We start from the raw sequence: 121,697 nt of genomic DNA, 5'->3' as shown, positions 1-121,697 counted from the left end.
TTGCATTTCTGCTGTTTCACCCCTGGCCCTTTCCGTGGTTAAGACTCCCCTTCCTTTGAACGTTCTTCATTCCTGATCATCGCTGTGTGTTCAAACAACCTTTACACGAACAAGTGGCTCAACCTCAAGCAAAGAAATGGGGACTGAAGCCAAGAAACCGTGTGCCCTTTCCTGATGAGCAAAGAAAGGCAAAAATCTGACATGGCAACGTGCTAGCAGTGGGCGGGGGACGGGCAGACGGTGCTGGAACAGAAGCTGGCATGTCCTCCGCGAAACCCGGTGGGGAAGTCACGGGATCAAATTTTAAATGCAGGCACCCCGAGGAACTGTGCCCCATTATTCCCGCTCGTGGGCAGGGGTCCCGCAGTAGCTGTGTTTGTAGCAGCCAAGACTAGCAACAGGAGTCGGGCACCTCTGTGGAGGACTGGTTCAGTCAATTATGGGCACATCACAGAGAAAAACGACAGAGCCATCAAGAAAATGTGTGTGGACAGGAAATGATCTCCAACATGTGACAAAGTCAAAAAACAGTCATGACAGGGCAGGCTCCGTGTGCTGCCCTCTGTGCGTAAGGAAGGGGACACGGGCTGGTGTGTGCTCAAGACACATGTGCGGAGAGGATCTCCGGAAAGAGGCAAACGGGAAATGGGACATTCAGGAGTTTCTGGAGAAGAGCAGTGGGTGTGTGGGCTGGTTGGTGGCAGGGGCAGGGGAGCCGGTGGATCTTCATGCTGTCTCTTGGACCGGTGTTAAGTCTTAACGTTTGCATGTCGCTTCTTCAAAAGAAATGGAAATGTTGTCACTCAGGCTTCACCCGGATAACACCGTATGATGGAGAGCTGCCCACCACCGCTGAAAGCCAGAGGCTGCCCCACCTTGCAGACTTGCTAGCAACATCCACCAGCCAGGGCTCTGTCAGTCCATGACGAATCCTCCCCACCCACCCCCAACAGGCAGGAAAGACGAGAATACGTGCCTGGCTCCCACACTGGGCAAAAGTTTCCTCATCAGTAAAATGAGGAAGTTCCCTTCGGTCTGTTTCCGTCACACGAGATATCTAAGATTTTTCATTTTAAACCGATTTTATGTTCCTAAGACTCAGTGGCAGAGCAAGGCGATGGGTTCTGGTGTTTTCTCTAAAGCATACCCAAATGCTCTTAAGCCATCCCTTCGAAATAATTTTACACCGAAGCATCCTTTAAACATATTCAGAGCACAGAATTTATTGACCAGAATGCGGAGACAGCTAGTACAAAAGTTTACGCCTTCGCAGGGCGGGCTTCACCAGGCCGCCACGGCAGAACATGTGAGAACACGCTCTGAACAGCTCTTTCGATCTGGACACTGCAGAAATACATCTCCTTCCCTCTGGGAAATGTAAAGTCAGCCATAAAACCATGAATTTATTACATATCAGATAACCAGAATGGATGATGGTAGAGTCCTTTCCTGCACCAACTTTTTAAATGAATTCTCAGTCAAAACAGGAAATACAACTCAAAATACAGAAAAGAAAAATTATGGAAACAATAGCATTGTAAGACAGCTCTTAAAAGACGCGATCCCCCAAAATGTTAATGTACACTGAAGTCAGAATGAAAACACACTATAAACTGCAGAGACTTTTTTTTTTCCACAACACAGGAAGAAAGCTGTAAAGCAGAGGGGGACAGCGTGCGCCATTGAAATGACTTCTTTACTCACAAAGGAGAGAGGTGGTAAAGGGGTCATTTAAGTAGATCATTCTAAGTTTCTTAGAGAAGTTCCCAACGGCAGCAGTTTATAAATTCTTTAAAAAGTAAGCAGCAGACATGAGAACCAAATGTACTTTGCAGTCGGCTCTCTACACGTAAGCTTGGAGCACTTTACTGAGGGTGCTTACGAATGAAACGCACAAAAACAGATCACTCCTGTTGATTAATTCCTCAGCGTCTCCTCCAGTATCTAACATACCGAAGGTAAACCGATAAATGTTTGCTAAACGCGGGAACGTTGAAGGCAAGCGGTTCTTGCACTCATGGTCTCGGGATTACAGACAATAAATTCTGACCTCTGAATCCAACTACAAGAGTCAAGGGAAAAGCCTCGTTTTAAAAGAATGCCGCAGTGGAAGGTCACAGCTGAATGTAGTTGACTCGGTAAGTACAAAAGACAGACAGCAATGCAGGTGTCCAGTTCACGGAAACAACCAGACCTCTTCGTATCACACGGAAAGCCACTGAGTTGACATGAGAAGCAAGCATGCTAGTTTATTAGTGTTTTAAGTCACAAAAAGCTATGCATCCTTGCGAGCACTAAGCCTTAAGGAAACTGATCTGACAGATCATCAGATCTGTCCACCCTATTTGGCATGGACTGAAGGGAAACAAGTAGATGGGACCCACTGGGGCCGGCTGCGGCGCTGGGCAGGAGGGACATGGACACTCCGGGGCCCAGCGGGACGCAGTGGGCGCACGGTGGTCCCACACCCACGTCCGTTAGCCGAATGATTAAATAGACATCAACCCTGTGGTCTAACGAAGTAATTCTAATAGGGCGTTGTCACAGGATCAATGTTTCCTGGTTTAAAAATGAACATTAGCATTTATCTAGCGGCAGAAAACTATTACCCCATGGTCCTGTTTTATGCAACTGGCATCTTTTAATCAAAGCAATCCATATTGCGGCAACATTCCAAGGTATCGCAACTGTGAATATCCACGGCAAGTCGGGTAACAGCTATGCTCTTGTTGCTAGCTTTTCCTCCTCTTCTACCGAGTCAATGCAGATATTTTCTAATGAATTAATTCCATTAGGAAAAAAATCTCAAGTAATTATCTTACCCAAGACAACCTCTCATCTACCTCTGCGGGTTTCACTTGCAACTATTATACACAACCATTCGTGTGTGTTCATGTCTTCTACATTTTCCAAAATACCCCTGTAATGAAAAGTAGTAAGACGAAAACTTCTCGGTGGCCTAGATGACATCGCTAACACCCAGCAGAGGGAGGTCTGGATCCCGCTGCAGGGGGTCGGTGCGGGGGGGGGGGGGCTCTCGTGCACCCAAACTGACATTCTAGGGAGGTTGAGCCTGTGGACTGTGCGTGTGGCAGACGGGACTCAGCTGCTGGAGTGAGAGGGTTGGAAGTCTTGCTGGAGGCCCATTTTTCACGGCCTCCCGAGCCCGCCTCTGGGCCCTGGGACTTGCTTCCTCCCAGGCTCTCCCAGAGAAAGGCAGCGCTAACTCGGGGAGAGGTCCGCACCCAGAAGCTTGGCTGTTCTGAAGCCCCGCAGGCCCCTGCTGTGACGCCAACCTCAATGGACTGCCGTCGCTTCACACTGAATTTACGAGCTATGCCAAGCCCCGCAGAGAGCAGCCTCGTGCTCCGCTCGCCGAGACGGACTGGGCATCTCCTTCCCCCCAATTCACCCCCCACGAGCATCAGGCAGAGCTCTTTAGGCAACGAGAAAATGGAAAGCACACCTGTCCCTCCCTGTCTGAGCGTGTTTGGTTTCAAAAAGAAAAAAAAAAGCATCTCGGTGTCTGGATTCTGTCCACTGGATCTTCAGGGCAACTGCGTGAGGTAGGAAGACAGACACGTGAGGGCACAAGCGGTGGGAGCGCCCGAGCCCGCGAGCTCACTCAGCAGAGCCTCCGCACGGCCCGTCTGGGTGGGACCATGGGCCAGACCCCGCCGTGGCCATGCTGGCCTCCCCGTGGGCTCCCTGAGACCCACTTCGTTCGTTCCTAATGAGGCTCTGAGAAGTTGCTCAGTGTAGCCTCTTGGAGACTTCATTTCCTCCCTTTCGAAACAAAGCCCTCATCCCTGCAGCCCCGCCCTCCCATCGCAGCTGTTTGAGCGAACGTTCTGGAACGTTCTGGAAGGGCTCTGCACAAGGCCGAGGCAGCACTGGAAGAGCAGCTACTTTCCCCGAGAGGTTCCTGTCAACGCAGTTCCACCGGAGGAAGGTTAAAAAAGGAAACGAGCCGTCCACAAAGCCAGTCGGGCCACGGACACCCCGAGGGGCCCCTCTCGACGTGTGGCACCTGAGGTGACCACAGGCCCTAGCAGATCTGTGCGTGGGAACCGGAGCCACCCCTCTGTGCGTCAGGGGACTTTCTCAGGACAGGTCCCGTCCCGGCGACCTCCCACCAGTGCTCGCACCAAGGGCAGGGGAGCCCGCGCTTAACTGCGGGCGGACACCTCGCGGTGGTCACTTCGTAACTCCGGAGCTGGACCTCGTTCTGCTCCTCCTCTAGCCAGACGGATCGCGGACAGGGACAGGGGAGGCCGCCCTGGACCCCCGAGCCCGTGAGATGCCCTCAGGGAGCGGCCACCGCCAGCAGAGGGCGCAGCGGCCTCGTCACCTGAGGCAGGCTCCCAGAGTGGGGGGGACTGGCAGATCCACGCTCAAGGGGACGGGGACGCCTGGGCCCCATCTCACTCCCTGTTTTTGCCTTTCAAACCAAGAATTCCACAAACCGTAACCAGAACCTTGTGAATGGTCCAGGTTAGAGGAGGGACTGAAAATGACAAACGGTGTTGTGTTTCGGCGTGGATTTCTGAGTTTGCAAATATAAAGATTTGTGTGTGCAAAAAATAGAGGCACCATTTGAAAAATGTTAAGCTACTTACATATGATACATATGCTACACACACACACACACACAGTTTGTTTTCAAATTAATTTGAAAGGCTATTTAGCTCTGAGCTATCACTGCATTCAGTTGTATCTGACCCAGCAGAGCCTGCAAGACGGCACTGATATCAGTGGATAGCAGTTCTGTTCCTGGGATTTGTTCGAAAGCGTTTAGGTTTTCACGGATCACTGGCGGTTCCTCATTTTTCCCACTTCTGTGTTATGTAGGTATAAGCCGTCTCTCTAGGCATAAACTGTCCACTGCTAAAAATCAATTTTGATTTTATCAGTATTTATTACTGCTGGTGCCAGCAATTTAGAAGACGAGAGAAGGAAAACATGCAAACTAGAAGGATAAAAAATAATAAAGCCGGGTCCTCATACCTACAAATAATACATCCTGCCGCCTTTAAGAAGTATTTTGTATTTTAAGAAGTACTTTGTATTTTGATAAGAATTTGTACTTTAAGAAGCATTCTGTATTGTGCGGAGGGAGCTTAAATTATCAATTTAAAAATTCAATCCATAAAAATTTACAGGACCCTGTTATTGCTTACGCCTCCTTATGTATTTGTGGGCTCGGTGGCAGATTTCTGAAACAAAGGCACCGCTCTCCGAGCTGCTGTCAAGAGGTGCCCGAGGCGGCAGGCGGGAGGCGGGAGGGCTCACTTAGTCAGCCCTGCTCAGGCTGGGCCAGTTTGTTCTGATTCTTTGACTCGTTTCCTCCTCGGCCAGGCCAGGCCATGGGAGGGACCGTGCATCTACCTCTCTGCCTGACTCTCATGCTTCCTTTCCTGTCATTCCAAGAAAGACACTCAAAAGGTGCATCCCTGCCCACGTTTGAGATTTTGAGTGTTTGTGGCTCTTCCAACGGTCCCTGCCCCTTAGCCGTGCTGCGCCGCACGCTCCCTCTCCTGGCTCGCTCTTTACTGCCTGGACGATTTACATAATATCCAATCTTCCCAGCACTGCCTTCCTTCTCTCCCTGGGGAGCTCCCTTCTTCTGCTCGGTCAAAAAGCCCCGTAAACTAACCTGCGCTCGCCGAATCTCAACCTCTAAAGGAGCGAGAGATCTTGCAGGATGATCAGTGAGAAAGAAAGCAACAGTGGGTTTTAAATTCTCATTTTCAGCTACAAACAAAAGGCCCACATCTTCTGAGAAGCCGAATGCCGTCTCCTGCATATACACACAACACAAAGTACCTTGCCAGGTTTGAGAACAGAACAGATATCCGAGGCGCCGTCTTTAAGAACTCGGTCGCCCCAGGGCAAGCGCAGGCAAGCTCGGGCGTCCTGCGCCAAATGCCACCAGCTGTTCCTGCGCATCGGGTTTTATGGGAACACACAGCCACACCGCTTGAGAAAATGCCTGGGGAGTCCTGCCCCAGAGAAACGGGACCATGCCGCACTCCAAGGAACAGTCCGAGACCTACCCAACCCTGGTCCTTTCGAGGCTGTGAGGGGCTGGAAGCTACCAGGACCAGTTCGCTGCAGCTCCCACACCTGGGAAGACCGCAGTCCACTCACAGAAAATCAATGCCAGAAGGCACTGTCTTTCCACCCCGTTCCGTAAGTCCCTGGATCCACGAGGACAAGAGAATACCGGAGCCTAACTTCTACTGGGCCGCCCTCCCCATGCACGCACCCAACGCCGTCCGAGCACCAGGCGTGTGGCTGCGAACTAGGCCCGCTCCACGTTCCGGAACCGCGAGCACTCGGGACCACATGAAGACAGAAGCTACTTACTTGGACGCAGATGCCAGCTCCCCGGCTCTAGGTCCCTGACCAGATCCTCAGGGCCAGAACCAAGGCCCTCCCGCCCCAGCCAAGCTCAGGAGGAATGAGTCAAGCGGACGACTTCTAAGAACTGTCTTCCTTTTGATGGCTCTGTCTTTTCAAACCCACCCGCTCCCCGCAGCCACGCTCAGCACACTTGTCCCTCGTCTCTTCTGCTCAGTTTCTTGACCCAGAGAAGAGAGTTCTTTCTACCCAGGGGCAAAGCAATGGAAGGGCAAGGGTGACCAGCTGCTTAAGATTTTCAGCAGTTTTATTTTTATGCTCTCCGTTGAAGCCAACCACACACACACACACACACACACACACACACGATTATATATATTCAATCATTAAACATACAGATTGCTCACTGATAGGGCTCATTTTAGAACCAACCTTTCAGTGACAAAACAATAACAAAAGATCATAAGAATAATAATCCCCCCCATAGCAAGTGTGACAAAATGACAAAAGAACTCTTAGTTCTGGGGCTTTATTTTTTTTTTTTTCCTTTTTAAGATGCTACATAGTCAAACAGAATTGGATTGGTCTTTTATGGCATAAAATTAATTTACAGTCAAACTCTCAATCACTACTTGACGATTACCTGAAGAGACTCTCACCCCTCTCCCCGCCCCCACCCCGCTGGTTCCCTGTCTGCGGCCGCCCCTGCCGCCCCACTCCCAGCGAGGGCCACACGGGAGAGGTCAGTACCAGACGAGGGGCACGTGTGCTGGAGGGAGCACAGGAAGCAGAGGGGCAATGAGGAACAACACAGAAGCCCGGCCAGTCTTCTCCACTCGAAGGGGAACAGAGCTGACTGCTGCCACTAAGAACCTCCCCTCTCGGACGGCTGTCCTCTATTCACACAGACAAACCTTCCTGGCAGCTCTTCTCCCACAGTCAGACAAACCACCCCTCCACATGTATGCAGGGCCTGGAGAACCTCCCGAGAGGAGCCCACAGCTCTCCAGCCGCAATGCCAGCAGCTCCCACCGGCACCAAGGGGCACAGGTGATGTGTAGCCCACAGCAGTAATTATAATCTTGTGGCAATAAGGAAACATGAGATGAGATACATGAAATAAGTTAAATATGCATTAAACATCTCTGAATAACAAGTGAATCTCGCTACATGAACCCACAGTAATTTAGCTTGGTCCCTTTAAGAGAACAAAGCATTGACTTTGATTTCCAAAGTGTTGGGCTAGTCGGTCAGCATCCGCCTCCCACTCCCGACGGGCAGATCCAACGCTGCCACAGCACAACGCCATTGGCTTCTGACCCCGTTCATCAGTCCCAGGGAACCAGCGGCCAGGGGCAGAGCAGAGCAGGACGTGGAGCAGCAGCCCAGGGGTGAGTGAGCAGGGGCGGGGGTTGCTACGTGGAGGGGAAGGCCCTCCCACCGCACTGGGCTCCCGCTCCCCAAGGGCCAGCACCAACAGGCAGGAAGAGTGTCTTGTTCTGAGAGAGGTAATCAACCCAGCCACAGGTACCAAGGCTACAAATGTTTAAAGTGACACTTACGACATGCCATTACGATTTAATCACGGTTTCCCTCGTCATTAATAAAGACCAGTCTTTCCCCCATCATTTACTATACATTTTTCACTTTCTAAAAGATTGTTACGTTATAATTGTGTGTGTGTGTGTGTATGTGCACGCGTGCGCACGCGCAGGGAGGGGGTAATTTAAAGGCAAGACCTGTGAGATGTCATCACACATTAACTTCTTTTTACACATGGTTATGATCAATTCAAAGCCCACGGTATGGCGGGCCATCAATCCAGTAAAGCCACCCTCCGCCGGCTGCCTCTACAAGGCGATCTTCCCTATGATGACGCCAACGATGAAGAACAACACCACAAGCGCCAGGAGCCGGGCACTGGGGCCCTCCTCCTTCCCAGCCGCAGCGAACGCAGGAACGGGGCTGTTGCTCTGCACGGTCTTCCTCATCCGAAGTCCATCTTCTTCCTACGGGAGCAAATGCACATTTCAAAGACAACCCGACACACCAGGAGCAGCAGTCAAGCGTCCAGCTTCACAGGGTGCGCTTGTAAGCAGACCTGAACCTCATGGTGTGGGCCGGCCTCCTCAGTTTTCAAAGGGAGAAAGTGAATCCCAAGGAGAAGGTACTGGCTTGAGGCCACTGAGAAAACATTACCAGAAGCCCCTCTTCCCTGCCACCCACCCACACGACACGGCCAGGCACCTTTTTACACCATGCATCTAAACAGGCTCGCCCTGGCTCCCCATCGCTTTCCCCTTGAGAGGGTCAGCCAGGTCCTTGGCACCCTGGGACCATCCACACCGCTCTGGCCACGCCTCCCGGCCCCTCTCCTACATCACTCCAACCCTCTGTCTTCCTTTCCTCTACTGAGCAGGCCTCCCTAATCAAACCAAAGGTTTTCAAATGACAGGTACTTCCCAAAGCACAAACATAAAGATCACAAGAAGCTACAAAATGGGAGGCCCAGAAGCTTTCAAACGCAGAGCTCTGTATCCATGAGTTACGTGCAGACTGCTGTGCAGAAGACATGGTAAGTGGAATATTAAAATGTGACCGAAGCTGATCTATGCATCTCGGACATTGCCTACTTAATGCATGGAATAGGAACCTTTTCCTCCTTTACTGCTCCCAAGGCCAAGTCCACACTCCTCAACATGGCATGCAGCAAGGCCTCCCTTCTCGGGCTCAGGGGCTAACTACCTCATCTACTCGTCCCCACACTTGTCAGTCCTGCAAACAACAGGCAGCCAGCCAGCCCGTTGAGCTGAGTCTCCATGGCACTTGTGGCCGTCTCTGTGGGGCCACTCATTACTTGGGTCATCAGTATTTGCGTCCCCAGTGACCCTAGTCAGCAAAGAGCTCCTCAGCGGCAGGGACAGCTCGTGTTCGCGCCCACAGCACCGGGAACATGGGAGGGCCTAAGGGAAATGTGTTGGCCAAATGAAAGAATGAAACAACACGAAACAAGAAATCAGTGTTTGGCAGGATAAAGAATCTTCTATTGTCAAGACTAGTCTGATAATATTTTAAAGATATTCTGCTCATGGGGCATGGCCAATATCGCTGCATAGTGATAAACGACCGATGTTATTCGATTAACTTCCCCCAAAAAAAATGGGCAGAGCAAAATACAGCATTTATTTTATTGGGTTTATATAGAAGCTATTTCTACCTATTTATCACTTTAAACAGCACAGGACTCTGTTTCTGAAGAGAAATACACTCAAGGAGAAGCTTTAGGCATATCTTGGATTTTTAGCCAAAAAGTAAAGTGTCAGCTTCAGAATTTACTCCATACTAAAAGAAGTTACTGAAGGAGGCAAATTAAGATTACTGCAAAGAAAGAAAATGATGCCATTCTCCAGGCACTGTTGATTCTCCTGTATTGACGGCACTGTCAGAATACAAGAAGAAGTCACCTGAATGGGATGGATTATTACGTGTGTCTGCTGCTTTGGTGGTTAAAGAGCAAAAGCCTAGGGCATGGGTGAGTGGCACGATCAAGAAGAAGGGACCAGACCAGCCTCAGAGTTAAGCGGCAACAGAAGTTCCTATGACTAGATGTTCGGAAACATTCTCTTCAAGACCTTGTCAGAAACAGACATACTTTTAAAGCTGGAAGGGGCCTTCAACATGTTTTGCGAGCAGAGGCCGGGAGATGCTGTGACCACCACAGAGTGAAAGCCAGTCAAGTGTGGGCAGTCACCGGCACAACATCTCAGGCCGCCAAGGCCAAATGAAGTGCAGCCCGCTTGCCTTCACCACCCAGTGCGACCTGACCTTCTAACACCAACGCCAGCCACCTCGTCAACAGCCACAAGCTGGAGACTCGCATTTCTCCTTCTATAATCTCCACCTGTCGACTGCACCGACTTCCCATCTCCAGTCTCATCATCATGTGTCCAGTCTGAGGACACCCTACTGCCCAGACCCACCTAGAATCTTCAAAGACCAGAATTATGCCCGTGTTAAAGGAGTACAGGTGGGTGTTTACCTATTTCCTCTACTGAGGAAAGATTCTCACCCACCCGGGATGGAGCAGGGTTTGACACTGTGAATTCAAGGTAACCACTGCTTTTTGTGTTTAATCTCAGAGTTTGTCTTCAGTTTATACTCATGGGAGGGCAAGAGGGGCTTTGTTTCCTTACAAGAGGACGAGAGTCTGCACACTGAGGAGGAGAATAGGATGGATGTGGACTCTGAGGCACGAAGCCTGGGTTCAGGTCCCACGGCAAGTGTGACCTGCCTGTCACTTAACCTCCCTGTTCCTCAGTGTCTTCATCTGTAAGCTGGGGATGGTAAAAACCCTACCTCACAGAAGGGTTTAGAAGATTAAATGAATTATAACATGTCAAGTACCAGCGAACAAGAATTCGAATAGTTGAGAAACTTCTGCTCAGGGACAATGGTTGTCAATTAGGTGGGGGGGGGGGGGGACGCATCAGAGCTCTTTCAGAACTTGATGAAAGCCACAGAAATTTCTCTCTAGGGAAAGAATATGTAAATACAAAACAATTCAAAAAACCAGGGATGGGTCAACTTCCCGACCCAAGATCACAGCGGAAAAGCCCTTGTTTTCAGTAGAGGAGCAGGAAATGAACCGCCACCGCGGGCGCCTGGCTGGCCCGGTCTGTACAGCATGTGACTCTTGCTGTCGGGCTTGTGAGTTCAAGCCCCGTGCTCGGCGTGGAGGTTACTTGAAAGAATAAAATCTTGAAGGAAAGAAAAGACGCCATTACCTTGAACTGCTTGTTCTCATCCCGGAGCCTCTGCACCTCCCCCTGCAGCCTCTTACACTCCTCCAGCACCTTCTTCACTTCGCTGTCGTCCAAAGAAGAGCTCAGAGCTTTAGACACCGCTGGTGTTTCTGTCTTTGATGCAGTTGTGGGTAAAATTTTATTTATTTCTACATCATGCTGTTCAGAAATAAATGAAAGCCCAAGTGTCACCAACTATGTAATAAAGGACTTTTTTATGCAAAGTAAAGTAGTTCTCAGCAAACACCACACGTGGTAGCGTTTCATCCACACTGTAACATGTCACATTTATTTTAAAAATGGATCACTTTATCTAGTATCTTAATAATCTAAAGCAACTGGGCCCCAGAAATTATGGATAAGGGCAAATAATGAAGTTCGGCTGAGACTAATACTTCAAAGGAAGAGAAAAAGGGCTGTGCATACCGCACTATCAAATTCCTGCCATGCAAAAATTAGCATATCATAATCGTGCAAGCTCAGGAGTTATTAGCCACAAATTACTGTCACCAGGAAGACCTCAACATCCCCAGGATGGGCCAGGACGGGGGAGGTGGGAAGCCAGGGAGGACATTACACAGAGGGCGATTTATTTCACAAAGTCAGAACTTGAAGCTGGGCTGAAGGTGAAACTAGCTCCTTGTCTGCAATATTTCAATTGAGGGGAGCCGCACATCCCCCCACTTCGCTTCCAAGACAGTTATGACCGTCTCTGGAGAGTGAGCGAGGAGGAGCTGGTACCCGGGAGGGCACGGGGGTGGTCAGGTGTGCTGGGGATCACTGGCCTGGGGGTTCCACGACGCTCACAGAAAACGACCGGCTCTCCCTATCGTACTCTTGGGCTTGACCCTTCCTCTTCCAGATGAGAAGACGGGAGCCCCGCAAAGGGCGAGGCCCCCATCTACAGAGCTGGTACCGCACAGAGCCAGGAACAGAGCACAGGTCTCACAGGTTCCCAAAATGATCTTCCCGGGACAAAATATGCAATGGGTAGAGACAAAATCGACAACAAAAAGCCCCCATTACCCATTCAAAGAGGCGGGATCAGGACGGCGGTCAGTGGCCGAGCAGGAAGGAAACACTGAGTAGCAGAGGCCCACGCCAGCGGCGAGCCTGCAGACTGCTACGGACCAAGCTCACAGAATGTGAGCTTCTCGACTCCCCAACTCCAGCGACTAATGGCCAGGGTAGTGAGATTTTCTGTAGGGTGGTTTTTTGAAACAATTTAAGCTCCTCTGACTAGGCTGAAGGAAGGTCCAAATCTGCATTTCAGACACAGTCTGCTCTCTCAACAGGGCATGAGCAAGGGCCACGAGAGGTCTGCCCCGTGGCTTCACAGAGAAAAACAAGCAGATAGCTCGGGGGCAGCATGCGGGAGGGGGGGCCTCCCAGAGGGAGGCGGTTCTGCCCCCACCAGTGCATCCCGGGCAACGTCTGGGGACAGTTTTGGTTGTCACGCAAGATGAGTGAAGACCAGTTATCCGGTGAGGAGAGGCCAGGGTTGCTGCTCAACATCCCACACGGCCCGAGACGGCCCCAATGTTAACAGTGCTGAGGTTGAGAAACCCTAATCTAAAAGCAGGTTTAACGGAAGAGGCAGGAGGGTTAAGGGGGTGGCGAGGTGGCGTTCAGGGAAAGAGCAGACAGGAGACCTAGGACAGTAGTCTGTGAAACCAGAGAACCCGAGAGCTTACCACCTGTCCGTCGAGCCCCGTGATAAACGGCAAATCACTCCCTGCTGGGGACCTACCCACTCTTTACAACAAACTATAACTTTGCCAAGTCAGAGAAGCTCTTTAGGATTTATGACATTTCACCAGCCAACAGGTTGCACTTCCCAAGAAAAAAAATTGTTTCAATTAGTTGTCTTTCCACCAGTCTCTCAGAGGCTGATTTCATGAAGGCCCCTTATTTGTTGACTTCAGCTTATTTTTTTCATCAGACATCAGAAGTAGGAAAATAATTTGCCAACTTAAATCTTGGTTTTGCAGGAGATGGTATGCAAATGAGTATCAGCTTGCAACATTCAATTATTGTTAACGATAAACATACTTACTGGTTTATCATTTTCTGCTGGCAATTCAAACACACATCTAAGTTTTGAATCCATAAGGTCTTCCGGTTTTGCCTCCTTCCACTAAAACAATTTAAATTTAATAATCAGGATATTATAAAGCTGCTGGAAGAATAATTTTCTTCCTATAACTGACAATTTCAAAAAAATATTCTTAATGAGAAAGCCCGGGTGTATATCAAATAAAGAACTTAACGTCTGCTGAGATTTCAGTATTTTTAACAGGACAAGATTAAATACAGTAGCTTTCCTGAATATTTATTACACTTCACGAACCCCAGCCCTGCTGCTGATTCCTCCAAGCCAACCAGTGCTGCTCCTGTTGCTAGTCTGTGGGAAGCACATGGAACAGAGACAACCACCGCCGAAAGAAGAGAATTTTCTAAATTATGTCTGAGCGGTCAGAGGTAACTCTGGCTCTCCTTAGGAAAATAAAACTTACTCTGCAGGGGGCACCCCTCTTAGAGTAAGCGTATACCACGGGGGAGTGGTTTGAGAACTTCACTGCCAACTACTAACGGGGCACATTCAGGAGCACGCCACTGTCTGGGCTGACCCCCAATCCCTCCAGCCTGCTAGTGGGGAGACCTTCCTGGCTAACTCCAGGCTCCAGGAGCACGTACTCCTGGCTTAATCCTCCTCCTCTGGGCAGTGGAGGGCAGGAATCCCAGGGTACGCTGAGAACTGTAGACCAGCACAGCAGGAAGGTTATAGTATGGAAAACAAGAATAAACTCTTCCACCCTTGCCCCAGGACCATGCAGGAGGCAGCTAGCGCAACACAGGTACCAAGAGCCAAAACCAGGAGACCGTGTGTGGCGAACAAAGGGAACTGCCAAATAAGCCCCAGGAGACCCCTTCAGTGGACTAGCAGGCCACTCCAATGAGACTGAATAGTACATGGGGAAAATGCACAGAATCGTAAGGAAGGAAGCCACAGACAATATTTTAGTCTGTTCTATGGACACACACACACGAGCACACGTGTGCCTGTGTGCTTGTGTCGAAAGGGCAGTAAGCAAGGCTCATCACCAGACCAAAACCACCAGGTGCGACCGCTGGTGAGCAGGACATTCACGTGCTCTCCGAGTATCCCATCACTCCGGAGTGTCACAGATGACCTATTAACCACAAGGGGCAGTTGCGCCTTGACACCAGAAAGTTGGCAGTCACCATCTTAACCAAGTAATCCAACTTAGCATCGTCAATAGAGGGACATCCCAGTACTTAATGCCTTCTGATGCGATGCATACAATGACATTACTTATGGAATGTTCTTGCCAAAAACATTTAACCTGAATTTAATCATGAAGAAATAACCAGACAATCCCAGAACTGGCCTGGACTCAAAATATTCAAAGTCATGAAAAACACAAGCCTTGAGGGTATTATACTTCAATAGAGTAACAACTATGGTCATTTTGAAGCAACTAGAAAATGCTACATATAGGTTTCTCTGTTAGATAGTATGACTGGATGAATGTCAACTTTCCCAGCTATGAGGACAGTGCTGGGACGATGTAAGACACTGTCCTTGTGCTGAAGGGAGTAGGAGTGAGTGCCATGAAGTCTGTGTCTTAAGAGTTAAGTGGTCGGGCAAAAACAATTTACGGCAGAAATGAAGCAAATGCGGCGAAGTGCTCAATGGCGAGTCTACGTGAAGGTCACAGGCCTGATCACTGTGTAATTTTTTCTGCTTTCTGTGTATCAAAATACCAAAAAATAGTTTAAAATAAAAAAAATAGCATGAGGCTCTAACGACAATGGTTAGGTCTAGTATAAACAAATTATAGGTCACTTTTAGTTTTATTTTTGCTTATTTGTGTATCTCCAAAATCTCTTCCAATGTATGTTTATATAAAAGATTTTAACTGTTACACAAACTATCATAAAAGCAGAGAAATTCATCTTTATTGGATACAGAGGCCTGGACCACAGCAGCACTCAGATCAGCGGCTCTGGACACTGTGCCAGGTGCTTGACACCCAGAGCACACTAATTCCCACAACAATGTGTGAACCAGGTTTTTAAACCCCTTTTACAGGTGACCCAACCCTACAGAGAGTTAATGAAAACTGCCCAAGGCCACAACATTAGTACAAGGCAGAGCTCAGCCCCACGCCCGAGACGCCAAGCCCGTGCTCTTGTCGCTAAGCCATGCAGCAAAAGCCAAGCAGAACACAATCTTGGATATTCCAAATTTTGTATTTGCCATACATTTCCTTGCTCACACAAATTAACATGAAGGGACACCCATGTTCTGGGAAACAGAAGAGAAAGTAGTAAATGCCTCAATAATCATTCTTATGAAAGGGGAAGGTCCCCTATGGTCACTCATCTCTCTCAAATCTCCAAGTATCCAGCTCGCCCTCATCTCCTGCCCCAAACTTGAACATCCACAAAGATGGTCATTTAATGCTTTTCTAAGACTAACAGAAAAGGCTGAGTGGTGACATTGGGATGTGCAGGGAAGCAGTGCATAGAAAGCCCCTCGCATAAAACTTTTGAAAGAGAAAAACCATAGTGCCTCGCGAGCCACGGCTGACTCCCATGTGCAGGTGCTCCCCGGGGGGCCGGTCCCCTAGCTTGGGCCGGCAAGTGGCAAAGCGATGTGGGTGTTGAGGGAGCCCCGCCTTCTTTTTCCTATCTGTAGGCTTGAGGGCTGGCCATGCTGTCCTCGCTGGGACTGTGCAAGGTAAGGTTTATCTGTACAGTGTGATTCCCGCAGACACCAGAATGCCAGCTGATTCATTCAAATGTTAAAAAAAAAAAAAAAAAAAAAAAGCTCACTTTAAGGAGAATTTCCATTACAATCTTTTCCCAGTAAAAACAATAATATAATATCATTTATTTTATAAAAACAAAGTTATCTTATTTTTACCAAAATCAGAGACAGAGTTAAACATGTATTTAAGCAGGGGGGGGAGGGAAACTAGGGAAGGGGAAAAAAAATCCTGTTTAGCAGAACCAAGTGAAAAGCAAACCCTCAAGCGCTGCAGGACATTGAGCATCCCACTCCCTCACATCCGGGCTCTTGGGGATGGGGGTGGGCGCAGGGAGACATGGTCAAGGCATTCCTTAGACTAAGAAACACCCTTTTCTATGGGAGATGGAAGGGGGTATAAAGGGAAGGAAGGAATCCTGAAACTATTCCAGACACAACCCATCAGAACAAGCAGCTGCTGAAGCGAACTGAGAGGTAGACGTCAGGAAACAGTAGTGTTCTGTTAAGTCACATACAATGTTAAAATCAAAGTTTGAGAAAAACCATAAAGGTAGTCAAAGTACAAACCTCCTTGAAAACACCATTCCCCTTTTAAAACAATTTTGACATATCTTGAAATGCATGCACCCAAAATTCTGTACCTAATCATTTTAATTACTAAAAGAAAGTAAGAAGCATTCAGTACTTACTACTGCTTCCATATCAGAAGTGTCAGTCGGAGCAAACATAGACTGAACCATAAACTTGTGTTTACTTTTCTCATTGGGGTCATAATCGAAAGGCTGTAACATCACTGAGAAAGAAAATATTTCATTAGGTGGGTCAGAGCTTGGTTACCAGCAGCCATTTATGTTAAAACTCGTATCTCGGTCGCACAGCAGTTCAGCAGGGTTCTCATCTGAGCCGCACAGCGACCCGGTGAGGCCGGCAGGCAAGGTGCCCGGCATCTTCTCCGCTTTTCGGGTCTCAAACCTGAGATCTTGGGAAGTCGGGGGACTTGCCGCAAGTCAAACAGTCGGTAGTGGCAGAGCTGGGACGTGGGTTTGGAATTCGGGTCTTCTGATTCCTAGCCCCGGGGTCTTTCACCACCGCCCGCCTGACACAGAGGTCGGCCACAGGGCCTACAGACCAGGTAAACCAGGTGTAAACATCACATGCCTTTTTGCTCAAGACAACAGAGCGAAATGATTTCTTAAGTGAACTAGAATAATCCAAGACATGTGATGGTATCATTTTAGTTTTCTTTGTCCATTTCCCATATCAAAGTATTCTTTACTGCTTCAAATACAATTTCGCCCATGCAATGTTGGGAAATTTTCACAACCAGCACACTCACAGCATAGGAAAAACACCACCAGCGTACACCCCACCTTTCCTCCCCAAGAACCGAGAGGAATGGCACAGAAAAGCTCCCGCAGACAAGTCACGCCCACTGCACTGAGGCGCCTCCCCGCTCCTACTGGCTTCCTTAGAAACCACCACCCTGGGGCACCTGGGTGGCTCAGTGGGTTAAGCCTCTGCCTTCGGTTCAGGTAATGGTCTCAGGGTCCTGGGATCGAGCCCCACGTCAGGCTCTCTGCTCAGCAGGGAGCATGCATCCTCCTCACTCTCTCTCTGCCTCTCTGCCTACTTGTGGTCTCTGTCCGTCAAATAAATAAATAAAATCTTAAAAAAAAAAAAAAAAGAAAGAAAAAGAAACGACCACCCTTGTTAAATGGCAGCTCCTTTAAGATGCGCGACCTGCTGCAAGGCGCAGGCAAAAGCACACATCCGGTTAAGCTCCCTGACACACACCTTCTTCTCACACAGGAAAAGGCTCCTATCACCCCGACCATGAAAAGCGTGAACACGGATTCAGCATCCCCGTGAGCCAGAAACCTGGCCACAGACGGCACGTCTGTTAGGACCACATCTAAACTTGAAGAGGTAGGTACTGCTGTGGAGGTTATTTTAACGCCTGTTTGTTTTCAGGCAAGCAATCCGGAGCACGGGACGGTTAACTAAGTTGCCCCAGGTCACACCACGAAGGGGGCTGCTCACCTGTGGGTGGCCCGCCATGAGGGACTTCCCTGTGCTCTACCAGTCCGAGTGCTGTCCTTCTCCAGCACCTTCCGTGCAGGGCACCCAACCAGGGTTCTCTGGCCTCTGAGCCCCATCTCACGGCTTCCCCCAAAGCTTCACCATCAACTACCCGCTGCGGGAGATAAAGGGCACGTGTCCTAAACCTCAGTTTGTCCTGAACGCCAGTTCACAAATGAAGAACCTGAGGCGAAATGAAGTGACGTGACTTGCTCAAGCAGCAAAACTTCAAGAGCCAAGGGCAGCCCAGCACCCTTCCGCCACACACTGGTCACTCCAATAAGAGACAGAGGCACATTCTGTAAATTCACTTTCCCCATCACATCTTATAAAAGTAAACATGACACGGCACAGAATGCGAGTGCCCCCTCGACCCTGGGGACAGAGAAAGTCTACCGCAATCCCATACCACACCGGACTTCGGGGTTTCGGTATACACAGTCATCCGGGCAGTTCTGCCGCCCACACCATCCATGTGATGTGCTCTCAGCTACGGCACTCTACGGGGAGACTCCTTCAGGACAAAAATCAGTATATCTACAAACATTCTTCAATTCGGGCTTTCTACGGGGCACCCGACCTGTCAGTCAGTTGCACATCAACTCCTGATTCAGCTCAGATCACGATCTCAGGGTCATTAGATCAAGCCCTGCGTCAGGCTCCACACTCACAGCTAAGTGGGCTTCTCCCTCCCTCTGTCCGTCCTCCCATCGGGAGTGAGCTCTCTAAAACAAATAAATCTTTAAAAGAAAAAATTCAGGACTTATACACACAAGACATCAAGTCTAAATAGTAACAGAGATATTCTGAGTACCCCAAATCCTAAGTGAAACCATCAGCAGAGAGAACAAAAGGTCATTTAAAACCCAAGATCACTCCACCTGGAATTTCACTCTTCCAGGTAGAGAAGCACAGCTCCCTCCCAAAAAAGCAGTTCTTGCTGGTGGCTTGGGACCTGGAACACAACTATTGCCCTTTCTGGCACCACCAAGTTAGCAAGAGCTCTCCTGTGGATAGACCTGGGGCATTGTTACACACGTGGGCTCAACACTTAACCCTGGGAACAAATGAGCAGAGGAGCAGGTCAGCCCCACAGACTCTTCTCCTGAAAGCTAAACTGCCATCGCGCTTTGTCCACCTCCAGGAATAATGCAACAGGGAAAATACACCTGATGAACTAGAGGGCCAATGCCTTCACATGTGCTGTGATCTTTCTTGGACAGGGACTGACAATCTTTTTTGAAGTTGGGTCACGGTGTTCCAACTACTGTCTGATTAATGTTCCTTTCTTTAAAAATTTTCTTTGAGAGAATGAGAGAGCAAGCGTGAGTGGGTGGCAGGGAGTAAGAAGGAGAAGCAGACTCCCACCAAGCAGGGAGACAGACACAGGGCCCCATCCCAGGACCCCAGACCTGAGCCGAAGGCAGTCCCCAACCAACCATTAATCCTGGATTAATGTTAGTTTTAAAAATTAATGTGAATTAGGTTTTGAGAATTTCAGATTTCACTTGGCTGTGATAAAACCCTGCCCTGGTATTTATTTAGTACGGGAAAAAAGAGAACTCTGCCTTAGACGACACTCAGACCCCCAGCAGCACACAAGCTCTAGGAGCACAACCGCCTCATCCTTGAGTTTATTTTTCCAGCCGTGAAAGGCTCCCTAGGGTCTGCCACCATGGAGAGCTCTTGGACTGAACCAGCATTATCTGTAAAAAGCACCCAGCGCACAGGAGAGGACAGTAATCAGAAGTCGTTGCTAATTTTCAGAGTGGGCTCTGTAACTCAAACTACATTGGGACACACACAGACAACCAACAGGTCCAGAGAACCAAAGCCCCCTCCACCTGCAAACAGCCTTAGAAAGATCTGCTCTTCCCCCTGCAAACCCCTGCGGTGCACGTAAGAAAAAAGAGCCAAGAGACCCTCCTGTGGATACCAGGCATGCACTAAGGCAAAACTGACCCTTTCCACCTCTCCACCCCAGCCAAGTCTCCCAATCCGCAGTACCTTCACAGCGCCCCAGGAAGGAAAGGAACAGGACCTGACTAGTGCTGACTACGTCCAGGCACCAGAGAAGGCACGCTTGCACTGCATCTCCCATCCAGTCTTCACAACAATCCACCAAAGCAGCCCAGTCTCACTCAGACCCCACGGCCAACATATTAGAAGACAGAGCTAGAGCCCCACACTGGCTTTGCTTCCAGAGTCAGATTCCACACCCAGGTTCTCAAGGTACTACCCACAGACCCCAAGGGTCCCCCCATGAGTTGATCCATAAAGTCAACAGCACGGACATGAGAACACCACGCCATTCTGTCCCTCTGCTGGTGCCGAGCTCTGCGGTGACGGCTGGTGCAGAGCCAAAGTAGAACTCTGTGCCTCAGCACCCACGAGGCAGGGTCACCTCGTCAGGCACCGCTACACACCTGCAGCTTTTTTTCAAAGACCATTTTCACTTTTAATATCCTGGAGAAGAAACAAAAAGGATTCATTCTGCCAAACTTCAACCCTTGACAATACATCTTATCACTCTGTGTGAGGAAATGCAGACACACGTGAAGCGCTCCACTGTCTTGGGAAAGGCGGCTCCCCCACGTTTAGACGGTGAGCTGAACTAGAAGGCTTCTCCTGGAACACCAGTTACTAGAAAGAACAATGGACAGACAAACAATGGTTATGCAGAGCTAGGCAGATGGCAGGTATCTGCTCAAAAAGGAATGAACCGGGGCGCCTGGGTGGCCCAGTGGATTAAGCCGCTGCCTTCGGCTTACTTAGGTCATGATCTCAGTGTCCTGGGATCGAGGCCCGAATCGGGCTCTCTGCTCAGCGGGGAGCCTGCTTCCCCCTCTCTCTCTGCCTGCCTCTCTGCCTACTTGTGATCTCTCTCTGTCAAATAAAATAAATAAAATCTTTAAAAAAAAAAAAGGAATGAACCGCACCTGTATTTCAAGGGAAACAACTTAAAGTAGTTGTTGCCAGTGATAAAATCCAGGCTTTCTACCAAAAGGAGACCCTTGAAAAACATCTATCTGACCTCAAGAGCTCAGTTTCCCAAATACTTGAAGACTTTTCTGATGAGATCAGTGATGTTTCGGATATTGTGTCATAAAATGTGTCAACATTTGGCAGATCTACATAACTCCACTAACATATAGTATCGTAAAACCCATTCAGAGTGCAAGGGAGCCCAGTGCATTTTAGTGAAACAAAGTTCAAACAGTTCACCATCATGGTTTCAAGATTCCACATTGAACTAAACTTTAAGAAAAGCGCCACTTGTTAAGTTTTGGTGTGTTATCAAAGTATCATGTCCATAATTATCTGAAAAAGCTACTGAAAACTCTCCCCTTTCCCAACTACAATGGTGAGGCAAAATGGCTTCCCTTCACATACATTCATCAAAATCACACCTTGTAACAGACTGAACAAGTGTAAAAGCAGAACACGAGAATCCAACCTATCTTCTAAGCCAGACGATACAAGAGATTTGCAAAACATGTCACATAATGCCCATCTTCTCACTGAATTTTTGAAGTTATTTTTCATTAAAAATGTCACTTTTTAGCATGTAACTGACTTACTAATGTTATTAAGTGAACTAATACTCTTTAAATTTCCCAGTTTAACTTACAAGATGATAAATATTGATATAACCCCCAAATGAAAAGGCTCTTTGGGTCTACAATTTCGAGTATAAAGTGGGTCTTGAGACCAAAAGCCTGAGCCCTGTTATTCTAAACAAGTTGCCTCACATGCCCCTCCAGGAGAAAAATAAACTGGCTAAATAATTCAAGTTAAGGCATCGGCTTTGTGTAGTGCCTCTTGGGAGAAAGCACAGTTTAAAAGAGAAAGCAACCGGGCACCTGGCTTGCTCAGTCGGTGGATAGGGCCTGCAACTCTTGATCTCCGGGTTGTAAGTTCGAGCCCCATGTTGGGTATAGAGATTACTTAAAAACATAATCTTTAAACGAACAGATAAATAAATAAAAGAGAAAGCAACTTCATACAAAGCCTGAGTCTGCATGGACGGCATGCATCCAGGCCTGGGGTAGAGACAAAAGCACACGCGCAGGCACGCACGCGTATCTGCTACAGGAAGGGGTCTAGGGTTCCCTGTGCTCCTCTACCCAACCACCCGGCAGCGGCCTGCTCCACCTCTGCAGAGGGCTGCGGGGGTCCACAGGCGCCGCTGGGTGTCGCAGGGGTCACCCGCACAGCTGCAGGCCTAAGAGAGCCGCCTACCTCCCATGCTGCCACGGTGCAGATCTGGAAGGACAGCTGCAAGTTTATCACTTACACGTGGACCTTTGAGTTCGACAAGAATGCGGAGACACAAAGCAGCGGCTACTGACAGCTATCAGACCACCTTACAAGAACGCTGGACACAGCCAGAGGCCGGGGCTTGTGAAATATAAACAAGCATGAGGCTGGCGAGCTGAACACATGAAACTGGGAGTGACCACCGTGGTCTGCCGGTGAACCTCCAGGAAGCTCCCGCAGGCTCTGGGGCGGCCTGGGCCCCTCCCCCACGGCAGCCACTCTCCCGGCAGCTGCAGCAGCGCGTGGCAAGGAAGGCTTTGCACCCATCAGCTCTCCTTCCGCAGGGGCTCCCCATCGGCAAGCAAGAGTGAGCGAGTCAAGTGGCCACCCAGACCCCGAGAGCCTTCACGAACCCTCGCTGTGCCTCAGTATCCACATCCTCCTCTGCCCCCACCTCAGGTGGGGAAGTCTGTGTTTCTCAGCTACTATCATCCCCTGTCCAATTCGATCTGCTGTACCCGATTGGCTAGAACTTTACGAGGACATGACAGAAAAAATGTTGTTCATCGTTTGTTCTTGCAGCTCCACACATGCAAATTGTGACAGAAATTATGTACTTTTTTCCGTGACAGGCTATAAAAGAGCTTCCCATTAACTTAATTTATTTCACTTGAATATCAGAGACACTGATGATAAAATCCTCTTAAACAAACCATCTATCCTACTTTTAAAACATATCTGCTGATACTACATTAAAAAGCAGCCGGTTACCAGGAGACCGCTCACCATTCACCAGCGTTAATGCCTCGTGAGTCAGTGTCTGCCGTGTCAGACGGCAAAAGTGGGTCCTGTTAGGAAAGGGCCTTTGGGGGGTAATAAAACGGTGGGTCAGTAAGATCAGACTTTCTTCAAAAGAGAGGAAATGCAGAATATATGTTCCTAAACAGCCCCCCTCAGAGAAATGATGACCTCATTTCTGGGGAGCACAGTGGCTCCCCAGGAGAACCCAGGCAGGCCCCCGCCCTTCCACGTGCAGCAGTGTGAGCAGAGCAAAGGTGTGCAAGGCTAACAAGCAGCACGGCACGTGCGTTAGGATTTGTTTGGTCTCAGAATCTTACCTTCGGGATGTCCCTCTCCTCGATTTCCACGGCCGCAATCACAGCTCAGGCCCCACTGACACCTCGCTTCGTCCAACTAGGAGCTCTTGCTCCCAGTGACTCTCCCGTCAGATCACCCCGCACAGCTCCGATGCAGACCCTGTCAGTCTGCTCTCCCCTGCGCGCCCTACTCACCTTCACCACATTCCTGACCAAAAGCCCCCTCAAAAAAAAAAAAAGCCCTTTTCCCAAGTAAAAGACGATCCGTTCAACTCTTCCCAGTCTCCTCAGCTTTCCTGGTATGGCCCCAGAACAGGTCCACACACGCTGGCCACACCCCCAGTCCCAGGGTGCTCTGGCATCACCGAGGTCTCTTCCCATCATGTTGGTCTGGTCGTGTTGGCACGTCTCTCCCGGTCCTCCTGCCCTACTCACATCTCAATATACCAACCTTTCAGAACTTCACCCCCTAATCCGACTTGGTAATGAGGGGCGTCTCAAAGTCCGGCGCGCATCGGGATCACCTGAAGTTCTTGTTAAAACACAGGTGATGGGATCCCACCTCCAGGGTTTCCGATTCAAACATCTGGGGTGGGGTGGGGCTGAGAACATGTATTTCTAACACAACACTGATGTTGCCAGCCCGGGGACCACTCCCGGAGAAGGCACATTCAGTGTATCCCCAAACGCTGCGGCCGCCACCAGGACGCTACCCCACACCCTCGTTCTTCTTTGGGCACTGGACTCTGCTGGTGGACACCTGCTGACACGGAGATGCCTAAGCTTCTCTCCACACGTCTGCCCTTCGACCCAATCCGACTGAGACTGAGACCAGAACTTCATGCTTTGATAGTTCACATTCTGGGTACTAGTTTTAACTGCTTGGCAGATGGGTACCTTCTTCCCTCCCAACATTCGAAGAACTCTTGAAGCATGCTCCCTCTAAAAAACTCCTTGGGGTAGCACAAAGAGAGGAGGCCTTCTTTTACCCTTACCCATGTGACTTCCCTTCTGTCCTCTCTCCCAGAGCCACTCTCTCCCACCCGTAGGTTCAGGTAGGTTCACAACTGTCCCCTCCATATAATTTCTATATGTAATAATCAAAAGGCAATCTTCTCTACCACACTGCATTCATGGCAGAGTAATGTAGTTCCTGCTCTAGTTTTTTAAGGTGACCAGAAACAAGACAGAACCTGATCAGCTTAAAAGACCAATGTCATTACCACACTGAGGTGAAGTAATTCTAGCCGAAAGCAAAGCAGCTCAGCACTGTGGGCTGTGTACCCTCATCATGAGTAAACTCAATACTTCTTTTAGGATTCTCAAAATGCTGAAAATACAACTGCTTCCTGGGACTCTGCCTACAGATACCTACAGATGAAACTACGAGTCTAGCAGGCAAATGACTGTATCTACTTATAAGTAAGTTAACACTGAATTATCTCTGTGTTCGCTACGGGATTTTCCAATTCAGTACAGCCCATTTTAGATGGTAAATTCCTCCTCGTCCGGCTGACTTCCTCATGCAGAGACCAGTGCAAACATACCTCGGTGTCACTGGAAGATGAGATGTGCCAGACACAAAGCACTGACCAAAGAACAGGCCTCACTCACTCCTTTTTATAAATGTATTTAAAACATACATCTTTTTAAAAATTCCAACACACTTTCCTGTTTCCTGTAATTTTTATAATGTAAATGGAATGACACGACACAGCCTTTTCCTGATTAACTCTTGGGATTATGAACACACATTACATTCTCTCTTAGAAAGACCTACAAGCCATGGCTCTTGGGACCGATGAACCGAAATACCGAGAACAGGCTGCCCTGAGGCTTACATAATTCCAGGTCCCTCGGTTACTTCTGAACATTCTTCCCACTCACCCTTCGTGGCGTTCCTATCCAGTCCCTCACTGTGGCTATCTCCCAAGCCCTTTCAGTTCATCCTGACCTGTGATGGGCAGAACACCAGGACAAGGCTAACAGTGAGGCAAAAGTAAGAGAAGCGGTGCCTGGCTGACTCAGTCGGGGGAGCATGTGACTCTTGATCTCAGAGTTGTAAGTTCAAGCCCCACACTGGGTGTAAAGATTACTAAAAAAAATAAAATCTTTAAAAAAAAGGGCCCCTGGGTGGTTCAGACAGTTAAGCATCTGCCTTCAGCTCAGGTCATGATCCCTAAATCCTGGGATCGAGTCCCACTCTGGGCTCCCTGCTCAGCGGGGAACCAGCTTCTCCTTCTACCCCTCCCCCAAGTGTGCTCATGTGCTCTTTCTCAAAAATAAACTCTTTAAAAAAATTTTTTTTTAATTTCAAAAATAAAGCAAGAGTAAACAAGAGAGTCAAGATGAGGAGCTCAAGTGTTTACATATGCAAGAAACTGGGGCACCTGGGTGGCTCACTCGGTTACGTCTCTGCCTATAGCTCAGGTCTCAGGGTCCTGGGATCGAGCCCCACGTCAGGTTCTCTGCTCAACTGGGAGTCTGCTTCTCCCTCCCCCCCTCTCTCTGTGTCTTCTCTCTTTTTCCCTCTCTCAAACAATATAAATATGCAAGAAGCTATAATGAGAGAAAAGAACATAACTCTTGGCTGCTCGAAATTGAGCTTAATTTCTGCAGAAAGCTGAAATTACCATTCACTAAGTGAGATGTTCAGTGTACCTGATAAGTCCTCTTGATCATGATCTTTCAAAATATAAAGAATAGGGGTGCCTGGGTGCCTTAGTTGGTTATGCATCTGCTTTTGGCTTGGGTCACAATCCCAGGACTCGAGCCTCAGGAGGGGCTTCCTGCTCAGTGGGGGAGTCTGCTTCTCCCTCTCACTCTACTACTCCCCATGCTTATGCTCTCTTATTTACTGAGAGTGAGAAGCTGACTCCCCACTGAGCAGGAAGCCGGACTTGGACTCGGGGCTCTATCCCAGGACCCTGGGATCATGACCTGAGCAGAAGGCAGCCACTTAACCAATTACCAACTGAGCCACCCCAGTTCCCCAAATAAATAAATAGTGTCATACTCCTAAAAAGTAAAACACGGGAGTCGTAAGAAACTTGAATATCACAGTAAACTTTTTAAAAAATCTTTAAAAAGCATAATTAGCCTGAATTTTAATTAATTTCCTTTTGTAAAAAAACAATTTCTCATTTATGTGGTAATAAAGACTAAAGATGTCTTTTAGGTATGAATGTAAGTTGTTCTTATATGAGAAGATTAAACTTGGTTCATGAAAACCATTTATAAAAAGGTTTCCCTTATCAGTGACTTCCAAAGCAAATGATCAAACAAAGAACAATGTTGCTGTTAAAATGCCCAAACCCCTCAAACTGAGCTCCTGCTATCAGCACTTGACAGGCGAATGCCTGGCTTCTTTCTCTACGGGTAGTAGTGCACTTACACGCTGGTGCTAATCACCTAAAAGCTCAGCCCAAGGTTGACTGATCCAGGGCAGACAAGCAGCTCCATTAAACTGAGTCAGCAAAATCTTAAAAGGATTAATTATCAATTGCAATACTACCCAATTACATTAATTGACCAATGTTTCCATCCAAGAAGAGCTGCTGATATGCATTCTCTGTCCTCAGGATTTTACTGGAAGAACTTTAGGCTTTAACGTGATTGAAAGGAGTGCTGGAAAGGGTTGTGCGTCAGAAGCGAACACTGCTCCTTAATTCTCTGAATTTTAATTTAAAATACTGATTCAGACACTAGCAGATTGGTGTGTGTTTGTCTTTCATCCATTTTCAATTCCCAGGGTTCACTTAGTAAAGTGTATCTGTACCTAAATATTGGTATCTTTAATGACTCTTTCCAATGCCCCCCCACACAGAGATTTTGCATTTCTAATTTGCCTGGTACAAAGGCAACCAATGTGCATAATTGAACTGCAAATGGAAGCACGCTTGCTACTTTAGTGAAATTAGAATTCAGTGAAGGTTATAAAAATATTAAACTTAATATCATATTACAGGAAGCATAAGTATTTTTGATGGGCCCATAATTTTACCACTTCACCTGCTGTATCTGCTGGCAAACATGGTTTGGAATATTAATGGAAAACTCCCTCATTATTAAACTGCAGTATTAAAAAAAAGAAAACAACCCTACAACCACTAACAGCTTACCACGAAGACATTTTCAGAAATTATCTACCTTAAAAATATTTTCCCACCAGACAGTTCAGAAAATAGATTTAATTTTGTAAAGGTAGAACAAATGGGGAGCCCCCCTCACTGCTTCAAACAATTCATTAATTCAGAAAGTTCTATTTCCCTTGCATTTAAAATCTCGGGGGAAATCCAATCTCCTCTTCTCCAATCTCCATTTAAGTGTAGCTATTTTGCTGAGGTCCAGAATGGAATAATTCAAAACCATCTCTAGTAGATGGGGTGTATCAAGGAGCAAAGGCCAAAACCATGGCATTCTGGGCCAATCAATGCAAAGAAAAAGCACTCCGCACCCCGTCACCTACTAGAATGCCTCCTCCAGTAGGTACAGACTGCAGAGAGAGCCGCTCAAAGAACGAGAGGGGACGAGACAGACGGGCGCCCCCATGAAGGACAAAGAAAAGGACGCCCATCGTAGACCCAGGGGACTGGACCCCAAACCATCCCTTTGGGAAATCCACACATTTTCACCTACAGACACAAAAAGTTTAGGTTATGCCTGTTTCTAACCATTACTTTACCACCTAAGTTTTTAAAACAGAGCTGTTATTTTTTAAGGACTCAATAAGTAATTTGCCACCTTCTGGAGAAAATAACACGATAGGCCAGTGTCTGGACTTCTGACGCACAACGAAAGCTCCCTTGAAAACCAAGAAGAGTCTCGCAGGGTGTGTCAGAAAGGTATCTGACAGCTACAAAGCCTCCCTGAGTCCCCACCCCCACGACCCTGATTTGTGTGCCTTCCAAACCTCAGTCCCCCTGGCCAGCTATGTGGGCGGATCTCCTCCTCCTCCTTCTCTTTCCCTCCCTCCCTGCTCCCTTCTCTCAAAGGATGATTTATAACCTTCCCTAATAGCTAGCACATCCCAAGGGTTTTCAGAAATGGGAGAGAAATAATGTACTAGGCATGTCCTTTGCGAGTATGCCGTGACATTCTGTGTGGTAGACAGGGCAATGCTGGTAGTATTTTAAGTTGATTTGATGGCCACCTTTTTGTAAATTACATTTGAAAATTCACCAGTGGCTTCTCACCAGAAAAGAAATGCATATCCTAGAAAGAAAAAGGTATATATTTCTTCTTAAAATTAGAAAAAGTCAATTAATAATATGTATGGAATTAATTTTTTCTAAAAAGGCAATTCAATTCTGTACAATCTACATTCAACAAAAACTAGCCAGTTTTTGTCAAAGCTAGTGGGAAAATAACACAATCCCATCCTGTGCCATGCGTTCAGTTAACACGGCACTGGAGAGTACTCCGTGAGGCAGATACTACTTCTTCCATTTGACGGATGAGAAAACTAGAACCTAGAGACATGAATGAATCGGCCAAACAAAGATCACCCAGCAGGTTAAACAGCACAACTAAGCTCCCCATTCAGGCTCCAGACCCCACAGCTAGTGATCTCTGAGGAGAGCGGGCGACAGCACACGTGGCCATGTACACACCTGGCCTTTGGACAATCGGCACTGCCTGTCTGCTGGTGTCTTTCGTGTCCTGAGGCTCCCTGAGGCTTCTCTCCCAGAAGAACCTAGAAACTCTACGTACTCACCACGATGTCATCATACCGCTGCGTTTGAAGAGGACCCTGAAAACCCCAGCGCTTTCCACCTCAAGATAGGAATGTCTAATCAATGATACAATGGTCCCTCTGCACAGAAAACTACAAAAATGCGTGGCAGCCTCCTTTGCCAGCTGGCGATGCCGGCCCGGAAATGCAAGTGGTGCACCTCGTGCCGTGAGGTAAGTACACACCAAACAGCAACAAGGGAGCCCTGTCTCATGTGCAAACATGTAGGAGTAAGGCCTGCAGACACATGGGCATTCTATTATTCAATTACTTTCCCCCAAGTACATAACATTTCGAGAACCACGCTACTTTGTATTTCACATGCATTGTAAATGAATGGGGGCCACCATAATAAATGGTGAGGCAGCTTCATATCACCAAAGAGCCACCGAGGCAGGAACAGAACTGGCTTCAAGTACCAGCTCTGCCACTAATCACTCATGCGACTCGAGAGGACGACACCCACTCTCTGTGCCCCCGTTCTTATCTGCAGAAGAAGCGCCGCAGCCACACAATCTTCGTGTTCCTTAAGTTGGGAATTATAAATCAAACCAAATGCCCAGGGTCGTTACCTCAAAAAAATTCCAAAAAAAATTTTTTTAATTAAAAGAAATTGAAATAGGGGCACTTGGGTAGCTCCGTCAGTGAAGCATCCGAGTCTTGGTTTCAGCTCACGTCATGATCTCGGAGTCATGAGATCAAGCCCCACATCAGGCTCCGTGCTCAACAGGAAGTCTACTTCAGATTCTCTTTCTCTCTCTCCCTCAAAGAAATGAATAAATAAAATCTTAAAAAACATTCCTATGATGGGGGGAGGGATGAATCTTTCTGAAAGAGACACGCATTTATATTTCATACTGGAAAGTATACCTACACTGTACAACTGCCTGTTGAGGCCATTTTATTCAGAAATGATGTTGCTGCCCTCTTATTTACCATGAAAATTGGTAATCCTCATCTACTGACAACCTTGCTCAAATCTGATATGGGCAAAGAAATCAAGAGGAAAACCAAAGTCAGTAAAAGAAGGGAATAAAGATTTCAGGTGCCCTTGATTACAATAGCAAAATGGAAACCATATGGATCCAAGAGGCACAGAAATGCCAACCCCTCAGACCCCTTCCCTGAGCCAGCACACTGCCTTTAGTCTGGGCTTCGAAGCCAGACCCAGCGACCACCATCCAGGCGGGGTCACTTGCCGGCTCTGTAAGCCCACAACCACTGGTCTCCTCCTCAGTGCGGGGCAGGTAACGATGCATCCTCACAGGCCAAACGACAGAAACTACTGGAGATAATGCGTGTGCTGGTCCAGCATAAAGGACACCCTCGATGGAATCTGGCTCTCATTCTCCTGACTTCCTAAATAACAACCCAATTCAAGAGTCCTGATCAGCTCTCGCAGCCTCCGAGAGAAGCACACGGGGGAGAGCTGGTCAGGGAGCACCATAATGAGAGAAACCAATGGATGTGGGGAGTAAGAATTTGCAGAAATGATCAGATAATGAAACACCTTATATCTTTCCAAAGAGATGAATCATTTTCTCTTACGTGTCAAATGAATAGCCAAATGCATCACAATCAAAATCTGTCATGGAAAAAGCCAGTCAGGTACCCATTTCAATGAGTAGTAGCTTCTAATGATGCAGAACCCTCTGTGACACACAGTCTCCTGATTTTTACAGGATAAACACACACTCCCCCACAGCTCCTCCACAAATACAAAAGGCATCTTGGATCCAGAAGTTCTAATGAGCTGAAAGTTTATTCCATTTCTAAAAAAAACATTGAAACTCAAACCCATCACTTACATCTCCTTAATTCTAAAATCCAATTCTCAATCTGGGCACTTCACCAGCATCTTTTCAAAAGCTGGACTTTGGAAAATAGATGCATTCTCAGACAGAAAGGGGAAAAACCCATTAGACACGCACAGAACTTTCACCCTTGGATATATTCCAGTCTCCTCAGTCCTCACCTCCCCGAGCTTTCCACCATCAGTAAAGCGCAGTTACCAATCATTGGGAATGACATGAGCCTAATGTCAGAAACCATTTAGCTTAAATAAGAAAATAACTCCATTTAGCATTCTACCACAAAGTAAAATTAAGTTTGTTTAGCCCTTTTTTATTTATTGCCAAAGGGCAGATTTCATTTCAAGGGAGTGAAAACCAAACTCATTCTGAAGCAAAGTCTGAAGTTACCACTTTACTTTTGCTTTAACTATCGAGGCGCTGAAGGCTGTAAGCATTAAACCAAAGAGGCATTAATAATGGAAACCAACAGAGGAGTGGGACCCACTAAGCTTTTCAATCAGAGGGTGGGGGACAAGGGAGGCGTCTACTGTCTTATTTTGTTATGCCAAATGCAAATTTTAAGAAATCTTACTGGCTCTAGGGGGTACTTTTTAGCCCCCTCCTTGGCCTCCAGCTCCAGGACTTACCAGACACGTTGACGGAGGCCCCCGCATCGATGATCCCACTGTTGGGTCTCACGCAGTACCTACGCGGTGCTGTGGTCTTCACTTTAAAACACACGTTTCGGTCTGTTGGGTTGCCGAGCTTTAGGTTGGTGGTGACGACATCGGTGAAGGGACCTGTGGAACGAGGCAGAGACTGACTGGACACCTTGTGAGGAAAAGTTTAGAAGACTGACTGATTTACGTTCTGGGGTGGGGAGGGATACAGTATGGAGTTCGGGGGAGGTTGCTCCCTATCCCGGATGGGAGAAAGGCACTGACGTGAACGCACGAACAGCAGCATCAGAAGGTCACCATGCTCTCCCCACAGCACCGGGCTACCTAGGTCGGCGCTCTAATGCTGTCTTTCCTTGCAACCTCACAACTTCATGGTTATTGTCATTTTACCAATAAGAAAATGGAGGCTTGGGCAACCCTTTCAGGTCCCCTCCCTCTTCAGGAGCTTTAAACTATCTCTCAATAAACTATCGCTCAATAATTTCAAAAAAAGAAGAAGGAGGAGGAGGAGGAAAGAAAGAAAGAAAGAAAAAAAAATTAAAAGAAAACAGAGCCTCAAGAATATGTGTTTCTTGTCTAAGTACTCATGCTAGTTAGTGGTAGGTAGTTAGGAACTGAACCAGGCAGCCTGAATCTAAGACCAGTTCTTAACCTACATTAAATACTGATTTCCACAATAAGATAAACTCTACCAGGGAGAATCTGAAGGATTAAACTTAGGTCCCAAAATTATCAAGGGTAGAGGGTGCCAAGAGTAGCAGATGTAATAAAGACTTTGAGGTCTTAATGGTCTATAAACACAGAATCCACCCCCACCCCCCGCCAACGAACACACAATATGGTATTGCTGCCATGGCGTTAACCAGAGCAAGTTCAGAGTCCTGCTAGGCAGCCCACACCTGAAACGTCACATTCGGTTTTATAACTATGCAGGCGACTGGAAAGACTGAAACAAAGCTCAGTGCCCTGAGGGTATTTTTTATTATTATTATTTATTCATTTTCTACTTTATTAGATTTTTTAATTAAAAAAAGTAAAACACGCTTCTTAAAACAAGCCAAACAATAAGAGATGTATAAAGAGGAAGTTAATAAGCTTTCCCTTGTCCCCTGAGGTCTAACGGGGGAGATCTTCTCACATCATCTATGCTTTTACAAACAGCACACGCGCGCGCACACACACACACACACACACACGAGGAGGGAGACAACAAATGGGATCACACTATTCAGGTTACTCTGAAACCTGCTTTTTTTCCACTTACCACTCTACTGTGGATACCTGACCACTAGATTTATTAAGGAGTCAGTGGGAGGGCTGACTATAAGACCTTCTAGGTCCTTTTCAACCTCTTTTCAAACTGACATCTTTTCAGCATGTAAATCAGTGGTATCTCTGTTTCCTCCACACAAGCGCTTTACTACTATCTCTACATTTACAAAGAAATAAGTGGCGGGGTGGGAAGGTCTGTGCTGCTATGTTCACAAACCAAGAAATACCTAATGTTGGTTCATCTGTTCCCTAAGGAAACCCAACAAAGACATTCAAATCTGCACCTTGAAAGTTTTTCAACGAAACTCTAAGCTTCTTAAGGTAAAGATGATACCTTACCAGTTTTTGTATCTCCAGAATACATTGTCTCTCCAGGCACTGTGCCTGGCATCTAGTAGAGGTCTCAATGTGTGTATCTAGATAGATGACGATGACAGACAGACAGACAAGCAGGAAGGAAACTACCTGGTGGATAAGCACTAGCAAAATTAAAATCTCACGCTACTTTCTCACCTTCAGAAGTGCTCAGAGTATAAAAAAAATCAATCTGATGTAGCCTTTACTTAAATATAAATTAAGAAATCAATAACGATGCAAAGGAAGAAAGGAGAAAGGACTCAGTTCCAAAATCAAATAAACTACGACCAGTTCTGCCACAAAGCTGAGTCTGAATTCGTGAATTTGTTCCAATGTGATTGATGTGCATATTAGGGGGACAATCTGAGCATAAAACAAATTTCACATTTGCTTATGCATGATTTCATCTGCAAGAAATGCTAGGTGAACATGGAAAAGTGCATGCAGCTGAACCAAGCTGCCTAGAAATACACAAATTACACCCTCTACACACACCTCAACCCCCATGAGCTACCGCAGCTCCCTACGGGCGGGTAGCCACACGCCCCCACACCCAGCGTCACCACCTGCCCTCGTCCCCCACCGGACAGTGACCCACGAACGACACCTCCACAGGCGAACTTCACGTCTTCTTCAAGGTGAAGTGCCATGTTCCCGAAATACAACACTGTGTTTCCCACCCATTTAATATGTGTAAAACCACGATCAGGTTCCTGTCTGTGTATGCAGATGACCAACAAAGTTTATGAACAAAGTTTATGAACGTTGTGCACTTATAAGTTCACCTCCCTCTTGCAAGCCCTACAGTGTTTATTACGCTATTTTATGTGGCCTGGTGATTTTTAGGAAAGCATATGTTGTTGCATTATAGCAATCAACGGTACCACTGAGTCATCTATCGTATGAAGTTACTTACACTAGAATTTCTTCTCATTCCACAGGCAATGGCACCTTCAAGAATAACATGCCTAAAGAGAGTGTTTCCATTCGGTTATCCTTCTGGTAAGTCCTGTCTCTGGCCCTCTGGGATCCGGCATTTTGTAGGTGCAGTTGTAGCCAGATGTGGGTAAAAGCATCTTGGACAGTGCATCTCACCTACTGACGCCCATCACAAACGACCCTCACACTACACTCGAAGTCATCTCCTTACTGAGAACCAAAAGCTTACCCAAGAGGGCAGGTACTCTGTGGCCTAAGAAGAGTTTCAGCTAAGATGAGGGTGAGCCACATGCTGACAACACTCCATCCTTGTATCAAGTTTTTGGCATCAAGGGAGAAACAGTATCCTTGGTGCTAAAATGGTGTTTGAGGGATTACGAAGGCAGCAGCTCCCTGTGACTCTACCCTTTTCCACTCTCCACAAAGCACACCGTCTGACTTACCCCCCAGGAAGACTCTTCACTTGCTGAAGAGTGGAGATCACTTCAGCAGTGGTAAAAGGAAAAAAAGAACAGCTAAACACAACTCTGATTTTCTGGGGTCAAAGACAGCAAACACACACACCCATACACACACACGCATGCACAAAGGCACACACACCACACATGTACACATTCTCTGGCCTTTAGAGAACAACTACCAATCACAAGAACTCCACCTACGCACAACTCCAGCTCAAATAACTCTACACTGCTGGGACAAAAGAGAAGAAAACAGACAAACCATGTGTTTACACAAAGAGACACCTGAAAAGGGGTGGGCTTTCCCATGTAAGGCCTGGGAGCGGGGCCTGGGAGAGCAGGTACTTACCATTTGATGGAGATTTATAAAACTATTAGGCCTTAACGTTTTCCAGATATAAACTTCAAAAGTTATTAGTTTCAACAAAATTCTGTCTCAAGAACATGGAAGCATCTTCAGATCGGAATGCCAAGAATTCGTAATAGTCCACAACCACATCCAAAAAAATACAGATTTTCCTAAGGTGGTCTGAAGTATACTGAGCAGAAAATAAGGTTGTTGGCAAGATTTCACTGTGATGAGGTTGAAAATATTTACTTGTTTCCAACTCAGTTGGTAGTGCTCTTCCTCCTTGCCCCACCTCAAGAAGTTGGGGGTAGGGGGTGCACCAAAATTAGGTGTTCTGTTTACCTCTTACACTGACCTGTTCTTCTAGGTATTCCCCCAAAATAAGCCAAATTTAACTGTAAATACTAAGTGGACTTTGGAAATCCCCCCAATTAATTTATTGCACAGTAATTTTTATAATGTTTGACATTTTGAATCACCAAAAAAAAAAGTAGTCTAAATTATTAAAAGATAAACAATATTAGCACTAATAAGCAGGATAAATAAATAACCCAGATTTCTCCCTCAACACTCAATCCTGGGCCTTTAAGTGTTTGGGATTTCTTGCACTTACACAGAGTTTTACATGGAAAAATCTAGAGGAAACTTACTGAAAACACATGCAAGTGAACTACAATGTTAAAACAGCAAAGTCTCATGAGTTAAAATCTAGACATTTTGTAAAAACAGGACAGCCCTCTTCTCCCCACCCTGGGCAATGTACTCTAAGAATTTTATTGAAAATAAATTATATTCAATTTGAGTAATTATAGGAAATAAACCATGTTAGTGATCTCCTTTTCCCCTGTATTAATGAATTAGAATATACAAAAACCTCAATAAAAATGATGTAAGAGCTTATGGGCATCATTCTGATTTTTACTAGTCACTTTCATTTCATAAAACTGCCATTTCCATTAAAGCATTATGTAAAAAATGGGATTTTACTATACCAACATACATATTTATCACCAATGAATTTAAACATTGCTTATAAAGTACAGAGTCAATTTTATAAATGAAATCTCCTTCAAAAGTTAGACTTTTTCCCTCCAAGAAATGAAAAAATGATTTGGAACCTCTAGAACCACAGCACATACTTTTAATCATTTTTCTTTCCAATTTTCTCTTCCTTAGTTCAGATAATTTTTTTAAAAAACTAGGAACTAAGGATCTCAACTATGAAATGAAGGCCAAAAAAATGCAGCAATATGAACTTGGGAGAAATTGGGAATAGTCCTTAACATTTTAATTTTTTGCCTTAACAATTTGAGTAATATTCTTTATGCCCTATACTACGCTACTCATCTGTGAAAATTCTTGAGTTTGTAGCTGCTCACAAATAGCAACGACTAACTGGTCTTCCTGACATGCTCTAAATGGAATTTAGATAAAGCTAGTAAGCACAGTAAAAACTATTTTCTCCACCATGGCGTGACTTACTGTCATTCTGAAGTGTGTATTTTCAGACAGTAAGATCTGGAACTCACCTGTCTTAAAAGCAAAGAATACAGAGACTACAAAGCCAGCAGAAGTCTACGTTGCTCTAAAGGTGAAAGGAGGAACAGTTAATTGATTCACTCTTACAAACATGGAGCCTTGGAATCATAAAGTGCTGGTTTAAAGGCCAAGGAGAGAAGGTCACAATCCAGCAAACTTCTCAACGGGAAGAGGTCAGGTTCCAAGTACTGTAAATGTCATCAAAAATGGCTGGATAAACTTACCAGGCAGGAAACACAAGAGCGCTTTGTAGAAAAAAGTATTCCATTAAATCCTTAAGCATTTCACCAATCTATGCACAGTGCAAGTATTGTACCTCTTTTCTGTAACCATTCATTAGTTCACTCAGAGACCCAGAGAGAAAAAGACCAACAACAGTCTTCCTTTCAGGAAATGCAAATAGGACTTTTACAAAAGAGGAAGTTAAGAGCTCAGGTCCCAGTGACTGTACAAGGTAAGAGGGAAAACTGCCAAGTGAGCTCAAAATTCCATCTTAGCCTTGCTCATCAGTGTGGCCTCAAGCACATCTTATCACCTCATGGCAGAAAGCAGGACAGAAGTTTTTACGGGGTAAATACATCATTTCATTTTTACTCAGCAATTCAGCTTAACTAGAATGAATAGAAACACACATACACTCATACAGAACAAGAAACTGTAAGACTCCCAGAAGATAACATGGAAGAAAGCTAGATGGCCTTGGGTTTGGTGGTGACTTTTCAGAGACAACACCAAAGGCACCATCCATGAAAGCAGTAACCTCAAGCTGGACTTCATTAAAATGAACATCTGCTCTGCAATGGGCACTGTCCAGAGAACAAGCAGACAAGCAGGCCACAGACCGGGAGGAAATATTTGCGGACGATGTATCTGATAAAGGACTGTGATCCAAAGAACTCTTAAAACTCGGTAAGAAAAGGAACAACACAAAAAACAGGCAGAAGATCTGAAGAGATACCTCACCAAAGAAGATATATAGATGGAAAATAAGATAAACGGGAAAAAAATACAAATGAAAAGATGTTCAACATACGTCAATTAGGAAACTGCACATTAAAGTAATAATGAAACAGTGAGATATCAACACACACCAAGAGGGCCAAAATCTGCAGCACTGACACCCTCAAACACTGGCCAGGGTGTGGGGCAGCAGGAGTTCTCCTTCCTTCCTGCTGGGAATACAAAATGGCACAGCCACTATGGAACAGTCTGTCTGCTTCTTAAAAAAACAAAACTACACATACTCCTGCCACACAATCCAGCAACTGAACGCCTTGGTATTCACTAAAACGAGCCAAAAACTCATGTGCACACAAAAGCCTGCACATCATCAGCGTTCACAGCAGCTTATTCATCCTTGTCAAACTTGGAAGAAACGAAGATGTCCTTCAGTAAGTGAATGGATAAATTTGTCCATCTAGACAATGGAATACTATTCTGTGCTAAAATGAGCTATCATACCATAATTCAGATATGGAGGAGTCTTAAATGCATATTACTAAGTGAAAGAAGCCAATCTGAAAAGGCTATATCCCGTATGATTTCAATTATATAACATTCCAGAATAGGCAAAACTATGGAAACTGAAAAAGACCAGTGGTTGCCCAGACTTGAGGGGAGAAAAAGGACTGAAGGGGTGGAGTACGGGGGACTGTCGCGGCAGTGAAACTCTTCCGTCGGATACTACAATGGCAGGCACATATCACTGTATCTATTTGTCAAAACCCACAGGACGGACAACACCAAGACTGACCTAAGGCAGACTATGGACTTCGGGGGATAATGATGTTATTTACACAGGCTTATCAGTTTTAAGAGATGCACCTCTCTGCTGCTGAATGCGGACAGTGGGGAAGGCTGGGCCCCTATGGAGGCTGGGGTATATGGGATCTCTACCTTCTGCTTAATTTTGCTGTGAACTTGAAACTGCTTTAAAAGACAGAGCTTTTTTTTTTTTTCCCAAAAAAATAGGAGAAAAAAAGTATTTGGACTTTGTATTAGTAAGTTCCGGTAGCACCCCCAACATTTCTGATACTAAACATTAATTCTGAAGTATTTATGTATTTTATACATGTAAGCATAATATATATACACACACACACATACATATACATGAAGAAAGATGCTTTGCTTTGCAAAGAAATTGCTTTTTTTCCTTTATCTGGAGTTCATGAAATTCTGGTGTTAGAAATAAATACACATCCTTCGTTTGTAATATGTTCTTCACATGGTTACAATACTCTGAAACTCAAAACTATATGTGTTACCAAATAACTTATATACCAAATTGATACATAATCTATCACGTCTCAGCTTTCCAGATAGAAACGTCAAGTTAGTAGCTCCACAATAGCTTTTCTCCCTCTGCATAAAAAGAGCTGCATTCCTTTATATTTTTGCAAACACAATTTAGGTACAGCATCTCTCCTTTCTTCAACACTTCCAAAAAATAACTTAACCATATTTCACTTCAATTCTGAAAAGAGTACCTTCTGGGAAAGTAATAATCTGTCTCTAGCACCCTAGGACTAATGATGACAATAAAATCACGCTGGAGGTATCAATACAACAGATCCTGTGCGTGGGAAAAGTATACAGGAAAGGGAGAAGCGGACACCATGAGTCAAGTCTGTTGGATATCTCACAGATGTCTTTACAATTTATCCCTTGGCAGGCTATTTCCATTACAGTATCCTCCTGCTTTTCCTAACCATCTGCAATGCACCAATCCTCACATTTTTTCCCCTTGTTTATGTAAGTGTTCCCCTTCCAAAACTGAAACTCCACGAAAACAGACATTTCTGTCCCTCTTGTTCACTACTAATCATAAGCGTCTAGAATTCTTCCAGACACAAAGCAAAATACTCAGTGAATTTTCTGAATGAATGAATGAATGAATGGCCATACCGTGATCCTAGCTATTTCAAGCAAAGGTTTTACTCTTCATGCACATCTCCCCTGTATGCACAACCAGGGCGCCAGGGGAATGGAGGCCTGAGACTGCTGCCGCCCCCCTCCCCAGCACTCTCACCCTTTCTACCTTCAGCACAGGACTTCAGTCACCTGACACCTCATAGGTTCCTCTCCTGCTGCCCCCTCTAGAGTAAACCCGCATGTGAGAGGAAGCTGTGCCTGTCCTGTTCATCACTGGAGGCCCTGAGCCCACAACACTCAACCCTAAGCAGTAAAGGGGCTCAGTAAGTGTGTACAGCGTCAATGAACGCCAGACTTCCTTAGAGGCAACTCAACTCTGATTCTGGCACATTTCCTGTAAACAGATGCTTACTCCATTACTGGGATCTGAAGTCATGATAAACTCACGCTGTTCATATACAGGCTGAAGGTATTAAAAATGTTCACTTGAGTCAATAATATTTTCATCATTACTATTCTATGATAATTTTGTTTAAAGTCGTCCCCCTCTAAAAAAATGAAAAAAACATATCACAGTAACAGACAGTCAAAGAGGGTGAGCTCTTAAATAACAATGAATTCAAGAGTAAGGACACTGGGAGAAGTTGTTGTGGGTTTTTTTTTTAATCTATTTTCTTGATTGAATTGTTAGCTCACACATTAGATCAATGCTTTAGAAACAAAAATAAACCTTTGCAACCAATGTGTTTTTAATGGCAGACATTGGATTCCAATATTTCAACAGAAAGCCTAACTGCGTACCTCTATTTTGAAATAACAGCACATAAAGAACCCTACGTAGACACATCCTGTTCCTGAAGAAATCTTAGAATGCAAAGTGCTCTCAATTAATAAAATAATCTTTAAATTAATAAAGTAAATAAAATACCCACAGGAGACAGACACGTCATACCCATCACTGGAGCAGGAGAATCAACACCAGGAACACTCACTGGTGATCCCAAAGGCGCACCAGAAGCCAGCGCCACCGACACAGACTCTACCAAGCTTTCAGGCTGTTTATTCAACTCTTGAGTCTTCTAGCTCCTTTGGAGCAGAATGAAATAAAAGTCAGTCAGCCACCAACTCCATGGGTGAGAAAGCTAGACCACAAAGCACTCTACTGTACTCTGAGAATTCAATAGACAGCAGTACTGTGCACAGCCTAAGGTCAAACTCAGGAAAGCTACCCGAAAAAGACACAGCTGGAAACAAGGAAGCGCTTTGAACTGAAAGCTCTTTGTAGCTTGTGTTAACAGATAAGCGCTTATTATTTGGACTACACAAAGAAATTATTGTTCAAAACAAATATGCCATATTCTTACGAAGGAATACTATACAATTGAAAAGAATTAGCCAGACCTTTAATTCTACAGGAGATGGGTCTCAAACGCATGTTACGGGACACGTAGGCTCTAACAGCGCACGAAGTCTAACAACAGTGGAAGCGGTTCACCCCGAACCCTCTGGGGAGTGAAGGAAAGAGGAGGGTGAATGGGCAGACATGCCTTCACATTCTTAGTGCAATGTACTTATTAAAGAAAGATTTAAAACAAGTTTAACAAAATTATTAACATCCAGTAATTCTGTATTTGGGTATTTATTATATTATCTGTATTTTTCTGCACTTAAGTGTTTTCCCACCTAAAGAAAGCTACCTGTAGCTGATGTCAGACCCAGGCAATGTCTGAGGTCATTTTCTTAACCAGAATGCCCTGTATATATATATTAAAATACTGGAATCCTGAATTGTGGAGTTGTTAAAGCCAGTACAGCTACATCAACAGCCTTTCTTGTGTAATTTATAAAAACCAAGGCTATCATTCAAAAACATGTTTAAAGTAACAGTGGTCTCATTAATTTAAGACAAAAACCCAAAACTAAAATTTTTGACAAAGTCTATTTTAGAACTGTGAAGACTAGAAGTCTTTACCCCTCTAGAGAGAAACACTATGGCTACTTTTCTTTAATGCAATACGTTTTTTTCTAAATAGAAAAATAGCTACGAGTACTACGGAGGGGCTAAAACTGCATAACCCTATCTATACTCAGCACTAGACAGAGTCAACAGCTGAAGATTATTTTAAGGTAATAGTACACCTACCTGACTAGTATGAATTTCATCTTTCAGTTCTAAAAGCATCTTGTACCATTTAGTAACCTGAATTTTTTCAATGCACAATCTTTTTTTTCTTTTAAGATATTACTTATTTATTTGACATGCAGAGAAAGATCACAAGTAGGCAGAGAGGCAGGCAGAGAGAGAGGGGAAGCAAGCTCCCCCCTGAGCAGAGAGCCCAACGCAGGACTCGATCCCAGGACCCTGAGATCATGACCCGAGCCGAAAGCAGAGGCTTTAACCCACTGTGCCACCCAGGTGCCCTTCAATGCACAATCCAAATAAAATCCCACCTAGACAGGAAAGTGGCAAAACAGGGCTCATTTTTTTTCCACACAAAGCAAGATGAGTCAAGACAGACATTATGCCCAAGTGAGGGGTACGAGCAGTAACACAGCAAGGGGTCCCGGTTCCTCATGGTTGTAGCTGCGGCTTTAACTTGACTGAGTTACAAACTAGCCACTCAAGTCAAAGACATAAGGTCAGTAGAAGTAAAAACTGCCCCCAAATGTTCAATCTTTAGTGAGGATGAAGGCACATGAAAAGCTTCCACATCAAAATCTACACATCCCAATTCACAGCAGACACACGGAGTGAAGCAGAACGCATTTCGCATTCTGCTCCTCTATGGTTCCCCTACATTTTCAGTTTGTGAACAGCAAGGAAGAGCAGAATGTGGTTTATCGGTCAGTATGTAATCTGCTCTGGTTTCCTTTTCAATAGAGAACCTAAGTGGCTATATCAGTGAAAAGAGAGTCTCAACCAGGTCAGCAGCTTAAACAAATTCAACCAGGGACCAAGGAGAAAGGCTGTGAGAGATGAAAAATATCTTCCATTTCCCTCTTTTTCTGCCTTTAGAAATCATACTCATTCTCCAAAGTTCTGCTCAAACGCCTTTTTTGAAAAGGCTTACCTAATCTCTCAATTAAAAAAAAGTATTCCCTCTAATACTGTATCCTAACAGGCTAATGGTAACCAAATATATATCCGTGCCTGGTCCTTCCTCTTCCATGATCATGGCTTGCAGGTGTATTAAACATCTGAAGCCCCAGCAACACTCTTAGATCCCACTCCCCTTCCCCAAACCCACAATTCCCATCTCAGGAAAAGGAACCACCACTCACTAAGGTGCTTGGGCTAAAAGCAGTTACCCTAGACTCCTCTCTTCCTTCCCCACTCCACACCTACCTTCAGAAGAGATCTGGAATCAGAGCACTTCTCACCACATTCTCTCCACCGTCGCAGTCTCTCGCACACTCTGGGCCTAGACTCTTGCAGTAGCCTTACAGCGTGCACACATACCATTACCCACGCATCTCACACCTCTCAGAGCCTACTCTCCCTAAACCCACACCGTGGTCTTTTAAAAAGGGACTCCTGCTCTGAATCTTCCATGGTTTCCTATCGCACAACAAAATCCCAAGTCTGTCCTGTGGCTGGCCCACCAGGAAAATTCCTTCTCTCTGAGTTCATCTCCTGAACTACTCCATCACTCCTCCACAGGCTCAACGATCTTGTTGGTCCCTGAACACACCAACTCTGTGCCACCTTGAGGCCTGGCACCTGTCCCTCCCTGCCTGGGATGCTCTTCCCCCAAATGTGTGTATGGCTTGCACACTCATTCGATACAGGTCTCAGTTCAAAGATCACCTTCTCAGGGACAACAGCCTTCTCTAATCACCCTCTTTAATACAGAACCGCCAAACCCCTCTACGCTGTGCCCAATACCTCCCCTCCCCTCCACTGTCCCGTTGGCCAGCACCATGTTATATATATTTCCTGGTTTTTTATTATCCATGTTACATAGATTTCCTGGTTTTTTATTTCGTGCCATCTTCCCCCCCAGGAGATGAGCTCAGTAAGGCAAAGGTTTTTTTCAGTTTTTCACCTTGGTCTCTCAAGTATCCAGAAGAGTACTTAGCACACTGCCGGCATTCCATAAGTAACTGATGAATGAACTGTCCAGGTGCTGTGCTAAGCCCTCCCACTACAGAGATGACTCCAGGACCCATCCAGAATTAAGAAATAAGAATCTGGGATTGAGGCTCTAAGATGATATATTTTGGGAAGAAAAAGAAGAGAGAGAGAGAGAGAGAAATTACCAAAGATAGTGACATTCGCTAACATTTAATCGTGCCAGGTCTGGGACGCCTGGCTCGCTCAGTCAGTGCAGCATATGACTCTTGATCTCAGAGGCCTGAGTTTGAGCCTCATGTTGTGGGTAGAGACTACACAAAAGAAAGTGAAAAACAAAATCTTTTTAAAAATTGTGCCAGATCTTCTATTCTAAGCACTTCACATGTGTTAACTCATTTAACGCTAACATGTCCCATAGTGAAGACTGTGAGGCACAGAGAAGTTTCAGACTTTATCCAAGGTCACGTGACTTTCAGGTCACGGGTCCAGGATTCACATCCAACCAGTCTGACCCCGAGCTCAGCTCTGAACTGGCGGGCTGCACACTACCTCTTCATTGTACTGAATGCTGCATTAAAATGACTACAGAATGCTTTGTGTCAAACAGGAGGGCAGGGAGGGTGGGGGCCTGAACACTGAAGGAAGTCCTGGAGTCTGAAAAGATGAAGGAGCGCCTTTTGAGCTGCAGGGAAGCCCCGTTGAGAGCTTCATGTGGTGTGTGTGGTGTGATCAAAGTGGGGCCTTCACAGGGGACATCACAGGGGCACAGAGGAATACTAGGGAAGTGAATGAAGCTGAAAAATGCACAGAAGCATGAGGAAATGAAAGGAAAAATATTAAAAATAGTTCTAGGAAGATAGGTGTGAGATTAAAAAAAACAAAAACAGGTCTCTCTTTTCTGACGTGGGTTCTGAAAACAGCCATTGCCTCCACAGCACTGACCACATGTAGTAAAAACCAGAAACAAGACATATTTGCACATGCCTTTCTTACTCTAAACAGCTTATAAATACTACAGTCGTTTAAGATGGAAAACGAAAGTTGACACTGTTTAAAAAAGAAAAAGTGTGGCCCAATTTTGAAAGGCTTTGATCCTGGCCTAGGAATTCTGAACGCTAACCTGTAAGATCTAGGAAGCCAATGGATGCTTTAAAATAAAGAAATGACATGATCAAACTTCTGTTTTAGAAAAACAGCTCTGAATATTGTACACAGGAGATCCTGAAAGGCGGGGGAAGAAGGCAGGAGCGGAAACGGGCAGGGAGACGGGCAGTGACCGTGACAGGGCCTACCTGCAGGACAGGGCAGTGGGGATAAAAGCAGCCCAGGGGTGCAGAGGGTACCGAGGTGCAGAAGGGGGAGTGAGAGATGAGTCTGGGTCTTCCGGACAACCGAGCACAGAGCAAGGGCCATTCCCAAGATAGAAAAGGCACATTCCGTGGGAACTGAGGATGAATCCTGGAGCAGTATGGACAATGCGGAGTCTGAGGTGCTTTCATGACAACCAGACAGGCAGGGATCAAAAGACCTGCTCAGAGATACAGACTTGGAAATTTTCTCTGCAGAAGTGACAGCTGAAGGCACTGTGAGTGAGAAACCGTGAAGAGAATGGCACTTCAATGGAGAAGATGGAGGACAGAGCCTAGGCAATGTCAACACCCAATAAAATCAATGATAAAGAGGTGGGCAGTTCACCAGGGGAGTCAACAGTAAGTGTCGCAGACAGAAACCCGCTGAACTACGAATGGTGTCAGCGGAGGGTGAGGCCTGAGAACTGCAAGGACAGTGAAGATGTAAACCAGTAACTGAGACTCATTGTTTCCAGAAACGTAGTTGTGATGGAAGACTGGGCATTCACTTCAGTGGGGGAAGGTCTGGGGGCATGCGGTTTCTTTTCAGGAAGGGGAAACCAGTCTATCTATAGGCACAGGGCGGGAGTGAAGCAGAAGAGAAATCCGAGACCCCACCGCAGGCTGACTAGTGGAGCGAGATACCGTATGTGATGGGAAAGGAATGGGTCAAGAACGCAGGGTGAGAAGCTGGTCTGGCTCCGAAACAGGAGGCACGGATGGGTGAGAAGAGAAGTCTGCAGCAGAGAGCCAAGTGCCCGCACGGGGTAGAAAACCCTTACGTATTTCCAAGTGGAAGGCGCTGTGTCCACACGGATCAGCTGTTCCCGCTGTCCTGTGGGTCTCCGTTCCTCACCACACAGAGTCCCCGCCTCTCTTTTCCACTTCCCTCCTCACCCAGTCTTCTTCCACCCAGACACTATGAATGACCGGAGACCCTGCCATGTGCCATGCACAGTGCAAGGCACGGGAATCTGGGGACAAAAGACATGGTCCAAAAAAGGCAAAGGTCTTCTTGATTAATGAGGAAGGGAGTCAAGAAACCAATCACGGGCGCCTGGGTGGCTCAGTGGGTTAAGCCTCTGCCTTCGGCTCAGGTCATGATCTCAGGGTCCTGGGATCGAGTCCCACATCGGGCTCTCTGCTCAGCGGGGAGCCTGCTTCCTCCTCTCTCTCTCTCTGCCTGCCTCTCTGCCTATTTGTGGTCTCTGTCTGTCGAATAAATAAATAAAAATTTTTAAAAATCTTATTAAAAAAAAAGAAACCAACCGCACCTTACTAAGAAAGGTGAGGCGGTATGGCCCCAGACACATGAAAGTGGAGAGAGCAACAGGACATCAACCTCAAGAACTGAATGAAGCCGGGTTGAGCCCTGAAGGGAAGTGAGAGGGGCAGCAGACGAGGAGGAACACACTCGTTCTATGTGGCGGACACCTCTGCGCAGCACTAGGACTAGGAAGGAAGAAAGGCTGGAACACAGGCGAAGCAAAGACGATGCTGGTGGGGCGCCTGGGTGGCTCAGTGGGTTAAGCCGCTGCCTTCGGCTCAGGTCATGATCTCAGGGTCCTGGGATCGAGTCCCGCATCGGGCTCTCTGCTCAGCAGGGAGCCTGCTTCCCTCTCTCTCTCTCTGCCTGCCTCTCCGACTACTTGTGATTTCTCTCTGTCAAATAAATAAATAAAATCTGAAAAAAAAAAAAAAAAAAAAAGACGATGCTGGTGATCAAAGGCAACAGGCACAAGTGATTTTCCAGGTCTTGTTTAAAAATTCAAACCTCAGGGGCACCTGGCCAGCTCAGTCAGTGGAGTGCACAACTCTTGACCACAGTACTGTAGGTCCCAGCCCCACGTTGGGTGTAGAGTTTACTTAAAAATAAAATCTTAAAAAAAAAATTTTGTTAGGGGCGCCTGGGTGGCTCTGTTGGTTGAGCATCTGGATGGTTTCAGCTCAGCTCATGATCACAGGGTTGTGGGATGGAGCCCGGGATCGAGCATTGGGCTCTGTGCTCAGCGGGGAGTCTGCTTCTCTCTCTCCATCGGCCCTTCCCCCCACTTCTTCTCTCCCCTCCTTTCTCTCTAAAATAAATAAATAAATCTTTAAAAAAATTTAAACTTCTTTCTTTTGACAATGGAGAGACATTTAACGATTTTAAGCAAGCAAGAGCTGAGCTCAGATTTGCATATTTGAAACTCGTTGTTATGGAGAGAGGAGAGAGGACTCACACAGCAAGGCCAGTCAAGAGGCTATTACAGTCATCCAGGGGGAAATGAGGCAGCCACAGAGGGGACAGGGAAGAAGGGGCAGATTTGAGTCACGGGCTCTCTGAGTCACTGAACCGGTCCGCTGTGCGGCCGTGGGCCCTGCTCACAGAGGCGCTGCGGAAGAGATGGGAAGGGGAAAGCGAAGGGAGCGGGGAGGGCACTACGGGGCCTGCTGCACGTGAGGGCCCCACAGCCCTGTGTATGGGCTCGGGCCAGGCCTGGGGTCATCCGTAAATGCCAGCAGAAGAGACCCCCAACGGGGAAAAGTGAAGACAGAGGGAGGGAACCTGAGAGAGAAAAGTGAGGAAAGGCAGAGAAGGAAACCCTGTAGCCCTCTGCACGACCAAAGGACTCCATGAGGAGTGGGTGAAAGGGGCCAGCAAGGCAGAGAAGGCCCCCAAGGACGAGGGATGGGAAGGAAAAGCATCAGAGGCAGGGTAGCACCAGTCAGCGCCACAGGGTGCCCAGAAGCCAGGGACACTGAGACAGAGGACAGGCGTGGGAGCTCCGTGGGAAGGAGGGTCGTAGGCACCACCAGCAGGAGCCAGGGGTGGGTCAGAAGAGGTAGGAAGAGTGCTATCTCCAGAAGCCTGTCCGGACCAGAGGGAACGGGAAGGGAGTGTGGAGAGAGGGCAAACAGGACTCCAGAAGCAGTCTAAGGTCAGAGGCTTACTGATGACCACTGACTGGCCGGGCTCTGCGCTCAGGGCCAGCGAGCGGGATATGTACAGAAAAAAAAAGAAATGATCTTGCTTTGAAGGGAAAAGCAGCACAGGCAGTCATTTAACACCTAGTGACAATATAAAATAAGACGACTCAAATGAACGTTGGAAGTTTTCTCAGGACTTCTCTAAATTACCTCTCATGTTCTTTCCACCTCTGCTGTTCTGAGTGAGAGTAGAGGTCAGCTAGACACCCACGGTAACTGTGATCCTTCTGTCCCCAAATCACAGGAGGAAGTTCTGAATGAGGACACCTGCAGATTCTCTAAGGAGTGATTCATGGCTTTCCTTCATCCAATTAGTAAAGCAGCGTCTGACTTTAAAAAGGTCAAAAAGCACGGATCTAGATCTCCGAGCAGCCCAGCAGGATACATTTATACGCCGACAAATCAATTCAACCAGCAGAATGAGAATTCAAATAAGCCTCCACAAGGACAAACCTCTGGTTTTTTTCAGCAGATCACTCTTTTTATTCTTACGTATGCTTTTATTTCAAATGGTCATACCAAACACTAAAAGATGACCATGTCCACGGTTGTATCCTTTCTTTGGAGTTAGCAGAAGAAAAGGATAAGAAAAGAATACATTCATTCTAAGTGAAAGATATTCGTCTGAAAAGGCTACAGTCTGCCCAATTCCAACTCTATGGCGTTCTGAAGAAGAAAAAACTACGGGGACAGTAAAAAGATCTGTAGTTGCCAGGGGTTGTAGAGGAGAGAGGGGTGACTAGGTGGAGAACAGGATTTTGAGGGCAGCAAAAATACTCTGTATGATATGATGATGGTGGACACTTGTCACCATGCATGTGTCCAAACCCAAAGGCAGCTGACACTGAGAGCGAACCCTACTGACCACGGCGTGCTGTGGGTGACAATGATGGGTCATCAGTCATAACAGATGTACCATTCTGCTAGGGGACACTGACACCCGGGGAGGCTATGCACGTGGGAACAAAGGGTATAGCCAAAACCTCTACCTTACTGTTTATTTTACTGTGAGTATAAAACTGCTCCCCAAAACTGGGGGCGGGGTGGTCCTTCAAAAGTACCTGGAAAAAAAGAAGACACATTCTGTTAGTCACTACTGGGAAAAACTAAAGAAACAGAACCTAAAGGAGTTTGCATTCTAGAAGAAAAAATAAAACAGTTAAAAAATGAAGCACCCGAGAGTAAGGCATAAACAAAATATGCAAATGATACACAATTTGAGGAGAGCAGAAAAAACTAGATGAGACTATCCCCAAGAATACTCAGGAAAGGTCAATGGAATGAGCTTTTAAACAGAAAAAGAGGGTTTGTTAATTAAATATTCAGGTGCCTGACAGTACAAAGCACTGGTGGATTCTATGGGAAATACAAGCCCCAGTTTCTGCCTTCAAGGAGCTTTCCAACTCTTTTCTTCAGCTAAAATAAACTTTAATCGCACATTCTCAAGGCTAGAGCTGAAAGGAACACCAAGAGATGTTCAGTTCAAGCATCCTCCCCCAACAGAAGATGAAATCAAAGCCAGTGATCCCAGCTGAGTGTCTCCAAGTGACAGCAAGGGCAGGCACAAAGTCTCCCTTTGTAATAACGGGCACACATGCTTTGCAGGCTGAAAGACTTCAGTACAAATTACACCTTTCGCCAAGTCTGGGGCCTACGTTCTCTCAATTCTAAGCCAGAGATGGTGGGGCGCCTAGCTGGGGCAGTCAGTTAAGTGTCTGACTCTTGGTTTCAGCTCAGGATATGATCTCAGAGTCGTGGGATTGAGACCTTCTGGTTCTGTGCTAGCATGGAGCTGTCTGAGATTCTCTTTCTCTCCCTCAAATAAGCCTCTGACCTTCCTCCCTCCCCCCGCAATAAATAAATAAATCTTTAAAAAAATAATAAAAAATAAACCGGAGACGGTGATAATAGGATTTCTGAGATAGGTACCATTCCTTTCCTTACCTTCTCTCTACTGCTGAATGGTGAAACAAAAGGCTACACTTGTCCCCTAGTCAAGTGACATCATCTGGGGTCTCCAGGCACTAAGAAAATAAAGGACTTCCAGTAGGCAAAAGGGAAGGTACAGTGACATTAGCACATAATTTTCAACACCAATAAATTAATGACACAATCAGAAGTCATCAAGTTAGAACAGAAGTTCTTAAGGGAAAAAAGTGGTAGAGTCAGGAAAGTCAGTCGCTCTCAAGTTACAGAACAGCCCTGTACTCTGTGGCAGCCCTATCAGAGATGCCATGGAAGTCATTACTGGATTACAATTACGGTCCAGTACCATTCCTTTCTTTTTCCCTCATTTCTCTTTCACTTATTCTGGATTCCCACTGTCCTATTTCCAGTCCTTCTTTCATCTTCCTAACAATATAATAAATCAGAAAATCTAGGGCCTTCATAGTCAGCCATGCCCCCACACATGGTTTAAGGGAAGAAATGGTGCCAACATGGTGATAAGGGACATGCGCTTTGTAGTCAGACAGACAGACCTTGGTTCCAAACCCAGCTCCACCTCTAAGGCAGGTTCATGAACCTGAATCTAACTGTCTACTCCCTAGGCCTGTCGTTAGAATTAAATAAATGAGCAAGTTTAGAAAAATGCCTAGCACACAGCATAAGCCCACTGAGTCATAACATCTCACATCTCCTTTCCATGAGATTGAAATCCCAAAGAACACAGCTTTTTCTAGGCCCCCAACTGGGGACAACACATAAGTGTCCTGTCCCCACTGTCTCCTTCCCCTCTACCACCTAGTAGCTGGGTGCTTTCACAGCCAGGACTCCGCCCCAGTCCCTAACCCAATGCCTGGCCCAGAGGAAACTTTCGGTAGGCGGTAACAGAACCAACCCGGAATCAGTCATGTTTATTCCACTGGACAAGAAGGGGTTGTCTGTCCATTAAGAAAACCTCAAAGGATGAGTTGTGGAAAAGGAAGAAGGAACCCAAAATATTCACAACTGGATGACCTTCTGTTATGCACACAATCACCATGTCTATGCCTGTCTCTAAACCCCCTCCAGTCGGATTCGTAAGTTTGGCAGGTTACCCCCGGGGGAACAGGGACGTCCAGACTACCTCAAACAGAATAAAAGAGCACTTTTTGTTACACACCTTGGGTTAGTCTCTTCCAGCACTTGAGAAATCCCTCGTAATATATTAACTTATGCTGTTTGCTTCCTGCTGAAGAAAGGGGCCTATCAGAAAAACTCTGGACTAAGGGTTTTGCAGCCCTACCTGTAAAGTTTAAGGTGGCATCTATAAAGGTCATTTATGTTAGATACTCCTACCTTCATAAACACCCTTTGAACTTCTCTAATTCCCCCCTCACAAACCTGCAAACCTGTGACATCCCTATCACACGTACATTTCACACCACCATCCAAAGACTCAATAACAGACTGCAAATTACTTGAAAGCTAATGTTTTCTAAATATACAGAATCATGAAACACCATCAAAATCTGATATAAAAAGTGAACATTCACAAGGTAAACCAAAGAATGCTTCCAAAGCATTCGTCATCAATATGAACTTTTTTAAGAATATGGTACAAAATCCCTCATTTAAAAAAAATCCACAAAGAGGAACCCTTGGGTGGCTTGGTCAGTCAAGCGTCTACCTTCAGCTCAGGTCATTATCTCAGGGTCCGGGGATCAAGCCCTACATCAGGCTCCCTGCTCAGGGGGAAGTCTGCTTCTCCCTCTCCCTTTGCCCCTCCCCACAGCACATGCATGCACGCGTTCTCTCTCAAATAAATAAATAAAATCTTTTAAATTAATTAATTAATGACAGCAACTAATACTTTCTTAATGGTTATGAATTTTCTGCCTTCGTCCTCCAAGAATGAACCCCTTTGTAAGTTTACACTGAAGAAATGACAGCGATATACCGGAAAGAAATGGGCTTTGGTGCGAGACACCAGGGTTAAACCCACACACCCCCATGTGCCACTATAACCTCATTCAGGGGCCAGTTGTCTAACGACTGAGTAACTGACCTTACCGGATTATGCCATATGTTAATAAACAAGGTAAAGAACAAAAAGCATCTACAACAGTCCCTACACTTTGTGTCTGGGTAAACCTCTATCTTCTAGAAATGTTCATTCTTCCCTACCTCTTCTTTCCAAATGAACCTCAACACACCACCATAGTTGCTGCTCTGAGCTCCAGATCCAACCCAGGGGGAGTCTACCACTTGGCCCCTTACAACTAAACCCTCCGCTCCCACTCCCTAGGTTCAGCTTTCTATTCCACTCCATTCTCTGCGCGCCCTCCAGCCTGTAGAGACAATCTGAGCAGCTCAGCTCTAGAGGTCCCAAGCCATACCACAAGCAATTCAAATCTAGGCAAATGGTCCAGGGGTCCACTCCACTGCCTTAAAGTACAATCCAAAAGACACAAACAACAGTCTCTCTCTCCTCCAAAATATTTATTTCCCTAACCACCCTTCGCAGATAGGCTAATGTTGTAGGAGCTTGCCGAATTGCCCATGCATACTAATTCAAACACACAATGAGTTATGGGTAGGAATGTGTACCCACGGGCCATACTTGAGGTACCCAAATGGCCATGTACACAAACACACAAGCCAGAGGTCTAATGCAGACATTATCTAACACTAATGAAAAGAAATACTAAGCCACCAGTCAAAACCCGACGACAACCCTCTGAAAGGATAAAGGAAAATTCTAAGCAGGAGTTTCCAGAGCTTTACACTTTTGTGCAATTAATGCTAAAATGTTATTAAAAGAAAGCACTTCAAGACTGTTTCCCATGGAACTATGGCATTTTCTCAATGATTTTTCTTTTCCATGTAAGGAAGAAAATGCTAAAGCACTTTAAGGCATTGTATCTAGACATCAACGGCTTCTGTTAACACATTTAACATTTTGAAAAAGAGATAGTCTAGATATACTTTTTTGCCACACTGATTTTTTTTAAACTAATCTTAAAATGTCTGTCAAGTTCAGTAACTTTGTTTCCATACACAAAGCTCTTTAAACAACTCTTTGTTTTTGTAAAGCCAGCAGCCCAGGTCTCAGGTAAAAACTTCAAAGGCAGCACAGATCCACTGAGCAAGGGCCAAAGCAATCCTGGATGTGCTAAGCTGATGACAGCCTGAAAGGGGCCGAAAATGACAGAAAACGAGGAAGCCAGTCTGGAAACCATAATGTGACTTTGTTTTTAACACAATCCCTGCTGCAAAATAACTGCGCAGAAGGCTTTTATTTTATTTTATTAAAGACACTCTACGGCAGCCTTGTCTGGACTAATGGAACTCAGCGCTCCTTGTGTTCATCTTTCTTGTCATCTTGCTGAAAGCTGTGCTCGTTTGTTCCAAATCATGGTCATCCTTCAGACGGCAAATTTTTCAAATACAAACAGGGGATGGATGAACCAATCTCGGAAGTAATCCCTTATGTAAAAATTCAAGTTTCAGGTCTTAAAATTTGAGTCTAAGGGTAGTACTTAAGTTGATAACCAGAAGAGTTTACTCCCTTGACTCCTCCCCTAATTTTCAACTACCAAGTGGTGATACTGCAGGGTCAAAGTTCTCAGTATTTTCTCCTCAGCACTGGAAAAAAGAACGTTATATAATTTTAATAAATAAAGGACAGTGTTAATAATATTTAAGAATTCACCCCTTTGATGAGCATCCATTCAGACTTTAATAAAGCCACACACGGATGCAAAGCTACTACACCAGGCAATCATGAAGAAAACTATGGTACATGTCACAATCATACTTGTCAAGGAACATCTGTTCCAGATGTTTCTGGAACAGCCCATGGCCACATCCACCCATTTCTCCCCCTAAGGAGTTAACTGTGAAGAAGAGAAGTAAGCGAGTGAATAAAAGAAACTTTATTCACTTTTATTATTTATTTATTTATTTATTTATTTAATTTATAAAAGAAACTTTTATTAACTTTTGATGCACATTTTTTTCCCAGGAACATAAACTCAGAAATAAACAGGACAATCTAAGAAGATTTAAGTTTGATTAAAGCTTAGTAAATTTAATGCCACTTGCTTTTGATGAGCAAGCTGGTTAATAATTAAATAAATGAAGATAATCTATTCAGGATGGATTTAAACCACTACCATAAAGAATCTTAAGCACACTGCTGACATTTTGTTGTGCTGTAAAACACAGTCTGTTCTATGTGCTCATGAAATGTTAAGGAAATCAGTGCTATACTAAAGCTAAAGAATTAATGCTGTACTTACCATCTGAAAGATAATTACTGCACAGAACGGACTCTATCTGTAGGGTTTTATATTTTTTAGCTTCCTAAACAATATTAAATTACACATTAACTTAAGGGAGTGAACTAATGATTCCAAGCATGCTTTCCTCACACACAAGAGAGTGTCACTAACCTGACCTCCGTCTTCAGCACCCGAGTTCCTATTTTCTCCCCAAAGTGGTCATCAACCACACCAATCCATTGGTGCTATCCCTACTGACCAACAGTAAGACGTCCTGAAGGCCACTGGGTTCGTCTCAAAATAAAGCAAAGGTCCACGGTGGGTTTAAACCTCAACGAATCAGCTCATGAGGACGCTGACAGCCCACTCTCACGTGACGAGCAGTCACGTGACTGCCTCATGGGCAGAAAGGGGGTGCTAGAACGTGAAGAAGGATTGGGTCTCAGACAATGACCAAAAAAAACACAAGACATACTCTTTACCACAGACGGACTCTATAGGAGCGGACAGAGAGGAGAAAGAACAGAACAGACACAAAATGCACTGAAAGTGACTCACTCAGAACGCGGCATTTGATCTGCGCAACAAGTAGAACCTCAAGGTCAGAAGATGCAAGGGAAAGCAAGGGCTAGGCCTTGGAAGACGTGAGAGCAACAGAAAGAGTAACACCGGCAAACAAACTTTTCAAAGGCTTCCAAAGACCTTTAACTCTTTCAGAAGCTCCCCGCCCCCCGAAGAGCTAGTACTATTTCACCAGGCCACATGTCACGGTGTGATGCTTCTTTTCTGATACTTAACACAATACAGCCTGGCACCTTCTAGCAGTCCGAACAAAGTCACATAAGTCTGCGTTTGCTTTTTCTCCGTGACATCCTTGACTTCAACACAAGCACACCATATGCCCAAGATGAAAAAGAATCCAACATATAGAACCCCATATCATCTTTAGCTGCATTTGGAAGATGCTTCTTTTTTTTCCCTTTAAAACATAATTAAGTTTTTTCCTTTAGATGGTAAGTTGCATTATTTTAGACGTTTTAATTATTGTCTTCTTACCAAGTTAGCTCGCAGGTTTGATTCATCTAAGTGAACTACCTGAAGTCAGAGTCGTCACCACGAGTAACTTGGAAGAGATCAGTTAAACGTGGCAGCTCTCATCCTAAAATGAATGAACTCTACACAGCAAGCCAGAGTACTGAGCCTCTATTCTGCTTTGTCTTAGCGCTCAGTTTGAAACAAATAAACCATCTCATAAAGCAATTTACATATGCCTGCAGAGGCCTCTTCTCAAGTCAGGAGCCAACAGCTTTCAACAGTTTGACACCATGACTTCTCTTGGACCACTTTCCTAGCAAAAATATCCAGTGACTTTGGCCATCATTATTTTGGCCAACCCAGTGACAGCAAGATCACAATTCTCTGCTTTACCCCTCAGGTAAAGGAGCTGAATGATGAAACCAGCTGTCTAAATACAACCACCAATTTCTGTCTAATACTGTGCATTTACAAAGCTGCTGAACAGCCACACTATCACTCCTACAAAACTTCCTACAGGGGGCAAGGCAGATGCAAGTTCCATCGCCATGGACTGAAGAATGATCCGACCTTGAGGAATGAAGCTGTCAGCCCTAAGTCAAACATGAAAGAACTGGTACCAAAACTTTAGTTTTCTCAAGTCAGTACCTCTTCCCATAAAATAATATTAGAGGAGTATATGTACTGGCGGGTGGGTATCAATGAAGGAAAGACTAGCTAAGGAAAAGAAACAATTTGAACTTGGATATTGGTTGCATCTGTACCCAGAAGGCCTGGGATCGTACTCCTATCTGCTAGCTGGCCTCCCCTCCTACCTTGCCTTGCAACCCCAACAAAGGCTCTTTGCTGCTGTCGTTCAGAACCACTAGTGGCATCAGTCATCTCAGTCTTCTTGCCTCTAGCCGTGGGATTTCCTCTGCCTGACATACTCCCACCATTTCTTCTTTTAGTCTGTTTCCTTTGACTTTTAAACTCAGCTCAAATGACACCTTTTTAGGAACTGACCTTACTGCTCTCCAAGCACTGTGATTACCCTCTATCACTGCACTGTCCTGGAAGATTCTGTCACGTGCCTCCTTCCTGACACTTAAGTTCTGGGGTGGAGGGTTGAGGGAGAATGTAATCCGTCTTCCCTAGTATCGGACACGTGGAACAGGCACTCAGTAAATGTTTGTGAACTAAATGAATGAAAGCTGCCAGTACTCAGGAGTGGCTTAACCATGCTTCTGGGGTAGAGAACTTTGGGTAATTCAAGTGGAAACCGTCGCCCTCCACCCTCACTTTCGCTACCTGGATTCCTTTCCCAGGCTGGCTGCTCTACGAGAAGGCCAGGAGAACATCACCCAAGCCAAAGTGCTGTCATAGAACTTCAATCTGGTTAGGTCTGTGGGAGTTTTTTGTTTGTTTTCACTGGGAAACCTTTAGTTCTTTATACCATTTGGAGGCATTTCACATTGTTACTTCAGGAGGCAAAGTGACAGCCACAGTTCTGGATTATGTCCCAGGGGTCAGACAGCTTAACTGTTGAAGAGTGTGAGCCCTAAAAGCTGAGTTCCAATGTGCCACGTTGCCAACTGGGTAACTTTGGGTAAGTCACCCTATACTACTCCTGCCAATACATATAAACTCTGGCCAGCACTCATCCCACAGACATCTACCGAGCACCTGCTGAGGGCCAAGTGCCCGCGGTCCCTGCAGACCCGGCCATCCCACGCTAAGAATACTCTCATCACATCAGCTGTTGTACTTCCTTCACTGAACTTACCACTACCTGAAATATTCTCGTTTGCGGATCTGCCCGCCGCCCAGCCTCCCCCAGGAGAAAGTAAGCTCTATGATGCCAGGGGACTGGTCTCTTAGTCGTTCCTTGTCTCTCCAGTGCCAAGCACATACCTACTACACGGTTACTCAACATGTTTTTAAAGGACTGGGAAAGTCCCCACTGCCCCTTGACGCTGGCACTTCAGTGAGGAAGACAGGGGAGAAAACCATAAAAAGTATAAAACTGCACTTCCCGGAGGGCCCTGGCTTGCCACCAGCACAGGTGGCACACTGGGCCTGCCCTGACTCTGGGTCCAGGCTGCTCTGGCAGGGGGAAGGACCTCCGCCCCGGCGGCCCCCCGCATGCCCCGGCCGCACGAAAGTGGGCCACGGGCAGCAGGAGGCCAGCAGAAGGCAAGCAAAGCCCTGTCCCATCACAGCTGCGGGAGCGCTTCCATTCGCTTGCGCAGCAGATGTTCACTGGGCTCCTGAAGCGCGCTGGGCACCCGGCAGACCAGCGGCCAGGTCCTGTCCTCATGGAGTTTCCCTTCTCCTGCAGGAACGCAGTAAACAAGTGCGTAAAACGGTCCTTTGAGCGGCGTGAGCGCCCCGCCGCCGCGGAACGCAGGTGTGCCGGGGGACGACTGCAGGTGTCCGCCGCCCGCCCCCCGGAGGCGGCGGCCCCGGGGCGGCCCCGCGGAGGGCGGCGTGAGCTCGGCCCGAGGACCCACCCCCCCCCCGCCCCGGCTGGACGGTGACCGCTCCCAGGGCCTCGAGGGCCCGGCGCGCGCGCGCGCGGGGAGCCTGGGGGCGAGGCGCGGGCCCGGGACGCCCGGCGGACCCGACGGGCTCGGAGCGCGGGGCGGGCGCGCCGTCGGGCGGGGCGGGGCGGGGACCGCGGGCCGGGCGGGCACCCACGTCACCGCCGCGCCGCCGGTGCCTGCGAGCGCGGGCGGGGGCGCGGGGCGACCGGGCCGGGCCCGCGGCCGAACATGGCGGGCCTCCGGCTTACCTCGGAATTTGAGCTCGTGCTGCGGCTCGAGGCTCAGGACCTGCTCCACCTTCGCCATGTTCCTCAGCGGCGGGGCACCTCTGCCGGGGGACCCCCTGAGAGGTCACCTGAGGCAGGAGGCGTTAATGCTGCGCCCCCTTTAAATCTAGAAAGGGGGGGCCGGCCGGGACGCGGGCGGGGGTCGTCTACGGGGTGCGCGCGCGGGGGGGGGGGGACGGCCTACGCGGTGCAGGCGCAGGGGCGGAGGGCGAGGGCGAGGCCGCGGTGCCCGGCGAGCGCACGGCACGCACGCACGCACGCAGCGACGCACGCACGCACGCACGCAGCGGGCTGGCCGGCTCGGCCCTGCGCGCGCTCGGGCGGCGGGAAGCTGCGCGCGCGGAGCTCCCTTCCGGAGCTCTGCGCAGGCGCGGCGCGGGCCGAAGGGCGGGGCTACCGGGTGGCAGGGGGCGGGGCGTCGTGCAGGTCTGGAGGCGGGGCCGTCTGGGATGCTCAGAAGCGAGGACAGGCGTCGCGAAGGTTATTTACTCATTCATGGCCATGGGGGCCAGCCGTTGTTAAAGTGCTTTAGTCAATAATAATAAAAAGAAGAAAATTCCACTTTGCCCTTGCTTACGTACTGCCAGGCACTGGCAGAGACTGTGAATGACAAAGTTTTATCATAAGCATGTTTATAAGTGAATGATGTGTGCTAGGCAACGTGACGTGTTCAAACAATAAATACACAGGAAGCTACCAATTATTTCTTGCTGCTTTTGTGCCACTCTGCTGAACACTTTCAGTAATAGCACCATGGAATGTAATGAAAGCTACTCTCTATCAAATGTTTACTATGTAGCAAGCGCTATGCTGCATCCTTTACTCATCCACGCAACAAACATTTACAAATACAATGATCAGAGAAATGGACCTGGTTCCGATCCTCTCCCTAGAGCCTGCTGGAGAGCCAGCCTCTGAAAAAATAACCACACAAATAAACTGTAATTAAAAATTGCTGGGAACCCAAATCTGCTTGGCCTCCGGAGTGAACATTACCTCATTATTGCTGCTTAAATAGTATGTCATTATGTAATGTTTGTAAAGTATGTATTATTAAGGAGAGTCTGGGTGGCTCAGTGGTGAAGTGACCAACTTTTGATTTCAGCGCAGATGGTATCTCAGAGTCATGACACAAAGCCCCCGCTCACACAGAGTCTAAGACTCCCTTGCGCCTCCCCCCACCTAGTGTGTGTTCGCGTGTTTGCGTGCTCTCGCTTGCTCTCTCTCTCTTTCCTTCAAATAAATAAATAAATCTTTTAAAAAATACATGTGCTCTAATCATCTCCTACATCTACAGAGAGAAAACAAACAGCAGGTAGTTAATGTTGACTCTACGGTGGTTGGCATCTGGGTATTCTATGTCCTATTCTTTCTACTTTTCGGTATACTTGAATTTTTTCATAATGAATAAGTTTTCTTAAAGATAATCTTTGTCTTTTAGCTAGAGCATTTGGTACATTTACACTTATTATATTTACTAATATGTCTGCATTTATTTCTACCACCTTATTTTGTGCTATTTGCCATGTCTTTTTTTTTTCTTTTTCCTCGCCTTTCTTCCTTAGGGCTGATTTTTTTCCCCCTCATTCTCTTCTCTTCCTCTTAGACACTATCTCTGTTGTTTTCATGATTACCATAGAAACTGCGATGTACTTATGAAAGTCCAATTTTTAAAATGTCTTTACCATGCTTCTTTAAAATACAAGGACTTTGGGACTCTTTACCTCTAAACACCCATCCCCCAAATTATATGCCTTAATTATGATGTATTTCAGGTTTAATCTTTTCATCTCATGAGTCATTATTATATTGTTTTATATAATTGATGTTAGTTTAAACGCAACCACATAGTTACCAATTTCTTTGTCCATCTTTTCTCCTTGCATCTCAGAACAACTAGGATCACATTCCATGTGCCTGAAGAATGTGTACATTCTTTAAATTCTATTTCATTGAGGGTTTGCTGGGCCAAACTCTCTCAGTTTTTGTTAATGTGAAAATCACTTTATTTTGCCCTTGGCTAGTTTACTAAAGCCGACGGGTCTCTCTCAACACCCCAAAGATACCATTCACCCACTCATTTCCAGCTACCGTTGTTACTGGAGATTCATACACGATCTCCCCATCATACCTTCAAGGATAATCTGTTTTCCCACCTATCCTGGGGTTCTGCAGTTTTATCCTGATGTGTGCTTTTACTTATTGCCTTCGCCCATTCAGGCTGCTGTAACAAAACGCCATGAAATGGATAGCTTAAGTAACAGCATTTATTTCTCACGGTTCGGGAGACCAGGAAGTCCAAGACCAAAGCACTGGCAGACTCCATGTCTGGTGAGACCCTACATCCTGGTTCACAGCCTGCCATTCTCCTGTGCTCTGGGGTTTCTCTCCAAGGGCTTTAGTCCTCTTCATGAGGGCTTCACCCTCATGACTAAAGTTTCTCCTACGCGCCCCACCTCCCAACACCTTCCACTGGGGGAATGAGGCTTCAATATAGGAATGAGCAGGGGAATATAAACCTTCAGTCTATAGTCTACATAGCACTTAGCCTGCTTGAATTGTCAGGGTGTTCTGCATTTGTTGTTCGGTATATTTCATCCTTCTGGAAAATTCTCAGACCACATTAAACATTGCATTTTATTGTTGTAAGATACACAGAACATATACTTGACTAGCTTACCTAGTAACAGAGGTAACCTTACCCACTGTGGTATGGAATACATTCACACTATCGGGCAACCCTCCCCACCTTCCATCTCCAGAAGTCTTCCTCTTGCAAATCTGGAACTCCGCACCCAGTAAACAATATCTCCCCATTCCACCTTCCTGCAACCCCTAGTAACCAGGGGTTACTCTACCTTCTGACTTTGTGAATTTGAGTATTCTAGAAACCTCACAGAAGTGGAATCATACCGTATTTATTTGTCCTTTTGTATCTGCCGAATTTCACTTAACATACCGTCCTCCAGGTTCATCCATACTGGAGTATGTGTGACAACATCTTTTTTAAATATTGCCCCAGCCTCATTCTTTCTCTTTTCTTCTGGAAGTCTGACTAGTAGTTTATTGAACCCATGTTATTCAAACTCTAGGTTGTTTCCCAAGAGTGACTTATAAAATCAATTTAGTAGGTTGTTACCAGCACTGAGAAAGAAAATAAATAGCAGACATCAGACCGTGTTGTATTATTTCATAAAACTTTTCTTTCAGTTGTATTTATTAACATACTTATACATATATCTGCGTAGCGAGTCACAAATAAAGTGCATTTATTACCATGGGCTGTGGTAAAGAGAGAGAGAAAGAGAAACAGAGAGAAGTCTGTAAAACATATCATTCTCCGTATCTCTTTACTTCTCTGTCATAGCTGGATCTCTCATTTTTATATCCCGTATCATGGATATTTCTTCAGACCTCCTCTCCAGTCACTCATTTTCCTTTAGGCTCCTGATAAACCTGTTCCAGGAATTTTTCATTTCAGTTTTTGTTTTTTTGTTTTTGCTTTTGTTTTTATAAGTCTATGAGTCCTATTTTGTTTTGTTCTGGTTTTGTTTTGTTTTGATTTGTTAGCATGTCTCAGTGGTCACGTTGGCCATTTCTAACGCTGGCTTTAGCTTCCGTCCCTCCGCCAGGAAATGGTGCCATTTGAGGTGTGAGGGCTGGTCTCCACGGTGGTCACCTGGGGCACTCGGCAATGACAGTGGCCAGGTCTGCTGGAGGAGGGAAGTCCGTGTTCTCAGGCCCACGCCGAGAATCACATCTGACACCATGGCCACTTCATAAATAAACCCAGTGAGTGAGCAGTGGCACAGCTGGGGAAAAGGACTGTCATTGGCAAACTGTGTCACCTGGTCCACTTGAGCACTGAGAGTCGCTGCTCCTAAGGACACACTGGAGTGGGCGTTCACATGGGACGCAGGTATCATCTCACTGAGAAGCATCCACGTCCCTCCCATACCTCCTTCTCCCCCAGCCCAGTTCCGCCATGTGTGTCCCTGGCCCCCAGCTGCTGGTGAGGGTACATTTGTGCTCTCAGGTCACAGCTCAGCCAGACAAAGTAGACATCCAAATGTACCGCTGGAGATTTTGGAAAATCTATGAAGTGCATTGGAAAATCTATGAAGGTCATAATTCTGCAACCTGCCTAATTAAATTTGGGGTATGATTTCCAGCAAGGGTGAAAACCAAAGCTGCTAGAAATCAAAGATTATTTTCGGGCTCCATAGAATCTCCCTGGTTTTCTGACGGTGAGTTAAGAAGCTACATGTTTAAAGAGCTTGTCCCTTTCTTTCTGTAGTAGTCCAGTGAATTCGGACACAGCCTCCCCACCCCCACCCCATGCCACAGTCCTCTGTCCTCACAACTAAGAAGGTATAGCAGCCACTCAGCTCTTCAAGGCCTTCTGTGGGCACCGTGTCACCATCCAATGCGGATGATAACGTAACGAGTAGTGATGCCCCCATGTATTACTTGGAGACCCCTTGGAAACTTTGCTGTGCTAAACTAGCCCTCTGGAGAAAAGATGAACTCTGATTTGTACTTGTTTCAGATTTCTGTGGTATAAACACTCCCACCATGACTGATTTTAAGCCGCTTATGTATGGGATGTCCCTGGACATAGTTGAGAAGTGATGTGCACCATTGGCTCTCGCCAGCTGGAAGGAGCCCAGTTCAGCCCAGCCCTGCTGAGATCCCATCCAGCTGGTACTGTCACGAGGAAGGAGGATGTGGCCACATCAGTCCTAGGGTACCTTCTTCAAGGGTCTGTGTCCTGGGACCACTCTCAGTACCAAGTGATGTCAGTCAAGTTCCAGCCAAGAAAGCAGAAATTACAAGTTGCTTTTATTTTTTCTTTTAAGATTTTATCTATTTATTTGGGGGGGGGGGGAGAGAACAAGCAGGGGGAGGGGCAGAAGGAGAGGGAGAAGCAGACTCACCGATGAGCAGGGAGCCAACTTGGGGCTCGATCCCAGGATCCCAGGATCATGACCTGAGCCAAAGGCAGACACTTCACCAACTGAGACACCACGGGCCCCATGACAGTTATTTTGACAAAGATAATTTAGCACAAGGAAATGGTTAATCAGGTAATGGAAAGTCATAAAAGCCAGAGAAGAGACTGGGGTATCCCAAGGCTGGTGAAGGGAATGGGGAGAAATTGTTTACTGGGTGCGGAGTTCCGGGTTTGCAAGAGGAGGACTTTGGAGATGGATGGTGGGGAGGGTTGCCCAATAGTGTGAATGTATTCCATACCACACATTGTACAGTTACCTCTATTACTAGGTAAGCTAGTCAAGTATATGTTCTGTGTATCTTACAACAATAAAATGCAATGTTTAATGTGGTCTGAGAATTTTCCAGAAGGATGAAATATACCAAACAACAAATGCAGAACACCCTGAGAATTCAAGCAGGATAAGTGCTATGTAGACCATAGACTGAAGGTTTATATCCAACCCCCATTTCTATATGGAAACCTCATTCCCCCAGTGGACGGTGGAGGTGGGGCGCGTAGAAGGAACTTTGGTCGTGAGGGTGAAGCCCTCGTGAAGAGGACTAGTGCCCTTAGAGAGAAGCCTCAGAGCACAGGAGAATGGCAGGCTGTGAACCAGGAAGTAGGGTCTCGAGGGGACGCCTGGGTGGCTCAGTCGGTTGAACCTCTGACTCATGGTTTCGGCTCAGGTCATGATCCGGGGGTCCTGGGATTGAGCCCTGTGTCAAGCTCCAGGCTCAGCATGGAGTCTGCTTGAGATTCTCTCTCTCTCTGTCTCCCTCTGCCCCTCCTACTCCTGCTGTCTCTCTCTCTTTCTCTCTCTCAAATAAAGAAATAAAATCTTTAAAAAAAAAAAAAAAAGGGAAGTAGGGTCTCACCAGACATGGAGTCTGCCAGCGCTTTGGTCTTGGACTTTCCACCTACAGCAGGTGGAGCAGTGGACAGCACTGGATCATTGGACCCCAGGACCTCGGAGGAGAGCCTTCATGGAGGTAGGAGTGACTGGCCTGTGCTGGAGGCCTCTGAGAGGACACAGTGTGTCTACTCCTGAGATTACCATATGAAAGCCAAGGGCTGGCAGAACTAGGCTGCCAATGGGAAGAGCAATCCTTTCCACCCCTTGTGCCTGTCTCTGGGTCTTTCTCAGAATCCCCCATCATCATCATCCTGCAGCAATGCATTTGGCCTTGGCTACAAAGGTAGCCAAGTGAGGGGAGCTGGGGGAGAAACACATCAGAATAATGACAATCTGTGATAAATACTAAACTGCAGGAGAAGGAAGTTATGAAGAGACAGTGAACTTTACTACTCTGGGGGCTGGGAGGGAACTGTCAGTGCTCAGAGAGTATTTAGAGAATTGTCTTGGAAAGACTGTAAGAAAGAACTTGCCATACAGGAAAGGAAAAAAAAATGGAGGAATAGCACATGCAAAGGCCCTGGGGTATGTGGCCTGCCAGCACCTGCTAGGGAAAGGCAGGGAGTAGTAATGGTTCCCCAATATATCTAGTTCCTGTCCTGTGTCAGGCGGTATATCAGCTTAAGTATTCATTTCCTATGGTGCTGTAAAAAATTACCCCAAAGTTGTGGCTTAAAACAACTCAGATTTGTTATCTTACAGTTCTGGACGTCACAGGTCCAAAATTGGGTCTGAAGAGGCTAAAATCCACATGTGGTTCATCTGGAGGCTCCATGCCTTGCTCAGCTTCTGGAGGTTGGCTGCCTTCCTTGACTTGAGGCCTCCCTTCATCTTGAAAGCCAGCAGTGCCTTCTTCTCTCTTGGACCTGTGCTTCCTTGGTACTGAGTATGTCACTGTGGGTAGATACTACGCTAAGTGCTTTGCCTATGTTAACTTAGTCAACCCAGCATCGGGAGGGGTCATTTATCCCCACTGTACGGATGAGGAGACCAAGACACTGAGAAGCATAGCCCACAAGGGCCCAGGGAGGCGGGATCTTCTGTAATGTTCCAGAGTTGAGATTTTATCCTTGGATATCCTTGCCTATCCCAAGGTTTTTATACGGAGGAGTAACTGACCTATTACATTGTTTCATTGTATTATTTGTAAAATATTTTTCTTTTTGATTTTGTTTATTTTTTCAATTTGTGCTTTAAAAAATATAGTTTTAAAATACACCCCCCCCCCATTTTTGGCAGTAATTTTAGCTTTCCAGAGAAGTTGCAATGGGCGTACAGAGCGATCTGCCTAACCCTCCGCCAGTATCACCAGTGTTATATTTTAACATCATTTTACATGACGATGGTAGCAACATTGTTGTTGCTGGAACATTGCTATCAACTAAACTCCAGACGATTTTAGGAGGTCACCAGTTTTTCTGCTAAGGTCCTCCTGCTCCGACCCCCCCACAAATCCCACATCGCATTCAGCAGCTTATTCTTCACAGAGCTCCTCCAGAAGCCAGCCGGACAATGGCCTGATGTGAAACCAGCATGCGCAGCCACGGTGGACCGAGTGCCACATGCTGGGCACTGGGCACTGTGCACAGAGCGCCATGCATCTCAGACATTCTCACAATGCAGTCATGTTGTTTTCCCTGGTTTGCAGATGAGGATGCCAAGGCGCGGAGGTTTAGCCTTGTGCACATTAGAAGTGAGAGGCTGGAGAAGAGGGCTTCAATGAAGGGGAGCAGGGTGGTGGGAGAGAGGCACACTTCTCACAACCAGGGGCCCTGATGCAGGAGTGAGGTCAAGCTCAGGATTCCCAGTGGTCTCTGCCACAGGCCCTTTGCACTCGCTGTCCTTTCCGGCACTGGACTTCCCATGACAGCCTGGATATTGTCATGATCATCACACAACTTCTTGCATACACCTGCATATTGGGCGTCTTGCTAGGTGCTGGAGATGTGGGGAGCCCTCTCTCAGATGGTTAGGCACAAGAGACAGACGTACTCAAGTGAAAATGAACCTTGGGAAGGGAGTCGTCTGAAGAAAAACAGGCAGGCAGGGCGATGGAGTGGGAAAAGGTAACAGAGAGTGGGTGTGGATTGTCCTGGGTGCTGGTCCCAAGGGTTTCCCCCACAGGGCTCTCCGAACCCAGCTCCTATGGCAGCCACACTTTCCCCTCCTTCTGTGGTCTGTCTCCCACGAGGAGGATGCATCTCTGATTTGACGTCCTACCTCCAGCGCTTGGCAGGGCCATGGAGCCCCGCAATCAACAGAGGAACTGGTGAGGAAATGAATGGAATGAATGAATGACGATCTGCGGCCACAAGGAATTGACGAGTCAGGGCCGGCTTGTGCACAGGATTTGTTGAAACCCGTGCAGACCTGGAAGCTCAGCACTGGCCTCGGTGGAGGCTGGGGAGGTCCCCGAGTCAGAGCCGCCCCACATCTCTGCAGATGGGGGAGGGGGTTGCAGTCGGGGGGCCTGACCCTCCCCCCAGGACCGTGCCCCTCCAGTCTCAGGTTCAAGTACTTGGGAGCCGCAGCCTGCTCAGTTGAGGGTCTCCATGAACGAGGTGGATGCTGAGAGGTTTGGGGGCACAGGAAGATCATTGCGTTCCCCCTTCTCTCCGTGCCCCCCCCCCCCGCAAGAAGCAAGCTCTCCTGTTGCCCAGAACTCCCTTGGTTCTTCACTTTTCCCTGTGAGCAACTGAGGGTGGGTTCTTGGTCCCCGTCTCGGCTTCTGCACGTAAAAGGTGCTCAATAAATGTTTGATGAATGAACGAAATAATGTAATTAAGAATTCGAGGGGGGATGGGGAAGAGAGTCTTTTTAATCCTTAGGACTTGTCCCGGAGCACCCAGAAGGCCACATTTGCATACAAATAATTGATATTCTAATTACAAATCATTTGTATTGATTTATTAAGCAGATCCCCAAAGGATCTCTAGAAGATAATTAGATTCCATGCTCCTCACGGGTGAGGAAGGCATATTTACCTCATTGTTCCCCCAGGGCAGTGGGAGGCAGAAGAGCTACGTGATAAATGTTTGATGAGGCAGGGAGTCGGCGTGGTCTTATTGTGGGAAGGGTTTATAGGGTCCCCACAGATTATTTCCAGTGTGTTGGGGGTTGGGGGAACAGGAAACGCATCCATGTGTGTCTGTGTGTTCGCGTGTATGTAAAATTGGCATAGCTCTCTTTTTTCCTCAAGCCCCGGTGATTGCCCACCGCGTGGCCTTCGTTCTCGGAGGGGCAGAGGGGCTAGGCGCTGGGACCCTCCTGCTCTGTCCAGACGGGAGACAAAGCAAAGCAAGATGGAGTCTCCAGTGGCCCCTCCAGACAGTGACCAGCGCAGGGAGTGTTACATGTCTTCCCATCATCTCTGTTTGCCTCTCCTGAGTCACCCCAAATAAATGACAATAGCATGTAAAAAAAAATCTGTAGATACAGGTATAGACATTTATCTTTCTTCATCTGCCTATAGGCAACAGGAAGGCCTTAGAAAATGTTGCTGCTTTCATTGATCTGAGTAAGAATGCAGCTTTGTTCTGTGACTGCAGTGCCAAGCGCCCCTCCCCGCCACCTCCTGCGGACCCAGGGCCCTCCCAGACCGGCAATTGTATGACAGCCTGGCTGGCAGTGTCAGAGAAGGAAGGATCCCCTGAATGCCTTACCCCCAGCACAGAAGTGGAACAGTCATTCTGGGGCAGGGGGCTGGGGCTGAGCAACAGAGGGAAGGGGGGATGGAGGGGGAGGGGGAGAGGGAGAAGGAGGGAGGGGGAGACACAGAGAGCAAAATGGAGGGAGGAGAGGAAGGGGTGGATGGAGAGAGAGGGAGGGGGGAGGGTCAGAGAGAGAGGGATAGAGTGGGGAGGGGGTGGGAGGAGGCGGGAAGAGGAGAGAGGAAAAGGGGGGGGAGAGAAAGAGGGATGGGGTGGGGGGGGTGGAGAGGGAAGGTAGGAGGAGAGAGGGAGGAGGTGGAGGAGGAGTCTGGCTCCACTCTCCTGTGCTCCTCTCCCAGGGATGCTTAGGGGTATGGATTCTCAAGTGACAGTTACAACTTTGCATTTCCATGTGAAGGAAAAACAAAACCAGGCATGTGTCAAGCAGTGCATGGGATCCCATGGAATCCAGATCTTTGCAAAGGCCTGTCATTTCCCTTTGGGAAAGACCTGCTGCTCCTTGGTGCCCAGAGCCCTGGTGCCTCCTCCCAACCAGCCCCAGCAGCTCTGTGGTTTACCAGAAGCTACTAAGCTGTTGGCAATGTCCTTTAGCCAAAGCCCCCATGGACACACGTGCCATTGAAGGAGAGGAGAGATGAGCAGTCCTGTAGCTGCAGGAGCTGATTGGGTGGTTGGAGGAAGTGGGGCTTGGCCCTGGGTTTGGGTCCAGGACAGCGGTTCCTACAATCAGGTGGGTGCTGGGCCTGGCCAACCGGAGATGGCTGACAGCTTTTCCGGCACAGTCGCAGCCAGAACCATCGCTGTGAGAGGGGCCGTTTGACTCACTTAGGTTTAGACAATGGTCTTGCTCCTGTTGGGGCTCAGAAAGATCATGGACGGGGCGCCTGGGTGGCTCAGTGGGTTAAAGCCTCTGCCTTCGGCTCAGGTCATGATCCCAGGGTCCTGGGATCAAGCCCCGCATCGGGCTCCCTGCTCAGGGGGGAGCCTGTTTCTCCGTCTCCGTCTGTCGCCCTGCTTCCTTGTGCTCTCTCTCTGGGGCAAGTAAATAAATTTAGAAAAAAACCTTAAAAAAAAAAAAAAAAAAAAAAGGAAAGCTCACAGATGGGTCTCGTTTCTTGTCTCGAGCCATGGTGGTCACAAGCAGCCTGGTGGGATGTGCTGCAAGGCTGCGCCGGGCAGGAGCGCGCGCCAGCCCGGGCGCCAGGACCTGGGTTCTCCTTCTGGCCGCCTGTGTCTGCCCCCCTTGTGTAAGGCAAGGAATAGGGGCAGTTTCTTCCTCCTAGGTTTGGGGGGGATTCCGTGAGCAAATACAGGTGAGGTTCTTAACGCCATGTGGCTAGCACATGGTCAGCCCTTTATAAGATACTTGCTATTAACACGGGGCGCATTTCAAAGAGCTCCCTGGGTCTCCTGTGGGACACCTGTGGGGCTTGCAGGGTGTGTGAGCTCGTGAGCGGCTGTGTTCCTGGGGACGGAGGACGTGGCTGGGCAGGTTTTGTGTCCCTTGGTACTTGGGGAGGAAATGAGCTCATCACATATGAAAATCCCTGTGTCACCCGCACCCGCCGCCTCACATCCCTGAAACAAGGCATTATGAACTCACTGTTGGGGTCCCTGCCTGGCTCAGTGGGTGGAGCACAAGACTCTTGATTTCAGGGTGAGTTTCAGCACCATGTTGGGTATGGAGATTACTTAAAACACTCCCCCAAACTCGTTCTTCATCACTGATTTGTGGGACGCTGTCCCCTCTCTCCGAATCTTTCAGTGTTACTAGAAACGGTAACCAATTCTTAACTTTAGCCATTAGAAAAGGGACCGTGTAGTAAAGACCTCCTGTTAGGACCCCTATGGGAAAGGTGTCGCCAAAGAACCCTCTCAGCCCACGAATTCTCTACTGGGGTCCTCAGGGATTTGGGCTGTGATAATGCACAGTGTGTGGTAGCCGGCCCGAGTTCCCATTGATTTATCCCTCCGAGCTGAGAGGTAGGGCTTTCCCGTGGCCAGAGTCTTAACATTTCATCTGGATAGTAAATGATGCTGGGTCAGCCTCTGGAGGAGGCTCCCTGGGGAGGGGGTGACAAGTGTCAGCTGTGGTGCCCATGACGCTATTTCCAGATGCTCACTCATCAGCTGCCAGGGCCCTCTCCCTCTCCCTTGCCTTTGCTCCAGGCCCCCAGCCTCGCCTTCCTCCTGCTCAGCCCTCTGGGCTCGGCGCTGTTCTCTTGCAGCTGCGGCCACAAGCCATCTTGTGTCTTTCTCTCCTTTTACTTTGCAATTGAAGTCACTTGTATTTTCTTCACTTTGCGTTCGTGTATGTACGCATGGGCGTGTGTGTGTGTGTGTGTGTGTTTAACTCCAGCATTATGAAAAGTAAAGACACATTTTTCTGTGCTTTAGGATGTATTAGAGAAACAATAAAGAAGTCCCTGATGAATTTGTGGTTAAAAAAAAAAAAAAAAGCAGGCACTGAATGTCTGTGGTTTGGTAACAGACAGTCGGATGCTAGGACTAGTCATGCAATTTATACGTCCATTATTGGTGCGATCAGTAATACTGGCTTATGCGGCTTGACTGTTTGCCATTGTTAGCTATTTGCAGTCTCCCCGTGAAGATGCATCGGTACTGTTTTGCAAATAAAATCACACTCCGACTCCCAGAGGAGGCAGCCAAAGCTTCAGCACAGGGCCTGAGTCAGCAAAATACTCAGTGTCTTCTGGCTGGCCTTGGAGCCCTCTTTGAAACAGGAGCCCTGAGTCATTCATCACAGAGTCCATTTTCCAAGTAAATGCCATTTTATCCTACCTCTTGAAATGCTCTATCAAGCTCTCTGGATCATATAAATCTGTACATCATTTTAATCTAGCTCAGGCCAAAGAGCTTTTCCAGGCTGGCAAGATTCTTCTTCTTCCGTTCAAGGTGGCTGTGTTGGGGAGGGGGGGCAGTAATCTGATCTACTCAATGATCATCTCCTTATACGGACGCTAAGAGGCTTCAAAACTTCAGCACCCGCAAGGCTGTTAACAGGCCGTTTATTAAAGCTGCCACTTGGCCACCCATGTTCCTATCTCTCATTACATTCAGAAGATTTGTTTTGGGAGAAGTAATTTAAGAGCAGGGCAAGAAAGCCCACAGGGATCCTACTTCTTTAACATAAGGCTATCATGTTGGAAATAGGAAGTAGAGAAATGAATTCAAGCAAAACAGGCTTGGTGGGATATTTTATGATTTGGAGGGCCAGACGGTAAAAACTGACCGAGTCAGACCGCAGGTCTGACTCCGCTGATAAAGAACCTCAGGTCCCTGCTGTAGTATCTGCTCAAACTATGATGTGTTCTCATTTATATGCAAAGAAGACACTTGACCCTGTCGCCAGAGCCACGGATTGAAATGGGAACGTTGATGATGGTATACCACTGCGTGGCTTCTAGTGCCCCCGGACTGCACATTAACCTCCCAGCCCTACAATTTTCTTCTTAAAAATTCCCTGTCTCTAATGGAACAGAGACCTAATAGTCTCATTATGTTTTCAATCTATTTTATTTTAACAGAGGCCTGAAGGTAACATTCGCTGCTGAGTACTAATGAGAATTCTGGTCCTCTTGTCCGGTTTCCTACTCCTTTCACAGTGGTATTTGTGATTATGTCAACTTGAAAAAGGTGATCTTTGCAGGCTTACTTTGTTTCCCAGAAGTTGCTGAAAGAATGCACTGAAGACAAAAAATTGAAGTGGCCAGAGGTCAGGTTAAAATCGTGATTAACAAGGTGATTCATTCTGACGAGGTTTTCGCTCTCAAATCTGTTTTCCTTTCCTCTCTCTTGTAAGCTCCAGCAGTGGTCCCTTGCAGAGGTTATAAAGGGAAGCGATCATCTGACTCCCCTGGAGGGGTAAATTCTAGAAAGCTGAGATGCCTGACTTCCCAACCAACACTGATGTTTTCAGTAGAGAATCATGTTTGTGCCTAGTATTAATATGTCAAACAACTGAAAATATCAAAAAGCTTTGTGTTTTAATCTATAATTCACCACCTTAGAAGCAACCTAGTTTTTAACTTTTAATGGAAAAAAAAAAAGTCTGCAATAAACATTAAGGTTGCTTAGAAACCCCCATCCAGGATTTGGTTCTTCTATGCTCCAAGGCAGGAGGCCAGTTGCTTGTGGAAAAATAAAGCAAATTTGTTTTGTGTATGCATTTGAAACATCCCTGTTTGTTTCGGGGGCGTGCTAATTGGTTTCTTCCTGTTTGGCATAGAGTCATTCTCTTTTTCTTGGCATCTACGAATGAGATTGGCTTTCCCAACAGTACTATTTGACAAGCTATAGACTAATATTCTTCTTCTTAACGTATGTTTATTTATATCCCCTCTAAGAGGATTTAGGGCAGCTTGAAAAGATTTATATCACATATCAAAATAAAAAAAATGTGTGAAGTTCTACATACTTGCTCCGAATGTGGCTCTAAGTTTTTTACTGACCACACTGAAGGGGAGGTGTGTGTGTGTGTGTGTGTTTTGAAGTTCTTATTTAAATCCCAGTTTGTTAGCCCACGGCCTTAGTATCAGGTGTCTAGAGATTCAGCCCTTCCATCGCTCACCCAGGCTCGTCACAAGTGCTTGTCTTCATCCCCACCTCATTTCCCCCATCCCCTCTGGAAACCGTCAGTGTGTTCTCTATAGTTAAGAGTCTGTTTCGGGGCACCTGGGTGGCTCAGTGGGTTAAGCCTCTGCCTTCGGCTCAGGTCGTGATCTCAGGGTCCTGGGATCGGACCCCGCATTGGGCTCCCTGCTCAGCAGGGAACCTGCTTCCCGCCTACCTCTCTGCCTCCTTGTGATCTGTCAAATAAAATAAAAAAGTTAAAAAAAAGTCTGTTTCTTGGTTTTCCTTTTTTTCCCCTTTGCTCATTTGCTTCAGTTCCACAGATGCGTGGAATCCTATGGTGTGTTGGTCTCTTATTTCACCAGGCCTTATACTCTCTAGCTCCATCCGTGTTGTTACAAATGGCAACATTTCATTCTTTTCATGGCTGAGTCATGTTCCTCTGTGTATTTATACCACATCTTCGTATCTATTCATCAACTGTTGGAGCCCAACTGATGATGGGCTGTTCCCATCATCTTGCTGTTGTGGGTAATGCTGCAAGGAACATCGGGTGCATGTATCCTTTCAAATTAGTATGTTTGTATTTTGGGTAAACACGGAGTAGTGCCTCCACTGGACCGTAGGGCAGCTCTACTTTTAACTTTCTGGGGACCCTCCAGACTGTGTTCCTGAGATGCTGTTCCAGTCTGCATTCCTACCAACAGTGTACGAGGGTTTGAAGGGAAGGTGTGTTCTAAAAAGGAGAACTAAGACGAATGTTACTTCTGTCTATCTATTCAGCCAGTTCCCATTAAGGATCTGAGAGGGGATTAGGGTGCGGGAATTCCTGAATTTTTGTTTATTTTCAATTTTGGTGTTGTCGTTATAAATATACTCTCCACCCAACACTGGGCTTGAACTCACAACCCTGAGATCAAGAGCAGCACGCTCTACCGACTGAGCCAGCCCGGTTCCCGTTCGTTTTTAATAAGAAAAAACCCATTCATATGCCCAGTAAAATAATGTAAAAAAGCATGAAAGTATATACAAACCAGAAAGCGACTGACAGGTAGCATTTGTCATACGAGCCTTTCTCCTCGGAGATAATGACTGCTAACAGCTTGGAGCTGTTACTTATTTATTTAAAATCTTTTTTTTTTTTTTAAAGATTTTTATTTATTTGACAGACAGATCACAAGTAGGCAGAAAGGCAGGCAGAGAGAGGAGGAGGAGGCAGGCTCCCTGCCGAGCAGAGAGCCTGATGTGAGGCTCGATCCCAGGACCCTGGGATCATGACCTGAGCCGAAGGCAGAGGCTTTAGCCACTGAGCCACCCAGGCGCCCCTGTTATTTTTTTAATTTTAGATATTTTTCCGGATTTTAGAAGCATGCAGACATTGCAAAGGTACATGCGTGTGCGTAAGTTTTATGTAAATAGTCAGATTCCACACACATACTCGTTATCTTTTTTTCCCCCATTCAATTATATATTGGGCAACTCTCCACTAATTTGTATGTGAAAGTTTGCTTCTTTTATGTTCTTTCTCCAGAAGTTCTAAACAAGGCTGCAGTGCTATTCTTGTTGACTTAGTAATTCTTGTATGGGACGTGTGTGTGTGTATGTGTGTGTGTGTGTGTGTGTGGTGGGGGTGATGTTTTTGAGGGTTGTTCTTTTGGCTTCGTGGACACTGTTAATAGACTAAAGACAGTAATCTGTTCTTTTATATATATAGCGATCATTTTCCCCAGTTTTTGGTTCACCCTTCAACTTTAGATAGGGCCTTTCCTGCTCTGTCTTATCCCCGAGCCAGGCGGAGGAGCTGCGAGTGGACCGTGGACTTGTGGATCTCCCCACGCGGCATCGTCTTCCATCGTCCCCCACGCGCAGCTCCTACTGTGGGGGGACGTGCTGTCTCGCATACTGGGCGGTAGGTGTTAAAAAGTATACTCCCTTTTAGTAACAATTTAAAAAGCCCTACAAAGCATATCGTGAAGAGGGAAATACAAATGCCGCGGCCGGACCCTGCTACCCACCTGCCAGGATGGCTGAGATGCTGGGCACCTGGAATTTTCTCACACAGTCAGTGGTGCGCTACTTTAGAAAACCATATCCACTAACGGAAAAATAAACAGAGCCACAAATACATTTCTCTCCCATGACCCAATCGTTCCCCACGTGTATGTCTAGTTGAAACCTGCACAGGGCACCAGAGACAGGTGAGCAGGCCTGTGGCAGTACAGTACGGTCGTAACAGCAAAAATCCAGTGCCTACAAGGGCAGGATGGATAAATCAACGGTACCCTCTCCACTCGGCAGAATCCTGTACGGCTGGGAACGAACGTGAGTCCTGTACGCCATGCTGAATGCAAGAAGCCAGACTCAACCACAGGGTGTGAATGTGAGGTTCAGACCCCGGCGAAACTGAGCTGTGATGTTAGAAAACAGGATAGGACTGGAAGGAGGCGCCAGGTGGGCCTCTGGGCCATGGATGATGTCTTTTTGCCACCTGAGGAGTGGCTATAAGGGTGTCTCCTTTTTGAAAATTTATGAGGTGTACACCGTTATTTATGGCATTCTCCATAAATGTTATACCTTAGGACAAATAAAAAAAAAGCAAAAAACACCACGTTAATGACAAATACTTTTAAAAACCTAATCAGATAAAGATGGTCAGGGAGATGGCCTGTGAAAGCAATTATAGGTGAGGGACGCCTGGGTGGCTCCATCAGTTAAACAATCAACTCTTGATTTTGGCTTAGTCATGATCTCACGGTTGAGATTGAGCCCTGCATCCGGCTCCATGGTGAGTGTGGAGTCTGCTTGGGATTCTCTAACCCGAACCCACCGCTTGCTCTCTCTCTTGAAAAAAAAAAAAAAAAGAAATCAGACACGAGTGCTTCCTGTCTGTGAATGTTGTGCTGAATGCCGGGTGCATCGGTGTTTTTCCCAAGTGTTACCTCCCTGTTTTGTAGAGGAAGGGAATGGAACTCAGAGAGGTCAAGAGCTTTCTCTAGAGCCACACAGCCTAGAAAGGGGCTAGTTGGGACTCCAACCCGGGTCTGCCCGTCTCTAGTCCTCTCTGCCCTCTCTGGCACCCGAATACGGCAGCTCTCTCGAGACGTCACCGCGTACAGACCAGGTGCTACTCTGTAAGGCGGGTGTCGAAGAGCCAATGGGCATGGGGAGCTGTGTTTCTGCGGGTGATGGGAGGCGCTGGGGGAGTCCAGGGTTCGAGTCAGCGCTGGAGTGGAAATGCCAGCACCTTGGACGAGACCCCGCCGATGATGGGTGAGGGTGGGATGCAGTCCCTCACTTAGCAGGTGCTCACTGCAGGCTCCACGGGCCTCCGTCCAGCCCCTCCCGCACCTTAGCTAAGGAAGGACTCGGAGATGGAGAGGCAGGAAGCCGTGAGGCCAGAGCAGAGACACAAACACCTCGCTGCTCACCAGACACCATGGCTATCGACGTTTGGGCATTTCCGTTTTCAGAAGTAGTTTTACAGTTACTTCAGAGTATTTGGTTGAGAAAAGCATGGGACAAACGCTACCACAAACAGAAACCAAACTGCTTGAAAGGCAAATACATGTATTTGTAAACATAGCATTTTATTAACAAAATGTTTACACCCTTCTTACAATACAACAAATTTTGTAGTGATTCAGCACATGAATGCTCCAAAGAAGTTCATCAGAGAATATTCAAGCTAAAACGAGTTTAAAAGTATGCCAAATCTCCCACCGTCTGCAAATGACCCACTACCGGCCGAAGTATAAAAAGAAAAGTCTGGTAACAAAAATCAAAAGATCTAGTTTTCTTTTGTCAGCATCTACAGACAGTAGACATCGTACAGTTTCCATGTAGACTTAGGTCCAGCCCAAGGTAAAGACTGCAAAAGGAAAGTCCTTGACATGCGCACGCAGCCGGCCGGCCCCACGACAGCAACCTTCGCAGGGGGTCCGGCGACGCGTCCCGTGCAGCGAAGCAACGGCCGTCAGTTGGGCGGTCTACAGTGCTACAGAGCAGCCTAAACGGTAAGCAACTTAACGGGCCCCCTTCCCCATAACAGATGCTATTATAAAAAGGCACAAGTATCTTACTCCTTGTATCGGGTCTGAAAAGGCATGACATTCTTAGAAGAAGTGAGAGTTGCTGGTAAGACAGCTTTGCTTGCATTTACTTATTTTTAAAGGTCTAGGCTCATCTCCGCAGCTGTTTCTCTTTAAGACTTCAGGTTTGTATCTTTATGTCCTTTTACCAGGTGCTCTGTTACAGACTAAGCAGTGTTCTGACACTTAGAGCACCTCATCACCGACTTGAAAGCCCATTTTGTCACTCAGTCCTGTTGCCACTGGCGGCCAGTGCAGCCCGCTCCCTCTCTGGAAAGACGGGAGCTCCTCACCTCCTCACCCAAATCCAGCCTTTGCGTCTGCCCATGGCGCTCGGCACTGGCCGGTCCTGGGGGACCGGAGCCCACTGCCGCCACCACGGAAGGAGCCCGGAAAGGCATGTCACATGCACTGAGGAGGTGGCTAGTGCCGTGCGTCTTTAAGGGAGAGCCTGCCGCAAAATGAGAGAAATAAGGCAAGGAGTCTGCTTCGATCACAGAGAAGGCAAAACATCAATTCTTAAGAAGGTCAGAGGCATGTTTGACAATGATGTGAATGACTCAGAAGGTGAAATGATGCAAAGACTGAGCTGGATGAGAGTAAAAAAAGAAAAATCTTTTCCAGGCCAATACAGCTCTGTCTACACAAGACAACAAATGGTTTAAAAATAGAGCCACCAATCAGTTGCTCTGACGAGCCAGCTGCCGATAATTCCCTCCACCCGCACTGAACCGACCAGTCTCCCTGACATCACGTGCATGACCCCTATTAAGAAAAAGTTCCATAAACTGTAATAACCTCACACGCGAAGTCAGCAGAGGTACACAAACTTCAGCCTTGCTTTCAACATTTTCCAGGGTGGGTACAACTCACTACTCAAGCACAAATTTGATGAAAAAATTGGTAAAGGAAAAACGATGTGAGAACGAGGCCCCAAGGTGCAGTCACGCTCCATTCTCTACACCCTGACTTAAGATGTCTTGGGAGTTTCCTGGGCAATTTCAGTTCTGTGTAAAGACTATTGGCCTTCCGTGCGATATGCTGTACTGAAGATGATCTCTTTCCCAGTACTGCATTTAACAATCTGCTTCCAGAAACAGTGAAACGTTCCTGAATCTAGAAGTGGCATCAAAACCAGCATGTTTTGTTTCTGTTGCGTGACTTAGAAGAACATTAAGAAACTGCAGTTTAAAAATACCAATTAAAGAAGGGTTTTTCAAAAAATCATTACTGTCTTAGGGTTTCCCATTTATTAGCTGAATTCTGGGCACTTGAATTCCTGTTCATGAAAAGCTATCCAGAATTTGGTCTGCTTCATTTACGAAGCGCTTTGATGAGGTATTGGGCACCACACAGATTTGAAAATGAGCTTGTAATAAATTAAATAGTTTTTCCCTTAAATTTGTTAAGACTCCATGGTTTTAATTCCAGTATCTACGGATGACACGTCCTCGGCTTACTATCTAAAATGTTCAATGTGATAAGAGGAGAAGATGGAAGGCTTAAAATTTTTATTTTTATTAAACTTCTGAATCCTTTTGTTTTGAAGCCAAAAATATTCTAGCATCTATAATTGATTATACTCTAAAAGGCGAGAACACAGATATTAGTTATTTCTGATGGTGCAGACCATCAAATTAAAGTTGATCTATGCTACTGGAAGTCCTTCTAGATTTGGAAAGTAAATCATTTTGCTATATATTCAGAGCATCCTGAAGGACAAACCAAGAAATATGGGGATTCTTGGTTTTATTTATTCACTTTCTTCGTTATGTCTAATGAAACTTCACCACGCCAGGTCTCTCTTATCATTCTTAGATTGAAAAAGTGGAGGCTCCTGAAAAATGTAATACCCTTCTAATATTTTTTAGATTTTCATTTGCACATAGAACAGGACAAATGCCCCAGAATTCCATTAATGTTTCTTGCAAATCAGATAATCAAATTGCCTGGATTTCTATTACTGGAAGTCAAGACAAGTAACTCTGCTGTCAAGAGAAATTGGCAGAGGTCGTTTCTTCCACGCGTAGGCTAGAAATCCACTGGACCTCCCTTTTCTAAAACTATGCATATAAGGTGTATCTCCTGGACACATCTGTTACTTGGACTGTTTTTTTTTTTTTTTTTTTTATGACCGTGCTGTAGAGTTAAGGTAAGTCTCCTAAACATCACCTTGAATCGTTGAACTTTTCATGCACCAAGCTAACTGAAGGCAGGTAGATAGTGATAGCTTGATCCTTAAAAGTACATTCCACTTCTCCCTTTTTTAAAATATTTTAACCGCCACGAGGCAGACTCTCTCTGCAAGTCAAACAGTAAACCAAAGTCAGGCTGCCAGTTCCTTTACAACAAATTTAAACAAGGAAGATTTTTCCACGGGTTCACACCATCTCGCTTATCGTGGTCTTCAGCTTTCATTATAGGGTCAGGAAGAACATGTACAGACTGCGGAGTTTAGAGAAGAGAGCCAGCTTGAGCGTGGGGGCTGTCCTCCTCCCCTCGATGCCCCGGTGTTCTGACGCTGGTACCTAGTAAGTGTCAGATTTGAGGGGCGAAAGGATTCCCTCAGTACTTTTACAGACAGGTTCCTGCAAAGACATCTGAAGCTGTCATATGTCATACACTTTGCACCTCCATCTTATACAACCATGGGACCATGACTCATGTTCTCAGTGTGTTCTGAAAAAAAACGAGTAGAAAAAAAATGCTTGTATCCCTTTATATAACCTCTTTTGCAAGTCACCCACAGGATAGAAAGGACGCATCTAACGGTGAACAAGCGCCTTTTTAAGCCCCAGGGCCGACATGCCAATCAGTGCACCGTGATCGGAGTCGAACCTGTCCGTTGTGACACACGGCCGAGGAGGGGCAGAGACTCTGGTTTGACATCTCCAGGAAAGCCATGGAGCCATTCTCCAAAGGACATTTTCATGACTCTAGCTCCCAGAGTTTAATTTAGAAGGTCTCCTAGACCTGTGTTCCCTCTTGAGGGAAAATAAAACAAAACAAAACAAAAAATACAAGACTTAAAGGTGGCCTACCTTCCTTTTTTATATACTTAAAAAAAAATGAAAAATGATTGCCTTGAGAAGAGCAACAGCCCACTCCAGGGAGGAGGTCAGGCCTCAAATACAACAGGCTCCGACCTTCGGATACTGGAGGCATCCGCTTCAACCAAAATCACAAATAGGCAATAGCAAGTGTGTTATTTTAAAGGAACCAACCCTTTCAACCGCTCTGCGAAGCACTTAGCCTGCCTGTGGCTGCAAAGCAGGTGATGGAGGTTTCATTTGGAACCAGAAGGGCTTGCGATAGGTACTTCTCCCTAATCACTTCTTAAAGAGAGTTTAAAATGAAGGACACTTAATCATACTCTTACTTTATGTTCTTTTAATCACCAAATGATGGTTAATTAGTTATCACAGAATCGGAGAAACACTTGTGTGAAGGGAGAGTTCTGGAGACGGATGGTTCCTAGGACTGGGCACCTGCTAAGAGCTCACTTCAATTTCTCTGAGAGGAATCAATACACACTCGCAGCTAATTAATGATTTTTCTCTTTTCAGTCCTCAAAGTTTTTTCAAAATGGCCCTTTGTCAGAAGGGAACCAAAAAGATTTTTTAGATGGGCTATGTCCCAATTCCTCTGAAATCTAGCTTTTTCCCATAAGGAGTAACTTGAGAACGTATGAAATGTGTATTAGACCACTGCTTGGTCAGGTTATTAATCCAAAGCATGTACAAAATAAAACACTGGCTCTGCCTTTAACCTCCAGCTCTGCGTCACACAAGCAGACCGAACAAATGCAAGCGCTCCCCTGTTTTCACGGGGTATGGGTTACACGGGGCCGAGCCAACGGGCTGCTGCCGCCCGCAGGGAGAAGCGCTGCGTGAGCAGAGGGTCTCGTGGATTCCTGAGACAGTCTGATGAGAACCAGGGCACACGAGAAGAGGCCCCAGAACGCAGGAAGGCAGCGCCGGTGCACGAGCCACCCACCTGTCACTCGTTCTGGGACTACAATGCGTGGCCAGAACCCAACAGAAGTCCTCTCTACAAATGGGGCGGAGCGTGAGAAGCCGTGAAGAAAGAATAGCCAAGGAGGGCCCGAAGAGCCAGCCCCGTTCTCGGCTGAATGCAAGGACCGTGGGGACACGGTGAGAGGCAGGCTGATGCCTCCCCAGTAAGACGTGGCACGGAAGCGCACGGCCTTCCCCGGGTGCCCAGATCACAGGGAATCATCGACAGTGGCTGACAGGTTTGGTGGGAAAACTGCGAAGGTCACAGATGTGCGTCGTCTTTTGGTGAAGTAAGACAGAAAGGGCCACCCGCGCACCGCCTGCTCGGTGATGAGCCAAGCTCCCTTTGTTTTTATTTTGTTTGTTGTCGTGGAGATGGAGGCCCAGCAATGGGAATGTGAGAGACACACCAGGGCCGAGGCCAGATGCCCTGACCCATCTGCATGTATGGGAAAGGAGATGCAGCCCCTTCAGGTGTCGAGAGCCCACCCTTAGAACCGCGTGTTTTCTCTCACCGCTTGCTCATGTCATGGTGGGAAGGGGAGCAAGACGCGGAGGGCACAGAGTCTGCCTGTATTTTCAACAAGATGCTAGAATTTTCCCTAACTACATTCCTTCCATACGAATTCAGTAAGAGAATAAATAATTTCAAATGCTCAAGATATACACCAGGGAAAAGGGAATCGCTTTTTACTTAATCTGAGTTATAATTTTCCCATTAAAATCTACCCATCTCAAGTGGGGGGCATAGGGAAATAACCATTGTTTTTCAAAGTTCCAACTCTTCAGTCTGCGAGAGCTCTGAAAACACAATTGAGTTGGAAATTCAAGCTGTTTCATTTCCTATTCAATCTTGTAAATTTCCTTCCCTTACAACACTCCGGTTGGAAGGGCGCCAAATTAGACCAGGAGCAAATTGTCACCAACTTCACTTCAGCGCTTTATTTTTAGATTATATTAAAAACCTCATTAGGCTCCCTGAGGGAAAGAGTGTTAACCACTAACAGAGGCAGGGGAATAAAGGAGACGGAGAGATAAGCTGAATCGGTAACAAGGAGAGCTCGTGGAAACACTCGTCCAGGGCCACTGTAAATGCTACAAGAAACTTACTGCCAAGACCAGGTGAAATGACTTGAACTTGGAGCGTCATCTTTTACCCCCAGGCTAGGAAGGGCTAGTCAGGCTTGTCAAAGTGGCATATGTCTTTATTATGATTTCCAGATGGGATGCGGGAGCGTGTGCAAGGCGAGGCAGAGACCTCTTTAAAGACTGTAAGCCAAGTGCTCTGTGCTCTCGCCCGACAGAAACGTGCAGCAGAGCCCCCCGCGGACAGGCTGAGAGGTGGGTGGGCATACCAAGACACTGGCTGCGAGATTAAATGGAGTGTTGGGTGAAACATAGAATTTATTCATGTATTTACATAATTTATAATTTTTAAGCCATGGTCTCATAAATATAGACTACAACTTTACATATGCTAAGCAACAGATAACTGTTTTCTCCACCAAAATATCTGGGTTAAATAAAAAATTGACAGCATTTACACCACTTTCTTTACTCTCTCTCTTCTTCCTCTTTTTTAAACCACTGCTAGTCAGCTCAAACGTATGCAGCCCGATTTCTCCCAGGCAGCTTTGCCACCACCACCACCTTCATCACGAGAGCTTATTTAAAAAGGGGCCAGTAATGTGTTTTTTTGACACATACAGGACGAGGTCGGAATGCAAACCTCTGGTGAGCTATGCTTCCGCTGTTACCATTGTTAATTTACTCTATGTATCAGGGGCTGAAGTATTCAATGACAAGTGCTTTAGAGATGGTGGGGACAGAGTCGTCCTTCAGTCCTATAAATAATCCAGTTCAGCTCCCAATAATGACTGCCAGCCCTCCACTTACAATCACCAACCACATTTTAAATGATATGATTCCCTCTAACAGTGGTAACGGGAAACCAAGGAAATTACCATCTCTGCAAGGTCTTTTTTTCCTCAAGAACCACGAAAGTGCTAATTTTCCCTTTACAAATGTTACATAAAATCTTGATTACAAAACTACTCAACAATTTAACCCTACCGTCCATACAATTACATGTTCCTCTTCAGCAAGGTCAAAAGCCCATGATGTGGTCCCGGTGCACACCAGACTCGTGACAGGCCGGAGGTCTGCACACTGAAACATTAGTGCCATGGCCTCCAGAGAGGAAGCGGAACTGGCCAATTTCTCCGAGTCCTGTTTGCATGAAGAAGACCCAAACCGGAGAGGCAGAACCTGCCGGCAGGGAACCCAGGCCTCCTGTTAACTTTCGGGACCACCTACTTCATCAGCAAGTCTGGGAAGCTGAGGCCCGGTCAGCAGCAGCTCCGCTGGGGCTCGGACGGCTGTCTCCGGAGCTTGAAGCCCTTGCCGCCAGATGGCGGGTTGGCGTCGGCAGAAGGAATTCTTCGACCTGGACGGAGAGGAGAGGAGGGTGGGAAAGAGCTTTAACTTTCCAAATCTGTTCACTCTCTGATGCGACAACTGGGCAGATGCGCTTTGAAAGGTTGCATGAAAATAAAGAGCTGAACGAATTTTCAATCTGTAGAAAAGTTGCGAAGATAACCAGAGAGCTGCGATGCGGCATGTCGGCATCTTGTGCTTGCACGGGACGTCCGTGGACACGAGGAACTCTGCCCTGGCACATCACTAAGGTCCCGACTTTGCTCAGGCAAGGTCAGTTCTTCTACTAATGTCCCCCTTCTGGTCAAGGGTCTGAACTAGGATATCACATTGCATGCAGTAAAAATTTTTTAAATAAAAAGAAATTACAGGGACGCCTGGGTGGCTCAGTGGGTTAAAGCCTCTGCCTTTGGCTCAGGTCAGATCCCAGGGTCAGGAATCGAGCCCCGCATCGGGCTCTCTGCTCGGCGGGAAGCCTGCTTCACCCTCTCTCTCTGCCTGCTGCTGTGCCTACTTGTGATTTCTCTCTGTCAAATAAATAAATAAAATCTTAAAAAAAAAAAAAAGAAATTACATATCAAGAAGACATTCTGAGTAGGGAGTACATGCACTTTTGTCAACAAAATTCCACTGGAACATGCTTGTCCCCTGGCCTTAGGGGAGAGCCACCATCCAGACACAGGCGTGCACAGACGCGTACAGGACACACACACACCTGTAGCCGGCCCCTCCCTAAGCCCCTAGAGGCGCACACACGTGCACGGCCGTCCACCTTACTGCTTCCACTGAACACACTCTGGGGCTTCTCCCACTGCAGCGCTATTCCTAAAGCCCTATGCTGCTGTGCCACACGGATGTCCCGTCATTTACTGAACCATTCACGTTGACGGATGTTCAGTTGGCTTCCAACACCGCACTGGTATTAACGACAATGCAAAAAGTATCTCTGGGAGCCAATGTGTAAGATAAACAGGAGTGGAAGAACTGGATCACGCTCTTCTACTCCTGGGTGTGTATCCGGCACATACACCATATTCCCAGTGTGTTCTAGTACAAATGCAAGAAGGACATGCAATTTAGAGTTTGACAGATGCTGCCAAACTGCTCTCTGAAGAGGCTGTGCCACTTTATTCTCCTACCAACAGTGCATGAGAATGAACAGGTTTCGCTTTACTGCTCCGTGAAGCATAATGTCAATTTCAGGAGAAACCTCAAATCACCATCCACCTACCCAGCCCATAAAGCAAGGGTTGTGTCCAAGCACAAAGGCCTTCCAGATGCCCTCTCACTTCCTAGATCTCTCCAATACCTCCCATACTAAATTCGGCCAGAGGCCAGAAGCACGTTACTTATTTGCCTACAGAGCTAGACCTTAAGAATTAGAGTTAGACCCCAAGCTCTTCGAGGGAAAAGGTCCTCTGTTTCTGGTAGCTGTCTAGCACAGTACCAGGCACTAAGGTATTTTGAAAGCAAGGAATGAATGGGCACATGTGTCCTGTGGCACTACCAAGGCTGAGATGGAATCTGCCAGTTCTTAGGTCCTTGGCCACCAAGCCTGGGGCCTCTAACATGTTGGGGCAGCCTGTAAATCCAGGAGGGTAGTACACAGCATGTGTCTACACATGATCCCCCAGAATGTCCTACAGCTACTTTTCAAATACCTGTAGATACCGTGAATAAACTGTGAATTTATTTAGAAGGAGCCTGTGTGGCTCAGTCAGTGAAGTGTCTGCCTTCGGCTCAGGTCATGATCCCAGGATCCTGGATTGAGCCCCACATTGGGCTCCTTGGTCAGCAGGGAGCCTGTTTCTCCCTCTCCCTCTACCTGCTACTCCACCTACTTGTGCTCTCTCTGCGTCAAGTAAAACTAAAAATTCTTAAAAAAAAACAAACACAAAAGCTTTCCTGAAGCTTCTTGTTACATATTTCTAATAAACAAATCATGGAAATCCAGCTGGTATCACAGTGCCACTGCTGCAGTAATCTTGGAAGAAAGCAGAGGACACCTTGATGACCTGCAGAACAGACCGTGACCTCTTTTTTTTTTTTTAAAGATTTTATTTATATACTTGACAGAGAGAAATCACAAGTAGATGGAGAGGCAGGCAGAGAGAGAGGAGGAAGCAGGCTCCCCGCTGAGCAGAGAGCCCGATGCGGGCCTCGATCCCAGGACCCTAAGATCATGACCTGAGCTGAAGGCAGCGCCTTAACCCACTGAGCCACCCAGGCGCCCCAGACCGTGACCTCTTAACCGAAAGCCCGAAAGTGCCAATTGTGAAGGGAAAGGAGGATAAACTGGATCACATCGAGACTAAGAGCTGCAGCTCTGAGAGACAGCTGACTCACAAATGCAGCCCGAGTTGCACAGCGGATCGTTCCAACACACACAATCAACGATGGACTCGTATCCAAAAGAAACTATACACACAATTAAGAAAAAGGCAGGCAGCCTAAAAGGAAAATAGGCAAAAGTTCACAAAAGAGGATATGTAGGTATTTTCACATAAAAATAAATAAATACCCAGAAAGAGGCTCAACTTTATTAACCGTCGATCATAAATGCAGTTTATGATCACACAGCAGACACGGAGTGACTGGGGTTCCATCTGCTGTTGGTGTGTGAGTGTCTGCTGGTGTACCCACTTTGTTTTTGTGGGTAAGATTTTATGTATTGGTTTATTTGACAGAAAGAGAGACAGCGAGAGAGGGAACACAAGCAGGGGGAGTGGGAGAGGGAAAATCAGGCTTCCTGCTGAGCAGGGAGGACCCTGGGATTATGACCTGAGCCAAAGCAGATGCTTAAGAACTGAGCACCCCAGGTTCCCCTGATGAAACCACTTTGAAGACCTCCTACTGAACACCTGTGCACCCAGTGACTCAGTGACTCTTCTTTGGGGTATAAATAGACCAAACATGTGACCGCAGAGCATGCACACCAGGTCTGACGTGAGCGCTCAGAGGTACTGGGCGCCACAGCTCTGGACTACAAGCAGCTACGCACGGAGCTATGAACAGGACGGATACCTACAGTGGAGATTCTGGCCCACTTCTCACGCACACACCACGGTAATGAGGAGGAGTCATGCGGCGATACGGACAGAGCTAATACATGTACTGTGGAGCTAAAGAAGCCAGACAGCAGAGGACAGACAGTATGTTTAAAAAAAACACAAAACCATAAAGTATAAAAACAGGCAAAACAAATCTGAAGAGCTAGCCATCAGGACCGTGCTTCCCTTGGGGGCAGGGGGACAGGGAGGAACTGGAACGGCATTGGGAGGCTTCTGAGGTACGTCTGGGTCTGGATCTAAGCGCCAACTGCAGGAGTTGGCTCTGTGGAAATTCCTTGTGTTTTATCGTTCTAAGCCCCCTTCTGCACGTATACTACACTTCAATAAAAAGTTAGCACGGCAGGCACTGTGCTAATGCAATTTTACAACCCCCCGTAAACAATAAACTCAATTTACTTCTCTCTAAATTTTTCTAATCTTTGTGAACATATATTTTTTTTATTTTTCGCAGTTAAAATGAGTATGTACACGCTAGTTTTTATATAAGAATTTTCATTGTTGGCATAACTCGCCACCTTCCTGTTTCTAATACTGCTGGAGTAAAGGTCACTTAGGAAGCAGCAGTAAGTTTGGCACACTCACAACACCATGCGCTTAAGATATTTTAGCTCGAACTGAAAAATTCCGGTTCGGCCTCATGCTGCCTTTCAAGACTGCACCTGGGTGGCTGTTCTTTACAGTCGAGGAAGACAACAGACATCATGACTTCAAATGCTGAAGGGAAGGGCCTGGACGAGAAGCTGTGGGCCAGCAGGCAGTGGCCCCTTATGGTGCCAGAGGGGCTTGGTGGGCCTGCAAAGGGCTTTGAAAATATCTGAATGGCCAAGTCTAAATAGTGGGACGTTACATAAAATCCAGATCTCTGAACAAATTAAAATCATCCAAAGAGATAAAAGTAACCTCAGTTATTAATTAGACAACTAGGAGCCTCCATTCCACAGTGACCCCACCTGCTGCAGCAGGACCCACCTGTGCCAGCTTTTGGGATCACCAGGGCCTTCTGCTGCTCCCATGTCCCAGTGCTTGTGGCCTGTTCCGGCCTGGCCCTGGGAGGTGCTGGATTTTGCACTCCCTCCTCTACATGATGGCCAAGTGAGCTTCCATCCTCGGTCACCTCTGACCTCACCAAGGAAGTTCACCATGCCCTGTTGGCTTCCTCCCGTTCTCCACCTGGAAGTCTGCTACGTCAGGTCAGCATGAACTCCAGATCTCTGCAGAGCCTGCTCTATCCGATCTCAGCTCCCACGCTGCCTGCTCTGAGAGGCCTTCCCTGACCACCTACAGACACTCCTTCACTTCATCCCATATTATGTTTTTTGTGTCGCTGTGCATCATTCGAAGGGATCTTACTGGCTTCCGTGCTCACTGCCTGGCTCCTGCAGCAGAACACAAGCTTCGGGAGATGGGGCTGCGCCTGTCTAGTTCACCACGGTCTCCCTGGAGCCTGGAACCGTTCTCAATAAATATTTTGATGAATTTGAATGAAATGAATAAACACAGATATAATCTGAACACAGATACAATCCCAAAGGGATGCGGCAGCCTCCTTGCAACTAGCGGCATCATGGTACCACTTCTGGAAAGGGAAGGGGGAAGGGTGGCCAGGGAGGCCCTACCTTCTCCTTGCCTGGTATTCATTTTTGAGGGATTCCTTACAGTGAAGTCACATTTGCATTTCATTTCCCTTTATTGTCTTGTTCATTTTTGATGACTGACTGCGACACATTTAAAGAGACACCGAGGGAGAGGTGGGCAGCTTCCAGGGCCTCGAGGCCCCGCGCGCGGTTTGCTCGGTAACAACACTCTTCAGGGCTGCAGTCCAGGCAGCAGCTCCCCAGCAATTACGACATAATCGGAGACCCAACCGCCGTTCCTCCCTTCTCCCACGTCTCCCACTCATTCCGCGGACACATGGCAGAGACCAGACCGCTCGATGTGCCGCGGGAGTTCTCCCAGCTCTGTAATTCTGCATGCAGGCGCTTAGCAAAGAGAAAACCCAGAGGGCACAGAGATACTCACTAATTTCTATAAAGAGTTCATTTATGTTTATCGCATTTTTCGCGCTGGTCTCCACAAAAATCGCATGGATGGAGTCGGCATAGTCCTTAGCATCTCTCTCCATGACTTCTCTGGAAAGCAACAACCGCAAATCAGAAATTCTACCCATCAAGAGCTTTACGTTATCCCCACCTACCCAGTAATTAACCGAACTCATGATGACAAAGGATGTCATGAACAGCTAGTGACCAAGCCCTGAGAACCACACCACTTCTGTGGCTTCTCAGCACAAACCGAACTCAGCACTACTAGCAACGCATCCGTGTGATGGAACGACTGCAGGACGGCAAGGCTTTCTTTCCCCACCGAAGTCAAGTCATTGCTCTGGGAATCATGGGAGTGGCCCAGAGAAATGGCCAGTGAATGTGTTTCCCTTAAAGAATGTATGTTTTCCCCACTCAAGCCCCTGATGTCCTGGAAACTGGGGGGCTACACTCATCTCTTATAATGTCAAGTATGATGTAACCACAGTTCACATAAACCACATACCTGTGCCCCTCCCATCTAATCAGCCCCAAGTGTCTGAACTCTTAATTTTTGTTTGAAACTTTAGGACTCCAACTAAACAAAAAGGATTTTTTCAATGTTAGAGATAAAGTAAAAGCAAGATTCTCATACTGGACATTGCTCAGGAAGAAAGGGAACACATTGTCAGCACTGTCATCTCCCGGTCTGGTAACGCACCTGACATCGATAAGATCACACTTATTCCCAGCAATAGCAACGACGATATTGGGCGGGCCGTGCTGCCGAAGCTCCTTCACCCAGTTCTTCAGTGTTGAGAATGTCTCCTGGAACACAGAACAGGAATAGCAACCGGAGGCCGAAGCAGCCGAGAGGGAGCTTTCAAAACAGTCTAAGGCAAACGGAAAGGCTTACTTCTTTTGTGATGTCATAAACAATGATGGCCGCAGCCGAGCCCCGATAGTACATTGGTGCTAAGGCACGAAACTGCAGAGAAGGGAGAAAAAGAAACAACAAAATTGGGAAAGCGGGTTAAAGATGTTTCTCACTAGACTTTTAAGCCCAGCGGCCCTGCGTGAAAGGTAATCTTTCTCTTAAGCCTGAGCAGATGACACGGCGCCTACGGCACAACGCAGCGGCAATTACCAAGGGCAAGAAACTCTTCCCGTAACGCCGTCTCTCAGAAGATGGTTTACAATACAGTTTTATAGGAATTAAATATGGGGCTATAAACAACTGTTTCAGCTAAAAAGGCTTTTTAATTGAACTCAGTGTTATAATTCCCGAATTCATTTGTTCAATAGTCCTTTAAACTTTGGCTTCCCAAACTATCAAGGAGATAAAAATAATGCTGTAAATAGTTCTCCAGAGAAGTGGCTGCATTTGGGTGCCGTAAAGATAAGCCTGTAATCTAAATGCTGATTGTACTACCGAAATGAGGACACATTTACATTCACCACTTGGATGAGTTTGTAACTCGCTTGTTTGATATCCGCACACGTGGCAACTCCCCAATGTGGGTACAGCTCTCATTTCATTTACATGAATTTCACTCTGCATGTGGCCCCTTCCTACAAACCGCCCCCTACCCCTACCTGATGACAGGGAGGGAAGGGACTGGAAGGGAGGCACAGGGATAATGCGAGCTCAGTCAACAGGCCACACCTCCTGATGAGCGCAAGATGGACAGTGGGAAATGGGCGGCTCTTTACCCGGTCAGTGCCGATCCTGGGCATCCTGCTTGGTGGCTGCAATGCCAGCTTGCAGAGAAGCAGTTTACCTATACCAGATCTTTGTCTTAGACCCTGACTTTGAAACCCGACCCCTGTGGCTGATGAGATAGCCCTGCACTCTCATCCTGCTTCTCTGTTCCGGAGGCTGACCCCCGAATACAGGCAGGAACTGTGGTCAGAGGGAGGCATCTGGGGCACCATGCAAGTTGCACACAGAGTGATAGATTCTGCAACTTCTTATCCAATGAGCTTAACCTTTGGCTTCTCAACTTTTAAGTTAATTTGAGTCTTGAAAAAGAGTGAAATTATGACTGTAAACTCCAGGAGGGAAGAGAGCACGTCTGCTTAGCATATACCATTTTAGCTCTGGAGCCTGATGCCTGGTGCACTGTAGGTAGCAGGAGCTGGTGAGTAAGTAAGAGCTGTTTAAGTATGAGGTGACGTGAAACTAACATGCCAGACCAGGTGTCCACCCGTGCGAAGTTTTCCTACTCTCTGTGAGAAAACTGCCACTGGGATGAAAGCCAGATAACTTCCAATAAAATATATTATGTTGGAGAGAGAATAACAAAACTAAGAACTGTAAGCAAAAAAGCACTGCAGCATAGGAAACATTATTAGATGGAGAAGACTCTGGGCTGACTTTCACGGGAGGGTGAGCGGGAGCAGGCAGAGAGCACAACGGGGATGCTATCGGCTTCCCTTTCACTTCCTTCCTTCAAACTCTGTCCATTCATTTTACGTAGAGTGGACACATGATTTATGTTAGCTTCGAGTGTACCACATGGTGACTGGACAGGTCTACGTGCTACGCTGTGGTCCCTATGGGGATCTATAGAGCTACCAATCCCCCCCATTCATCACCATCACGGACTCCATTCCTCAAGCTGCACCTGCCACCCTCGTGACTTGTTCACTCTGCACCTGGGAGCCCGCAACTCCCACTCTCTTTTACCCATTCTTGCCCACCTCCCCACCCCCTTCCTCCCGGCAACCACTACTTTGTTCTCTGTAGCTATGGGTCTGTTCCTGCCCCCCCTTTCTTGATTGCAGATATGAGTGAAATCATACAGTATTTCTTTCTCTGACTTCTGTCACTCAGCATTATATCTTCTAGCTCCATCTATGTTGCTGTGGATAGCAAGATCTCATTTTTTTTTTTTTTAAATGGCTGAGAAATACTCCATTTTGTACACACACACAGCATACCTCTTTATCCATTCATCGTTTGATGGACACGTGGGCAGCTTCCATATTCTTGGCTATTGTAAATAATGCTGAATTAGTGTTTCCCATTTTCTCTGGGTAAATACCCAGCAGCGGAATTAATCACTGGATCATACAGTAGTTCTATTTTTCATTTCTTGAGGAACTTCCATGCTGTTTTCCACAGTGGCTGCACCATTTCACATCCCCACCAACTGTGCAAGAGGGTTCCTTTTTCTCTGCATCCTCGCCAACACTTGCTGTTTCTTGTCTTTTTTCTTTTTTTTAAAGTAGGCTCCACACCCAGCGTGGAGCCCAGTGTGGGTCTTGAACTCATGACCCTGAGGGTCAAACCCTGAGCTGGGATGGAGTCGGACGCCTAACCGAATGAGCCACCCATGCGCCCCTCTTTGTCTTTTTGATACTTGCCATTCTGACAGGTGGGAGGTGATATTTCCTCGTGGTTTTGATTTGTGTTTTCCTAGTGACTGGTGATGTTCAGCATCTTTCCATATATCTGTTAACCATCTGTATGTCTTTTTTGGAAAAATGTCTCTTCAGTTCCTCTGCCTATTTAAAAATCAGATTATTTCTTGTTGTTGCTTTTTGGGTGCAGAGTTATAAGTTCTTTGTTTATTTTGGGAATTAAGCCCTTATCAGATATATAATTTTTGGTTTTCATTTTTGATGTTATTACACTGACAACATCCTTTACAAGGTTGCTGGGTTTTTGGTTTTCTTTAGCATTTAAATTTTCAGGGTAAAATTCATGTAAAGAAATGCAAAGATCTTAAGTTAGATAAAAGATTTTGGGGTGCCTGGGTGGCTCAGTCGGTTAAGTTAGATAAAAGATCTTAAGTTTTGATAAAATGACTAATGTGTATGTATATCCATGTAAACACCATCCTACCAATACATAAGATATTTCTATCAGTACAGACTATCAAACACGCCCGTGTTATCATGCTTTCTTTATTCCTGATAATCACGCTTGTCTTCAAGTCTACCTTACTGATACTGATGTGTTGATACTGATGTAACTGCAATAATTTCCATTTGCTTATGATCTGCATAGGATATCCTTTCCCATTCCCTTATTTTTAGGCTATGTTTTAATAGTGAAGGTAATCCTCTTATATGAGGAGGTACATTAAATGTAAAGGAAATGAATATTCTGCTTTTAAAAGGCAGAAGTTGTCAGACTGGATAAAAAACCAGGCTCCACTATGTGCTAGTTATAAGGTTTACCATTTCACTGTTTATTTTATATTTGTTCCATCTATTTAGTTTATTTTTATATTTTTAGAAGATTTTATTTATTTGAGATAGAACAAGAATGAGAGAGAGAGAAGCAGCAAGGGGAGACAAACACGGGGGGGTGGGGGCAGCAGGCAGAGGGATTAGCAGACTCCCTGCCGAGCAGGGAGCCCCATGCGGGACTTGATCCCAGGACCCCGGGATCATGACCTGAGCCAAAGGCAGATATCTGCTTAACCGACTGAGCCATTTAGGGGGAAAAAAAAATCTATTTTTCCTTTCCTCCTCCTCTTTTGCATCAACTGTTTTTTAGTATCCAACTTTAATATATTAATTTGCTCACTAGCTTTTTAGCTATACCTTCTGGTATTTTTAAGTGGTTGCTCTTATAACTATAATATACATTTTTCTCACTGTCTACTAAAATATCACAATGCTGCAAGAGCCTAATTTCCCCCCCACCATCCTCTGTGCTGCTGTCAAATATTTAAAATCTGCATATATTGTAAGCCATATAATCCAATGTTATAATTTTTACATTAACAGCCAGTAAGTAAGTTAAGAAGAAAAAAAGTTAGGGGCGCCTGGGTGGCTCAGTGGGGTAAAGCCTCTGCCTTCCGCTCAGGTCAAAATCCCAGGGTTCTGGGATCAAGCCCCGCATCAGGCTCTCTGCTCAGCAGGGTGCCTGTTTCCCGCCCCCTCTCTGCCTGCCTCTCTGCCTACTCGTGATCTCTGTCAAATAAATAAATAAATAAATAAAATCTTAAAAAAAAAAAAAATAAAAGAAGAAAAAAAGATAGAGTTTCCTATTTACCACTTCTAGCAGTTCTTATTCTTCCTGTGGATTTGAGTGACTGCCTGGTGGTGCTTCCCTTAGGCTTGAAAAACTTCCTGGGGCTGCTGCTGCGCCCTCTCAGCTTTTGTTCCTCCAAAAAGGTCATTCCTTGGACTTGGTATTTGAAAGCCAATTCTGGCAGATTGACATCTTTATGCTTTCAAGCACTTTCACGAGGCTTGTGTCCCACTGCTTCGGGGCCTGCGCCATCTCTGCGAGAGGCTGGAGACCACGTGCCCTGCTGTTGCCTGTGCAGGGTGTCTGCTCTCTCTGTTGCTTTCAGTTTTCCTCTTTCGCTCTGGATTCCAGCGATCTGTGTGCTTTCCTTTGTACTTAAGAGATTGGTTAGAACTTCTCGGATTTGTAAAGTGATCGGTTTTACCATATTTGGGAAATTTTCTGAAGTATCTTTTTTTTTTTTAAAGATTTTATTTATTTATTTGACAGAGAGAGATCACAAGTAGGCAGAGAGGCAGGCAGAGAGAGAGAGAGGAGGAAGCAGGCTCCCCGCTGAGCAGAGGGCCTGATGTGGGACTCGATCCCAGGACCCCGAGATCATGACCTGAGCCGAAGGCAGCGGCTTAACCCACTGAGCCACCCAGGCGCCCCTGAAGTATCTTTTTGTTTCCCCTCTCTCTTCACAACTTCCGGGCCTCTACTCACACGCGTCAGGTTGAGGGATGTGTCCCCTCGGTGCTGAGACCCTTCACGATCCCCACTCTTTGTTCCCCCAGCTGGCTGGTCTGTTCTGCCAGCCACGCAAGGGGCTTCCCGTTGTCGGCCCCGGGGTCTTCAGCTTTAGCATTTCCATTTGTTCCACCGTTAGTTTCCCTTCTGTGTGAGGGTCCCCATGTGTAGTGAAGTTGGTAAGACTACTTCTCTTTGAAGTCTGTGAGTGTATTTAAACTATCTGGCTTCTATGATCTTCTCTGAAGTGTTCAAACCTGGACAATCACCCTGAGGTTGGCTTTATGCATGGTGAGGGTCGGCCTGCTTGGGTCTGCTTGTCCTTCTGGGGCATGGTCTCTCCCGGTAAAGCCTGGCCCTCCCGAAGTTTCAGGGGAAGCCCCAAGCTGTCTCTCTGCTCGGCGTTGCTGCTGCTCTAGCGGTTTTTCTTCAGTTGGGGTCCTCGATGCTCCCCTATACACCTGCAGTGGGGAGTCAAGCGAAGGCCAGAGGGCATTTATAAGCAGATTTTGGAGTTTCCTTCCCTGCTGGATCCATCTCTCCTGGGACTTCCCCACAGCAACTCTAGCAGCATCGAACTCTGCCCTCAAATACCACAAACTAAAAACCAGGGCTTTTTGAGTCCTAGCTGTGCTGTGTGGCAGACGAGAGCACACCCTCTGGGGACAAAGCTACACGAACCCGAGCCTCCCCCACTCTACTACATCTGGCGCTGCCTTTGGAGAGTTGTTTTTGATGTTCTGTCCAGAGTTTGTGTATAAGTGTTCTCTCCGGAAGGGTTAGTCCCTTACAAGCCACCCTACCCTTACGGACACTGAAACTCTTTCCATGATCTTTTGGCGTAAAGAAAAAAAAGTGGCAGCTTAAAATACAGACTCAAAGGATGTGAGCACATCTCTGCTCCAATGGATCAAGGTGGCAAAACCCTTTCTGGGAAGGGCCACGTAGTAAGTATTTTAGACTTTGTGGGTCATGTGATCTCTGTCACAACTATTCAACTCTACTGCGGAAGAGTCAACGTTTCTCCAGACAGTGCGTAAACAAACGAGTGTGGCTGTGTTCTAACAAAACTTTATAAAAGCAGGGAGCAGGCCGCATTTGGCCGACAGGACGAAGCGTCAACCCCAGCTCAGAAGATACTCAGCTACCACATGTTTTCCTGATTTCATTGAAAAAAAATTTTTTAAATGATTTTATGTAATTATTTTTGCTAGAGAGAGAGACAGAGAGCGAGCGAGCGAGCGTGTGCAAATAAGGAGTGGCAGGCACAGGGAGAGGGAGAAGCAGACCCCCACTGTGTGGGGAGCCTGATGCAGGGCTCAGTCCCAGGACCCTGGGATCATGACCTGAGCCGAAGGCAGACGCCTAATCAACTGAGCCACCCAGGCGCCCCATTTTCCTGATTTTCAACAGGAGCACAATTCCTTGTTCACTCCACAATAACTGAGTTTGTGCCTCCTGGTGCTCTGACCTCTGCAGGTGATCATCAGGAAAGAACACGTGAAGATTCATGTGCCTCTGAGGGCTGGATGCAGTTATCTAGTTGATTGGAGTTGTTAAGCTTTCTTGGGCAAGTATCTGAAATGTTCTTGCTCCATTTATGGTTTATCTATGGTATCTGTGGTGCTCATCTGTGCTTGGTGATGGGTCTTGTCTCCATGCGACTATGGGAGTCCTTGTTGGTGAAGGATGATTGGGGAATGAATGAATTTATTTAGGATAGCAAATAGGAACAGAAAGATCCAACAAAGGCACTCTCTTGAGAAAATAAATTGAAATTATCCGAACAAGTTGCATTTCATCTGATGCTAGGAAAAAATATTAGGTTTATTACTGCAACCTGGAGGTACTTTTCTGAATGAACACTGAATCAAAGTTGATTGAGGACCTGACTGTGATTCTTCTGATGAAACTATACGCTAGCACAATACGATGTCTATCTTTCATTTCATGCTTGACTCTCCTATCTGATCACAAAAAGGGAATTTTTACAAAAATATCCGAGGACTCCATCAGTTTTTCCTAGGCTGCTTAACTCTTTGGCCCACAAATCATTATCTTCTGAAATACTCGTAGCATCATCCTGATCAGTATTTTCCCCTTCGTTTAACAAGACTGCTACCACGGGTGCGCTTTGCATGACACTTGTGAAGTTCTCCAAAATCACTTTCATTGACTTAATGAAATCAATCTGCAAATCAATCGCAACTGGACCATCAGAAAGACAATCCACCTGCCAAAACCACAGGCAGCAACCCACGTGAGAGTCCGACAGGGAGGATGTTTGAACCGTCATCTCTTCAGAAAGGATTCTCATTTTATGATGCTTCTTGCTTCCACGATGAGTCTTACTACTGTAGGGAACAATACATACGCACATACCAGAAATTTATAATTGGAGGCATGCAATACTCACGTGGCAAGAGTAGAGGATCTGTCCTTCTTTATCTGTGCAAAAGTAGGGCTGGCAATCAACGGACAGAAATCCACGGACATCAATACTGTGTGCCAAGGGCTGAGAGCACAGGCATGAATACAGTCCCTGCCCACAAGGAGCTCACAGTCTATCAGAAGACAGACAAGTAAGGATAGAGGAGACAATCCCATGCATGGGGGCAGTCAAAGACTGCATAGGACACAAGGAAATCCTCTCAAGTGTTCCTTCACTGACCGGCTTGCCCGGGATCTGAGCATCAGTGCTCTGGCCAGGCAGTGGGAATACGGCAGTGGCAAGAGCTGGAGGCAGTGTCTCGGTCAATCAAGTTCAGCCGACAGATCATCTGATTACAGCTTGTAATGAGGGTCCTGAGGAAAATGAATGGGAGGCAGTGATGGAGAATGCACTGGGGCCCTGCTTAGGGCTGAGGGGGGTGGTGGTTAGGGAAAACTCTGAGGGTGTGTCACTGAGACTGAGACTAAAAGCCTGGGAAGGGGCCAGCTGGCCACGCTCTGTGCAGAGGGAGGAGAGTTCCAGGAGAAGAAACAACGTACGCGAGCGCTCGAGTGGCAAAGACCTTGGGGTCTCGGAGGCACTGAATGGAGGCCAGTGGGCGGGAACTCGGAGGGCGGGAGGGAGGACGAGCTGGGAGGGCAAATGGAGGCGAGAAGGCAGAGCAGGCCGTGCGGGGCTCTGCAGGCCGCCATCCGGACCCCGGCCATTCTGAGCGCAGCAGAGGTCACTGCAGGGTATCAAGCAGGAAGACGAGAGCATCGGATTCCTGTTTTCAGAAGATCCTTCCAGGTCCTGCGAGGAGAAGTGATGCAGGTGGAAGGCTGGGAAGGGGGAAGGCGGGGACCAGTTCAAGGGCCACAGGGACCTTCTGGGGAGTCCCGGGCGGCGGAGCGCAGAGGGCTGGCCGTGGAGGCGGAGAGAGGCGACCGGGATGACGCCCGCGAGAAGACACAGCTGGGAGGCGCGCCGAGAGAACAGTGTGCGGGGCAGACGAGGAGGGCGGACTCAGAGGTGACCTCCAGACGCAGATCTGAGCAGTGGGGGCAAATGGCAAAGCTTTGACTTGTCAGAACACAGCAGGGATGGTTAGGAAAGGGCCCCCGGAGGTAACCTCCGAGGCGCGTTTTGAAGGCTGTGTATGTGTTTTCTCGGCTGACGTGGGAGGGAGAATATTCTGAACAGAAGAACAGGGCATGGCTGGGAGCGTGAGGCCCTCCGGCAGGCTGGAGGGACTACAAGCAGTCTGGTCCAAAAGGATAAACTGGCGGGAACTGAAAATGGGTCCAGCTGAGTCCGGTCTTCAAGGCCTTGCCCAGCAGCATCAACTGGCAGTCGGCTGTGTCTGGGATGAGGCTCCCGGCGTGTCCGACCACGTGTGGTTAGCTGTCAGACGTTCCGCTTCGCTTCAGCCCTGTGACCTGGCCAGCCTGCACGCGCACTCCTGCCCTGTAACCCCTGGCTGGAGTGGCTGCTCCCCAGCAGGGGCTCCTCTCCCGACACTCTGCAGCTCAGGCTTCCCCTGGGCAGCCCTCCCGACCCCTGCCTGTCTGCCTGCAGTTTCCCCAGGCCAGCAGGTAGAGGTGAGGCAGGTTTGCATCTCAGAGCAACTACCCCTGGTGCAGAGTCAATGGGAAGTGGGGAAACAAGAGGCAGGCGAACCAGCTAATGCCAAAACTTACAAGAAGCCTGCTATTCCGGCAGCAGTAAGGGAGAGGCGTAGAGCCTTGTGTCATTCTTCATGTTGTCGAGCACAGAGATGCTCTGTAGCACCATGTACACTGCGGCAGGCGCTGACGCCGAGGGTTATGGAGCCGCTGTTATAGCATGGTTCTTTATGAGGAGGGTTTTGCTGTATCACTGAATATATAGGAGGGGGTAACTGAAACTTGGGATTCAAGGAAAAGTGCATGTATTACTGGTACGAAGAGCCACAGGCATTCTTGGCTAATGGGCCAGACAGCAAGACTGTGTCTATAGATATATTCACGGAGGCTACGGGAAGCAATGCTTGTGACGGGTGGAAGAGGGCTGGTTAGCAAAGGGTCTAGCTGTCCCAAACCCCCCGTTCTAGAGGCACAACACCAACAGAGTAGGAGTGCGGCCGGGAAATCAAGCAGGTGTGTCTCGGGTGAGTGAGCGGGTGCGGGGCATGGCATCCGGTATTCAAACAAACAAACAAAAACCCAGAAGAAACCAAACGGAGCAAACTTAAGACGTTCAATCTGTACAAATGTATGGTGTCTACATCTAGGACAACAGTAATGGCTTGTTTTGTCTTCCCCCATTTGTCTGTGATGATTCTTGTCAGATTTTATACCACACACAGTATCTATGCCGTCTTAGATAAGACCGTGATGACAGACTATTTCTCCTGATTACTTCTGGTATACTTTTAAGAGCTTACGGATAGCACTGTGCATCCATCAGATGTTCTGTTCTGATAGTACTGTTTGAAAACAAAATTAAACAGCAGCTGAATAATGGGGCGGCTGCCAGACGCACCTCGACAGGGAAAGCAGACGTCGGGCCCAGAGGGAAAACGAGGCAGCAGAAGTGTCTGTTCCCGGCCCTGCCTCCCCAGCCCTGGTCTGACGTGGACCGGTCTCAGCAGGTCCCACCTGCACAGGGAGGCCATGGCCCAGACCCCACCTCTGGTCCGGGCCCTTCCAGAAGCAGATAACCATCTGGGACAATTTTATCATCAGGCATTTATTAAGTACCTATTGCTCAGCTCTGTGCTAGCTCATTCATTTCACTTAAATCTCAAACTTTATATGCTGTAAAGTTCCCTCTTTAGCTTTTAAAAGGCAGCTATAAATGAGATGTGCTTAACTCTCCCTTTCTACCACTAATTCTTTTATATCTCTGCTAGAGGATGGAGCCCCAAATTACACACAATGCTCTGAGTGGGATTTTATCAGGCCTGTTAGTCAGCATTTACTTTAAGACACTAAAAAGTCTAAAATGCCCTCAGTGCTCATTATCACTTTTTCCATCAGTGGACTTTGTGGCTCTAATTGAAAAGAAAAAGGCTGGCCGACACAAATGGAAATAAATGTGTCTCTGGTGCACGGCAGAGAACTGAGTAACGGGAGATGACAAGGACATGGACGGTTGGGTCGGAGCTTTAATGTGGGCCTCAGAAAAACACATAGTAAATTAAAGGGCGACTTACTCGTTCTTGTCCAGCTGTATCCCAGATTAGGAATTTATGTAGTTCATTTTGGTACTGGACAGTCTTGGTCATAAAAGATGCCCTACAAAGAGAGACCTAAATGATCAGAACAGAGTTATTGAAAGCACGATGCCGCAGCCCCAGTCGGACACGGCGCTCAGACTCAATGCCCAAACTCCCGCTCCGCCTTCGCCCCTCACTGTGGTCCTCTTGGCAGTGTTTAGGGGATGCTCAGAGGCCGGCTGCATATTCTGGGTCAAAATAAAGCTTTAGGCACATCTGCCCAGAAGAGGTCTTTGGTTTGTGATCGCCTAAGCTCCATTATCAAAAGAACCAAGAGATAATTTCGCAATCCAGATATCAGCCTCCCTTATAAAAAACGCAGAAGAGGTTATTTAAAGAGACGGTATCATGGGAAGACTTCTGAAAAAACCTGTGTGTCCGGGAAACGAGTGCACTAGTAAAACACACTGGGCCATTGGGGTTTGTCCACCCACAGTCCCAAACCACATGAATAGGAGGTAATGTAACACCAGAGTTCATAAAATTAAGAAGCCAAACCAGGAGCGGGAAGGTGGCCGGAGCGGCGATGCCCCCAGTGACCACTTCTGAGTCTCGAACCAGAACAGCTTCTCGGCTAACCTGCCAGGCCACATCAGCCCTTTGGGCCTGGAAGGATGGTATGCAGGGCACCCTGCTTACTCAGAAGGGCTGCTCTGCCTGTGGGTCTTTGAAGGTTCCTATCATTTGGAGGTCTTCTACTTTTTGGAGAACGTGTGAGGAGCCACAGGGGCCCAGAGCATGTGCCTGGAATGAAAGGACTCCTGGACAGAGGTTCAAAGTCTCAGGGCTGGCTCGGCTCCAGTGCCGTCTTCCACCTCCACCTTACAGAGCTCCCTCTTGGGAAGTTCTCTGTCCTCCGGGCGCCTCGCAGAACCCGGAGGTGATTATGCCTTCTTCTGTACTCCCTAACGAGCCTTCGGGGGCCAAGGGCCGAGTTGTACTCTTGGAATCATACCCTAATCATCGTAATCAGGACATGAACGCGACGGCTAGGCATTTTCAAATCTGCTGCATGTCTGAAGTATTTTTTGAGAGTCAACTAATTGTGCAAGTTCTTCAAGAAAGTGCAAACTGAAATCCATAGGATGACTTTCTGAAGAATCACTGAGCTTAGACAAGTATCAGAATCCTTAGCTGTAAAAACTTTAACTCTGATACAATGAATCCCCAGCAATATTTATATCAATTTATGGGTTAGCTAGCAGTCTCCGAAATGGTGACTATGATGAGGAAGGGAAAAAAGACTAGGAAGCAAGATCACATTTATTGGAGAGGTGCCATTTACTGGATATTTATTTACAGGAAATTTACCCCTTGGTATCCTTAGTAAAGTGCTTTCTGCATAGAAGGTGCTCGGTAAGTGGTTACTGTATCAAGAACTTTGGCGACCCACCAGGATTAAATCAGGATGTGCAACATGATTTCTCACTTAGGAAAGATCTAAGCATTCAAAAAGCCTTGTTTATTGTGAGGATTAAATGATATGATATATGCGGAAGTGCTCTGTAAATTGTAAAGCACTAAACCTATACAAGGTATTATTATTAGTATTTAAAGGCAGCTCCAGGAAATGTTTTAGTTTAGACTTTGCAATTAGTCGTAAAAGCTTACAACTCTACTCTCCATCAATTATGGCTGTGGTGTTACATTTAGGAGTGACAACAGGCGTCCAATAGAGGCCTGTTAACACAGCCAATGCATCCAACACAACCATTTTGGCTGCTCAAAGAGCAAGAGAAGAAACAGGCTTCAAGCAGACAAAAAGCTGAGAAAGATAAATGCAACAATTAAAAGGAAATGTTTCGGGGCGCCTGGGTGGCTCAGTGGGTTAAGCCACTGCCTTCGGCTCATGTCATGATCTGAGAGTCCTGGGATGGAGTCCCGCATCGCATCGGGCTCTCTGCTCAGCAGGGAGCCTGCTTCCCCCCCCCCTCTCTACCTGCCTCTCCATCTACTTGTGATTTCTCTCTGTCAAATAAATAAAAAAAATCTTTAAAAAAAAATTTGTTAAAAAAAAAAAAAAGGAAATGTTTTATTTCAGGATCAGAATTCACTGAAGTTCAAGCTACCTGCCAACCATTTCTCCTTTAATGAACACATGGATTCATTACTCAGGAGAAAGACACACAAAATGGCAGCTGTAATGCAATGAAAGTATTTTAAAGATTAAAGCCAACCCTCTGTCTGACTGGAGACCAAGCTTCTAGCTTCCCTGGCATCGTCACTCTCAACACACCTCCTTCTTGTCTACACTGAGTTCTGGTGAGCCCAAAGCTCTCTCCTTGGGTCTTCTTGGGTCCAGAGCTGTTGGCTTCTTGTCTTTTATCCCAGCATCACTTGTCCACACTGCCAGTTCCTTAAGAATCTTGTCTGTCCTTCTGTCTTACCCACCCAAAAGGGACCCACGCACCTCTGTACCCGCTTCTCTTCTGGGGGTGGGGCAGCTGTCTAGCGGGAGGAAAGCCACAAAGCTGCGTGGACCAGTAGGAAGACTGTCCTTTTTAAGCTAGGCCACCTCTTTGGGCTCTCGCTCCACACAGCAATTACTCCTCATTCTTCCTATGACTTCTTGCCGGTCCCTTCCTACTTCCTACTACCTCCTTCTCAGGGCAGCAGCCTTCTCATGGACAACAGAGATCATAAGCTCTCAGTACCCCAACGTGTTTCCCAGTCAACCCTTCCAACTTGAAAATCAACACCCTGCTGTTGACACTGGCTGTGATTTCTGCTCTTCTGACTTTAGTGGAGTCAGAGAGGTCCTTTCCATCGTGCTGCCCGATCATGATCAGCATGTCCTGTCTGGGCCACCACAGTCAGCCAGGGTCTTCTGCTCCCAGTCTCAAATCTCTACACCTGTGCCTCCTTCTGTCTTTACACTGATTGCTCCTTTGCCTGGAATGCTCCCCCCCCACCCCCTGCTCACCCGTGGCTACATGCTCCTCATTCTTCTGGTCTGAGTTCAAAATGTCAATGATGGCAGAAGCCCGTGCAGTGCCCCCAAACCAGGCAGCTCCCCGCTCTGACTCCACTCTGCAAGTCACACACTGTCCTGTTTCGGCTTCAGGATGCCTACTATCGTACTGGTACTCGATGTCTGACTGGCTTATTTGCGTGTCTTAGTTTACCTGTCTAAGCCAGGGAAAATGTAAGCTCCATGTAGGCAGGGATCTTGCTGTCCTTCTTCCTCATCTACCTTTTCCATGCTACCCTAGATTCCTGACAAAACACTGTACCATGCTCCCATTGACTACTCCGCTTTTCCAGTACTTCAACAGTGCTCGGCATCTTGGCCAAGCACTGCATAAAGTGCTCGGGCATCTGAAACGCGGGCAGAGTTGAAATCACAGGAGACCCTCGCTCTCCACCTGCAGTCAGGTGAGCAGCCTCTTGGATGTGAGGGATGTGGTTCAACAAGTAGGGTGGGGGGCCTTCCTGTCCACTCCTGTCCAGGTACCAGCTCTAAGCTCTCTCCTAGTCAAAGGGCACAAGGCAACACTGGGCAGCCACTTCGAACCACCATGTCCCTCCATCACTCACATCTCTGGAATTCTGTTCAGGAAGCACCTGTGGCACTTTATGGGCTCTCCTGGCTCATGTGCTGAGTCAGGAGCTCCTTCCCACCTGAGGCCCCAGCTACAGGGGCCATGGGAGATGACTGTACCTGCCTCACCTCCCCTGAGCCCTACGAATGCCTCTTTATTGCAACGAGATTCTCTGTTGACTTTTGAGAGCTTGAAATCTTGGCCTATCACACCTCTAAGAACTAATTCCTCCTTTTCAGTGTTTGCTTTGGTTAGTCTACATAGTGGTAACACCTGGCTTTGGGGCCAGACATAGGAGGGGGTGTGGCCCAGGGGACTGCTATGGGGGCGTGCGGCAGGTCTCCTGCAGGACTCACTGGGATGCATCCCTTCCCTAGATTCACATTTTTGTCTGTAAGGCCAGCACTTTTGACTTCAGCTGAACTATACAGACCCCGGATACTCTGTCACCATCTTATACTTAACTGTGGTGAAGGCAGGGCTTTCCCACACCCCCCAACAGTGGTCGTAAACTCCACATTCTCAAATCAGAACATTATGTCTGCTCTCCACAGAACACAGGCTGGTCTGCCACTACTTTGTCCTTTGTTACTTGCATCCAGTTTTGTAGAACTGTCTGGTTCTTCATTTTATATTTGATCTACACTTGAACCTCAACCCCTGAGATAAATTCATAAATTGGACCCTAATCTTTGAGCAGGACTACTACAATTTGTCCCTCCCATCATCACTTGAGCTCTAGGATCGCTCCTTTAGCAGTCAAGTTAAATGATGCGGAGGGTATGATAACTTCAATATCTTGCTTTTTGAAAAACAGGCAATGGCTTCCTGCCATCCAAATGATACATTTTTATTTTCCAGCCTGCCATTTACTTGTCTGATAACCTTATTTTTCACTACTAAACCATCTCTCTTCACTCTGCTAGGCAGATCTTATTACCTCTTTAATCTAAAATCCCCACTAGCATTATTTCCTAAAGCTAGAATGCCTTTCATATACTTCTCCATTTTTCAGGACATTCTAAAAATATGACTTCCATGCACACCAAGTAGCCATGATCCTCGGTCAGACTACGTGTTCCCAATGAAAATACTTGCCACAAGGTGTTTTAAAAGTGTCTTTTCTTTAACCGTAGCAGACTTGGTGAGCTCTCTCGGAACACAGGTGTGCCCTGCCACAATATTCTAGCACCTCACTTGACTGCACATCTTTTCCTTGGAACGGCACAGGGGATGCTATCATCCCTACGATGCTACGTGGTGCCTTTTAAGGATGAACAACTCAACATATTTTAAAATTAGCTTCTAACCAACTCTAAATCTCATGCAAACAATGCTTGTATCTCTAGGTGATATAGAGAGACAGAAATGCCACTGGATGCACCAAGATTGAGACATAAGAAGACCACAAGTATGTGAAATCTGGTCATTCCTCTAGAGGACATACCCAGGGGTCTTCAGAAGAGTTTAGGACAGTGCCAGGAACTTGACAGGTGCTCAGGGAGAATTAAGTGGATTTCAGGGCACACGTGGCTTCCGTTAGAGTAGTTCAAAGAGCCACAAGTCTCTGAGTCTCCATAAATTCCATAAATTCCACATAAGCCATGTGGGCTCCACAGTCTCATCTATCTTTAACCCTTCCTTCAACCATGAGCATCTATCTCTTAAGGTAACCAGGTCTGAGGATTCACGATCACGCCGCAGAGCGCTTCCTTCTCAGCAGTCACTGCACAGCAGCTGGTTTGTTCCACAGGTTCATGGTCACCCTAGGCAGATCCCTTAGGACCTTCTATGCTTTTGCCATTTTAACAACTTTTGAAAAAAATATTTAAAATCAAGGAAAACATTACTTTAAATGTAAAAATAACTAAACTTAACAGGTTAGCTCCCCCTTTCCTAAGTTTGTCAAGAATAACTTAGAGTAATATAAAAGCTTTCAGGTCGTAAGTAAAACCTACAACGATGAAGCCAGCTAGCTGCCCTGACAAAGTGTTCATTATTGTCAGTTTTTCTCATACTTTTACATGTATGACCCTTTCAGTCCTTACCGTGAGTCTCTTGGGTTGGGTTTGACTATTCATAGCCATTTTGCAGACAAGTCACGGTGGACACAGAGCCAGTGAGTGGCGCAGACAGGACCCTTGGAGCGGCAGCACTGCGGGGCCATCTACTCCGGGGCCGGGGAACTCCCTTCTACTGCAGGGCAGGAATGGGGCTCACAAGCAACAGGAGTCTAACTCCGTCTGTGCCCCTGGACGCCTCACAGTAGGGGGACTGGTTGGTGAACAGACAATTAAAAAGCAGATACTCAGTGAGCTCCTGAAGGGTGGAAAGAACTGTGGGAGCACCGAGGGGAAGCCAAGTCCAAGTACCTAGGAAAGTGGTGACGCCGGGTGTGGGAGGCTGAATAATGCTCCTGCCCCAAAGAATGTCCACACCCCAACCTGAGAAGCTGTGATTATGTTACCTTCTAGGGCAAAGAGGACTTTGCAGATGTGTTTAGGTGAAGAATCTTGAGATGCGGTGGGGAAGATCCCGGATGACCCAGGTGGGCCCCGTGAAATCACGAGGGTCCTTCTAACAGGTGGAGGAGTTGGAGCCAGGGAAGAGGGTTGACATGAAGATGGAAGTTAAGACCAAAACAATGTCTCCTGAAGACAGATGAAGCCAAGGCAGCCGCTAGAAATGGAAAACGGCAAGGGAACAGATTCTCTCCTCAGAGGTTCTGGAAGGAAGCAATTCTGCCAACACCTCAACCCCGAGCAAGCGAACTGGACTTCAGACTTCGGACTTCCAGAACAATAAACGATAAGCCTGTGTTCCTGTAAACCACTAAGTTTGCTGCAACTCGTTAGAGCAGCAACAAGACACTTCATACAGTAGGGAGGGCTTCGGGAAAGGAACCCAGAAGGAGGGAGTCTGCCTGGCTGATAGGGACAGGACCCAAGGGAGGAGGGGTCACAGTCTGTAAAGATAAACAGCAGGAACCGAAGCACAGAACTGTGAATGTACAAGGAGATTCCCGTGGCTCTCCACGGTTAGACTGGGCAGGGCAGGGTGGGGAGTGCAGTTCAGTAACCACAGAAAAGGCTCTGGGCAGGGTGGTGACAGGCAGCTGGCGAAGGTCGGCAAGCCACTGCACTCAACACGGATGCAAGACTGCTTTATGTGAGGCCCTGTTTCTTGCACGTTAGCAGCTCCCCAGGCCAGGGCTCCACCATCATTACCATTTCTGCCCTATATGAGTTCCATCTGTCTGTCTTACTGTAAAAAAAAAAAAAGGCTCTCGAATTTCTTAACTTTGCCTTGTCTAGACAACAATATAAGTGAAATTAAAACCCCACCAGTTTCATGGACTACTTTTATTTTGCCTAACAGACAATAAAACACCCGATATAAATTTAAAACGTTCATCTGTGCAGCATCTCAAGTCATTCACAGATGGTCTTTTGGGAAAGGCAGCTACAAGTCAAGGGGAGCCACTGAAGTGAAAGAGATGGTGTTATCTCCTCTGTTGTAGAGGTGAATTCTAGAAGCAGGCAACAGACCTTTGGGGTGCCTCTGTCAGCTACCAGCCCCTTAACAAGCGACGGAGGAGTCAGCCGGCTCGGTTTTTAAGGAGCTTGCATAGTGGAAGCGGATGTGGCTTTGTAGGCAAAACCCGGGAAACAGCACGAGTGAGAGCACGGATCGACGGAGGGAAATGGGCAGACAAGGCAAACGAGGAAGGGAAGCAAATAGGGAAGGGAGATGATCCCAGAGAAAGGGGGTAGGCTCCACTCGGAGGCTGACGCGCAAAAGCCACAGGGCTTTGACTGACAGGAGGGAGAGGGACAAGGGGAGGAGTCTGAAGCCGGCTTCTGTCAGCTCAGGCCACTGTATGTGCGATGAGCTATTTCAATCATTTCCAAATTGGATCTGTACTCATTCATTTTTTGAATAGGTAATATAGACTCTTATGCCTCATTACCCAAGATGTACAGAACAGGAGCACTCCAGAATGTCCCTTCCGCCCAGATCTTCAATTCCTCTCCCTGGAAACTAACCTCACCAGCTCCTCAGGTCTCATTTCAGAAATGTTCTAGGTTTACATGAGTGCAGGTATATACAGTGTCCCCTGGCCCCTTCTTTTATTTTTGACAGAGATAGTGGCATACAGTTCCTATCTCTGATTCTTTTCACTCTACCCTATATGTAGGAAATCATCCAACGAAATACACAAGGTTTTCTCAAGCTGGCTCCTTCCCTTTATTGTATCATACCGAGAGAGTGCACTATAAATAACACAGCCAGAGCCCTACTCACCAGCAGTGCTGTGGTGACTGGCCTTGTACAATTATTAACCTTGGGGTTTGCTACATATATGAGCTTATCTGAAGAATAAAGTCCATGACAGGGAATGGACCGCAGGGCCAGGGTGCGGGATGAGCATAGGGAGCAAGAGGGCAGGCTGTTCAGCCAGACCATCCGGACCACCCTGCTTTTGCGAAGAACTGTGCTTCACTGGGCAAGTCAACAGACCTCGCTCTGCCTCAGTTCTCTCATTTGGAAGCTAGGAATAACTTCAGTACCTGTAACACAGGGCCTCAGAAATATTCAAAAAATTAACATATTTTACTAAAGTATAATTATCTTACAATAAAGTGCAGAGTATAGATTTTCAGTTCAGTGAGTTTTGACAGTTCACAATCTCTTCTAACTATTGTCCTATGGCCCCAAACCAGACACAGAACGCTTCCATAACCCCAGAAAGTTCCCTCATGCCCATTTCCACTTCACACTTGTACCCATCCCAGGCAAACAATTTATGACTTCTCCTTCCCAGCTTAGTTTGGATTGTCCTTGGACTTCAACCCTCTATTGTGTCCTGGCTTTTATCATTTAACAATGCTTTTGAAATCAATCTATATTATTTGGTAGTTATTTCTTCTGTATGATATTCCATTGTACACATATTTTACTCTGTCCATTCTCATGCTGAGGATTGTTTCCAGTTCTGGCTATTATAAATAAGACATATTGCATGAGTCTTTCCATAAGGATGGATTTTAATGTTTCTTGGATAAACACCTAAGAGGGCACACTAAGTCACAAGGCAGATGCATGTATAACTTATCTGAAAACAGAGAAGAGCCCTTCTAAGCAGCCACAGCACTTATGTTCCCATCAGATACACATCCAATTCCAGTTGCACCACAGCCCCACTGACATTTTGGTTGTTATTCTTGAACTTCAGCCGTGCGTTAAGGACAAGGCCTGGATGTCCACTCTTACCGCTACTATTCAACATTGTACTGGAGGGTCTAGCTGATACAAAAAGGAAACAAGGCACAAAAACGGTAAAAACTGCAAAACCAGGGCACCTGGGTAGCTCAGTGGGTTAAAGCTTCTGCCTTTGGCTCGAGTCGGATCCCAGGGTCCTGGGATCGAGCCCCGCATCGGGCTCTCTGCTCAGTGGAGATCCTGTTTCCCTTCCTCTCTCTGCCTGCCTCTCTGCCTACTTATGAACTCTGTTTGTCAAATAAGTAAATAGAGTATCTTTTAAAAAAAAACAACTGCAAAATGTTACAGGTCATACATGATAGCATATGTAGAAACGTACTATGCTCTATGGAGTCCATAAAACATGTAACTACTAGAAGTAATGACATGTGACGTCATCATTTATACAGCTGGTGTTAAGTCTCCTGTCTTGGCATTTGTTTCTCTGCTCCTCCTTTTCTGCCTCCTTTGGATAAATCACTTTTTTTCTTTTATTCTATTTTTTTCTTCTGTATTGAATTTTTAGCTGTACTTCTTTTTGTGTGACCTTTATTAATGGCTTCTCTAGAGATTATAATATGAATCTATAAATTTTGGTCTATTTCCACATAATATGCTATTTCATGAGCAACTTATGATGTAGGACAATCTAATTCTGTGTAGCTCCCTCCCACCCTCCATACTCTTGTTGCCTTATATTTAACATCTTCATATGCTATAAACACAATATTTGTTATTTTTACTTTAAAGGACAGTAGTCTTTGTAGAATTTCTTTTAGCATGTCTTATGCTATGGATCTGGCAGATTCTCTCAGCTTTTGTCTGAGAATGTCTTTATTTCACCTTTATTATTGAAGAAAAAAATGTTTTAAAAAAATTTCATTTATTTATCAGAAAGAACAAGCAGGGGGAGGGGCCTCCCCGTTGAGCAAGCAGCCCGATGGAAGACTCGATCCCAGGACCAAGGGATCATGACCCGAGCTGAAGGCAGATGCTTAACTGAGTAGACCACCCAGACATCTCTACTTAAGACAATTTTTGCCGGGTACAGAATGTTTGCGTGGCAGGCCTCCCCCTCCCCCCAAACTGAGGATGCTGTATCACTCACAATCTCTGGCCTCCAGTGTTTCTGCAGACAAGTCAGTGATCATTCTTATCACTATTCTCCCACATACCGTGGTGGTTTTTTTTTTTTTTTAATACCCTCTCCCCACCCAGTTGCTTTTAAGATCTGCTCTTTGGTTTTGAGCAGTTTGACTATCGCATATCTGGGCTATGGCTTGTTTCATATTTATCCCGGTTACAGTTTAGAGATTTTTGGATTTATAGATTGATCACTTTAATCAATTTTGGAAAGTTATTGCCCTTTATCTTTTGAATCATTTCCTTTGGCCCATTCTTTTTCTTTCTTTCTGGGATGCCAATGAGGTGTATGTGAATGGGGTATAAGAAATGTATATTTGGTCTCTGTCACCAGGTTCTGACAGAGAGATCCTAAATCTCTTGGAATTTCTAGAGTGCAAGAATGTCTTTCATTCGAACAAGGTGACTCCTGGTGGACTCTCAGACAGCCCTGGGACAGGGGAGGGAGGTGCTGGGTGCTAGAAAGACCAACCCTCTATTGACTAGAGGGTTGGAATGTTCAGCCCTCTCCTTCGGGGCACAGGGAGTGGGGAGGGGCTGGAGATGGAGCTCATCACCAATGGCCAGTGATTCGATCCGTCACACCTAGTAATCAGACCTCCATAAAAATCCCTTAACCATGGGGTTTGAAGAGCAGCTGGGTTGGTGGCACAGCCCGGGTCCACGGGACAAGAAGTTCCCAGGCTAGGGGCCCTTCCAGCTCTATGTACCTCTTCATCTGGCTGTTCATTTGTGTCCTTTACAACAAAGCAGTAAAGGTAAGGAAAGTGTGTTCTTGCACTCTAGGAGCTGTTCTGCCAAATTACCCAAACTGAAGGTGGGGGCACCTGTGGGAACTCCACTTTAAGGCCACATCAGACATGAGTGCGGGTTCTCAGTGCTCTCGGCTGGCATCTGACGTGCCATCAGTCCCCTGGGACGGAGCCCTTCAGCCTGAGGAGGCTGACGTGACTCCAGGGAGCTCCCGTCAGAACAGAACGGAAGTGAAGAGTACCCAGGATTGTCTGGAGAGCTGGAGAATTGGATGTTGGTGTGGAGATAAAAACATGTATTTGCGTGAAGAGGTGTGACAAGTAAAAAGCGTTCGCAATGAGACTGACAGCGAGCTACAGATCTCCAATTCTTCCGTCGCTGTTAACTCTTCTTCCCTTCGTATTTCGGTCTGGGTATTTTCTACTGACCTGACTTGATGTGCACATTTTAGGAGAGGAGCTCAGACTGGACATAGAAAAGATCAGTAAACTGATCAAGATTCCGAGGAATTCTCTTGGCATTCCAGTTCCCCACCTGGGTCCCTGTGTCTTGGCCACTGTTGCCCTGTGAAGGCAGAGACCCCCTTGAACAGGTTTCTCTGAGCTCTTCTGCCCCCCCTCAAGTCTCCCCAGTGGACAGTTCAAGTGCTTCCGCCCACAGCAGACTGTCCCTGTCTCTGTCTTTGTTGGGATTGAGAACCGCCAAGGATTGCTTCTCTCTTAGGAGTGGTTTGTCACCTTCTCAAGTTTATTTCACACTGGTTTCTCTGTGAGCTCAGATACCTAACGGGGTTTTATTATTATTATATTTTAGTGTTTAAATTTATTTAAGTAATCTCTACACCCAACATGGGGCTTGAACTCATGACCCCAAGATCGAGAGTCACATGCTCTCCCAACTGAGTCAGCCACGCACCCTCTAATGGGCTTTTAAAATCTTACCTGGCTTGTTTTGGTGTTTTGGATGAGAATCTTATCTCTCTTTATAACTGAATGGAAAAGCATACAGGGTTGTTTAGTGGCTGAGTTACTCTGTTTAAAGTCTGTAACATATAAACATGATTATCACTACCACTCGCACCCAGCGGTGGACGTATTGACAAAGTCGGATGCGGTCTTTGGGGCTGAAAGGGTGGAAAGACGAGTTCAGCGGCAGAAAGTGGAGTCCCAGGTGTCTTTGCAGTGACACAGCAGTCATCTGAGGGCCACCATCTGGAGAAAGGTGGCCCTCAGGGCTGTGAGTATGAATGAAATCATGCAGGAAGACACGGGGCTGTGGAAGAAATCCTCACTGCTTCAACATTTTAGGGGTGGACCCTGAGGCCGAAAAGCAGAACAAGAAGGACTGCCCCAGGAGGTGGGAAGGAGAAGAATCAGAACTGTATCCCAGGTAACCAGAGGCTTTACAGCAAAAGAGGATATCAAGATAACGCCAGATACTTCTAGAGAGGACAAATACAATAAAAAGCAACTTGTGGATTATATTGGCTATTCACAAGTTGATGTGAAACTCTGCAGTGGTGGTTTCAGTGGAATGATGCGGCGGAGGCTATTAAGAGGCTCTGAAGTGCATGTGAGATGGGTGAACAGAGCCGGTGAGGACCACCGTTACAGCGGTCTCATAATTAAAGAACAACTTTACATTGCGTGCGTACTATGGGCTGGGCACGGAGGTTATTGCTTGGTGGTATTTTCAGATGAGGTTCCTGCAGCGGTGGGAACAGACAATAAATAGGTAAAAAGACACATGATTATGGATTTTAATACCTACTGCGGAGACATCAAACTATTGTGTGCTGATAGTGACTGAAGCGGTCATTTGAGATAGGGTAGTAGGAAAAACCTCTCAGATAAATCTTAACAGGTGAGAAGATCCGACCACGTGAATACTGGGAAAGAAGAAAACATTTCAAAAAGAGGAAACAGGAAGTGCAAAGGTCCCGAGGTAGGAGAGATCAGGTGTTTGGCAAGGGCCGTGGCTGCAGTGTAGTAAGAGAGGAAAAAGTGATAAAAATCACAGCGAAGTTTCTGGTTATTATTCTTAGGTCAACAGGAAGCCATTAAAGATTAAAAAAAAAAATAACTTGATCCAATTGATATTCTCAAAATCAGACTATCTGGAGAGTAGTGGAAGGATGTAAGCTGGTTTTGAGAACGGGAACACACAAGACTTGCATAGGGACTAAAAGAGAAGTGGGCAGATGAGGGAGGACTCGGGGGTGCCTCCTGAGGTGAGGTCTGGTGGGAGGGACGGCGTAAGGGAAGGTGACAGGTACTGTTACCCTAAAGGCCAACAAATGAACACAGATGCAATGTCGGAACGCTTTTCAGTTGAAAGTCATGTGTCTAGGATGAATGGAAGGAACCAGAGTAGATCAAGACTTTAGACAGAGAGTCAAAGAAAGGCTCAATTCAGATAGCCAGGTTCCACCAAGTACAGGAGTCGTTGCACGCTAGAGCGAAGGAACACCCTGGGGCGAACGATGTGACATCTTTCCTGCCCATCCCCTCAGAAACATACCCAGAGGGCCAATCCATGCAAGGCCTGAGAAACAAAGCCGTACAGAACTCACGCTAGGGAAGGGCCCCGGCAAACACCCGTCAAATCAGCAGGACGGAGGTCAGAGCACAGTTCCAGGTGGCAAGCTGGCAAAACAGACAAAGTTATGTGGTTCAGAGAAAGCTTCCGTAAGGAGAGAGCAACATGACGGACGTCTTACATGACGAGCCGGAAGTCAGCAGGTGTACTCTGCAGTAAGCAGTAAGCTCAGGCAGCCAGAAATGAAAAGAGAAGCCAATGGACAAGGGCAGAGGCTGTGAGAGAGTAAGCCATCATCCGGGCCCAGAGCCTCGGGCTGGGGGTGAAGGCCACAGAAGGCCACAGCAGGGACTGCGGGCGTGGAGGCAGACCAAAACTAAAAACGACCATTTGGATTTGTCCCACGAGTGATAAGCAGAGCGGTAGTGGGGATTGGATTCGGGTCTCCAGAGGAAAACATGCAGAGCAGGAGCTGGTAAACTCTTCCTGCAAAAGGGGCACACAGCAGATGTCTTCAGTTCTGCATGCCATGGTCTGTTGTCAGTTTTGCTGCTGTAGCAGGAAAGCAGCCAGAAACAGTATCGAAAGGACGGGGCATGACTGGATTTGGCTCCTGGGTCGTAAGTCTGCTGACTTGGATCTAGAGCCTCAAATTATTCCTAAAACTTTAATCAAACAATAGCTGGAATGCAATTTAAAAGACGTTAAGCAGGGGCGCCTGGGTGTCTCAGTCCGTTAAGCCTCTGCCTTTGGCTTGTGTCATGATCTCAGGGTACTGGGATCAAGCCTCGCACTAGGGTTCCTGCTCTGCAGGGAGCCTGCTTCTCCCTCTGCCTCTGCCTCCCTCTCTTTCTGTTTCTCACAAATAAACAGATAAAATTACAATAAAATGCTATGCACACAAGGGGATAAGTCTGGGTGATCAATAACGAAGACAAAAGACAGACAATGAAGGGAAACACAGGTCATCTGGAGAATGGATTGGCTATCAGACATCTTTATTTTTAACTTTTGTCATGAAAATTTTCACTCACAAAAGCAAAATCCATTACCCTTTCCACTGTGTTTTTGTCATTAAAAATGGACTTGGGGGTTGGGAAGGGGATTTAAAAAAAGGGACTTGAAAATAACTACTGCCTAATACATTTAAGAAAACAAAAACCCAGTGGGACCTGGCTGGTACAGTGGTAGAGCACAAGACTCTTGATCTCGGGGTGGTGAGTCTGAGCCCTACACTGGGTGTAGAGATGACTTAAAATAATTAAATTAAATTAAAAACAGAAACCAAAACCCAGATTAACAACTGCAGCAGAGAAAAGGAAACTAAAACAAAACTTAATGAATACTCTAGAACTCTGGGAAAATAACAGAAATTAAGAACTTAATGGTTCTTTAAGTAGGTTTAAAATCAGGCTAAAATTAGATGAAGAAAATGATTAATGAACTGGATGAGGGGCTAGGAAAAATACCTAGACTGAAGCATGAGCCAAAAAATGATGGGAAATACAGAGGAGCAGGAGAGACACAGAGATGAACTCCTTGCGCACCACAGTCACAGCAGGCTGGGAGCGCCAGGGGAAAATGGAACAAAAGCAATATTGAAGAGATAATGGCGGAGAATGTTCCAACTTGAAAGACATCAAACCACAGGTTCCAGAAATACTATGAACCCAAGCATGGCAACTTCACCTGGAACATCAAAGGAAGACTGCTGAAACCCAAAGACGAAAGGAAACTTTGAAGGCACTCGGAGGAGGAAAATGACTCATTCGCATCAAGAGAGGAACAGAACTGACCCATGTCAATGAAAGCAGAGGGGCTCTAAGAACATGGGTGCAGACTTTCCAAGGTCCGAAAGACAGTAACTGAAAACCAAGAATTCTGTATTTGGTGAAAACCAACCTCACACATGATTACGACCTGCTAGAATTAAAAAAAACAACCATCAGGGAGGGTGTGCAGTGCGGGAGCCTCTTGTGCTGGCGGGAGGGGGGAGCAGGTGCAAACGCTTCGGTTAGGACAGTGATCTCTTTAACAGTTAAACATGCTTTCATTTATTTAGTTCTCAAAAAGATTTTATTTGAGGTAGAGAGAACAAGTGAATGAGAGAGAGAGAGAGAGAGAGAGAGAGAGCACGCATGCGTGCACACAGGAGGGTGTGAGCTGGGGGAGGAGCAGATGGAGAGGGAGAGGGAGAGGCAGACTCCCTGCTGAGCAGGCCGCTCAATGCTGGCCTTGACCCCAGGACTCCTGGATCATGACCTGAACTAATGGCACATGCTTTACCGACTGAGCCACTCAGGCACCCCTAAACATGCCTCTAAACCTATCGTGGTAGCCAGCATCAAAGACAGTCCCAAGGGTCCTCACTCCTGGCACTGATGTCCTTGTGCAGTCCACTCCCACAGTGAACAGGGCTGATCTGGGTAACCAAGAGGACATGATGGAAATGACAGGTGAGGTCATAAAGACACAGTGGCTTCTATCTTGGGCTCTTGCGGACTCCTCATTCTGAGGATGACAGCTCTCGTGTTGCGGGGACACTCAAGCAGTCCTGTGGAGAGCTCTGGATGGCAAGAGCCAGTCACCGCACTAAGCTGCTCCTGAATTCCTGACGCCTGAAAACCGTGAGACGGTAATACCCGTTCATTGTGTTTTTAAACTGATAACCTAAGGGGTAATCTGTGACACCAAAATAGATAACAAATATGCCTATTAACCAGAAATTCTACCTCAGGCATGTGCTCAGCAGTAACACAGCAATACACCCATGGAAAGAACCGCGTGGGACAATTCAGAGCGTCTTTATTCGGCAGAGCTCAGAACTGGGCTCCATGTAAAGCCCACCAACGGGAGACCGACCGGATAAGCAAACTGCAGTGTAGTCTCAGAGCAGAATGCTAGTCAACAGTAAGAAGGAACAAACTCCTGATAAAAGCAAAAACAGGGATAAATCTCATTAACTGTTTTGAGCAAGAGAAGGCAGCACGCAGGAGTACGTGTAACGAGACTCGTTCACTCGTTCGTGAGAAGTCGGAACACACGCAGGCACTCTGGGGAGGGGAAGTCAGAACGCAGGCTGGGCCGGTGAGGCAGCTGAGGGAACCGAGGGGTTCTGGGTCTTGCTGCACATAAAAAAGCACAAGGTAAACATTCACAGAGCTACACATCTGATCTCATGTAAATAAAAGCTCAATAATAAGATAAAACTCAGACATTTTCAGATAGACAACGCTGTGCCAGAAGCGTGTACTAAAGGAAATACAAAATGGTGTTGTTCTTCAGAACCAAGTAAATGATCCCTGATAGAAGGGGAGAACTGCAGGCAGGAACGTAAGGCATTGCAGAGAGTAAACATATGCAGGAAATCAACGGGAAAGTTCACTGTGTAACAATAATGAATGTCCTGTGAGATCTAGAATTAAAATACACTGTAGGAGCATAAAAGGCGGGAAGCAGAGAATTAGATTTGAGAACCTTGCATTGTTGGAATGCGGTAAAAGTAATTTATATTAGACTCAAGTAAGTCGAGGATGCATAAGGTAATTTCTAGAGTAAAGCTTAAAGAATAACAAAAGAATCTATAATTACCAAGATAACAACAGGGAGAAACACAGCATTACAAACAAAATTCAATAAAAGAACACAGGGTAAATAAAAAAACAAAACAAAGTGTAAAACTGTAGGTTTAGACATAAAGACATCAGCAACTATCAGAAAAGTAAAATAAATACTCTGATTAAAAGTTTAGTTGGGGAGCTGTGAGTCCAGCTGCCGTGGCGGTCGCCTGTGCCAGAGTCACCCTGGTAACCTGGTCCAGAGGAAAGCTGGTGTTCCTGGCTGAGGGACGACAGGCAAGGCCGCCAGTGTGGCTGGAAAGCCTGGGGAAGCCTGGGCAGGAAGGAGCCACAGGGGAGGTAGCCTTCAGTCATCTGCACACCCACCTCGAAACCACAGCTGACACCTAAACTTCACACACCCGGGGAGACACCAAGGACAGGAACAACTGGAAGGCTGGAAGAAAAAGCTGGGCGCAGATTTCAGCTGCTGCCAAGTTCAGGCAAGAGTGGGAAGTCTGAATCCTACCAACTTAAAAGGGGTCCAGGGAACACACTGAATGAACATCCAGAGATAAGACCTTAGACGTAAAGACAATGTCCTGGGAATAAGCATGTGCCACGAGGCTAACGGTGACACTCTGACAGAACCATCTTAACCAAGTGTGAAAACAAGCTTCCTAATTTAACTTTCTGCTAAACAAAACTCAGCACTCCTCAGCCAAAGAGGAGAGAGTCTAAAATCTCTGCAACCTGTCTTCTGCAGTGCCCAGTAAACAGGAGGAAATGCTACACAGGCAAAGAAATGGGACCCAAGGTCAAGAGAAAAAGAGTAAAGAGCAACAGACCCTGAGCGGATCCAGATGTTGGCATCAGCAGACACATAGTTTAAAGAAGCTACTACAAATATAATCATGACTTCAAGGAAAAGAGTCATATTGAGTGAACAGATGGGAAATCAAAGCATGTAAAATATAAAAAAGGAATCATATGAAATTCTAGAAGTAAGGACAGTATCTGAGTGGAAAAAAATATACTAGATACTTAAGAGACAGAAGAAAGAAGCAACTGAACTTACAGACAGATGAGAGGGGGAAGGATGGAAGTGCCCTCTGCCCAGAAACCCCCGGATCCAGCCGTCTGCTAGGCAGTACCTAACAACTTGCTATCTGTGCACTGGAATCCCACTGGCGGAGTGCAAGAACGGGGGAGATGAAACATAGGTCCCAGATAATCAGATTTTTGATCCAAGGAAACTCTAATCCATTGAACCTACAGTATATTATGCACCTCCTATTAGAGTAAACTGAAAACAAAAAATTACAGATTTTTTTTAAAAGGATTTTATTGATTTATTTTAGAGAGAGAGAGAGAAAGACAGAGAGCGAGAGAAGGAGGGAGGAAGAGGGAGCACGTGCAGGTGGAGGGAGAAGGCGGGGCAAGAATCTCAGGCAGACTCCCTGCTGGGCACAGAGCCTGCCGGGCGCTCGACCGCATGACCCTAAGATCAGGACTCCAGCAGGAACCGAGAGCCGGACGCTCAACTGACTGCACCATCCAGGTGCCTCAAAAGAAAGCAGATCTTAAAAGCAGCCAAATAAAAAGATGCATCATATTTTGGGTAGAAAAACTTGTACATGAAATCCCCAGGACTTACAGCTGGGAGTCTGTACCTTCTGACCACCTTCACCCGTCTTGACAAGGCAACGAGCAGCACGGTACCACAGTCACTAACACTCTCCTGCATACTGGAAGGTTGCTCAGCAAGTAACTCAAAAGTTCGCATCTCAAGAAAAAAAGTTTTTGTAGCTATGTGTGGTAATAGGTGTTAACTAAACCTACTGCGGTGATCATTTCATGATATGCACAAATATTGAATCATTATGGTATATGGTAACAACGATCAGCCCAGAAATCTGTTCTCTAGCAAAAACAGTCTTCAGATGTGAGAATGCAGTACAGACATGACACTTTCTGACAAACAAAAACTGCGGGAATCTGTCACCAGTAGCTCGGAACACATGAAATACTACAAAAGTTCTTTAGGCCAAAGAGAAACGAATGACGTCCAGTGAAAACTCACTTCTACAGGAAGCAATGAAGAGCCATGGGAACAGTACTATGTGTGTAAAATAAAAAGAAATTATTTTTGCTCTTCCTCCTTGTTTTCCTGTGGTAAGAACTCCTTAATCTCAAAGTTGCTACTCGGTGGGCCACTCAGGTGGAGAGGCAGAATGGCCCCGAGGGAGGTATCGAAGGCTGGCCAAAGTGAGGCTCCCGTGTCTAGGGAGAGTAAGGTGGCCTGGGCTCTCAGAGCCCACGGAAGGTGAAGATGGCAGCAACAACACAATGTTACCATGTTTTACATCAAATAGCCAGTTGTCCTGTAATAACATCAGGGAAAAAAGCCAGTTGTTTTGTAATGCTTTCTTGTAATGCAGTATAATAACCACCATTAAAAAAAATTTTTTTTAAACAGCCTCCAATTTAGAGAAAACTTCTAAGCACAGAATTAATTTATCCTGAACAATGGGACAATAAGCTGCCTCATTACCTCTGAAGGTTAGTGGACATTTCCTAACAGCCAGAATACGCTCCTACATGAGCAGAACAAGACCATAAAAATCATGAAATTAACACCGACACGTTACTACCATTTATTTCTCAGAACTCATCTGAGTTTTGCCAGTTGTTCCAGTGATAGCCTTTTTGGTAAAACATTCAGTTCAAAATCACATGCTGTATTTAGTTGTCATGACTCTTCAGTCTCTGTTAATCTGGATCAGTTTCTTAGTCTTTCCTCGACTTTTTCGACTTTTGAAGACCGCCAGCCTGCTGTGTTGCAGAACGGTATTCTCAGTTTCGGTTTCTCTGATGTTGACTCATGAACGGATCCACCAAGTACGGCTGCGCTTGTGAAGTTCACTTAGCGCGTCTGTAGGGGCTCAAGATCTGCGAACTTCCTTCTTATGATGTGCCTCCCCTTCAGGAGTGCTGCTGTACTCTGCACGGTGCCTGTCTGGGATGGGTGTCTAAGTTACTCAACAAAAGCCATGGTGGCTGCTCCCAAATAGACCACAGAAGACACTGCAGACTTCCCCCTGCTCTCGCTCTCGGACCGCCTGCCCTGCAAGTTGGCTGCTTTGTGAGGACCGAGACGCTCATGTGGTAAAGGATAGAGGAACTGAGGCCTCCAGCCAGCAGCCTTGTGAGCGAACCATCCTGGAAGCAGATCCTTTAGCCCCAGCCAAGCCTTCACTTGACAGCGGCCCCAACTGACATCCTGACTCCCAACACCATGAGAGCCAGAGCGAGAACCATCACCAGCTAAGCCACTCAGGTTCCTGGTCACAGAAAGACTAGATAATGTTTGTTGCTACCAGAGGCTAAGCACTAGGATGATTTCTTACTTAATAATATATAACTAATACAATTATCCATCATATTAATAGAAAAAAAAGGAGAAAACGAGGTTATCATCTAAATATGCAGAATGGGGCACCTGGGTGCTATAGTTGGTTGAGTGTCTGACTCGTGGTTTTGGCTCAGATCATAATCTCAGGGTCATGAGATCGAGCACTGTGTTGGGCTCTGTGCTCACCTTGGAGTCTGCTTGAGCTTTTCGCTCCCTCTGGCCCTGAAACCACCCCCCACCATGCTCTTTCTCTAAAATAAATAAAATCTTAAAAAAAAAAAAAGTAGAAAAATATTAAGGTAAAACTCAATACCTTTTTTTTTTTTTTTTTTTTAAGATTTTACTTATTTGAGAGAGAGAGACACACACAGCAAGAGAGGGAATACAGCAGGGTGAGTGGGAGAGGGAAAAGCAGGCTCCCCGCTGAGCAAGGAGACCCATGCACGGCTTGATCGATCCCAGGACTCTGGGTTATGACTTGAGCCGAAGGCAGATACTTAACGACTGAGCCACCCAGGCATCCCTCAAGACCCATTCTTTTTTTTTTTTTTTTTTTTTTAATTTATTTGTCAGAGAGAGAGAGAGAGAGAGAGCGTGAACACAGGCAGACAGAATGGCAGGCAGAGGCAGAGGGAGAAGCAGACTCCCTGCTGAGCAAGGAGCCCGATGTGGGACTCGATCCCAGGACACTGGGATCACGACCTGAGCCGAAGGCAGCTGCTTAACCAACTGAGCCACCCAGGCATCCCCTCAAGACCCATTCTTAATAAAAACATTCAGCAAACTATAAATAGAAGGAAACTTCCTCATCTTAATAAATGACAACCTACAACTAATACCAAACTTAACAGTATGATGTTGAATGACTTTCCAATAAGATTGTGAAAAGGTAAGGGTGTTGGTCACTACTTTATTCAATATGGTACTGGAAATCCTTGCCTGTACAGCAAGGTATGGAGAAAAACTAAATGGAAAGGATGCACACTGTCTTTACTTTCAGACAACATAATGATGTATGTAGAAAATCCCAAGGAATCTACAAGACAACTCCTAGAATAAATGAATTTAAATAGGATTACAGTGTATAAGGTCAATACACAAGAATCAGCAGTACTTCCATAGACAGGTACCACATAGTTGTAAACAAAATGAAAAAATACAATTCCATTAACACTAGTTGAAAAAGGATTAATATTAAACAATTTTGACAAAAATACTTTTTAAGACTCCCCCACCTAAACCCATGAAACAATGAAGAGAGCTGTTAATGGAAGCAGAAACCATTCTAGTGCACAGCCCAGAAGACTCAAAATTACAACTTTTTTCAATGTTATAATTTTTGACTAAGGTGCCAAGGCTTTTTCAATGCAGAAAACAAAAGTCTTTTCAACAAATGATGTTGGGACAACTGCATAATCACACGGGAACATACTGCACCTTACCTCTGTCTCACAATACAGACAAATTAATTTGAGACAGATTGAAGAACTAAATGTAAAGCTAAAACTGTGAAGAAAACATAGAAGAATGTCGCGAGATTTTGCGACAGGGAGAGCTTTCTCAGAGAGGACCAAAAAAGCATGAATCAGAAAAGACAAAATTGACAGCATGTACTTCAATAAAATTAAAACTTCTTTTCGTCAGAAGACATCATTAAGGAAGTGAAAAGGCAAACCACAGAATGGAAGAAAATATACGGGGTAAATATATCTGACAAAAGAGCTGTATTTGTTGTATGGAGGGGCGGTACCATAAAGAATCCCCACAAATCGTTTAAAAAATAAGACAAAGTCCAGATGAAAATGGACAAAAGACTTGAAGAGGGACTTCATGAAAGAAATGAGGGTAAAAAAGAATATTCAAAGGTTCTTAACATTCTCAGTCATCTGGGAAATACAGACTAAAAGCACAATGAGATACCAGTTTGTACACAGTAGGAAAAGTAAAGTTAAATGACAAATACTGGTGAGAATGTGAAGCAACTGGAATTCTACATATCACAGCAGGAGGGTAAGATGATACAACCACTCTGGACAGCTGTCTGGAAACTTATGTAATTATATGTCCACTCATCCTACAAATTAGAAATTCTAGTATATGTGCTGCCGAAGCGAGCACAACAAATTAGAAATTCTAAACCTAGTTATTTACCCAGAAGGAAATGAAGACCTATGTCCATACAAAGACTTATAAAAGAAAGTTCACAGTATCTATATTCACAACAGACAAAACCTGAAAATAACCTGGATGTCCATAACCAGAAGAGATAAACTGCGATCTACTCACACAAGAGAACATTATTCACCAATTAAAAAACTGGGCGGGGCGGGGGAGGGGGGACTATAGTACATGCAACAACATGGCTGAAACTCCAAAACTTTCACTAGAAGAAACTAGAAGAAACTAGAGAGCATTTATGTCATTTATGT

General features: G+C 46.5%; 2 protein-coding genes across 3 annotated transcripts; both read right to left on the bottom strand.

Moving 5' to 3' along the window:
* Window positions 1-6,876: 6,876 nt before the first annotated feature.
* VAPB (VAMP associated protein B and C) lies at window positions 6,877-58,206 on the bottom strand. Of its 2 annotated transcripts, XM_082743085.1 has the most exons (6): window positions 57,806-58,206; window positions 31,574-31,726; window positions 16,653-16,756; window positions 13,222-13,302; window positions 11,148-11,324; window positions 6,877-8,372 (listed from the first exon to the last, which is right to left on the bottom strand). In XM_082743085.1, exons 1-6 carry the CDS (start codon window positions 57,861-57,863, stop codon window positions 8,214-8,216), a joined length of 732 nt encoding a protein of 243 aa, XP_082599211.1. In that variant the 5' UTR covers window positions 57,864-58,206; the 3' UTR covers window positions 6,877-8,213. The 2 variants fall into 2 exon arrangements, with proteins under 2 accessions (XP_082599211.1, XP_082599212.1); XM_082743086.1 differs by lacking the exon at window positions 13,222-13,302.
* Window positions 58,207-75,583: 17,377 nt separating this feature from the next.
* Window positions 75,584-99,076, bottom strand: RAB22A (RAB22A, member RAS oncogene family). The gene is made up of 5 exons (XM_082742958.1): window positions 98,996-99,076; window positions 88,566-88,637; window positions 88,371-88,477; window positions 87,648-87,757; window positions 75,584-82,567 (listed from the first exon to the last, which is right to left on the bottom strand). The coding sequence occupies exons 1-5, from the start codon at window positions 99,065-99,067 to the stop codon at window positions 82,470-82,472; spliced, it is 459 nt and encodes a 152-aa protein (XP_082599084.1). The 5' UTR covers window positions 99,068-99,076; the 3' UTR covers window positions 75,584-82,469.
* Between the last annotated feature and the right edge of the window lie 22,621 nt (window positions 99,077-121,697).

The sequence above is a fragment of the Mustela nivalis genome (assembly GCF_964662115.1).
Source record: "Mustela nivalis genome assembly, chromosome: 8".
Classification (NCBI taxonomy): domain Eukaryota; kingdom Metazoa; phylum Chordata; class Mammalia; order Carnivora; family Mustelidae; genus Mustela; species Mustela nivalis.
Note: the sequence above shows the minus strand (reverse complement) of the source record. Positions and strands in the feature narration are given on the sequence as shown.

Bases quoted from the DNA above. Each gene is read 5' to 3' on its own strand.
- RAB22A (XM_082742958.1), bottom strand. From the start codon at position 99,067: ATGACCAAGACTGTCCAGTACCAAAATGAACTACATAAATTCCTAATC. The intron at 88,638-98,995 runs GTAAGTCGCCCT...CCTTCTCTGCAG, and splicing joins ATACAGCTGGACAAGAACGA to TTTCGTGCCTTAGCACCAAT. The intron at 87,758-88,370 runs GTGCGTTACCAG...GTTGCTTTCCAG, and splicing joins TGTGATCTTATCGATGTCAG to AGAAGTCATGGAGAGAGATG.
- VAPB (XM_082743085.1), bottom strand. From the start codon at position 57,863: ATGGCGAAGGTGGAGCAGGTCCTGAGCCTCGAGCCGCAGCACGAGCTC. The intron at 13,303-16,652 runs GTAAGTACTGAA...AAATTGTTTTAG, and splicing joins CTTCTGATATGGAAGCAGTA to TGGAAGGAGGCAAAACCGGA. The intron at 11,325-13,221 runs GTAAGTATGTTT...ATTTCTGAACAG, and splicing joins CAGCAGAAAATGATAAACCA to CATGATGTAGAAATAAATAA.